The 144179-nt window shown below is 47.2% G+C and overlaps 1 protein-coding gene across 1 annotated transcript; it reads right to left on the bottom strand.

The window, feature by feature from the left end:
* Positions 1-39924: 39924 nt before the first annotated feature.
* nrgna (neurogranin (protein kinase C substrate, RC3) a) lies at positions 39925-111469 on the bottom strand. The gene is made up of 3 exons (XM_038779357.1): positions 111271-111469; positions 91473-91812; positions 39925-43016 (listed from the first exon to the last, which is right to left on the bottom strand). The coding sequence occupies exons 1-3, from the start codon at positions 111283-111285 to the stop codon at positions 42946-42948; spliced, it is 426 nt and encodes a 141-aa protein (XP_038635285.1). The 5' UTR covers positions 111286-111469; the 3' UTR covers positions 39925-42945.
* Between the last annotated feature and the right edge of the window lie 32710 nt (positions 111470-144179).

Raw genomic sequence — 144179 nt, 5'->3', positions numbered from 1 at the left:
TTTGGCACCGGGTGGCGTAGCGCCAACCCCTCCACTGTCCACCTAGCTCCCGGAGGTGCGGAGTTGCTTGTGCCATTTTTGACACCGGCGTCGGACCATCGCACCGATTCCCGAGAATCCCACCTTGGATCTGTTCATCGAGCTGTTAAATCCTGACATTCCAGGTGATAATTCTGGTGGGGGGTTTTCGTCCCCCTGCTCCTGTGGCTAAACCATACTTACCTGGTGAATGCGTCCCTGCACTCGGGGGTTTCCCTTTATTCGGGGGCCATCCAAAATGTCCGCGGTCGCCGTTCTCACCATGAAGCCGGGCCCCTGCGCTCCGGGGTTTCCCTTTGTCCAGAGGGCACCCAAAATGGTCACCAACTGTGTGTATGTCATGTGGGTCAGCCCCTGCACTCCACCCCGGAGTTTAGAGGCCCGACAAAGTGGCTGCTGGCGGCACCATCTTTTTTCTTCAGTTCATTTACCAAAGCCCGTATGAAACCCAACTAATCTTTCCTGCTCTGTTCCTTTTGTGTTCCATTCCCCCCCCCCCCCACCCCTTCCCTGCATCACCCTTTCCCCTTCTCATCCTGTGCTTTCTCCTTCGCTGTGCCTTTGACCCCCTCCATCCTGCCACCCCTGACCAGGTACTTCCTCCCTGCCAGTAAATAAATGCACTGTGATCACCATTGCGTTCTGTCTTCATGTGCCAGCTATTTCTGTTAGTGTGGTGGACCCTCTCCCAGGGCTGGTCTAGCCCCTTCCTTATGCCTGCTGACTGCCTGTTTACCCAGTTTAAACCCTCACCTGCCTTTCCTAGTCCTCGCTTCTTTTTAACACCCAGTTTTCCCTTTATGGTCGGAACGAGGCAGCGCACTCCCGTGCAAACATGCTCACTGTCCAACGAATCTTTGGTTCTTTCACAGTCTTTTCCTCCACATCTCTCATTGTTGCCGTGCCTATCCCTTGTCCAGGCCATTGGTTCTGAAAAATTCATTTGCTGCCTCCGGGGAGTTAAAGTAGTGTTTTTTTTTGGTACATGACCCAGAGCCTAGCTAGGAACAGCACACCAAAGCATATCCCATTCTTGCATAGGGCCGATTATGCCTGGTTAAATTCGGCCCTGCATTTTGCCACACCGCCACCAACCTTCTTACTTCTGACTCTAGAGCGAAGATTCTGTCGCTCTGGTCCATTGAGGCCTTTTCCAGGTCAAGGATCGTCCTCTCCTGAGTCTCTACCTTCTTTGCCAGCCGATCGATTGACTTCTGCATGGCGGCAGCCATCGCCTCTGTCACCTTGACCACCACCTGGATTTCTATTCTGATCGTCTCCTTCATGGCGGTCAGCTCCTTCATCTGGAAGCGCTTCCATCCATTTCCAGGTGCTGGGGAGGGGCTGATGCTTGGGTCACTGGCCGTCCTGTTTCCTGGGTTGCTCTTTGTCCCTTGGTCCTGCCATCTCGTCCGCCTGCTGGCTGTGGCTCTTTCTGGTGCTTCTGCCATTTTGTCAGCCCCTCGATGTCCCATTTGCTGGCACCTTTTCTTGGTTGCCCGCCTTATGCTGTTGAGGGATTTCTTTCCTTGAAATTTGGGGGAAATTTTACGAAAGGTGCCTTTTTTTCCCTGGCTTGGAGGAGAGTCACCCGATGTGCGTCTGCTCAGCACATCACCGCCACCGGTACTTAGAAGTTAGCTTTTCTTTACACACACCAAGGAACAGTTATGTTCCTGACATTATTCTCCTTTTTTCCTCCTTTTTCTTCAGTTTACTTTACTCTTCTTCTCTTTCTCCCGGGGGAGCTTGGTGAGCTTGGTCTAGCTGGCCTGCCTGCATCTGTGCTCCGCACTAACCCAGCTTGGGCCCCACTTGAACTTGCCTGAGCCACACTTGCCGACACCTCAACTCTCTCACCACAATCCTCGGGCCCAAAACTCCATGGCCAGTATTTCTGCTGAGTTATTTTTTAAAAAAGGGGGGTTTCCATTCAATCGGGCAGGTGAGCCCAAAGTGCCGGAGCCTGCGTGGGAGCCACCGGAGATGCAGCCTCTACTCCATTCCACCACACCAGCTGCCTTCGTATGTTATGAATGAGACGGCAGCTTAATAATTACAGTAGACAACTGATGATTTGTCATTGTCAAAAGATTGTGACCACAGTTAACATCAGGATGAAAATCACTTCCAGTTCCTCAGTAGTGTGGTTCAAAGGAGACTGCCTTATCCAAATGGCGGGTCGTTAATTTGCAATTACAGCATTGTGCTAAATGAAGTCAGTTAGTTGCAGGTGCTCGTCTAGCTTAAAGGTTATGTTGATGGTGTTCCAATTGTGTCGCGAGCTGTCTACTTTTTAACCATTTCGCATTTTTAAATATTATCAAGTGTTATTATTCTACACGGAAAGACAGAGAGATACAGGGCAGAACTGGCAGAACATCACACATTAACTGTGTACATTTTTTGATGAGTTATTAAATCTGCTATTATTCTGATGTACCTCAACTTAATGTGATGCATAAAGCAATTCTGTATATAATATTATACACAACCTGCAACCAGCAGATGGCAGTGTGGCAGTGTAAGTCTACCATGTGGCTCTGTGCCTCGAGGCAGTGGGGTTCAGTCGTGATGGAGGATAGACGTGTTTTGCAGTAGCTCTATAATAGTTAGTTAGTGTTAGTAGTATGTTATTTATTTATTCCAGTTATTTTTACCACACAGTTGTTTCATAATAAATTATTTAAACTAGATGTTCTGTTGTGCATCATTCATATCGGCCAGTCTACAGAACATGACACTTACCACTAACAATAACTTACTTAATAGGAAGTATAATAACCGCAAGGCCCACAGGGATAAATCGATCGATCTCCCTGTGGCACTCGTAGAATACAAACTCCTCGGCTAGCGGGCGGAGGCCCATCCCGCTGGGGCTCGTATATTCGCACCTTTAAAAGGACAGTGGTTCCTACTGGGACCTGTGAACTGTAAGCCACTTTGTGGCCTTTACTTTATGTTTACAAGTTGTTTAATTTACCTTCTCAGGCCTCCTGAGCTTTTATAGGAAGTCCGTTGAATATATGTGAATGTCATGCTCCAACACGCAAGATTGAGGCTACTTACAAGCAAATTCGAAAATACTGTGCTGATCAATAGCAGATGATTGAAACTAAAACGGCTGCCACTGTCACATCCTATTTTACCAAGTTGTTGAAATCCTGATCCATATTCTAGCCCATGGCCTCAAAATGGTGGAACTCCCCTCCTCCCTAAATCTCCTCTCTCCCTTTCTGTGCGGAGTCCGCACGTTCTCCCCGTGTCTGTGTGGGTTTCCTCCGGGTGCTCCGGTTTCCTCTCACAGTCCAAAGACATGCAGGTTTGGTGAATTGGCCATGCTAAATTTCCCTTAGTGTCCCAAAAAAGGTGAGGAGGGGTTGTTGGTTACAGGGATAGGGTGGAAGTTAGGGCTTAAGTGGATTGGTGCAGACTTGATGGGCCAAATGGCCTCCTTCTGCATTGTATGTTCTATGTTCTTTGCTGTCCTGTGTGTGTTGTCACTGGGTTTAAAAGAACTGGCAGAAATTAAAAACGAGGCAAAGGTTTTGGGGGTGAGATTTTGTCAGCCTTGCCTTCAGGTGACGAGCTAAGAGGCCGGTAAAATGCCAGTGAGCCACATGGAGATTTCTGACACAGTCCTACCAGTGGAGGGCACTGTGTCAGCTCAGCTACACACCAAAAGAGGTGGTGGCCATCATAACCAATGGCCATCAACTTAACCCAGTTGAAGGTCACCTTTCCTGGTAATTGTTCTGGTGGTAGTGTTGCTATATTTACTCGCTATATATATGGCAGTCAATAAGTTTCCCCTTCTTTTATCTAGATATCGATATTATATTGCTTTCAGAGTCGCCAGGTATCAAATGATACCACCACAAGTTTCAACCGGATATCGATCAAAGACCCAACAACCAGTTAGTTAGTTTAAGTTCAATAATACTTTATTTACACACAAGATTAACTTATACATGCAACATAAACACTACGAGCTAAACTACACCAAACAACTATGACAACCTGTACTTAACTTCAGGCACCCGGCTTAGATCAGAGGAACAGTGGCCTTTGTTTGAATTTGGATCTACTAGGTCTGGAGAAATAACTGCTATTCAGCTGGGTTCATCCATCTGGTAGCGGGCGTTGAACTTGGACTTGCTTCTGGCCATGGTGCTGCAGTTGGAAATGGACGTTGCCGGAGCGCCAGTTCCAAAAGAGATCGAACACATGGCATGTTTCTCCTTATCCTTGGGGTTTCACGCTCAATTGACCGGTCCTTAAGTTTGGACCCAATTAATTGGGCAGTTTTCGATCGCGGCCTTCGATCTGAGCCAATAAAGGGGCGGGTGCCTTGATGACTGGGCGTGTTCTAAGCAGTTATTGACCTTGCTGTTTATGCTTCCCGAGTAAAGGGAGTGGTGCCGATGTGTCTGGACTTGTATCGGTTACCTGAGCATCAATCCTCTGTCTTACGGAAATGGGCCATTAAAATGCTAATCGGTTGGGTATTTCGATGCTGTCTGGATTCTCTGCTCACGAATATACATGCAGGCTCTGTGCCTGCCTGAATCTTACATTGTCCATATTTCCCTTTAGGCTTTGCAAACGTCCATGTTTCTTGTTGCAAGTGGCCATCCCAGATGGCTACAGTCGAGGAGAGCACTGCTGCATGAGAAGGCTTTCATCTGCACAGAAGAGGCCTCTGTCCAGCAATGGGGGTAGTGGGTAGCAGATCTGGAGACTCCAGGCTCAAGGAAAGTCACCCAGTAGCAAAGGTCATTGGAGGAGTAGCCCTTCCAATCACCAGAGCATGCTTGCCTTCTCAACCACAACAGAGAGAAACAGAGTTCTGACTCCCCTGCGAGCGTACCTCAAAGTAGAATTGGCCTCTTGTTCTCCTGTCAGCCTCAGTAGAGACCCCCTCTCTCCTGTATGTTTGCCCTTTGATTGGCTACTCCTGGGAAGGTGGTCCTGCTGTCCATCCGCCTAGGCTCAGGATCTGCACTTTGTCCTGATGTTGGCACTAACTTCCTTCCAAGAAAGTCTCCATAATTTTGTCATCATTAGGAAAATTAAAAGATGTATACTGAAGGCTGGAGGACAGCCAGCAGATTATTGATTGGCCTGTGTGTGAAATGTTGAATTAGCCTTGTCCCTCTTGTACCAGTGTGTTGTAATTTTATTATAACAAAGCGGTGAGAAACTCTGATTTAATGATGTTGCTCCAAGTCCCAGAAAAATTTCAATAAAACAATGGCCTTCTGAAACAAAATGGGCACAAAGAGGAAAAGCGTTCTCAATGACAGGCCATCAGTACCAGTCAATTCATTACAGCACCATAAACCCCAACCTGCGATTCCTAAGAAAGGGAACAATGCACGCCCACTCTGAGACATGATCATACTCACTTCCTGATTAAGAAGAGACACACTACCTATTTTTCATGCATGTGACAAGGATTGACCCAATCAACATGATAGATGCATGCCATCACCGCGCAAATCTCATGTTAGGTACAAGCTAGCAGCATTTACAGATCCCTAATATCGCTTAGAAGGAAGAAATCTGTGACAATGAATGATCCAATTTGTTGTGGAAACATTCGCTTTTACATGTGTGTTATAGTGGGAAACTGGATAGTGATGGTAGAGGCTCCAATTTCTTTACATCGCATGGCTGTCCAGAAATTTGATCCCTCCCAATCTTGGCAACAGCCTCCCTTTACCATCTTCGGTCTTCCAGCTAAGACCTCTTGGGAATTCCCTCTTCATTCCACTATTGAATACAGTGTCTTCAGCAGTCAATGCCATATAGTTTGAGTGAAATTTTATGTAAACAGATGTACATGCTGCAAGGAGGCGTGTAGCGGGTCAGGAACCAGTTTGTTTCACCAGCGGAATTTGCCATGGGTCTTCAACTTCGCCATGATGTTATCATCCTACTTCTGTCAAGAACAAGAATGACTGAACAGTACAATAGTTCATGAGGCTTCAGCAACCAACTTTCTGGATAAGAGAAGTTCATGCCCTGGGTGCCTAACTCTTACCTGGTGATTGGGCTGAGGGATTTAAGGGACTGTTTAAGGCAATTGAGACTAGCTTAGTGGTAAAAACCGGGCAGGATGGACAGGTTGGGCCAAAGGGCCTGTTTTCATGCTGTAGACGTCTATGACTGAAGTGAGATAATGTTTTCCAAGGGCTAGTCAATCTCTCAAACCAAGCAGCCATTGTGATGATCCATGTGATTTTGGGGATAAGCCTTTTTATGTTGAGGTGCTGATCCCTTTAAGAACAAGGTTTCTCTGAATTGGAATTTCTGGTAAGGCAACTGCCTTCCCATAACTGATCATGTTACCAAATTGCCTGGGAGGTGAACAGGGTTAACCAGAAGTTAATTATAGGGGTGGGTAAGTTTGTGTGTGTAGTTCTGTTCAGTAAGCCATTTGAGTTAAGTTAGTCTAAAGCAAGCTAAGTGCAGGGGATATCCTTTTTCCATCAAAGTTAAATTTAATTGTGTGTGCTGGCTAAAAGGAGTTTTTAAAAAACCCTTGATAACTGAAGAACTATAATATCTGTGAGCTGAACTTCTGGGAGAGCCAAGCTAAGAAAAGAGAAATGCAAGAAAGAATGTTAGAGCCAGGAAAGTTCCGATGCAAGGTGGCTCTGCTCAAGACACAAGCAATGCCTGTGTTGAATTGGGAGTCTACAGTCGTGGAATAATTGGAGGAAGGACATCACAAGGATTCTCAACCCTTATATGAATCTTTGAAACAATCCTCAGACCGACTGGTTCATCTCCTCATTTCTGAAAAGTACCTGACTTGAGTTATTGAGAGGGTAGTCAAATGGGTAGGGAAGGAAATGAGAGTTAAGTTCAGTTTAGTAACTGCGTTTGTTTAACTTTTCATGGCCTATAACTTCCAGGTTCCCCAGCATCGCTTTTAAAGATTAACCCAATCATGCGCTGAGCAATCACTCTAGGAAGTTTCCAGGTCAGAAGCGCTACCTTCCTCTAGACAATTGCGTTGGTCTGGGAACCATCCGACAGAAGCAATTTAATTCGCTAACTTCAGATGGTTCTGCCAGTTTTGTCTTGATAGTTATTTTGAAAGAGTTAGAGGAAAATAAATCACTTCATAGCATTTGCTCCCCATCCTTAATTGCCCTCGACAAGGTGGTGGTGGCTGCCTTCTTGAACTGGGAGGAGCTTCCAAGAATATTCAATCACATTCCTGACTTGTGCCTTGTAGATTGTTGGTCAGGCTTTGGGAGTCAGGAGATGAGTTACTCAGCACAGAATTCCAAGCCTCTAACTATTCCAAGCTTAGATAAGGTGCTCTTTCCAGGGGCTGGTGCAAACTTGATGAGCCGAATGGCCCCCTTTTGCACTGTAACATCTATGATTCTATGATTCAAACTCCAGGGTACCTTTTAAAAAGGCCAGATTCAACATGGGATTCAACACCCCGGGGCCCAAAACACACCACCCCCGACCCCCACCCCCGCTGCTCCTGACCCGACCACCCCCCCTGAACCAACCAACACCCCTCCCACTCCTGGCACACTCCCCTTCCAGCCCACCACCCACCCTACATTTGCAACTCTCCCCTACCTGACCACCCCCACACCAACCCACCTCAACCCCCAAACACCTAGACTGTTCGTTCCCTGCCTTCCCTCCATTCAAAACCCCCCTCTCTTCCACTCCAACCACCTCCTCTGACTGACTGACTGGCTCCAGTCCAACACCCCCCTCACTCTAGTCCACCCCCCCTGCCCGTCCCATTGGACTGACCCCCACCTCCCAGGCTGAAGCCCCCCCACCCCGATTCAACCTCCCCCACCCCCAACACTGCCCTCCCAGACTGACGCCTCCACACCCCCCCCCCCAACCAACCCTGGACTGGTCCCCACCCTCCTGACCGACACGACCTCCAATCTGAGCTTCCCCCCACCTTTGCCATAAAATGAAGGCATTTCTTACCTCTCTGTGCCCCAGTTACTCCGTGTCAATGTAGCCGGGGGCGCTTCACTGCTCCTGACTCACCCAGCATGAGATTGCCACTCTGAGGTAATTTTAACATAGCCGACTGTTTAAGATAGACAATAATAATTTTCATAGAGTAAACCTTTTTGTTTAAAATCGTGAACCTTGTGGCATCATACTTTTAAGAAATGTTATATTTTAAATAATGACTTATCTAAAATATATATATTACTCTTGAATCCACCAGGATGATAAAATGAGCAATAGTCTTCTTGTTGAAAGATGAATTATTTAATGAGTAATAAAATAATAAACTGTGAGTCCTTTTACTCAATACTAAACTAACAATAAAGAAATAAAGTACAATACAGATAATTATATAACTATATACTATTATAACAAACTAGTTCTAACTTCTCTCACTCTAGCTATTCCATCTAGCCTTGCTTATTCACTGTTCTGAATCATCTGCATCATCTGACTGAGAATGGGCGGGAATCCAGTTCTTATAGTATCTGACTGTAAGACATCTAGTGTTGAAATGACTGTAGTATATTTACATACATTGATCATGTATATTGATATCTGAATATCACTATAATAAATACATGCCTTTCTGGATTCTTAACAAACTGAACATGTTACTGGTCTCGACCAAATTATATCAGCGTAGATGGATATGGTTGAGTATTCAGCACTTGTGTTTTCAACTTTTTTGTTGGCGGTGGGGGGAGGTTTAACAACACTGCACTCCCCCACACCTGTTCGCCCGCACCCAAACACAAACCTATTCTGCCTCGACAGTTAAAATTTCTAAATTTCCCTAAATCTCATCATCCTCTTTTAAGCTATTCCTTAGAAAACAACCCTGACCAAGCATTTAATCGAGCCTCGCAAGATGTTTTATGTTTAGACGAGACTTTGAAAGCACTTTGCTGCATTCCTCTTCATTAAGTGTGCCACATAAATATAAATAAATTGATTAACCAAGCATTTTTCTTGTAATGTTCTTAAAGATGTGCTCCTGAGTCTGTTGATGTTTCCAGCACTGTTCTTTACCAATGCAAACTTTATTGATCTTTCAGTGAAACTTGAAAGAATCCAACATGGATCTAAAAGAGTGGACAGTAGAGGGAGCCACACTCATACCTTCAATAGATTCCATTTCTGCCCTGCACATTGTGGATGCTTGCTGGATTTTTATTGAGTCAGATTCGGTTGTAGTTGGGCATCGAACAACGGTTGCTGAGAGTGTGGGGCGATAATGTTTTTTATTGTGAGAGAAACCAGCCATCTTCAACCTGAGGAGCAGGGCAACCAACTATAGGTATCCCATTAACCATTCAGGTTGAAGTGTTGGGAAGTAGAGAGACCTAAGCCGCCACCTCTTTTTATTTCTTCCTGGCGTCCGGGCGTCAGGGCCTAGGCCAGCCTTTGTTGTCCATCCCTAATAACCTTTGAACTAAAATGGCTTGACAAACCATCTCAGAAGGCTGTTCAGGTAAGGACAGAAGGTTTCCTTCCAGAACGGACATCAGTAAACCAGATGGGTTTTTACAACAATCGATGAGAATTTCTTGGAGCGGGATTCTCCGACCCCCCGCCGGGTCGGAGAATCGCCAGGGGGCGGCGTGAATCCCGCACCCGGCGTCTGGCGAATTCTGCAGCATCGGAGATTCACTGAGGGCTGAAATCGCGCCGCGCCGGTTGGCGGCCGCTCACAACGCCCCCCCCCCCCCCCCAACGATTTTCCGGCCCGCGATGGGCTGAAGTCTCGCTGGTTCTTTGCCAGTCCCGCCGGCATAAATTAGACTAGGTCCCTTACTGGTGGAACCTGGCGGCGCGGGTGGGCTCCGGGGTCCTGCGGGGGGTTGCGGGGCGATCTGGCCCCAGGGGATGCCCCCATGGTGGCCTGGCCTGCGATCGGGGCCCACCGATCCGCGGGCAGGCCTGTGCCGTGGGGGCACTCTTTTCCTACACGTCGGCCGTGTCAGCCTCCGCGATGGCTGACGCGTAGGTGAACCCCCCTCTGCGCATGCGCGGGGAAGACATCAGCAGTCGCTGACGCTCCCGCGCATGAGCGGACTAGCGTCGGCCGGCGGAGTCCCTTCGGCCCCGGCTGGCGTGGTGCCAAAGGCCTTCCACGGCAGCCGGCGGGGTGCAAGCCACTCCGTCGCCGTCCTAGCCCATGAAGGGCTGGAGGATTCCGCACCATTGGGGTCACGCCACTCCATCCCGCCGGGACTCCCCGCCCTGCCAGGTACGGGAGAATCCCACCCAAGGTGTCCATCGCTGAGCCTACATTCTAGCTTTTAGTAATTGAACCCTTGTCCCCAGAGCCTGGGCCTCTGGATTACTAGTCCAGTGACATTACAGCTATCCAAACATCCCTCAAATTTATTCTCAAGAGACAATTAGGATCAGACACACATTTCACAATGTGTGACTCTCCATTGAAATTATCACATATATTTTTTTCAACTTTGCTGCTGTGCAGAATAAATAAAAAGTTGAAGCAGTGAACATGCCCCTCAAATGGATTTTCATTAAGGGACACACACAATCACAGGAAACACAGTGGGCGCAATTTATGAGCCTCTTCACACCTGACTTAGCGTCTGGATGAGGCCGTTGAATCTCACGAGAGGCCTCTAGCGAGATTTACAACTCTTGAAACGCCTTGCCAGATTTAACAGAGTCTCGCAAGATTTTGCAATCTGGATCTTGCCCTCACTGGCCGTGATTCAGATCAACATACTTAAATGAGCCATAAGATATTTAAGTATGCATTCGCGGGATTACCCCTGTGCCTGAGGCCTAATGGCCACACCTTGGAGACCTCGCCAGGACAGTGTTTAGTACTGGTTCCCACAAAACCAGACGGTCTCCCAAGCCATTAGACACCCCTGGGTGATCAGGGACCGGGTAGGTGGCACCCTGGCACTTCCTCTGGTACCCGGGCTGCTTGCCATTGCCAGCCTCGCACTCTGAAAATGCCAGCTTGGCACTCCCAGGGTGTCCTGGCAGTATTGCCAGGCTGGAAGAAGCACTGTTAGGGTGCCAGGGTGGCAGCGCTAGAGATCGGGCCTGGGGGGGCTTTAACAGGTGGAGAAGGGTGAGGGGGTGTATCCGTGGGTTTCCCTGAGGTTGGGGGAGGGGAAGGAGGGGAGGGAGGGGCTGAAACGGGGGGAAAGATCGGTGAAGCCAGACTAACTGAAGTGCCGATCTGTGAGGAGCCGTTCCTGCCGGCAAGCTTAAATGATTCTAAGTGTGGCCTTGGCAGAGAGAAACACCCTGAGGCCAAAATAACCAGCGTTAAATAGCGAGATATTTCTCAGCTCTGCAGTCAGCAAGAAACAACCCACTACACGTGCTCAAAACTGGACAGAGATCCTTTTCCAGTTATATCATGGCCAGCAAGGGGGTGAAATGTTTTTGTTGGGGGGGGGGGTACTGGGGAGGGAGGAGACTGCAGAGGGAGGGAGACTGAATGAGAGAGATATTGACAATGTTAGAAATACGGGTCCCTCTAAGAATAAACCAGGGCCGGAATTCTCCGGCCGTTATTCTTTTTTTTTCTTTTCAATCTTTCCAATTCTTTTTTTCCCACCGGCACTGCAATCTCCGCCCGTGGGTTTTCCGCAGGCGTGAGTGGCTTCAACGGGAAATCCCATTGACAAGTGGCAGGAGAATCCCGCAGAGAGCGAATGCCGTGCTGTCGAGGGACACACAGCTGGGGGACCGGAGAATCCAGTCCCAAGTCTTGCATCGGAGTGAATTGGGAGCAGGTGATTCCCAATGAAACTTGGGTTCATTGTCTTCTGCTACCTAATTTGTTAAATGGATATTCGCTGAGAAAGAGGGAGACACAGACAGATGAGACATTAGGGACAGAGAGGGATGAGACAGAGGTTTTCACTTGACTACTAATTTTATTAAAATTGACAGCTGGTGAACTAAACCCAGCTTAAGAAGGCTGAAAGGCACTGGTGCCTGTTGTGTTACGCATCTTCATGTAGCATAAGCTGCTTCCTTGATGTATACTCTGACAAAGGAAGGTTCAGACTTGGAGATAGGTTTAACACATTTGTTGAACAGTTAACAATTCTCCTACTTGAGTTGGTCTCTCCTGCTAATCTTGCTATAGTAACTCAATCTAACTAACCAGCCTGCTCTAATCCATGCGATGGTTGTGATGCTTCCTGATGTGCCCCTGTGTCTCTGAGTGTCGCCTATGGAAAGAGAAAGAGCATGTGTGCCCTGTCCTTTTATATGGGTCGCCCCCTTGTGGTAGTGTCACCTCGGTGTGTCTTGACTGCCCATTGGTCGTGTCCTATCTTGCTGACCTATTGGTTGAATGCCTGTGTGTCATGATGTCTCTGGTGCTCCCTCTAGTGTTTACTAGTTGCAGTGTACCTACATTAATCCCTTGTGTATTTACAGCGATGCACATCACCACAGTGCCAACTCAGCAGCTGGGAGTCCCCACTGTTTTTTCTGATGAGTCCAATATAATTACCAGTTCATTGGTCACCTTCAGTGGGAGGAGGCTCTAGTTCAGAGATTAACATCAACTAACGTCCAGCTTTGTGTCGGGTCGAGGCCATTGAACCTTGCGAGGTGCCTGCATCGAGGTTGGCGACGCTCAAAATATCTCACGAGATTCACAGGCCTCAAAAATGAGGCCTCAACCAGGCGCCATTTGGCACTGGGCCAGTCACGATAACGCCTTTTGGGGAGCCTTGCTGGGGAGTTGAGGCTTCCAGGTGGTCGAGAACAGGATAGGGTGGCACCCTAGCAGCTAGGCACCATGTCACTGTCACCCGAAACCCTGGCTGTGCCATCTTAAAATTGTCAGGGTGCCTGGATGGCACTGCCAGGCTGGCAGGGGCATTGCTAGGGCAACCTCCTTACCCATAAAAGGTGGGGTGAGGGAGGGCTTGAGAACCCAGAGGAGATAGGTTGGGTGAAGTGAGGGATGGGGTTCTGAGGACGTGGGGGGGTGGGGGGTGGGGGGGGGTGGGGGGGGGGGGCGCTGATTTAACAAAACAGCAAATGTCATTGAATAGCGGGATCTTTCTTGGTGCTGCAGGCACTGAGAAACAACCCGTTGATCACTCCATTTGGCGGATTTCAACGTGAGACCACAGAATCGCGCCATTTATATCAAATGGCCAGTTTCTGTGCTACTAATAGCACGTTATACCATTAAACTATTGTTAAGTTGCTTAAATAAATGGAAATGTGACTCTTCAAATAAATATTTTTCTCCTTGTTAGGTCCACTGCATCCTGTACACCACACGTTAGAAAATGGAGGCTATAAAGACATTCACCATGAAACCACTAGATGGCAGCTAAGAGCAACCCTGAGTAACAAGCCCACAAATGTTCTCTCTCTCTGAAGTAATTCTCAGCTTGTTCTCACCTTCCATTGAGATCCAGGTAAGACTTCGAGCTCATTGTATGTGAATCTTGGGATCGGCCTAAGCGCACTCTAATTTCAAAGGCAATGCCCTGGAGTGCCAATCCCTAAGGACACATAAAACATTGTTAAAATTAAATTGAACTGCTGCATGAGAATTGTTCATTTTCCCCTGTTTGAATTCCAATTCTGAGGCGGGATTCTCCCCTACCCGGCGGGTCCCGGCAGGATGGAGTGGCGTGAACCACTCCGGCGTCGGGCCGCCCCAAAGATGCGAAGTCTCCGCATCTTTAGGGGCCAAGCCCTAACATTGAGGGACTAGGCCCGCGCCGGAGTGGTTGGCTCCCCGGCGGCTGGCGGGAACGGCCTTTGGCGCCACGCCAGCCGGGGCCGAAGGGACTTCGCCGGTCGGCGGAAGTCCGCGCATGCGCCAGAGCGTCAGCGACGGCTGACGTCATCCCCGCTCATGCGCAGGGGAGGGGGTCACTTCCGCCTCCGCCATGGTAAAGACTATGGCGAAGGCAGAAGGAAAAGAGTGCCCCCACGGCACAGGCCCACCCGCCGATCAGTGGGCCCCGATCGCGGTCCAGGCCACCGTGGCGCCACCCTCCCCGGCCAAATCGGCCCGCGCCCCCCCCCAGGACCCCGGAGCCCACCCGCACCGCCTGGTCCCGCCAGTAAGGTAGGTGGTTTGATCCACGCCGGCGGGAGAGGCATGACAGCGGCAGGACTTCGGCCCATCGCGGGCCGGAGAATCGCCGCGATTCCCGCCCCCGCCAAATCTCTGGTGCCGGAGACCTCGGGAGACGGCGGGGGCGGGATTTACGCCGGCCCCCAGCGATTCTCTGACCCGGCGGGTGGTCGGAGAATCTCGCCACTGATATTTAGAGGTTAAATCGCAGTCAGACAAAGGTACTGTGAGGACTTGAATAAGGTAGCCCACCTCCACAATTTACACTTGCATTCCTGAAATATTGATTCTATTACTGAATTGAAGTAAAGACATAAAACATTTTATTATGAACTCTGGTGCTTTATTTTCCATAGATTTTTCTTATTTCCCCTTATCCTCAAACAGCTTGTATCTGTATGAAGTCTTTAAAATAGTTAAACATCGCAACGAGAAATTAATCAGAATTTAGCCAAACAAGGAAAGAACAAGATAAGTCAAAGCTTGGTCAAAGAAGTGGATTGTGAGGATTGCCTGGAAGGAGTAGAGAGAAATATAAGGACGACCAACTGAAAACACAACCCTGAGTGAGGGACCTGTGGAAGAGGAGAATTCATAAAAAGTTAGCATTGAAAGGGCGCAGAGAGCTCGCAAGGCTGTTGGCCTGGAGAAGGTGATTTACGAGATTTGAGCACCAAGATTAGAGTTTTAAAATGAAGGCAATGGTGGTGGTGCAGGAGCCAGTGTCGGTCAATGAGTAGGTGGTGCAAGGAGAACAGTAGGAGTACGTATGTGCTTGTATGTCTTAGGCCCATACAACAGAGCCTGGTCTCCAGTCATCTTGGACCCCCTTGCCACAGGACCAAGGCCTTGCTCCATCAAGCCCGTGTGGTAGCTGGTGTGTAACCGCCACCACACTCTAAAAGAACTCATGCACAGGCATCTGCTACCCCTTAAAATGAAGTGTGGGACCTGAGAGGTCAGGACCCACATGGACAACCCTAACAACGACAGACTGGAATGACGTACTGCTATCATTTCCCAGGAGCTCAGGCCTTTCGACATTGACATCACTGCCCTAAGCAGGACCCGGCGGGCAGGGGAAGTCCAGCTCCAGGTAAAAGATGGTAGTTACACCTCCTTCTGGAAAGGTGAACCAGAAGATTACTGCCCCCACGGGGTTGGATTCGCCATTAAGAACAAATTAGTTGGCCGTATCAGAGACTCCCTTTGTGGGATAAACAAAGTTATTATGATCCTTCTGTTCACCCAAGCACTAGAGTCCTTAGTGCATGTGACCCAACATTAGAAGCTATAGACGAGTCCACAGAGGAATTTTACTGCAACCTTGAACAATCCTCGGCTCCGGTCCCAATGGGTGACAAGCTGATCCTGCTATGTGACTTCAATGCCAGAGTTGGAAAGTACACAGAACTCTGAGGAGGTGTAATTGGCAGAGAGGGGGTAACCCTAACCCTGCTCCTGACAAAATGTCTACAACGCAGCCTTGGCATAACCAATATTGCATTAGTTATCTCAGAGATATAAGTACAAGGCCTCATGGCAACATCCTAGCCCCAAGGACTGGCACCTGCTCGACTATGTCAACATTGAGCGAAGGACTGCAGGGACGTGCATATTACCTGTGCCATGACAGGAGCTAGTGAAAGCTGGATGGACCACCATCTAATCCACTCAATATATGGATCAACATCAATGTAGCCCCAAAGCAGGAGCTGCATCAGAAACAATGCCTCAGGGTGATCAATGCTGAGGCACTCCAAGACCCTGAGAAAAGATATCAATTCAGCCAGTGCCTCACTGCCCATCTGACAACTCATGGTGACCAGAGGCACAGAGTGTCCGCAGTGCTTGGTCTGCCCTCAAGGCACTTGACAAAAAGATGCTTGGTCAGTCAACCAGGAAAAACCAAGACTGGTTTCAATGAAAATGACCAGGAGGTCCAGACGCTGTGGAACCTGCGAGCCCAAGTTCTGAACCAGAAACAGCAAACAGTAATTCAAAATGGCGCCGGAGCGAGGCTACTCTCTGCAAGCTCTCCCCAACAGATCCACTTTTAACTTAACTTATACTCGTTCTAATATTATAAAAATTAATTCTAAAGCTAACATTATTACTAACCTCTCTCTTTTATCTTCTCTTGCAGGCTTGAAGATCCCCCAAGGCCCTTGGAGGCCTTTTGACCCGACCCAACCTGACCTCCGTGACCTGGAAGAAGATTGGGCCCAAACCGGAAGGGAAGCCCCAACCTCAATTTGGAGCCGACCCGGGCCTCGGAGCTCCAAACCCGGCCTAACTACCGACGCCAGCCCCTGGATCGCCCAGCCTAGTCCCCGGAGATCCCGACCCGACCCCCGACGGCAAGACCCGGCCCAACGCAACACCGAGAGACCCGGCCAGTGACCCGACCCGGAGAGGACCGCCCAGCAACCCAACCTACCTGGTGATGGAAGAAAGAAAAATCCACATGGAGGCCCCACCGTGCCGACTTCAAGATCCGACCCCAGGAGCGCCCAGGAAGGGAACAGACCATGGGACCTAGCCCAATCTGCCCCAGGAAGCCCTTGACCAGGACCCCAGAAACGGCGGAGACCGCGCGGGAGGACCCGAACGCGCTGCAAGGTATTCCCGCGCCCGCAGAATGCCGGGACCCATCCGGATCGCAAACTCACCCCCCTAGTAACCCCTCTACCTCAACCAGCGCCTAGGACCCTGCCAGACGCAACCCCGGAAACGTAAACAGCGCCCTGGACCCCGCTAGTGCCCTGGACACCGCCAGACGCAACCACCTACCTTCCACAAGGGCTGACGTCTACCATCGGATCCCAGGATCATCCAGCAGCAGCCGCCAGCCGAGAAAGCGAGGGAAATGCAGCGGTCTGCAGGTTAGACTGAAACAACGTGGTTTCAAGACCCCTCTCCCCAGCATACTCCTGGCAAATGTCCAAGCGATTGAAAACAAGCTGGATGAACTTAACGCCAGACTTACCTCTCAGAGGGAAGTAAGAGACTGCTGTGTGCTCTGTTTCACAGAGACATGGCTCACCCCCGCCTCACTGGACTGTGCCATACAACCTGAAGGCTTCTCTATTCACCGGGCGGACCGCACGGCATCTTCAGGCAAAGCGAAGGGTGGAGAGGTTTGCCTCCTCATCAACTCATCCTGGTGCTTGGATGTGGCAACCCTGGTGACCTACTGCTCCCCAGACCTGGAATACTTGACCGTAAGATGCCGCCCATACTGTCTTCCACGTGAGTTCACTTCAGCCATTATCTACATCTACATCCCACCCCAGGCAGAAGTGAGGAAGGCACTGGATGAACTGAACACAGTCATAAACAACTACGAAACAGAACACCCGGAGGCCTTGTTCATCGTGGCCGGAGATTTCAACAAGGCCAGCCTCAGAGTGTACTGCCAACATTCCACCAGCACATCTCCTGTCCCACCAGGGGCGCAACACTCTTGACCACTGCTACTCAAAAATCAAGGGCGCCTACCGTTCCATCCCCCGACCGCATTTTGGGAAATCAGACCATAAGACTGTGCTCCTTCACCCGGCTTACAAGCAGAAACTCAAGCGGGAGAATCCAGCTAAGAAGATTGTGCAGTGCTGGTCTGAGGAGACAGAAGAACTTTTATGTGACTGCTTAGAGACAGTGGATTGGTTCATATTTAAGAACTCAGCGACTAACTTAAATGAGTATGCCACCACCATCACAGACTTCATCAGCAAATGTGTGGACGACTGCGTGCCAAAGAAAGCAGTACGTACGTTCCCCAACCGGAAACCATGGCTCAACCGCGAGATTGATTCCCTACTGAAGGACAGATCTGAGGCGTTCAAGGCAGACAACCCTGTCCTATACAAGAAATCCAGGTACGACCTCCGCAAAGCCATCCGAGATGCCAAGAGAGAATATCAAACTAAGCTAGAGTCACAGACAGACTCTTGGCGGTTGTGGCAAGGACTAAACAACATAACAGGTAACAAAGCGAAGCCGAGCAGTATCTCTGGCAGCAGCACACTCCTCCCCAATGAACTCAATGCATTATTTGTTCGGTTCGAGCAGGTAACCAACAATCTGCTGGCGAGTGCCCCAGCAGCCCATAATTCACCCATACCCACCATCACAGCTTCCGAAGTCAGATCGACCTTCCTGAAAGTGAACCCACGGAAGGCGACAGGCCCGGACGGGATCCCTGGTCGTGCACTCAGAGGCTGCGCAGACCAGCTGGCAGAGGTACTCACAGACATCTTTAACCTATCCCTACTCCACTCCGAGGTCCCCACCTGCTTCAAGAAGACCACCATCATACCGGTACCAAAGAAGAACCAGGCAACGTGCCTCAATGACTACCGCCCGGTGGCCCTGACGTCAGTTGTAATGAAGTGCTTCGAGAGGCTGATCATGAAGCGCATCACCTCCATACTCCCGGAACGCCTTGACCCACTTAAATTCGCATACCGTCGCAACCGGTCCACATCAGACGCCATTTCCCTGGCCCTACACTCATCCCTAGAGCATCTCGAAAACAAGGACTCCTACATCAGACTCCTATTTATTGACTACAGCTCTGCCTTCAACACCATAATTCCAGCCAAGCTCATATCAAAGCTCCAAAACCTAGAACTTGGCTCTCCACTCTGCAACTGGATCCTCGATTTTCTGACCAACAGACCACAATCAGTAAGAATGAACACCAACACCTCCTCCACAATAGTCCTTAATACCGGTGCCCCGCAAGGCTGTGTACTTAGCTCCCTACTCTACCCCCTGTACACACACGACTGCATGGCAAAATTTGGTTCCAACTCCATCTACAAGTTTGCCGACAATACGACCATAGTGGGCCGGATCTCGAATAACGACGAGTCAGAATACAGGAGGGAGATAGAGAACCTAGTGGAGTGGTGCAGCGACAAAAATCTCTCCCTCAATGCCAGCAAAACTAAAGAGCTGGTCATCGACTTCAGGAAGCAAAGTACTGTGCACACCCCTGTCAGCATCAACGGGGCCGAGGTGGAGATGGTTAGCAGTTTCAAATTCCTTGGGGTGCACATCACCAAAAATCTGTCCTGGTCCACTCACTTCGACGCTATCAACAAGAAAGCACAACAGCGCCTATACTTCCTCAGGAAACTAAGGAAATTTGGCATGTCCACATTAACCCTTACCAACTTTTACAGATGCACTATAGAAAGCATCCTATCGGGCTGCATCAAAGCCTGGTATGGCAACTGCTCGGCCCAGGACCGCAAGGAACCTCAGAGAGTCGTGAATACCGCCCAGTCCATCACACAAACCTGCCTCCCATCCATGGACTACATCTACACCTCCCGCTGCCGGGGGAAAGCGGGCAGCATAATCAAGGATCCCTCCCACCCGGCTTACTCACTTTTCCAACTTCTTCCATCGGGCAGGAGATACAGAAGTCTGAGAACACGCATGAACAGACTCAAAAACAGCTTCTTCCCCACTGTCACCAGACTCCTACATGACCCTCTTATTGACTGACCTCATTAAAACTACACCCTGTCTGCTTCATCCGATGCCAATGCTTATGTAGTCACATTGTATACCTTGTGTTGCCCTACTGTGTATTTCCTTGTATTTTCTTGAATTTTGTTTAATTCCCTTTTCTTCCCATGTACTGAATGATCTGTTGAGCTGCTTGCAGAAAAATACTTTTCACTGTACCTCGGTACACGTGACAATAAACAAATCCAATCCAATCCAATCCAATCCAAACCAACTCCAGAGTAAGAAAGCAACTCCAAAGATGGCTGCAGGCTGATGTCCAGGAAAAATCTCATGACTTAAAGAACAGATGGTGGATGGAGAAAATGCAGGAGATCCAGCAGTTAGCCAACAACCATGATGCATGAAGTTTCATTAGTGCTGTGAAGACCACCTATGGCCCCATCTCACTGGCCAAGAATGGAGTGGTGGTCATCAAGAACAGACAGGCAGTCAGGGCCCACTCGAAGGACCAATTTGAAGACTTCCTTAACAGAGACTCTCACATCAATGCGAGTGTTGTCGACTCCATTCCACAGCATACCACCCGCCTCTATCTCAGCACAACACCGAACTGGCACAAGGCCATCCTACAGCTAAAGAAAAATAAGGCATCATGAGCAAATGGAATCCCGGCTGAAGCACTAATGCATGGCAAATATACACTATTTGCACAAATACGTGACCTAACTTCCCTTATATGAAGGAGAAAAACATGCCAGGAAATCCCAAAGATTCCATAGTCATGACCATTTTCACGAAAGGTGACAAACCTAACTGCAGTGACTACAGAGGATTTTCCCTGCTGTCCCCCACAGGGAATGTCATTGCAGGAGTCTTCCATAATCGCCTTCATCCTGTTGTTGAAGAGTTCTTCCCAGAGTCACAATGCGGATTCCCCCTGCTAAAAGGCACAACGGACATGAACTTCACCATGCGGTAATTACAAGAGATATGCAGGGAACATCATCAAACCTTATACATGGCCTTCTTTAACCAAACAACAGCCTTCTACATTGTCAACAGCGAGCGATTATAGAGTCTCTTCCCCCATTTCAGCTTCCCCCAAATGTTTTTCATTGTCTTCCCTCCGCCTGCTCCACAATAACTTGCAAGCTGTGATCCTCACCAACTGATCTACCACAGACCCAATTTGTGTTCAGACTGGGGTCAACCAAAACTGTGTCATCAGACAAAGGTCCTCCACAACTTGCACCCGCCATACACCACTACCCCCCCCCCCCCCACCCCACCCCCCAAAGATCTCTGTATCTCAGCCTTGAACATACTTAACGGCCCAGCCTCTACAACCCTCTGTGGTAAAGTGTTCCACAGATTCACTATCCTCAGATACTTACTCTGAGATTATTCCCTCTGGTCTTAGACTCCCCACTAGGCGAGACAACCTCACAGTATCTATCCTGTCAAGTCCCCTGAGATTCCTTTTTATCTCAATATAGTTACCGCTCATTCATCTAAACTCCAATGAGTACTAATCAACCTCTCCTCATAAGAAAATTCCTCCATACCCGGGATCAACCTAGTGAACCTTCTCTGGACTGCCTACTTTTCTCTAGATAAGGGGACCAAAACTTTTCTCAGTGTTCCAGGTGTGATCTAAATAGTGCCTTGTATAGTTTTAGCTCCTTATTTTCATACTCCATTTGCCTTCCCTGTCACCTGTTAACTTGCATGCAAACTTTTTATGATTGATGCACAAGGACCCTCAAATCGCTCTATGCTGCAGCTTTCTGCAGTCTTTCTCCATTTAAATATTTGGCTCCTTTATTCTCCGTACCAAAGTGCATGACTTCACATTTTCCACCTCATAGAATTATAGAATTTACAGTGCAGAAGGAGGCCATTCAGCCCATCGAGTCTGCACCGGCTCTTGGAAAAAGCACCCTACTCAAGGTCAACAACTCCACCCTATCCCCATAATCCAGTAACCCCACCCAACACTAAGGGCAATTTTGGACACTAAAGGCAATTTATCATGGCCAATCCACCTAACCTGCACATCCTTGGACTGTGGGAGGAAACCGGAGCACCCAGAGGAAACCCACGCGCACACGGGGAGGATGTGCAGACTCCGCACAGACAGTGACCCAAGCCGGAATCGAACCTGGGACCCTGGAGCTGTGAAGCAATTGTGCTATCCACAATGCTACCGTGCTGCCCTACTCATATTGCATCTGCAAAGTATTTTTCCCATTCACCTAACCTGTCTATATCCCTTTATAGACACTTTGCATCATCCTCACCACTTGCCTTCCAACATATTTTTGTGTCATCTGCAAATTTGACAGTAGTACATTTACTTCTCTCATCCAAGTCAGTAATATATATTGTAAATAATTGTGGTCCCAGCTCGGATCCCTGTGGCGGTCCACTAGTTACAGGCTGCCATTCTGAAAAAACTCCTCTTTTCCCAACTCTCTGTCTTCTATCAGTTAGCTAATCATCTATCCATGCTAATATATTACCCCCAACACCATGGGTTCTTATCTTATTAAGTAGCTTTTGTGCAGCACCTTGAACGCTTTTTCCAAATCCCAGTATATTACATCTACTAGTTCTTCTTTATCTATCCTGCTCATTACCACCTCAAAGAATTCTAATAAATTTGTCAGGTATGATTTCCCCTTCATGAAGCCATGTTGACTCTGCTTGATTATATTTTGCATTTCCAAATGCTCTGCTTTACATTCTTTCTAATGGACTCCCAATGACAGATGTTAAGCTAACTGGCCAAAGTCTTTTGTCACCCTACCTTTTTGAACAAGCATGTTGGCAGTTTTTCAATCTTCTAGGACTTTTCCAGAATTTAAAGATTCTTGGAAGATTACAAACAGTGCATCGACTGTCCCTGTAGCGACTTCCTTTAATATCCTATGATGTAACCCGTCAGTTCCAGGGGACTTATCATCCTTTACCCCCATTTAGTTTCTATAGGACATTTTCTCTAGTGGCAATTATTGTAGTTATTTCCTTGCCCTGTTTTACCCCGTTATTATTTAGCACTATTGGAATGCAACTAGTTGTCATAATATACACCAGTATATCATGGTGCAGACACACACTGATGGACACACACAGGGACCAATCAACATGTACGAACACCACAGCCAATCAGCAGTTAGAATACACACACTATAAAGGCAGAGGGCACCACGGTTCCCGCTCATTCTGGGTGCTGCCTCTGAGTGTAACAAGAACTCATCCAGCCCAGCACAGACTTACAACACGTGCTGAGAGAACTGGTTCGGACAAGGCTTAGGTCTGTAGTTTAACTTAGCATCATTTAGACCCACAGTCATCGTGTGTTAGGTAGAAGTAGTTAATAAAATTGAGTTGAACCTTCATCAGTGTTGGAAGTGTCTGTTCATCTCTCAAGTCTACACTAGCCAACACTTCATTGGTATCTTCCACCATGAAGACTGAAACAAGGTGTTTAGGTAAATCATCTGCCATTTCCTGGTTCCGCATTATTATTTCCCCAGTCTCATTGTCTAAGGGACTGCTGTTTGCTTTGACCTCTCTCTTCCTTTTGATGCACCAACAGTCAATGTTTTCGCTCAGGTCAACATCAAAGCATTGACCACACTCCGTCAGCTCCGCTGGGTGGACCACATCATCCATATACCTGACACAAGACTCCTGCAACAAATGCTCCACTCGGAACTTCAAAATGGCAAGCGAACCCCAGGAGGACAGAGGAAACATTTCAAGCACATCCTCTGAAAAAGTGCAACATTCCTACTGACACCTGAGAATCCGTCACCCAAGACCGCTAGTGAAGGAAAGGAATCCGGGAAAGAGCTGAGCACCTCAAGTTTAATCACTGAGAGCAAGTTGAAGCCAAGCATCGACAGTGAAAGGAACGCGTGGCAACCCAGGAACCCCACCCACCCATTCCTCCGACCACTGTCTGCCCCACCTGTGACAGGGACTGTAGACCACGCATTGGACTCCTCAGTCACTTGATAAATCATTTTTAATATGGCAGCAAATCCTTCTCGACCCCAAGGGACTACCTGAGAAGAAGATGGGCAGAATTCTCCGTCCCGCCACATCAGTTTTCTGGTGCTGCGTGCCCCCACTGGTAGAGGGATTCTCCGTCCTGCCAGCCGGTCAACGGGATTTCCCATTGTCGGCAGCCCCACGCTGTCGGGAAATTCCTGGGCGTGCGTCTGCTGCCAGCGCAATGGAGAATCCCACCAGTGGAGAATCCAGCCCGGTGTGAATTAAGACATTGGCAGCAGAGATTTGCATCCACACACATTCTACACTCCCTTTATTCTGGTAGGGCTGTCTCCAATAATGTCCCTGGGTAGATTCATCGTTAAGGTGGAAGGGTCACTGATTCTATAAAATGTTCGTATTGTTCCTGCGTTATCTACAGGTGCTGATATTTCCAACTTCTTTTGTGTTTTATTGCTCCTGATTTAGGTAAAGTCAACATAGTCCCAGATGCCCATCGGCTGTTTGCCCCTTTAAGGGGAGAGCTGACTGGAGGATTACCACACCTCAAGCAAGGGGCAAGGTCAAGAAAGCAGAGCCTTCATGAATAACCTCAGCCGGTACAGGAAATGAAATCCACACTGCTGGTCGTGTTTTGCATCACAAACCAGCTGTCTAGCCAAGTGAGCTAAACCAGCTCCAAATATAGGCAGCACATGTTAAGCACCTCAGGTGGTCATCAACAAGTTTTTCCATGTGTCTTGCCGAGTTTGCAGTCAACATGGTTTCATGGATTAAAGAATCTAACACTTCTGGTGCATTAATCAGTGAGGTTTTGAGCTAATTTCAACAGACCCAGAGGTACTTTGTAGTCAGAATGCTGTGTGATTCTGTGAAAGGCTCTCATCAGTAGAGACCAGATGGCTACTTTCCTTCCAGGAAGTGTTTATCTGTTCATTTTTTTTTCCAAAGAGCTGAGGAAGAAACCAAGATTTTGCGTGTTTAACTCTTTCTTGAACTCATTGGAAAAGTTCCTCATTTGAACTGACACCAACAATTGGCTTTCTTCTGTAATGCTCCTGCGAATTAAACTGTTTAATTGGTCAATGTATTTTGAAAGCGCCTGGTGTAATTGGTTGTAATTTGAAGTGAATTGGGCATATTATGGAAATCCTGCATATTGAATGGCGGTAATCATAACAGTTTGTTTTCAAATTATGGCTGTTATTAAAACAATCATTCTGTCTATTATTTACTGAACCTGTGGGGCCAGATTTTTAGTTGCTGATGCAGGTGGGAATGAGTGTAGGAATGATTTGAAAATTGCATTCCTGCAGGGTAGCACCGGACCCCTTTGCCTCTGGGACAGTTTGCAATTTTCTTCGGGCAAACAGTGGGGAGGGAACTGGTAACTGCTGCCAATTAACAGCCCCTTAAAATCCCTTTTATTCCAGTATTCTAATCCTGAAAATCCAGAGTGTTGGTCAGGGTAGATGCAGCAGACTGAGTAGCAGTTGGAGGAATTCAAGGACTGGAGGCAACTAAAATAATTGTTTACCGAGTGTAGACCGAATGGCCTCCTTCTGCATTGTTAGGATTTTATGTTCTATGAAGTCAAACAGCCTGGTGAGCATTAGTGCAGAGCTGGCAACGCTGCCGAAACGGAAAAGGAAGTTTGTTTCAATCTGTGTTTTCTTTTGTGAAATTTGCGGGTCAACCAGTGCTGCATCAAGCACTGTACAACAACTTGGCGTCTATGACCCGTTAACTGTGTGCTCCCACCAGCCTCACCCCCCACTCTCTGTAACTCCCTTTCATGAGCAGCTTACTCCCATTCGTAAGGCTCCCAACATCACTGCCATCCCGAGGCGGACAGCTCGTATATCATGGAGGTGTTCAACATCTCTAATTGGTCATCGAATTCTGTCCAATGAGTCCAGTTGCATTTTTAAAAATCGGTCAGTTCATGCATGGGGTCGAGACCCGGAATCCATCCAGGCGTCAGATTCCCCATCCAGTGTTGAAAATCGGGCCCATGATTATCGAAGATTACTTTGTACAGAACATCAAATTTCATGCAAGCATGCCAAGGGAGTCGGCATTTCTGAACGTTGTATCAAATCCAATCGCACCTTACTGTAGTCATGTTTTCTGGGCTTCTCAGGAAAGGTGCAAATCTAATATTTCTGATTTTTCAAATACTCATACCTGGATATGAGTCCTGGATGAGAGATCTGGATGCATTCCACATTAATCAGACAGGAATTATCCATATCTTACTTTCTTGCTCTTTAGCCATAGTATCGACTGCTCTTTCTAATGAGAGTGTATGGACTGGTCATTGTCCTGGACTAGAAAACTGCAGGCCTGAATTCTAAACCCACAATGGCATAGTGTTACGATAAGAGGGCTGGTTTACCTCAGTGGGCTAGAGAGCTGGTTTGTGATGCAGAACAAGGCCAGCAGCTCGAGTTCAATTCCTGTACCAGCTGAGAATTCTGATTTCTCCTCTGAGTACCCGAACAGGCACTGGAATGTGGCGACTAGGGGCTTTTCACAGTAACTTCATTGCAGTGTTAATGTAAGCCTACTTGTGACAATAAAGATTATTATGTGTTACCCTGGGTCAATTCCAGCCCCACTTGACCCAGAGTCGTAATACAGTTGAAATTAGCTTTTATTTTTAAATACCCAAGATCTTCAGCTACACAATAACTACAGTCACGAGGTTGTAAATGTAAATACCATTAACTTTTTATTATTAATGGTAACTATAAATAAACAAACAAATACAACTGGTTATCTACTATCTAATCTCCTTTTTAAACTTGCCCCCCACACACAGACAAACAAACACAGGGGAGAAGGAGGGGTGTAAAGTGATGAAAGTAAAATTCACCTTTATTTCAGGTGAACATCTTCCAGTTAGTTTCTTCTTCAGTCTAGGCTTTCAGGTGAATGTTATCTTTGCTTTCAGCTTGTAATGGTTTTCACTATAGACTCACAGAAAGAGCAGGCATTCGAGAAAGAGACAGCTTCTTCCTTCAGGGTCTAGAAGCATCTGCCTTCAGATAGTAAACAGCAGAGAAGAGAGAGAAAGCTGCTTCCTTAAGGGTCCAGTAGCTTCCCCTGAGTTCTCTCTGAATAAAACCCACCTGACAGGAATCAATCTGTCCGGTTGCCGTGCAGAATACTGCCCCTGGACAATCCAATAGCTACCAACCAACCAATCAAACCAAGCCCCTCCAATCTTTTTGGTGCCATAAAGTCTGGGTTCTTCTGCCCAAAATACAAAACTTTATAACGCAGGGTACTGTTTTATCTCTTTGAATTCCTTACTTCCTCAGTTTGACTTAAAGGTCTGTCTCCATTAACGATCTATGGACCAAAAGCGATAAAGACAAAGTAAAATAAGTAAACTCAGGGAATCAACAGGGAGGGCCACTACAATTGTTATGAAATTTAAGTTAATTAAATAAACATGGTAATGTATGTGCTCGGCGAACTAGGCAGTCACCCAGGGTGGCACTGTTTAAGGGTGACAGTTGCTTTTTAGAAGTAACAGAACTGAAAGCCAGCCAGATTGTATTGATGAGTGAATTGCAAACTTGTTTCCATGTTCCAGCAGATCAGATTTTTCATATTTAGAAGAATTGATTGTGTTGATTGCTCCAGCTGTATTTTCCTTTTAGAAATAGCGGTACAATTTTATCTTGATCACAGTTTTTTTTTAAATTTAGACTACCCGATTCATTTTTTTTCCAATTAAGGGGCAATTTAGCGTGTTCAATCCACCTACCTTGCACGTCTTTGGGTTGTGGGGGTGAAACCCACGCGAACATGGGGAGAATGTGCAAACTCCACGCGGACAGTGACCCAGAGCCGGTATCGAACCTGGGACCTCGGCGCCGTGAGGCAACAGGGCTAACCCACTGCGCCACCGTGCTGCCCATCTTGATCACAGTTTAAGAACATTTTAGAATGAGATGTGGTGTCGGCTAGGTCACCTCGCATGGTCGTTGTGACAAGATACTGGTGCACCCACCATCATTTTCATCAGGTGAGAATGGAGGTATGCTTTAGTTACAGTCAAATAATGCACTAATGAAAAGCAGTTGATATAATGCAGTTTACATGCAATGCCCTCTGACAGACAATGATTTAAAATATCCTCAACTGGCTTTTTAAATGTCTCTGAAAAAATTCAATTGAGCGACTGTGTTTTATTTATGTTCCAAAACAAAGTGAGGGGGAGAAGAGTTGGGACAAATTAGCACAATAGAGGAAAACTGTATTTAATAACACGTACAGAAATTAAGTGCAAATATTTTAAATTAAGGATTTGACAAGAAATCAAAGACTAGCAACTGAACAGCAGTATTTTTTTAAAAATTATAAAAGTAAAGATAGCTTTTCTGTTATGAGTGGTTATTGTCTCAACACAGTGCTGATGGAACTTGACAGGTCTGGTAAAACATTCTGTGATCTCCTATTAAATGACAATAAACCCGTTGGCAATAATCCAGTTTAACACTAAATTAAAATTTGTGGTGTGCACATTGCTGCCAATATAAATTCATTTGCTATTTGACGATGCAGTGTAATATTTTGTTTCTGTATATTCTGAGTACAAGATTCTTTATTATTACAATTTCGGCACCAACAATCCAGTCAGGTGGAAGTATTTTGGAAGTAACAAATTGTTCGGAGTATTTTTTAATGTACTATTTGTACTAGAATAATTGTTGATTTCTCATTTGGATCCTCCGTTCCGTATGATCACGGTGGGGTTTGGGATTCCCGGCACAATGTTGTATAAGTGAGATTAATGTAGAAATATGAACAGGAGAAGCAGCCAGGATACTTCACTGAAGTAAGGGAAACCCAATATCAATAGCTTTAAATTACAAAATTCAAAGTCGGGGATGCAGGGCAGCACGGTAGCATTGTGGATAGCGCAATCGCTTCACAGCTCCAGGGTCCCAGGTTCGATTCCGGCTTGGGTCACTGTCTGTGCGGAGTCTGAACATCCTCCCCGTGTGTGCGTGGGTTTCCTCCGGGTGCTCCGGTTTCCTCCCACAGTCCAAAGATGTGCAGGTTAGGTGGATTGCCCTTAGTGTTGGGTGGGGTTACTGGGTTATGGGGATAGGGTGGAGTTGTTGACCTTGGGTAGGGTGCTTTTTCCAAGAGCCGGTGCAGACTCGATGGGCTGAATGGCCTCCTTCTGCACTGTAAATTCAATAAATCGATTTTCAGGGTTGCAAATATTTTGAAATGGCCAGGTAATGTTCAATTATGGTGAGGCTGTGGCAAAATAAGTCACAAGTGAACATATTGGGATAGTTTCAGAAATTATAGATGCAATTTTTATTTGCACACTTAACAGCAATGATTGGAGCACTTTAGGAACAGAGGAACAGGAGTAGGCCACTCGGCCCCTCGAGCCTGTGCCATCATTCAATATCTCCTACTTCAACAGCACTTTCTCGCACGATCCCCTTGTCCCTTGAAGTCATTGGTAGCTAGAACTCTACTGTTTTGAACACACCTTAGGGGAATGACGCAGTTGGCAATATGATTTAATCAGAGTTGAAAAGGGGAAGAAGATGATTCACGAGAAATCATCACTGGAGCAATTTGCGTTGTCTCAAAACACTAGTTTAAAACAGACTCAATGGGCCGAATGACTTCCTTCTGTACTGTAGGGATTCTATGATTTTCTTATGATGTCAGCTCGAATTTGATTTGCTCAATTCTGCTACAGATGTTTGCCAATTGTATATTTAAAAATCCCGCATGAATCATAATGATTGTAAATCTCACCTTCGCTTAGTACATCAGTATTTCTCCCAAGGTCTGGTTTAGCACACTGGGCTAAATCGCTGGCTTGTAAAGCAGACCAAGGCAGGCCAGCAGCAAGGTTCAATTCCCGTACCAGCCTCCCTGAACAGGTGCTGGAATGTGGTGACTAGGGGCTTTTCATAGTAACTTCATTGAAGCCTACTCGTGACAATAAACAATTTTCATTTTTCATTTAATTTCATTCAGGTCCAAATTCCTCATATTTAAGTCATCAAGGGAATGTGAATCCCTTTTAGATAATGATCCAATTCCCTTTTGAATGGCATTATTGAATCTGCCTCTACCACAGTCTCGGGCAGTGTATTCCAAATCCTAACTTGCTGCATAAAGTTTTCTTCATGTCGTCATTGTTTATTTTACCAATCATCTTAAATCCGTGCCCTCTGATTCTCGATCACTCTGCCAATGGGAACAATTTCTCCCTGTCTACTCTGTCCAGACTCCTCATGATGCTAAGTCAAATCTCCCCTCATAGGGTGGTACAGTGGTTAGCACTGTTGCCCCACAGTGCCAGAGTCCCAGATTTGATTCCCCGCTGGGTCACTGTCTGTGCGGAGTCTACACGTTCTTCCCATGTGTGCGTGGGTTTCCTCCGGGTGCTCCGGTTTCCTCCCACAGCCCAAAGACTTGCAGGTTAGGTGGATTGGCCATGATAAATTGCCCTTAGTGACCAAAAAGGTTAGGAGGGGTTATTGGGTTATGGGGATAGGGTGGCAGTGAGGGCTTAAGTGGGTCGGTGCAGACTCGATGGGCCGAATGGCCTCCTTCTGCACTGTATGTTCTATGTTCTTTCTTTCTTTCCTTCTTTCTTTCTTTGTTTTCTTTCCTTCCTTTCTTTCCATTTCTCTCAATTTCTCTCCATCTTTCTTGGTTCATTTATCCTTACTCTATCCACACATGCCTGACTTTCTCTTCCTTTTATGCTCTGTTCTCTTTTATTCAACAGTCTCTGTTGCTTTTTTCCTTTACCACAGTGTTCCTCATTCTTAATTTCTCTCTTTCTCCGTGACTTCAGGAGATAAATGTTCTTCGCTCTCCAACACCTATAACAATGACAGACGTTTCTGAACAAACCCAATCACACTTTGCTGTAATTGCGCTGTCAGGTGTTCCTGCCGTAGGTGTGAATCTAATACTGGTGCAAATTAAATTCAGAAGCAAAAAGGAACCTGCAGAAAGAACAAGACAATAAAGGAACTGACATGATGATTAAAAATATATTTTTTAAATCAACTCTACATCGAAAAAGAATGACTCAGAGTCAGGTGGCTGTGTGATTCATATTCCTTCAGTATTTCTACAATCTCTTTCAATCTTTTCTTCTGATTACAAAGTTAGATTTGCATTGCCTGGCCGAGTTAATGTTTCAATTGTGAAGTCAGTTCTACCAATCAAAGTGGCAAATCCAACGAGTAAGATAAATTTGCATTGTTAACACAAGCCAGCTGCATGAAGTGTGGTCAGCTACTGTCTGACAGAATAGCTGCAGGGTTCGAACCTAAGCACGTAAGAACTAGGAGCAGGAGTAGGCCATCTGGCCCTTCAAGCTGCTCCACCATTCAATGAGATCATGGCTGATCTTTTGTGGACTCAGCTCCACTTTCCCGCCCGAACACCATAACCCTTTATTCCTTTATTCTTCACTATCTATCTTTATCTTGAAAACATTTAATGAAGGAGCCTCAACTGCTTCACTGGCAGGGAATTCCATAGATTGACAACCCTTTGGGTGAAGATGTTCCTCCTAAACTCAATCCTAAATCTACTTCCCCTTATTTTGAGGCTATGCCCCCGAGTTCTGCTTTCAACCGCCAGTGGAAACAATCTCCCCACATCTATCCTATCTATTCCCTTCATAATTTTATATGTTTCTCAAAGATGCCCCCCCCCCCCCCACCCCCACATCCTTCTAAATTCCAAAGAGTACAATCTCTGTCTACTCAACCTCTCCTTGTAATCCAACCTCCTCAACTCTGGGATTATCCTAGTGAATCTCCTCTGCACACCCTCCAGCGCCTGTACATCTTTTCTCAGGTAAGAACAAAACTGAACACAATACTCCAGGTGTGGCCACACTAACACCTTATGCAGTTGCAGCATAACCTCCCGAGTCTTAAACTCCATCCCTCTATCAATGAAGGACAAAACTCCATTTGCCTTCTTAATCACCATTGCACCTGTAAACCAACTTTTTGCGACTCATGCACTAGCACACCCAGGTCTCTCTGCACAGCAGCATGTTTTAATATTTTATTTAAATAATAATTTGTTTGCTGTTATTCCTACCAAAATGGATAACCTCACATTTGTCAACATTGTATTCCATCTGCCAGACCCTACCCCATTCACTTAACCTATCCAAATTCCTCTGCAGACATCCAGTTACCTCAATAACATTTATACTTGGTACATGCAATGGCGAGCATATAGATGGAGTCCCAGGACACATCACAGAAAACAACAGCATCATGCATTTATATGGCATCTTTAACTTTTGAAGTGTCCCAATTAAGGCTCAACAAAAGAGTGAAATCAAATAAAACTTCACAAGCCCCAAAGAAGGAGTTAGTTAGGGCATGCAGCCAAAAGCTTGGTCAATGAGATCATTTTAAAGAGCCTTCAAGAAGTAGAGAAATATACAGAGCGAGTTTTAGAGTTTAGGATTTAAACAACTGGATGCACAGCAACCAGTGGTGGGGTGAAGGATGAGGTCCGGACAAGAGTCCAAAATTGGAGGAGCGCGAGGTTGATGGAGGGTTACATTACAGAGGTACCATACATTGTCACCACAGGGACCACTCTAGTGAAAAATAAGGTGAAAGAACAAGTACTGATGGGTAATAAGTTTGTTGCATTTTGTTTCAGTTTTGTGCAGCGAGTTTTACTTCTGATGGAATGGAATGAGGCAACAGCAGGTCATGGGATATCTTCCGTGATGACCGAGGGGTAGTGCAGAGATCAATGCTGGGAAGGGTGCACATAGCAAGGCAAGCAATGTCAACATTAAGTACAGCTAGCTGCCTGGCCCGATAGCCAAGACTGACTGCATCCACCTTCACAGAGTAAGCTCATTTAAATAATGGAATTATATAGAACCCCCTTGGGCTCAAATTGAAAGTATACAATAAATATTACATTGAATCTCTAGAGTGCTTATGTTCTAATGCAGAAAAAGGCCATTCGGCCCATCAGGTCTACTCTGACCCTCCGAAAGAGCACCCCACCCAGGCCCATACCCCCACCATATCCCCTAGCCCTACAACCTTTGGATACTAAGGGACAACTTAGCATGGCCAACCCACCTAACCTGCACATTTTGGACTGTGGGAGAAAACGAGAGGAAACCCACGCAGACGCAGGAGAACATGCAAACTCCATTAAGGCAGTCACCCAAGGCTGGAATTGAACACACGTCCCTGGTGCTGTGAGGTAGCAGTGCTAACCATTGTGCCCCCATGCCACCCAAATGTATCACAATTGTATAGAAGAACCTCCAAGTGCAACTAGACAAATTAAATACCTTTGCACCATTTGTAATGACCATTTTTAAACACCTGGAATGTTTCTTTGACATACAAAGAACAAAGACCAAAGAAAAGTACAGCACAGGAACAGGCCCTTTGGCCCTCCAAGCCTGCGCCGACCATGCTGCCCATCTAAACTAAAATGTTCTGCGCTTCCGGGGTCCATATCCCTCTAGTCCCATCCGATTCATGTATTTGTCAAGATGCCCCTTAAACATTACTATCGTCCCTGCTTCCACCACCTCCTCCGGCAGCGAGTTCCAGGCACCCACTACCCTCTGTGTAAAAAAACTTACCTTGTACATCTCCTCTAAACATTGCCCCTCGCACATTAAACCTATGCCCCCTAGTAATTGACCCCTCTACCCTGGAAAAAAGTCTCTGACTATCCACTCTGTCTATGCCCCTCATAATTTTGTAGACCTCTATCAGATCGCCCCTCAATCTCCTTTGTTCCAGTGAGAACAAACCAAGACATGTATTGAAGCTGCTCAGAGTGTAACATCATGTATATAGAGAACATGAGTATTATTGCACTTTGTGTGATGGCCACTTTGAAATGTTTGTAATGTTCTTTCAGATATTTTACGAATAAAGCATATTTTTGCCAAAAAAAATGAACATAACACTCCAGCACACTTTAGGCCTTGTATTAAGTGGACATAGAACATAGAACAGTACAGCACAGAACAGGCCCTTCGGCCCTCAATGTTGTGCCGAGCCATGATCACCCTACTCCAACCCACGTATCCACCCTATACCCGTAACCCAACAACCCCCCCCTTAACCATACTTTTATTAGGACACTATGGGCAATTTAGCATGGCCAATCCACCTAACCCGCACATCTTTGGACTGTGGGAGGAAACCGGAGCACCCGGAGGAAACCCACGCACACAGGGGGAGGACGTGCAGACTCCACACAGACAGTGACCCAGCCGGGAATCGAACCTGGGACCCTGGAGCTGTGAAGCATTTATGCTAACCACCATGCTACCCTGCTGCCCAACAACTCAAATTTAAACTGAGTAGGGGTGGGGTGGGGAAATTATGCTTAAAATGTAATTCGCCGAAAATATCGTTTTCAACATTTTCAAAATGAATTTAAAATATGAGCAAAATGTGTTGTGTAATTGTCAAGGATACTTGATAGTCAGGCCTGCGTAAAAATGAAATTTGCAAACAGGTAGGGGCCTCACAGTAGCATGGTGGTTAGCATCAATGCTTCACAGCTCCAGGGTCCCAGGTTCGATTCCCGGCTGGGTCACTGTCTGTGTGGAGTCTGCACGTCCTCCCCGTGTGTGCGTGGGTTTCCTCCGGGTGCTCCGGTTTCCTCCCACAGTCCAAAGATGTGCGGGTTAGGTGGATTGGCCATGCTAAATTGCCCGTAGTGTAAGGTTAATGGGGGGATTGTTGGGTTACGGGTATACGGGTTACGTGGGTTTAAGTAGGGTGATCATTGCTCGGCACAACATCGAGGGCCGAAGGGCCTGTTCTGTGCTGTACTGTTCAATGTTCTAGGTAGGAAGGGGGAAATAAATGACAAAAATTAGGTTTGAAAAGAAATTGCAGAGGGGAATGAGAGATCCCTGATCTTAGTACTGACTCAATTCTGAAATCTTAAATACTGGGAGAGCAGGAAATGGGTTGTCACAGCGCCGGGGTTACCAACCCTCTAGGATAAGCCTGGGCCTCCAGGAATTGAAGATCAATCTCCCAGAATGCGTATAAATCTGAAGAAACATCATAGAGACATTAAGATTTTGAAAAATAAATTTCTGAACATTTCTCTTTTCCAGATATAAAAATATTTAAAATACCGGAGAGGAGGGTGGTGTGTTTAGCTAATTGTCAAGCATCATTCCAGTTGGCTAATGAGTCTTTTTACTTTCCAATTGGTGTAGGAAGGCAGTGAATCACAAGGATGGATGATTTGGTTGATGAATGGCTGGAATGTGGGGGCAAGACGTATGATTGAACCTCCAGGAATATATTTGTCAGTCTGCAAGTTGCTGGTGTGTTCCCTTGGGATTGTGGATCTGTCCTGCTAGGAATTGGAGTGTTGTGTTTTGAATGACCCTGGGTTAAAGTTACATCTCAGATTCCTCCGAAACAATTCCTTTTATTGTCGAAATAATTTTTCACAATAAACATTTCCGAAACTTTGAGTCCTTTTTTTTATTTTTTTTGTTAAATAAACAGACTTTAAAGGAACAATTGTTAAGTATTCTGGATAAATCACATGCAAATAAACAGCAAGTCAGCAAATGACAGTTCATTTCCCGGGTACACTCAGACAGGGTAAGACTGGCATCTCTCATCAAGAATAAACTGGAAGATTACACATTGCCAATAAACTCCATAGTCACAACAACCTGTAATGAGAGATCTCTAGCTATGTCTGATACATACTCAGGAGCACATACACACACATACACACTAACATACATGCATATACATGTACAGACACACATGAAGGCAAACTTATGTGTGCATGTAAATGCAAGAACGATAGGGCACATTTGAGATGAAATCCATTGGTGTTAAGTCACTGAGGTTGTGCCCAATGATCAGCAAGACACATGGTAACCACGTGCTTAGAGTGCCAAATGCACATAATGGAATGGTAATATGATAACTGTAACCATAACTAAAGCCATTCTAATATGTTAAATGCTGCACAACTAACTTGTACTCCTTCGATTGTGTATTTAGAATGTGGGATTCATTACCACAGAGTGTCTCTGAGGTGGCTATCACAGATGCCTATCAGGGGAAGTGAGCTAATTACATGAGGAAGAAAGGAGTGAAGGGATATTTGAATGAGGTTTTGATAAAAAGGTGCATTAATTCCAGCACTGACGCATTGCCCCGTCCTACTCTCCATGGGGCTAATCTTTCCAACCTCCTTCCTGCCCCTATCGTCGCTCCCAGTTCTGCCCCTGACAATGGATTGGTTACCTTTGCTCTTCTTTGCACCACCCTCCAGAATGTATCTTGACTTGCGAACAAGGCCCTTCCCATTCATGAGCTTAGGGTCGATGGTCACATTGACGCCAGGTCTTGATGGAGACAAAGCTGAGGGATGATGGTACCTTTCCCCTCGATAAAGCTTTCCCCACCTGAATATACTTTCCATTGATTTCCTTGCTCAAGCACTCACATGTCCTTGTTACCCACCCTCCTTGCTACTATCACCAAAAAAAATCTCATTAAATCACCCTTTACCGATATTTCCCTTTACCATGCCAATTTCACTTTGATCTGGCAGTATCACTGGGTCGGGGGGGGGGGGGGGGGGGGGAACTCCCTCACATTTCTAAGCACTATACTTTAAAATTCCCAATTTTCCAGCATTTGGCCTATAATTTCTCATGAAATTTCAATAGTGAAATTTCTCCTTCTTCAACACCATTAATAACCGTGTTCCCATTAAAACCTTTTATCTCGGGGCAGCACGGTGGCCTAGTGGTTAGCACAACCGCCTCACGACGCTGAGGTCCCAGGTTCGAACCCGGCTCTGGGTCACTGTCCGTGTGGAGTTTGCACATTCTCCCCGTGTCTGCGTGGTTTTCGCCCCCACAACCCAAAAATGTGCAGAGTAGGTGGATTGGCCACGCTAAATTGCTCCTTAATTGGAAAAAATAATTGGGTAATCTAAATTTATTAAAAAAAAACAAAAAAAACTTTTATCTCTTTCCCCCTTGTTGTTCCCCCACCTCCACCCCGGATATACCCTTCTGCCTTAAGACCATGGAATGCAGATTTGAATATTTTCAATCGACGACTGGTTTAACCATCCATAACCAGACCTGACTGGACTATGTAGAACATGAATAGGATACTGCTCTCAATCGCTAAAACTGCACAATGTTCAAAGATCTCAATGATAATCCCTGGCTACTCTTCTCCAGCTCAAACTATCTTCATAAACCCCATTCCCGGTCTCTTCCATCCTCACCTGCATTAACAAATATGAGGAACTCCTGGGTGTTTTTCCTCAAATTGATCAAGAATACACGTTCATCTGCCTCTGCTGCCTTCCTTCCCTCTTCTAAGCCCATCAGGTCAAATATCCCCGAATCTTCTCCAATGATTTAGTGATGAACTCATTTAGATCTCTAGATTCTATTCCATCTCTTGCCTTGCTCGGTCTTGAGCTCATCTTGTCAATGAGAGACACTTCCTGCTCTCTTGATTCAGTTCTGGCCAAACTATTGACCAACCAGCTTTCTTTCCTGGCCTTGTGTTAGATGATAATGTTTTTCTATCTTCAGCTACTGTTCCCCACAAATCAAATCTGCCATTATCGCCACTCTCCTCAAAAACCTTACCCTTGACTCCACCGTCCTTACAAACGAATGCCCTATTTCCAACCTCCGTCTCATCTCCAAAGCCTTGAACACGTTGACGCCTCCCCATCAGCATCTATCCATCCTGTAATTCAAATCCTCCAACCATATTTTCAGTACCCAGCCATGGTACTGAAATGGCCCCACTAAAAGTCCCAAATGACATTGTTTGTAATTGTAGCTATGAGAAGCTATCCCTCCTCATCTTTCTTGACCTATCTGCAGCCTCTGATGCAGGTGACCACACCATCCAATAACCTTCCCCGGTCATCCTTTGCGTAGTTCCAATTGTATCCATCTAATTGAAGTCAGAGTGGTTTCTATTACCACTTCCATACTGTAATTTCTGGCATTCCTCCAGGATCTATCCTTGTCCCCCTTCTACTTCTCATTTACATGTTGCCTCTCAGCAACACCATCCAAGAACCCAATGATGTTAGTTTTCACATCCTCACAAATTCCAGCTCTGCATTGCTATCAGGTCTCTCTCAAATCTGCCATTGCTGCTAAATTATCAGACAGCTTATCTGACATCCTGTACTGGGTGAGCATAATTAAGCATGTACTGGGTGAGCTCCAATTAAGTATTGTAAAGACTGACACCACTGTTTGTGGTTCTGCTTCAGACACTGCCCTCAAGCTATTGACTCTATCTCCATGCCTCGCAACTGTCTGAGGTTCACAACCTTGGTGTCCTCTTTGACCCTGAGATGAGCTTTTGAAAACATAACCAGGCCATTGCTATGAACACCCAGTTCCACCTCTGTAGTGTTCCCCAACCTTGTTGCTGTGTCAGCTCATCATTTGCTGAAGCCCTCATTCATGCCGTTACTGCCTCCGGACTTGACTATTGCATTACTCGCCTGGTCAGCCTCCTATGTTCTACCCTCTCGACTTGAATCTAAAACTCTACTGTCCTTGTCTTAATTCACACCAATGATTTCACTCATCATTCCTGTGCACACATTGGCTTCTGGTGCAGCAACGTCATCTGTTGAAAGGTCATCCGTTTGTAAATCTTGCGGCTGAATTCTCCCAAGCCCCCATCAGTGTGTTCGATGTTGGACATGGTGGGAGGAGAGCATACGGTGGATGTCCAGACGTTGGTTTCACGCCAGTTTGGATTTAGAGCGGGATCTTCTGCTCGTGCTGCCATGGCGGTTTGGAAAACCTGCCAGTGGCCGGCGTGAACCATATTTGCATCTGTTAATGGGATGCAGATGAAGGCTCGACCACCAGATTCTCCGTGATGTCGGCAGGAAAATATGCAGACGTGAAACAAGTCGGAATAATGTGACATGCAAACATTCTGACTGATATGAAAAATGCCTGGGGCTGTCTCCAGAGTTCTGGATGGAGGCTGGCTGCAACACTGGACCCTGGAACACCACAGCAGTGGATCGGGGAAAATCTGCAGGCGAACCTTCCGGATTCAGTGTCCTGGAGGGGATCCATCTTCCAACATCAGAATGATCCTGGAGATCCATCTTCATTCTCAGGAGGTCCACCTTCTGGTCTCAGGAGGTCTAGCTTTCTGCTTCAATAGTGGGTGAGTGATGCTTGGCACCTTTTCAGTATGGCAAGCCGGATACGGCAGCAGACTACACACCATCAGGCCTACCCCTCCACTGAATACAACATTAAACACTCGAGTGCGTAATTAATGAGGCTAGGCGCTGGAAGATATGCCATGTTTTCCAGCTGCCCGCCATAGTAGGGAATATTCCTGCTCCGGCCACAGCCAGAGCACTTAGGCCGGAATTCTCCAGCTGGCAGCAGTATTCTCTGGCCCCGGTGGCAGCACACTCCCATCCATGGATTTCCCGTCGACAGGGGTTGTTTCAATGGGAATTCCCTCTGACGGTGGGAGGGGAGGGGGTGAGAAATAAAGAATCCCGACCCAGCAAATGGAGCATTGCCTCCCATTGCTGAGAAACACACGACTGGGAGGCTCGACAATCCTGCCCTGAGTCTCAAAATGAGAGAATTCCGCCCTTCACGCTGACGATCCTTCCTGGCCTGCCGGGGATTCCCTGTTTTTATTTCAGATTTTCAAATTTTGCTGTTCTGATCCTCTAAGGTATTTGCGGCCTTCCAATCCTGACCTCTTGAGCAAGCCCCAATTTAAATTGCTCTGTCATTAGCGGGTGTGATGTCAACTGTCAAGGCCCTAAATTCTGGAATTCCCTCAGCAAATCCCTCCACATCCTCACCTCTCTTGCCTCTTTTCAGACACTCCTTTGAAACCTACCTCTTTGACCAAGCTTTAATAATTTCTTAGATGGGTCCAGTGTAGTGCCTTGGGATGATTTACTTTATTTAAGGCGCTATCTAAATGCAGTTGGTTATTGTGGTGGTGGTGTTGCTGAATAGCCTGTTTTGGTGCTGTACGTGCTGTGTCACATGAACGCATATACACATGTCCATGCTTGCACGCACACATACAGAACAAGACAATCTAATTTCTTGTAAAAACTGCTCAGAATCACCAAGCTTAACCAATGAGTCTCGCAGATGTTGTGACCAAGTCAATTATAATACCTCATTTTGATTTGAACCATTTTTTTTTCCATTAATGGGAGAGAAAGGAGAAAACTGACCTTGAAAAGAAGAAAAATGCCTCAGCGTAAGAACAGAAACTGAAACTCAAAAATAAACAGAAGTCTGGCAAACATTTGAAATTTTTGGCATTGAGTCAATCTTGCAAGCAGGGTGTGAAATCATGAAAGGTCAGATATGGAGCATTGTGGACTTTGCTGTAGAGCTGGGCACAGAGACAAGGAAGATCACTTTGAACAAACCTGATGGGTTGGAGCCCACTGCGTTGGGTGAAACTGTGGCTTTACAACCTGCCCAGTATCACTCTCCACTGGCTTCAGTGGAGAATTGGGCCAGTATTACATCTGATTACATCAGTTTTCCCTTGAATAAATTAGGTTGAAACTGCCTCCAACATTCCTTGCAGGGCCTTCACTTACATGTTGACCCTAGGGTTTGCCAACTCTAGCTGGACATATTCCAGGAAACATCGGGGGAAAATGACACCACGGAATGCATGCGGCCTGGCATGGGTGGGTGCTACATTTATGAATTAGATGTACAAGTAGAGGTACATAAGTATCAATCCTGCCCCACTCCCTCTTACTGCTGTCGATGCACAGTAATTCTGGTGGATGTGAGGGTCAGGGAGATACTGTCAGCATCAAAACAGGAAGGTCTCAATCAACTGAGCTGCTACTTTGCCTCTGGCACAGCTGTGTCCAGCCACGACTCTCACCCTTGACATCAACCCCCGACGTTTGAATTGGCAAGTCATGTCACTGCCTCCACTCCCACCAGCCTTCATGTCCCCAGGGTGCTGTACGCTGCTCTCCACCAGACAGGGATACAGAGAATACATTTCCCACCAGTACCACGGGACTCACCTTCCTGGATTTAGAGGATAATAATGCTTGTGGGCAATACTGGTCCAACTCACTCAACGGAGTCAATGAAATATTATTTAAAATCTCCCAGAAGGCTTTCATTGGCCACCGAGAGATTGATCCTGATTCCAGGTGACTCCCAATCACCCCAAGAGTGAATTGGAGCTTTAGTTAACACCCTTTTGCCGAAATATTCCGACAGGCACACCACTGTGTCTGATAGGAAGTTATGTTGAAGTTTGCTACTGGATTGGGTATTTAATAAGCATCAAAAAACATCAGCGGGGTCTAGTTCTCAATGTTGTGGATCCATCTTAACGTGCTATCAGCAGTGAGTTAATGCTTTGTTCAAACATTAGTAAGTATCAGAATCTCTGAGGTTTCCTGCAAAAGATATGGACATTTGAGAAATTGAAACACTTGGGCCAGAAAGAAACTTATGTGCAGATCAGGATGTTGGATATGATCTTTTACTGTATTCAAAGAAACATGGGAAAAACAGAGCGCAGAGTGCTAAATCAGCAGTCATAGCTACTGCTCTGAAAGAGGGAAGCTAGATAACAGTAGATCAAAATACTGTGAACAGTTGTCAGGGGAATTAAGACTGACCCAGCCTCCAGTTTTATTTTCTAACTGCATGTGAGACGACCTTCCGAATCCAACCAAAGCAGTATCAGTAAATTTGTCAAAAAGAAAGATGTGGGCAATGTTCTCCCAACCCTCCTGAAAACCCAATATTCCGGTTGTCCTTTGATCTTCGGCTGGCAGAAATTTGCTCCCCTGTTGCCCCAATGGCTGAGAGACAAACGACTGGCTCATTGCATGAAGCTTTAGATACCTTGAAATTCCTCAACGTTTGAACAAAGCATCAATTTAACTCTATAGATCGGTTGCTTCTCAGGCCCAACATCAAATATCACACAAGGCTTGCCAGGTACCAGAGACTCCTCCCAATCATAGAGCTTTGCTCATTTCTGTTCAAGCAGCCATACTTGTTGGCATGGTAGGTACAGCCAAGGTAGTATGGAACTGGAGGAAAACATAAAGAATGTTAGTTGTTACATCTGATCATCCGTTAGATTGGGAAACGTGTTCGCCCGTCACATAACCTATTCACAGTCAAATCTTCCAGATGGTATGCACTCCAACTTTCTGCATGACTCCCAGAGCGCACCAATATGAGGGAGAGATTCAGCATGAATTGAACGACAGAATCTCAGGATTTTAACATCTGGGTTGAACATTTTGCATTTATTGAAAATTCCATTACTGGTTATAAGTTTAAATAGAAAACCCCTCTGTTAGTGTCTGAAATTCGGTTCAGTTTAATTTTTTCTGGGGGTAGGTAAGGGGGAAAAAGAAACTCATGCTTAAAAGCTAAACAAATAAGCCTCTAACCCTTCAAGGCATTGAGGCAACTCATTACCCTGTGTACAACAAGTTCGTCACAAAAGGTTCCAATTCATGCAGCATGCATTCACACTCATTTCTGTTGCTCTATTGTAATCATATCTGTCTCTTGTTTAAAAAAAATAGTAACTCGTCCAAAGACTTCAAGACTGTTTAGAGAGAAAATGAATGACGGTACAAATGAAATTTCCACCTGACAATCAGACCCATCGCTGATTTGGCTGACGGGAGATTCTGATTGACTGGAGCTGGGGGGCCATTATTGTATCGAAGACCAGGCTTCCTACTGCCGATTATTCATAGATTATTCATCTGTAATATCATCTGGGAATTAAATAAATTCAATCATAAAGGCAATATATTAAGCTTCAATCTCCTGGTCAATCTGATATTAGAGTACCAGAGCCAGCTCAGCCACAAACTCCAACATCCACATACATGCTCAAAATAAAATGGCCATGGACTATTTTGTCCCTGAAATGAAGGGGAGACAACCAAAGATGCAAGGACTGAGGGAGAAGGAATTAAGGAAATCTATGAGAAAAAGAGCAAAGAAGTGAGAAAGAGAGGAATTCAGGGTCAGCGGATCTGCTGACAGGTGGAAATATACAACCTAATCCAGGATAAAGCAGGAACATTTCGCAAAGAGTACAAATTGGAGAGACCTCATTAAATTAATCCTGCACAATATTGTTCCGAGGTTCACTGGAAGTTTTGACAAGTTGTGTCACTGTGTCTCCTGGCCCTCACTGCTCAGGCGCTGCTGCCTCTGCCTCACCTTCTACTTCTTCAGATGCTTTCCCTCCATCTTCAGGGGCTGTGGAAACATTTAGATTCGATTATTAAACAAGTTTGATCTCCATTTAACTCTACAGTCAGATTACTGTGTAAGAAATCATAGGGTCCAATTATTTGCAAGAGCATTGCTTGTCTTGTAAAATCATATTGATTTGATCATTGCTGTAGTTTTGCTGCCACTTTTCAATCTCAGTGGATGGAACATTACAGGGACGTTCATCAGTGATTTCCTATGAGTGATGGGCAACTTCGGCTAGTGAATGGGCTGCTTGCATGGCCCTCATTCATCTCAGTGGGCCGCGAGATTGAAATCAGGCTTGTTCACTAACCATGACCCCATGAATAAGATTAAATACATCTAATACACGCAAATATCTCATAATAAGTTAGAGAAAATGCTTAATCATTTATATATTAATAGAAATATCATCAACTTCAATTGGTAAAAACAAAAAAAATTGTTACACTTTGCTCACATAGTCAATGTTGTGAGTGATCGGCACACACTTCACCTCACTTATCCCTGGCTTTACGTTTGGATCACTTCAGTCACCCCAGTCAGTAAAAAGGTCAGCGAGATGTGACAACCCTGCCTGTTGGCAACAGTCATCAAACTGTCTCGTGGGCTGCTCTCAGAACGCAATGGGCCGCATGTGGCCCCCGAGGCCGCAGGTTGCCTACCACTGCATTGGACAGTTTATGAGGGTGAGACTCCGTGACAGAAGCAAGCGTTACGGACACCTGGTCAGCACTCAACCGTGGCTTAGAAGCTGAACCAGAGCCATAAGTTTTTTTTAAAGTTTTCAGATGGTGTGGAAAGATGGATTTCTTCCAGGAGTGATAATATAAGAAATGGGTCTTGGTTATTTTATAAACAAACTCCACAGTTCCTGCAGTTTCTTTCTTTACAACCTGCTGCCTTATGAGTAGCTCTCTCCCGTGTTGTGGCTATTGTCTCTCCTCTTTGATTTCATGCAGATGATTGCTGGTAAGCTAGAGATCCTGTCAAAACTGATGCTGGATCTCAGCTTTCTTCTGAATCTGCCTTTCCAGACTAGCTTTCTCTTCCATGTAACCATCACTGATGCTTCCTGCTGGACGAAGTTCCCATTCCAGCTGCTTCCTAGTCTTCAGTTCTCCATTCACTCTGTCAAGGAGCTTTAATTTTCATTTACGTATATCAGCCAAATCTGTTCATACCTGTGTTGTCATTAGCGGACTGAGCTGTCGTGGGTATTGTTTAATGGGAAACATCACTTACGATAACTATATCCTGTGTAATTACTCTTGTACATCACACGTTATCCCCCCCCCACGCAGTTCTATGTGACTGTAATGACTCTTTCAGGTCATTTTGATTTTCCTCCAGAAGGTAATTCAATAATTTATCTTGATTTTTGAATGTTTAATTGTTCAATTTATTGTTCATTGTTCAATTTAATTTGAGGAATGTCAAATTTAGAATTGTCTGGATTTAACACTTCTCCCTGAGTTACAATGACGAACACTTCCTCCTTATTTCCTTCTGTATTAAAATAACCTTTCAGCATTAACCTGACACATTCTGTAAGTCCTCCTTCTATCTGGCATTCTTCTCAAATGATTTGCCTCACTTATTTACCTTTCAATAGGATGAGACCCATTAAATCTTGCTTTTGATCGTTCCTTGAATCTGGGAATGGGTATCAAAGGTGCTGGTTTGATTACCGCCTGATGTTAACCTATTACCTGACATGTATGACAAAATTCAATTACATCCTTATGCAGTCCAGATCAATAGATATTTATTTGTATTTTTGCTCGAGTCTTCCTCACCCCTAAATTACCTCCTACTGGAACATCATACTTTACCTGCAAAACCTTCTTTCTATAACCCACCAGTAATACCACTTGATGAACCTCTGCCAATTTCTCATCTGCTTGAATATGTGAAGGCCTCCATTTTCTCATTAGTACATTATTTCTAATATAATAACATTCCAGTATATACTCAAATTCCATTTCCGTATATGCTTTCTGGTATAACTTCTTTATCTTTGAATCTCTTTATTGTAATTCAGCCAACTTGCTTGAACTAAAGCCATCTGCTTTGTCCATCACCTGCTGTATTACCCCTCTGATCAAACATGGTTCCTGACAATTCATCCACCACTTGCTCTTTGCCTTGACTAATCATCTGATCAAATATGATTTCTGACAATTGAATCTCATCCTCCCTATCAGCACTCCTCAAGTTCTCTTCCTCCTGCCTCAGCCTGTTTTGTGAATGGGTTACCAAACATTCAGGAAACACTCCCGGATATACAACTCGCCACATCTCTGATGTTTGATTTTCTACTGGCTTTTCAAGCACAATAGGCTTCTCTACTATCTGTGATCCAGTTATATCATCGCCCAGGATAAATTGTGCCTCTGCCAATGCTATTTCTTCAATTATTCCTATTACTACTTCGCCACTCTTCAACAGACTTTTTAACCTTACCTACTGCTCTCACCACCAATCCCACATATCCCTTTTTCGAAACTGTTTTCTAAACCATATATCTCCTTATCTCTCAACATTAAAGATTGACTTGCCCCTGTACCTCTTAAAATCTTAATTGCCTTACCTACATTAGCCTCACAAACAAAATCCTTCAAAAGGTCTGGTATATCTGTATCTGCCAGCTTCTGATCTGGTTGTACACTCTGTGGCATCCCTTCCACTGGGACAATCATTTGTTCTGCCATTTTTATATACCCTACGGGCTTCTACAGTTTTGCCAAGTCTGTCTTCTGAGCACTTCTTGTAAGTCATCAACAAGGCGACTTCCCATGTCCAGCTTTATTACAATGAAACCACTTGAGTTTTCACATCTTGCAACCACTATCATTTCCTTTTTACACTGAGGCAAACTCTCCTTAACATCAAACTGTCCTCTGCATGGACCCCCTGTGAACTTCTTATGTTTCCAGTTTCTATCCTTCTTAGATTTAAATTGACGTTGGACACTAGCCTTTGCTTTATGCACAAATTCAAAAGAGTCAGCCATTTCTGCGGCCTGTCTAGCCATTTTAAATCTCTGCTCTTCCACATGAGTTCTCACTACTGCGGGAAGGGAATCTTTAAATTCCTTCAAAATAATAATTTCCCTACTAAACCTTTGACTTGGAAGTATTTCTTCTTCCTCTAGACCTTCTCCAGCTCCTGCCTTTAACTTCAATCTTTGGAGCTGTTGCTGTCCTCGCAGTGCCACTATCCAAAGTTCAAATTGTCTGTCTTTCCTTTGCTTCTGCCATAGCCAATCTCTCTCTCTTCCTTTGCTAATCTTTCCCTTTCTATTTCAATCTTATTCCTTTCCATTTCACTTTGCAAAATCCTCTCTTTTTCATTGGCTTCATTTCCTATCTCCATTTCTCTCAGTTTTTGCTGCATTTCCAATTCTTTAATTTTTAATTGGATTCGAGCAAATTCTAACTGATCATCGTTATCTTGGCTGATTGCCCACTCCTGTTTATACAAAAGAACAGAGCCATGTTATTGATATGCAACTGACTTTCCATTGATGGACAAAGAGGCCATCACACTCTGCAATGGGCTAACAGCTGATCAGACAGGATGGTCCCAAAGTACAATGGATCTGAGGCATCCTGTGTATTCCCACTAACAAGTTTAAGCCAGACCGGGACAATGTAACTCGGACAGGTGTTGGCGGTTCCCTCTGACTCTGCGCTAGCAGGATTTTCTTCCCTCTGTCTGTTTAACCCTTAAATAGCCTGTTGCGTTGGGTCTCAGTTTTGGACAGTTTCCTCATATCTCCTTCACATGACACAAGCATTTGGAAATTCAGCCCCTTGCTTTCTGACAGTGCCAGTGGGCACCAGTCACACTGCTGTGATTCACTCAGCAGCTGTTGTTCATGCAGGAACCCAGAGAACAAGGACCTGCTTTACAGACTGTGATGCCCACAACCCAGATTGGACGAGATGAAAATGACTGATAATCAGTTTGACAAAATCAGTGCAAAATGGCACACTGGGTGTGGAGAAGATATCTAAAATCGCAACATCAATTTCCATCAATAAAAACTGGAAATAGAAAGTTGGTCAATCCATGATCCAAAAAAAACCTAAGAATGTTTGAAACCTCAATATCAGAAACACGATTTTTCAGTCGCCATAGCAAGGCCTGGAATTTCTGGACTTTTAAGCAATGAGCTGCATCATAGCCCCAACAAAACTGACCAGAACTACAGGGCTTCACGGCGCTGAGGTCCCAGGTTCAATCCCGGCTCTGGGTCACTGTCCATGTGGAGTTTGCACGTTCTCCCCGTGTCTGCGTAGGTTTCGCCCCCACAACCCAAAAATGTGCAGAGTAGGTGGATTGACCACGCTAAATTGCCCCTTAATTGGAAAAACTAATTGGCTAATCTAAATTTATTAAAAAAAAGAACTACAGGGCTTAAAGCAAATGTGGAAATTCTGAAGTTGTAGTCTGTCAATCAGTGCTCCAGCGTGGATGGTGATTGGACCCCCTTTTGCCTGCCCCTCTCCCCGCCCCTTCCCCGGGGCCGCAATCACTAAAACACGTCACTGTTTCAAATCCTATAAAAAGTTACACCATATTCACTGAGGTATAACTTGGATTTTAGACATGATCAGAATAATAACTGTAGCATAAATGAGGGTTAATGTGGGCCTGAGTATAGTACCGCCCACACAGAGATGTAAGAGAGCACATGACATCCACCTAGGGTTAGCTAAATGTTGGACAGAGCCGTGAAGAAGGTAAGTTTAATAAAGCGATGGGAGTCCGGTGAGTGTCTGAAAATACTTTTATTTAGCAACAACATTACTTACAAGGGGCCCGGTTACACCACACCGGGTCCGCTCTCCTTTCTAATCGGCGCGACAGTGGCCAACCATTTGTACTAGTGCTGGGTAAACTATCCCACCCATAGCATGGGAGCCCACAGTTCCAATGAGCACGAGGAAACAATCATTCCTAGCTGGTTGAGTCCCATGCAGGTTATTACAGCAAGAGACGTGCAGAGGAATTACTTTCTCCGGTGGGGGAAGATAAAAAGCAAAGAAGCATACTCCGAGAATTAGATCCAGGAGGAAAATCTGGAAGCACGTTTCTGAACAAAGGTTCATGTGGATTTGGGTGAACTCTCTCTTTCCTGAGAGGTTGTAGATGTTAGGGGTCAATTTTGACTTTTACAACTGAGATTGATGGATTTAGGTTTATAACAGTAATCTATATTGTCACAAGTAGGCTTATATTAACACTGCAATGAAGTTACTGTGAAAAGCCCCTAGTCGCCACATTCCTGCACCTGTTTGGGTACACAGAGGGAGAATTCAGAATGGCCAATTCACCTAACAGCACGTCTTTTGGGACTTGTGGGAGGAAACCGGAGCACCCAGAGGAAACCCACGCAGACACGGGGCGAACATGCAGACTCTGCACAGACAGTGACCCAAGCTGCGAATCGAACCTGGGACGCTGGACCTGTGAAGCAACAGTGCTATCCACTGTGTTACCGTGCTGCCCTTAATGAGGGTATCGAGGAGAAAGAGCAAAGGGAGGCAAATTAAGTTGAAGGTGTCGGGAGTTATGATTTAATTAAATGGCGGAGTAGGGCCAAGGAACTGAATGACATACTCCTGTTCCTATTTTAATAAAGCTGTAGGTCTGTTTGTTGAGTGTCAGTCAATTTTCTAATTTCCTACTGTCCCACTGACTTTCTGATGGTGAGTGTGTTGAGGCAATTGAAATGTTAGTGTTGAAACAATAGTCACAACATGACTACGCTCTGGAGTATGTTGGTACTGCAGGCACTGTTGCTTGGCAACTGACGTTAAAAAAGAGCTTAGAATCTTCAGAACATCACAAAGTGCTTTATAACCAATAAATTACTTTTGAAATGTCATCCCCGCTGTATTTAGGCCAACATAGCAGACAATTTGCACACAGGAATTACATATAAATGGCAAAAAAGAAGTGGCCTGATAACCATCAGAAATTCCTTGGGTCTGCTCCCGATCGGCCAGCTTAACTTTGGCGGACGATCGGTGAAACCTCAGACAGGTGAATAAATGGGCTTCCAGTGCCAAGTCAGGAGAACTGCCTGAGGAATTGATGGTGTCAGTTGAGGTAGGAGTTGTTGTCTGGAAGCCAAGAGAACGGTCAGCCCGTCTTCAAATGGTGCTCTGGGATTGTTCAGATACCCATTTGACCAGACATTGAGGTGCTTCCTGCTTATCTGAAGAACACCATCCCCAACAATGTCTTCAGTACAATATTGACCTTGGAGGATGTATTTTGTGGAGGTCTTGTGACGCAGTGGATACTATCCCTTCCTCTGAGCCAGAAGCTCTTGGTTCGAGTCCCACCCCAGGACCTAATGACCAAGGAAGATGCATTCATAATACATTCAAACAGGTTGAGTGTCAACATGAAAATCCTTCCAACCTGCCAATGGTTGGTGGTAAGAGAGGGAGAGACTCCTGGTCAACCACGCTTGATGTGGAGCAGCACCCCGCAAGCTATAAGCCCCTGGCGATAGACCAGCGGCCTGTTACAGGAATTAGTAGCTATGGAAACAGATGAAAGACTGCTTTTGTGCACCACTAGGTACAGGAAGAGAATAGAAGATGGTAATGTATTTAAGTCTGTGAGCTATGGATTGCAGTGCGCCATTTTTCTTTGGATTAGGAACCGAAAGGTCCAATATGTGCTGGGTCTTCCGTACACTAATTCTGTGTCAGGTACGTGCTCCAGACCATATCGGTTAGGATGACAAGTAGTCGTTTGGGTGTCTTTCAGACCATAGCCTATTTAAATCAGGGGCCGACGGTTCATTTGCTCTGTAAGCAGTAATCACCAAACTAGTGACCTTTTAAAGAGATAGTGAGCAGCTGCGAAGAGGAAGATAAGTAACAATATTTTTATTCACCTGGATGTGGAGTCCATTGGAGCAGGAACTCTCCTCCAAGCACCACACTCAAACTCCGGTTGCTGCTGACCTACTTTCATTTTCCTCATGCTTGCCTCATACCCTCACCCAGCCAATTTTCCAGCTATCGTATCTGGTTATCACCCCCAAACCCTTATCACCCTCAATGGCACCTGCCGTCCACTGTTCACCAGTAACATTGCTCATGTGGGGGACCCACAAGCTCACTTAGAGATCGGGGCACCCTTTCAAAATTGAGGCCTGATTGGGGGGTGAGTTCAGTTACTTTGTGAGTTTCCAATCTCAGCCTGTTTGGAAGCCTAGTTCAGAACTGAAGCATCTCTCAGGATAGTCATTAATTTTAATTTTAATGGTCAGTTCAAAAGTGAAGTTAAATGTTGCAACAAATATTTAAATGAACAAAATATTGCAGATGCTGGAATCTAAAATGACGGGTGCAATTGACCTGAATGGGCAGAGAGAGTTGAGCAGCGGACAATTAGCTGGGTATTTCCTGACGCGCGGAGCGCCAAGAAACACCAGGCTATCGAATGGCTATTCGGGTCCCAGTGATGAGAATAATTTCATCCCCAGTGATGAAACTAACTCTAAGTGTAGGCTAAACCGGTGAGAAACCTCAGAGCCCAAAAAGTGACTTCAGCAGGGAATGTGCGCCTGAGTCCGCAATCAGCCCACGTTATCTGCACTGCGGAGCTCCATAGCCCCTCACGCACACACTCGCACTGCACCATTCCCGTCCCGATCAATGTCACGTAAAAAATGCCAGCTTGGCACCTGGGCAGACACCCTGGCAGTGCCCCTACCAGCTGGCAGCGCCACCTGGGCACATTGGCAGTGCCAGGGTGCCGGGATGGAATTACCAGTGTGCCCTTCAGGCACCAGCAGTGCCACCCTGCCCAGAGAGCAAGCATCTGAGGGCCTCCAATCCATTGGGTGACAGGGGCACTGCCAGTGTGCTAGGTCGGCATTTTCCCACACTGTGGATCAGGCCCAGAGTGCCCTGTGCGGGTGCAGGGTGGGTTTGAGGTCCTCCTTATCAGTGAGTTGGGGCTTGGGGGGTTTGGGCTAACGAGAGTTTGGGATGCCATTTAAAAATAGTGTCCTGATCTCCTTCTGCATTGAAGAGTTCCGGCGAGCAGAGCTCCCCAGTGCAGAAAACGGGACTAAGTGTGGCCTCGGCCACACATTCCTTGCTGTAGCCCCCAATCTACCCGAATAACTGTTCAATAGCCTGGTGTTTCTCAGCGATAGTGCCAGGAAACACCCAGCTAATTGTCCGCTGCGCGACTCTCTCTGCCCATTTGGGTAAATTGCACCCGTCATTTCAGATTCCAGTATCTGCAATATTTTATTTATTTAAAATATTTGTTGCAACATTTAACTTCACTTTTGAATTGACCATTAAAATTAAAATGAATGACTATCCAGAGGGATGCTTCAGTTCTGAACTAGGCGTCCAAACAGACTGAGATTGGAAACTCACTAAGGAACTGACCTCACCCCCCCCCCACTCCTGCAGGATCCCAAAAAGGGGACAAGGTGATATTGCGGTATTGTCACTGGATGATTAATCCAGAGACCTTGGGTCCAGGGTTCAAATCACATCACGGTGGAATTTAAAATTCAATTAATTTTTAAAATCAAGAATTGAAAATTAGTCTCAGTAATTGTGATGGTGGCAACAAAGTTATAACACGAACCCATCTAGTTCACTAACATCCTTTGGAAGGAAATCTGCCATTCTTACCTGGACTGGCCTACATGTGACTCCAAACCCACAGTAATGTTGGCTCTTAAGTGCCCTCTGTAATGGCCTAGAGAGCAACTCCATTCAAGGGCAATTAGGAATGGGCAACAAATGCTGGCCTTGCCAACAATGCCCACATCACGGACAGAATAATTACATATTTTTAAAATTGTAGTTAATTGAGCACACAGACCCTGAGCCTGGCTTTCTGATCCAGGCTCCTGTTCAGCTGGATTCTGTGCTCAGACCGCACCTGAACCTGACTCCTTGCCAACTATATTGATAGATGAAGACTAGTCACTTGGGGGTGCTGCTGGAGAGATACCAGTGCCCGTGAAGCCTGCCATATCCAAAAGGGGCTGGTTTAGCACACTGGGCTAAATCGCTGGCTTTTAAAGCAGACCAAGGCAGGCCAGCAGCACGGTTCAATTCCCGTACCAGCCTCCCCGAACAGGCGCCGGAATGTGGCGACTAAGGGCTTTTCACAGTAACTTCATTTGAAGCCTACTTGTGACAATAAGCGATTTTCATTTAATTTCAAAATTCGTGAGGGATCCACTTTACAACCATTATCCAATCGGAGGCAAAATGCATCTGATAAACCAGCAGATTCACAAACTTCAGTTTGCACCCACAAGGTGTGATTCTTGGAACCGTACAACATCAGAGGAGGTCGCCATGCCAATTGCCTCTGTACCTGCTTTTCAAAAGAATTATCCAATTACTTTCACAACCGTAACCTTTCCTCATAGCTCAGCAAATTTTCCTTTCCAGCTAAAAATCCAGCTTTCCTATTCAATGTGCTTCCTTCACTGTTTCAGCCAATACATTTACAGATTATAACAACTTGCAGTGCACAGAAAATTCTCTTTATTGAGTATGAAATTGGGTCCCAAGCTGAGTCATTGTCGGTCCTTCTTACATGTCAGTGCCTCATTCCAGTCTATCTGCACATCAGCACAGCTTCCACTGCATTTCTTTGCTGCACAGAACGATACAGAATAATAAGATAAAGAAGATGTGAATATTCTTGTGCTTCAGAGTATACGCTGACCCGGTCACATTGCAGTCGCAGGTCAATGCATCATTAGCTCAAACCATTTGACTGCGCTGTTCTATGCCGCAAATCCACTCAACAAGATCGGTTTGACAATTACAGGGGTGGTACGGTGGCAAAGTGGTTAGCATTGCTACCTCATAGCGCCAGGGAACCAGGTTCAGTTCTGACCTTGGGTGACTGTCAGTGTCGAGTTTGCACTTTCTCCCCTTGTCTGCATGCGTTTCCTCCGGGTGCTCCGGTCTCCTCCCACAGTCCACGATGTTCATGCTAGCTGGATTGACGATGCCATATTACCCCTTTGTGCCCAATGATGTGTAGGTTAAGTGAGGTTATGGGGATATGCCAGGGAAGCAGGAGTGGCCTGGGTAGGGTGCTCTTTTAGAGGGTTGATGCAGACTCAGTGGGCCGAATGGCCTCCTTCAGCACTGTATGAATTTTATGATTCAACAAAGTCTAACAGTTAAAAAATTATAGAGCAGGTGCTTAAAGTAACATAGGAACATGAAAAGACTGATCCTGTATGTAACCCTGTTCCACCATTCAGTGCAAGGCTCACCTGTATCTTTCATTAGTTATTTACTCCTCTTATTCTAATAACCCTTCTTGTCATTTACTAACAAAAATCTATCAATCTCCATATTACAATTTTAATTTGGCCCCCCGTTTTTTGGGAAAGACCAGTCCAGATTTCCACCACCTTTTCTGAGAAGCTTTGAAAATGTCTAGCTCGAAGTGTCAAGCTTTTGCCCCCTTGTTCTGGACTCCCTCCCCTTTAATTTGATCAGTTAAAATGATGATTTAATCTTGGCGTACTGATGCTATTTCCAAAGCCACATTTAATTTTTGTTCCTATATTTGTGGCGAGATGAACCATCAAGGCATTTTCTCTTCAGGTGGGTTGCCTTCGTCTCACTGGGCTCAACCCAGTTAAGGCCAAACAGTGGGCCGATCCCGCTCCACCCGGCATGTTTTCCAGCGGCAGAGGCGGCTCACCATTGGCCATAGGCGAGATCTTCCGGTCTCGCAGAGGTCTATGGTGTTTTAGATGGCTCGCCCTCCCAGCCGTGGGATGTCACCTTCAGCAGGGTCCTGCCCACTGTAAACTATTTAAAGTCTTATTTGAGTTAGTCATCAAAAATATCAAAATTAAATTTATCAACAACAACAATATGCATTAACAAGCGCTTTTAATATTGCACAATAAAAAATGAAAGAAAGAAATAGCGCTTTTCATGACCAGCGGACATCTCTAAATTCTTTATAGCCCAGTAAATACTTTTTATTGTGTGATCACTGTTGGAGTGCAGGGAACACTGCAGCTAATTTGGGACACAAACTCCCACAAACAGCAATGCAACACTGACCAGATAATCTGTGATGTTGACTGAGAGGTAAATAGTGGCCAGGCCACTGGGAATACCTCCCCTGCTCTTCTTCAAAATAGTGGCAAGGGATCTTTTATACTCACCCAAGTAGACAGATGGGGCCTCAGGTTGACCTCTCAGCTGGAGGATGGCACTTCCAACAATGCTGCTTTCCCCACCGCACTGGAGTGTCATCCTCGATTCTTGTGCTCAGGTCCTGAGGGTGGGGCTTGAACGCAAAACCTTGGGCTCAAAGTTGAGAATGCAGCCAACCGAGCCGCAGCTGTCACGCCAAATTCCCCAGGTGCTTCACAGGAGTGTTGCCAGGTGGGATTGATGGTACTGAGGCACATCAGGAGATATTAAGACAGATGACTGAAAGCTTGGTCAAATATAAAGAAAGAGCATCATAAAGGAGATTAGTGAGGTCGAGACGTGGACAGCTTTAGAAAGGGAGTTCCAGAGCTCAAGGCCTCGACAGCTGAAGGCCTTGAATTCTGGGGTAATGAAAGTCAGGCAGGAACAAGATGCCAGAATTGGAGGGGTGCAGGGATCTCTGTAGGGTGGTCAGGGAGTGCCAGACTGCCCACTGGCCAGTACCAGATTACTTTATGTCTGGTGTTTTGTGCTTTAGGTGCATTGTAATGGAGCACCAGAAGGGGGCCTGTACCCTTCTTTCTCTGCCTGCAGCAGACTGAAAGAAAATGGCACAAACAAAAGGAGGGTTTTCATATTTTTACCCTCCCACCGACCTCTTGAACTGCGTTGAATCTCCATGTATAATGATGTCACCCCCACGTGTAGCATCAGTGCCTGAATTGCATCCAGCAGTGGCCACCTTAGATCTCTGAAGGTTCTAGGCCAGAGGAAGTTACAGAGATAAGGAAGAGTGATTTGAAAATGAAGTTCAGCAAAGAATACCTGTGCTGTCTCTTTCCAACAGGAGCATGCGCTGCTCTTTTACCGTCAGTGATTCTGATAAAAGATGCAGTAAAATTTCTTCAAACAGGACCAATTATTCACATGGGTTCTGCAATGCTTTTAGCTATAAGTTTGTAATAATGACATCTGATCATGAAGATGTGAAAACCTCTGGATCTGTCTGTTTAGCTTGTTTAATTTGGAAACATGAATTTGTAAAAAAAATTAATTCTGGAAAAGGTTTCTTGTTAAATGCCTTCCTTGAGTGCATCTGTAGGTGGTATATGTAGGTGTTATGTTGAAGCAACTGGTGTGCAGGTTAATTAGTCTATTGTGACACACAAGTGAGAAGAAAATTTGACATCCGTTTGAAAAATATGACATTTGGCATCTAGTTTTTATTCGAAAAATATTCAGTCACACCATTCCAAACTTGTACTGCCTGGCCTAGAAATGGATAAATTAGCAATTAGCAGTTCCCCCACATGTGATGTTGGGTTCTTTGACACTTTGTTATTAGATGGCGCTGTCCAGTTTGGTGTCCCTTCACCACTCCAGATCATCCAGATGCACTTGAAATCACCGACTGGATTGAATGGATTGACTCTCGCCGGAGCAGAAGTGGGAGCTGCTGAAGGATGACCAGCCACTCACTGCTTGAGCCATGGTAATTAACCTAAGGGAAGCATTTTTGTGAATTGCATCTGCAATGAGAAGACCCATCACATCCTTAACTTCAAGCATGGTGAAGTGGCCTCCTTGCAGCACAATACTGAGGCCAGAGGAGCAGGTATTGTTTCCTCCAACCTGATCAATGGGCCACGGGACCATCCTCGTGATCATTGGCTGCAGGAGATAAGGCTGTGGTATCCCACATTCCCGCAAAAACAGCAAGTCAGCTTTGACCTTGGCAATCCAAGGTTGAAACACGTCACATAGTAGACTTAATGCTACACACATTAATGAAACCAATCTTTAGACCCATTTTAAAGCTGTTTGTCACTTACCAGATTGAAAAAGTGACCTAGAGTTGGGATTGTGCTTGGGACTTCACTGCTTCCAGTTACCTAGAACTGGGGTTGTATTGGGGACGTCACTGCTCCCAGTTACCTGGAACTGGGGTTGTGTTGGGGACGTCGCTGCTCCCAGTTACCTAGACCTGGGAATGTGCTGGGGACGTCACTGCTCCCAGTTACCTGGAACTGGGGTTATATTGGGGACTTCACTGCTCCCAGTTACCTAGACCTGGGAATGTGCTGGAGACGTCACTGCTCCCAGTTACCTGGAACTGAGGTTATATTGGGGACTTCACTGCTCCCAGTTACCTAGAACTGGGGTTGTATTGGGGACTTCACTGCTCTCAGTTATCTGGAACTGGGGTTGTATTGAGGACTTCACTGCTCCCAGTTACCTGGACCTGGGGTTGTATTGAGGACTTCACTGCTCTCAGTTACCTGGAACTGGGGTTGTGCTGGGGACGTCACTGCTCCCAGTTACCTGGAACTGGGGTTGTATTGGGGACTTCACTGCTCCCAGTTACCTAGACCTGGGGTTGTGCTGGGGACGTCACTGCTCCCAGTTACCTGGAACTGGGGTTGTATTGGGGACTTCACTGCTCCCAGTTGCCTGGACCTGGGATTATGTTGGGGACTTCACTGCTCCCAGTTACCTGGACCTGGGGTTATGTTGGGGACTTCACTGCTCCCAGTTACCTGGACCTGGGGTCTTACAGTCATCTGGAAATATTCACTCTGGGTGGAGTCTACTTTCTGCCTAATTTGCACAGTAGCACAGACATTAGCACTGCTCCAGGGTCCCAGGTTTGATTCCCGGCTTGGGTCACTGTCTGTGCAGAGTCTGCCCATTCTCCCCGTGACTGCGTGGGTTTCCTCCGGGTGCTCCAGTTTCCTCCCATCAGTCCCGAAAGACGTGCTTGTTAGGTGAATTTGACATTCTGAATTCTCCCTCTGTGTACCTGAACAGGTGCAGGAATGTGGCGACTAGGGGATTCTTAGGGCGGCATGGTAGCACCGTGGTTGGCACTGTTGCTTCACAGCTCCAGGGTCCCAGGTTTGATTCCCGGCTTGGGTCACTGTTTGTGCGGAGTCTGCACATTCTCCCCGTGTCTTCATGGGTTTCCTCCGGGTGCTTCGGTTTCCCCCACAGTTCAAAGACGTGCAGATTAGGTGGATTGGTGAAGCTAAATTGGCCTCAGTGTCCAAAAAGGATGGGTGGGATTGCTGGGTTACAGGGTTAGGCTGGAGGTGTGAGCTTAAGTAGGGTGCTCTTTCCAAGGGCCGGTGCAGACCCGATGGGTTGAATGGCCTCCTTCGGCACTGTAAATTCTATGATTCTATGAATTATTTCCCATTTGTTTCTCTGTGGTAGGAGAGGTCAGTGCAAGGGATGCTTGGGGTGGGGAGGAGGGAATATTTTGACTGCATCAAGCTGAAAATTAGAACCGTAGAGCAACAGAATCCCTGCAGTGCAGAAGGAGGTCATTCAGCCATTCAGTCTGCACTAATGCTCTAAAAGAGCACCCTACCTCGGCCTACTCCGCCACCTTATCCCCGTAGCCTCACCTAACCTGCATATCTTTGGACACTAAGGGGCAATTTAGCACAGTCAATCCACCTAACCTGTACATCTTTGGATTGTGGGAGGAAACCGGAGCACCCGGAGGAAACCCACGCAGACATGAGGAGAAAGTGCAAACTCCACACAGACAATCACCCAAGGCCAGAATTAAACCCGGTTCCCTGCCGCTGTCCCACTGTGCCAACCATAACAACTTTTGATACTTTCATTACTGACCTCTTTCCTTGTTTAAGCCAATTAAATATTGCACCGACTGCCGTGGTGGGGTTTGAACCTTTGTCCCTACACCTACTAGTCTGGACCTCTGGATTACTAGTCTATTGATATTCCCACTATGCCATTGTCTGTCATGTGAACTCTCCCTGTCCCCTCTCCCTTATGCTCTTAGGACACTTTTCAGGAATCTCTCCCTTGTTCCTACCTCAAGGGTCTGAGTCTCCTCTCTCTCCAGGAAATATCTGTACACTGACTTGTGCCTCACAGTCCCTCTCTCTCAGAACGGTATTTTTACACTGATGGTTGTCTCTCAGTTACTCTCTCCTAGGGAGCTAGATATCTGTACACTAACTGATGTCTCAATACCTCTCTGTCATGGAACTATTTACACATTGACTGGTGTCTCAGAATCCATCCCTCTCAGAGAGGAATCTATGCAATGACAAGTATCTCTCAGTCCTCCTCTCACAGAATGGCATTTATTGTCAGGAAGCAGAGGTCATTTCCTTTTAGTCATTGACAAATATGTTTGACAATGTCAAGTTTAAGCAAAGTGTTTGGCTGTGTCTTGACATCTTGATGCTATCATGGCAAATAAAGTGGCAGAGCAGATACACGACCCAAATGGTTGGTTCCTGTTCCGCTGTGTTCCTACTGGAATAACTCAAAGTTTACCAACAGGAGTAGGTAAGGGCAGCACGGCAGCATAGTGGTTAGCACAGTTGCTTCACAGCTCCAGGGTCTAAGGTTCGGTTCCCGGCTTGGGTCACTGTCTGTGCGGAGTCTGCACGTTCTCCCCTTGTGTGCGTGGGTTTCCTCCGGATGCTCCGGTTTCCTCCCACAGTCCAAAGGTGTGCGGGTTAGATGGATTGGCCATGCTAAATTGCCCCTACTGTCCAAAAAGGTTGAGTAGGGTTACTGGATTAAGGGGGTAAGGTGGAGGTGTGGGTTTAGTTAGGGTGCTCGTTCCAAGAGCCGGTGCAGACTCGATAGGCCGAATGGCCTCCTTCAGCACTGTAAATTCTATGATAGAAGCAGCAAAATGCGAATGGGACCAGCGTGGCTGCAATTACAGTAGACATGTTGGATGAAACTACTTGGAGAGTATGGAAAGCCAACTAGATATCAATGATAACAAACAAAGGGGGAGCGTAAAAGCAGGAGTGACAACCGAGGATGGCATGTATAGTAGGATATCGGTTACAGTTTGGCAAGTCTGGAGATGTCTTTGTAGTTATACATGACTAAGTCTATATTGACTCTTGGAATAATTTACAAATATGCAGGAAAGGATAAAAGCTACAAGCTGATGCCGTGCTTGCGAATACACAGGGCTCTGTTCTAAGCTGTCCATGAGTTGTGGATCATTTGCCTCTTACACCACAATGTGGGTGGTACTGTACTAAATCCAACATTAACCCTACATGTGTCATGCCCTTATACAACAGTTTATTTGGTGCTTAGAATTTGCTTTATTAAAGTTGAAAACCAGATTTCTGTATTCTGCCCGTTCAAAATAGACTCAGGGCAAAACATTAAATCAATAGCTTGGACTCACACATTTCAAGTCAGTCAGGAAGCAGACAGATTAATAACAGGGAAGCGCAGCATCATTAGACGCATTCATACTGAGGGGAATTGGGAGATGTGGTTCAGAACTGAGAGAGAGTGCTTTCATGTAAAAATGCAGAAACTAGTTGAAAATGAACCCTTCCAGGGCAAAGGAAAAAGTCATCATAAAATTTAAGAAGTGCAACACAGCAGGCGATGGTTATTATTTGGCATGAGGGAATACAAATACGAAGGACGGGATGACCTGTGCCTTTTCAATTGTGGATAGCCTTTGGGAAATTAGGAGGTGAGTTACTCACTGCAGAATTGCCAGCTTCTGGCCTGCCCTTGTAGCTACAGTATTTATATGGCTGGTCCAGTTCAGTTTCTGGTCAATGGTAATCTCTAGGATGTTGATAGTGGGGAATTCAGAGATGGTAATGCTCTTGAATGCCAAGAGCCGATGTCCAAAACTTTAAGGTAGCCAGAGGAAAATTAGGGTCAGAGTAAGTGAGAGGCTGAACGTCAGAGGAAAAAAGACTAAATTTGATTTTTAAAAATTAAGAAAACAATCATCTTCTCTTGCAGGATAATGAATTGCATGAAAATTGGGACACGCTTCCTTGAGCCTCACAAAGTGATGCAAGAAACATTGGTCAGGACACTGAAAGAATTCCACTGCTCTTCTTTGAGAAATGCCATAGGATCTTTCACCCAAGGCGGCAGGCAAAGCCTCAGTTAAACATCAAATCCAACAGATGGTGTCACCAACTATTCGTCTGTTCTCAGCACTAGATTAAAATTTCAGGATAGATTGCATGTTCTTGCGTGCTGCTAACTTTTTAATCAAGTGTAGTCTTAATTCCTCTGGCCTTTAGCCTTTCTCTTACTCTGACCCTAATTTACCTCTGGCGAGCTTCAATTTCTGGACGTGACAACTAACCATCGCCCTTTGATATTCAATGGCATCACAATCACTGATTCCACAAAAGGTTTCTAATTCAGGTGAGCATGCTACTAACTGAGAAAATCCTGTGATACATCATTAGAGATGTATGAAATGGCTTTGTTCCATCTATCAAATGTACCTTTCTCATGTATTCCAACTCAGCCGCAATAGCATGAAACTGTTTCCTGAGCTCTGCTAAAATCTTTAACCCCACTCAGCAGCTTGTATGGGAAATTATTTCAAATGACTGTCGCCTTATCAGTTAACATTTGCTTTTCACCCATTCAAATTTGTACCATCTAGCCTTACTCATCTGCCTTAACTTACAGTAATATTCTGGGTACACTTGTTTATACTGTTCAATAATGTATATATGTCAGTATGATCTCCCTTAGCACCCTGCTGTCTCGATTGTCAGCTTATTTATTTTTTCCTTGTAGCCCTGTCTTCTCATATGGCATTGTTCTTGTTCCTCTTCCGTGCACCTTCCTCAATGTTTTATGATTCTCTTAATGGCCAGAACACCATATATTATTCCAAGTAAGTTTGGAACAGTGTATTGGTATTCAACTGTCCTGGCTAAGGAAGTTTTCTCGGTAGAAAAAAAAGACTTGTGCTTCTGTTGTGATGCTTATGACCTTAGTACAGCTCAAAGCACTTTATAATTAATGAGGTACTTATAAAGAGGAGTCGCTGTTATGATAAAGGAAATGCAGAAACCAACTTATACCCAGTAAGATCTAACACACGGCACTAAATGATGACCAGAATACTTTGATTTTGCAATGCGGCTGGAGGGATAATTATTGGGCAAAATTGAATAACGTCACTGAAATATTTATCATGTACCTGAGGACAGGCAATTCCTCATTTTAACAAATGAGTTATCCTAATATGGTGCTTGCAGTACGGGAGTTTCAGAAATTAGAGCACAAAGGTCAGCCAGCACGGGTCCATCTTACCACCTTTTAAAATGAATTTGAATTGATTAATTTTGACCTTGGTGACTAAATTCTTGACATTACTGCACAGAACTATTCCTAATCAGGAATTGATAATTTGCTTCCTGCTGTGTTAGTCCTAATGCAAACAGATAGCTATTCTGCTATCACACTAATTAATCACTTTGAAACCGGAGCAGTTGCCACATAAGGGCTACAAATAGTACTCAGCGAGTTAAAAACAGCCCAGTAATGAAAGAATTGGAGCACTGTGGAAAAAGTAGAGCATGGGAGCCTGGTTTGTTGATAGGCCGCTGGAGGTTATAGTGGACGGTCTAACAGGAAAGGACTGTTGCTTACAGATCTCAAAGACACGCAACAAAGGCACGTACAGGGTGGAAGTTTATACGATGATCAATGTGTACTTCATACACCTATACAGGAAGATTACTTTAGGAATGTGTCAAAATAAGCAAAGATTACCGTTAGTATTAGACTATTTGTATGTGGGTCTGCTATATTGGGTGAAACCTTCTGAGAGTGATGATCATAGTCAGATTGTCACTCCACGCTTATTTTTTTAAAACTGCACAAGAGCTCCGTATTTGTAGCCTGGACTTCCAAACTGGGCCTTTTCAGAAATGTGGACTGTAACCGTTCTGGGAGACCTTCTTCGTAGTGCAGGATTGTTGGGGGAAGCCAAACCACACCTTATTCCTATGGCACTTGCTACCATATTTTGATAAGTCCTCAGTCACTAACACAATGAAAAGCTTTGGGAGCGTTCAATAGCTTTTCACTGTTGGTGAGTGAATGTGGGTGAGGTAACTTGATAGGCTGAAGATGGTTGTAGGATAGTAAGGTGGCTAGTGTGTCAGCTGGGTGTGGCATCAGGGTTGAGGGGTAGGTGGGCAGGGTGGGTAACATTGGTAAGGGACAAGCAGGATAGGGTAGCAGGACAGGTAGAGTCATGAGGTCAGGAGGGATCGATGAGGGAGAGTCAAAGATTCAGTAAGGAGGGGCCAGCGGGAGTTTGGGCATTGGAGGGTCAGAGAGGGTGTTGGAGGTCAGTGGAGTTTCTGGGCTTCAAAAGGTCAGAGGTCGGGGAGAGTCAGAGCAAGGAGCTTGGGGGGTTAGTTGTATAGTTACCCAGGAGTTAGATATGTTTTTTTCCTATGGCACGGTGGCACAGTGATTAGCACTGCTGCCTCACTGCACCGAGGACCCAGGTTTGATCCATGACCCAGGTCACTGTTGTTGTGGATTTTGCACATTCTCCCCGAGTCTGCGCGGTTCTCACCCCCACAACGCAAAGGTGTTCAGGGTAAATGAATTGGCCACGCCAAATTGTCCCTTAATTGGAAAAAAAAATGTAAATAATTAACAAATAGATATGTTTTTTTCCTGTCTAACATTTCCTGGGTCACTATCCAGGTCAGTAAATCGGAACCCTTCAAAATCGATGACTCTAACGCAGAGTGGGGACATTTGTGGAGGGTTTAGGATGCAGGGAAATTGCCCATCAAACGTCCTGGCTAAATTCCATGGAGTCCTTGCATTGGGACTTCAAAGTCCCTCAGCAAATCTGGAATATGAGTGACCATCTGGAGATGGCAGATCTGGGCCAAAATTACTTTGCTCAACAATATACAGTGATTCCTCACATTTTTCAGATTGATTTCAATGTCAATTCAAGAAGGTAGTAGGTATCATGCATGGTTTCTTGACTACTTTTACTAAACAATACTGTTAACTTTACTTTATGTACTGACATGGTGCAAGTAGAGCAAAAGAGATAGTTCAAAAGGAAGTGAGGCTTGGACTTCTATGGCACCCTGTCACATCCTTATATCATCCATAAACATTTCGAATGTAACCCATTAGCTGCAGTCAGTCTTGTTGCGTGGGCAAAGGAAATAATGAGAATGTTGCTTCAGGAGAAAAGACAACTCGAAGAGCCACACACATCAAATTACAGCTGAGGCAACTTAGCTCCAACTATATGAAGATTGATTTATTATCTGCTTCGTGCATTTGTCATTGTTTAATTTGCTGTGCCTGAGTCACTGAACACAAGTGTGGAAGGAAAAACACTGCTTTTTTCAAAATACCCTGCTAATTTAATTTTTGTTACTCGGTGAACGGCTAGGATGTAGAATTCACTGCCTGCGAGTTTGATGGAGGCCGATCCAATCATGGCTTTCAAAAAAGATCAAATTGTCTCCTTATGTGCTCTAACCATTGTATAGGCCAGATTTAATGTTGCCGATGTGGGTCCCGCCCATCAGCTGAGAACCTGCGAGAGTTCTGCATTGCTTCGATGGAGGAGGCTGACCGAATTCAGTGTCCAACGTTAGGCCTCCTCAGAACGTAGAGCCCTGGTGCCTCCAGTGGACTCCATTATATCTAGGCATTGATTCAATTCCATTTAATAGATGTCTGTTGAGCAGAGGTTAAGCATGGCTATGGCATGTTAGACACCTTTAAGTCCAACTTCACAGGGCTAACAGTAACCTTGGTTATTAGCTGACATCAGAAACCGAGCAATCTCCTGTTACAGTATGTGAACAAGTCTGCCTAGTTGCTCCTTCACTACAACACACAGAAGGTTACTTCACATGGTGAGATCAAATGGGATTAGGGGTAATTTACTAGCTTGGATAGAAGACTGGCTGATGGACAGGAGGCAGAAATTCGGGGTAAATGGGTCTTTTTCTGGATGACAAGATGTAACGGGGTGCCACAGGGTTCGGTCCTTGGGCCCCAGCTATTTACAATCTATATTAATGACTTGGATACAGGATAGAAGGTTCTACAGCCAAATTTGCAGATGACACAAAATAGGTGGGACAGCAAGTTGCAATGAGGAAATAAGAACCTTACAAATGGATAGGTCAGGAGAGTGGGCCAAAATGTGGCAGATGGAGTTTAACGTGGATAAGTGTGAGGTCATGCATTTCGATCGGAAAAACGGAAAGGCAACTTATCATCTAAATGGGGAGAGACTTTGGGGTGCTCCAATGCAGAGGGATCTGGGTGTCCTCGTGCACGTGTCACAGAAAACGAGCATGCAGAAGCAGCAAATATGAAAGAAAGCAAATGAAGTATTGGCATTTGTAGCAAAAGGAATTGAATATTAAGATAAGGAAGTGTTGTTGCAACTATGCAAGACATCAGACCACACCTGGAGTATTGTACAGTTTTGGTCCTCTTATTTTAGGAAAGAGGTAGTGACATTGGAGGTAGTTCAGAGGAGGTTCACTAAATTGATTCTAGAGATGAAGGGCTTGTCGTATGAGGAGCGATTAAACAGTTTAGGCCGATACTCGCTGGAGTTTACAAGAATGAGGGGAGATCAAATTGGTTATTAGTTAAAATGTTAAAAGGTATGGATAAAGTAGACATGAAGCAGATGCTTCCTCTTGTGGGGAATTTTAAAACGAGAGGTTGCAAATTTAAAACAGATTTGAGGAAATACTACTTCTCCCAAAGGGTTGTGAATCTGTGGAATTCGCGACCCCAGAGTGCAGTGGATGCAGGGGCAGTGAGTAAATTTAAGAAGTGAGACATATTTTTAATTGGCAATGGGTTGAAGGGTTATGGAGAATGGGCAGGTTAGTGGAGTTGAGGCCAGAATGGGATCAGCCATGATCACATTCAAGTTGTTGAGGTTCGGGAGGCTAAATTGCCTACCCCTGCTCCTAGATCATGTGTTCTAGGGAGACGATGTTTTGGCTGATTTTACAATCCAGCTCTTTGTCTGTAGCATTGTAGGTAACAGATGAGGAACATACCAGCCATGATAGAATGGCGGAGCTGATCCGATGGGCTGAATTGCCTAATTCTGCTCCCACATCTTAGAACTTATAAACTTATGAACACAAATTGTCTGCATGTGAACAGAGAGAGTCCTTTTAAAAAATGGTAGAGCATTCACGCAGTGCTCTTCCTGATGTTGTTAGGGGATTGCGCTACACTGTCCAGGCTATGAAGATTGCTGGTTTCAGTGATTTTGGAGACAGAATACAAAGCTTTGCCCAAAACAATGAGCCAGCCGCAAACCACCATCCAACAAAACGATGAATATGAGAGCTGGGGGACAGACGGGGAGCTGTTGAATCATCGCCACTCCCTCACTAATGGTTCTTTCTGGATAAGTAGCAGGAGAAGCTGCAGCAAGTCTGCAGGCTCCCAAGGTTGAGATAGGAAAGCCTTTGGGTCTGTGTCAAACCAAGCCTGGCAGCAGGGTTGCATCAGATTTCCTCCTTACTCGGTAATCATGCAGAAGTAAAGCATCAGATAGAAGATTGTACAAAGGTGGGTCAGCACAGCCTTCTATCACACCAAAGATATTCACTTAACACGCATTTATTCTCACTAAATTAAACAAATTTTGAACATCATTTGCTATTTATCATTTATGTTACAATGCATTCTTATTTTGTCTGTAAACTAAAAGCATGCTGGAAAATGTAGGTAACATATTTATAAATTATTTATGTGTCCATATCTGTAGAAAATGCTGGTTGCAGTGTAGTATTTCAGGGGATTTGAGGCATAAACCCTTTTAATGTAAATACCAAGGTCCCGAATTTCAAATTTCAAACCATGGGGTTCTACTGTGCCGTGAACTAGCAAGATACGAATAACCAGTATTTGTGACCCGAGTAGAATTTATTAAGCGAAGAGTTATATATGCTTAACAAAAATCAGTGAAGACAGCATAAAAGTTTCTTGTCCCTCGAGAGTCCAGATTTCCTGAGTGCTGACAGCACAGGGAAAGTCTTTCTTCTTTTTTCTCTGAAGTGATGCTGAATTGTGTCTCAGAAGAATTAGTGGAGTTATGCTGAGGAAGATTCTGAGTCCTTAACTTTTATCCTTAATTCTGGCTGTCTCTGATTCCAAATCAAAAAATAGTCCAAATTAACCCTTTTCATTGGCGGCCCCTCATCTCTGTAACTAGAGCCACATCCATCCCTTATTCCCTTAGGCCCCTGAGGCTGATTCCGTAATGAACCTCCTATAGCTACATTGTGCCACTATGTCTTAGATGCTCATGTACGAACCATTCTGATGATTCACATAAACAGACTAAGAAATGATGGGGCGAATTCTCCACCTCCCCAGCCGCGTGTTCCTTGGCAACATGTTGTCGTAGCAGCGGGGTTCTCCGTTCCTGCCTGCGGCCAATGGGTTTTATGAAATATAGATATCCAATGCCATAGATATTGTTCATTGATAAAAGAAATTAACAAAGGTGTGGTGATTTTCCCTTTAAGGGCAACACAGCAGATTATGGATCACTTGGCCTGGGGGACCAATTAGGATTCAGTTTGGGGAATCACCCCAGGCAGTGAAGTTCTCAGCTATTCTGCATTGTCTCTTTAATTTCTCCTCCTTCTTTACTTCATTTTGTAAATGTTTGCAACTTTTTGTTTCAAGTTTCAGTCCTTTCATCTTGTTTTTTTCTCTGGAGCTTTAATTCTTTTTGCTGATTCCTCTTTATTTTTAATAGTTCCCAGTTTCTTTTGAAGTCTTTAATTCCTGCGTTTTATCAGAGGGAAATCCATCAGGTTTTGACTGGACGTTTACATTTCACAAGTGGAACTTTCATTTCAGCTCGTCTTAACTTCAGCCAAACCCTTTTGGCTTCACTGTTGGTTAGGTCTGTCTCTGACGAAGTGCTGACTTGCTTCCATCCTGCAATTCTTTTGTTGCCCTAATTCTGGGGTCTTTCGGAGCTCTCCTCCTGGGGTCTTTCAGTGCCTCCTCTTTGTGGTCTTTGTTGCCTGTGGATCATTATTTAGAGATGTTCTTTATCTGGGGTCTGTCTTTTGCCCTCTTTTTGCGGTCATCTGTTGCTTCATATCTGATGTCTTTCTTTGCCCTCTTTCTGGGGTGTACTATTGCCTCCTTTCTGAGGTCTTCTGTTGTCTCTTCTTTGAGGTCTTCGTTGCCTATGGACCTTTTTTGAGAGTTGCCTTCTATCTGGGGTGTCCTCCAATTTTCCTGTCCATAGACATTGGTTCCTTCTTGTGATTGTCGCTTTAAGTGCATCGCCATTTCAAATGCATTTCCACTTTAAGGGTATTGCCACTTTAAGACTGTGTAGTAATCATTTCCCTCCACACAGGTTGTAATTGCTCAGATACAGTTGGCTTTCATTGGACAAAAAATGTATTCATGCAGGTTCAGAGGACTGGATTTTTCGTTCCTACGTCTAAGTGCTGACGCCAATGGAGGATCCGTGGAGTTCCACGACGGAAAATTCAGCACACACCTGCACCAATTCTGTTGGGGGCTAGCCTCCCCACATGCACCGTATGTCACCAGCTGGCTCCGTGCCTATTGGCATGCACGCGGGCAGGGATCGCGGATGGGCTGGATGACTGGGTGGTCACCTATTGGAATCCTATCTGTGGTGTGCCTTGGGTTCAGTGTGTGATGCAAGGAGTGCGCCTACCTGTCCAGGGTCATGCTGGATGGGAGCAGGGGTGCAGTGGGCAGGTGGGGCTTGGTGCCGGATGGTGTGCCCTGGGGTAGGCTAGCTGTTAGTACCACTGATGGAGCATCCGCCCTGGGGGGGGGGGGGGGGGGGGGGGTGCCAGTGAAGGTGGCGGGGCCATGGTACATGCACCCACCATTCAGGGTGTGCTCTGTACCAACCCCGCACCCACCCCCCTCTTTTTCCCTCACAGTAGGGCACAGCCTTGGGTGGGTGCGCTGCAAGGTGCCAATACCTGATGTTTCACACGGCACTGATGCTAGCCCCCCACAGGTAGTGGAATCGGTGCGGGTGTGGCGCCAGTTTTTCTGTCATGGAACTCCATGGATCCATCCTCCGTTGGCGTCAGTACTTAGATGCAGGAACGGAAAATTCAGCCCTCTGTACCTACATGGATACATTTGTGGCATCCTGCTGGTGGGATATCATGCGGCCCACCCAAGGAGGGCACTCATGGTAGACTCCACAGGAGGGCACGGGACAGGGACGTGTCACGCGGCTGGCGTTGTCGGGAAGTCGGCCCATCGGGGGCGGAGCATCAAGGAGGAGGGCCTCAGTTGACGTCCTGAGGCTGTCCCAACGGCGTGCTGCATACTCAGCGATGATGCCATTTTGACAGGGCAGAGCCTCCGAACAATTTTGGGGTCAAAACGGATTTTCCGGCAATCGCCAAATGCGATGTCGTTGTCGTTAATCGGAGAATCCTGCCCTTAGTCTCTCAAACAGAGAATCCACTGTGGTTCTTGTTTAAGAAATATTGAGATATAGAAGCCTTCAAAACGTACAACAGCATCAAACGGCTTCCTCTATGCTACAAGAATTTTAATGACACCTTTATCTTGCATTATATCGTACCAATGTTATTCCACCAATTAGCTGAACCTGAAATTGCAAGGACTAATCAAGAAATCGTTTAAGAGTCCAAAGATATGGGGCTGGATTATCCGATCCCCCAGTCGCATGTTTCTCGGTGTTGTGCCGTTCACTGGTGGTGGGATTCTGCACTCCCACCGCTTGTCAATGGAATATCCCATTTAAAACCATGCTGCCGGAAAACCCACGGGTGGAGATGCACTGCCAGTGGGAATAAAGAATCCCAACATCCGGAGAATTCCAGCCATGCTCTATTATTTCTCTCCCCCTAGATACATGCCTCATTCTAAGTCTTCTATTATTCTTTGAAAGTTTCCTCCATCAGTTTGAGAGTCGACAGTCCAGTTCTCCACGTTTGTGCACGGCAACCTATTTTCAATCTTGAATAACTTAGACTGAATCACAATATGGGCACTTCGAACATTGCCAATAATTGCAGCTACTTCCACAATTTTCTGCTTATGATGACATACCAGCCTCCCATACCAACCTCCCCGGACAGGCGGCGGAATGTGGCGACTAGGGGCTTTTCACAGTAACTTCATTGAAGTCTACTCGTGACAATATGCGATTTTCATTCATTTTTTCATTTCACATACCGGCCGTGATTCTCCATTCACCGCTGATTGGGAATTCCGATCAGATAGAGACCGGGGCATCAGCAAAAAAACGGGATCAGTGCCAGGCAGCAGATCCATTCCCTGCTTCCCCACTGCCAGCCGTAGCGTGCTGCCCATCCCTTGCCAGCAGAAAAATGCAAACTAGTGATCAGCATGCATCAGTGTGCAATTAATGGGCTGGAAGCTCAATTCTATCCCCCATCCGCATTTTACTATGACCTCACACGACGTAAAATTGACCGGGCGGGCTTTGGTGAAAGTATGGCCAAGTGCAGCCCTATGATCGCTATGACAACCCCATACCACATACTAGCAGTTAAGTATTTTCACTTCCTCTTTTCTAACAACTGAAAGTACTTAGCTGCCTTGATGTGGTCAGAAGATGTCAATCATAGCAAGAGTGTTTTATAAACATTGTAGGTCGCATCAAAGCAGGGTGTTTGAGATGCATTCAAGCGTGAGGGGTAGGATAAATAAACAAACTCCCTCAGCAGCTGTGTTAGAACCATTAAGTTGTCAATCACCATCTAGTGAAAGGTATTGGTCTGTGAAATTGAATGGATGCTTAGCATTTCAAAAGGTGTCAGGGGAAGTTTTTTCAAGTGTTGTGGGCTTTAGTGGAAGCCTCTGACACTTGTAAAAGTTCATCTTTAAAGGCACTGTTCTGAGGTTGCAGGTGTTAGGAAAGAGAAAGTGTTCCTGCATTGATTTTTCACTGAACTGCCTGGACTGCTCATTAGCTGTCAGGCAAAGCAGTTCAGGCTAAGGAGGCCAGTTCGGGAATTTAAAAAGTCAGACCAGGACGATGCTGTTCAGCAGAGGGTTACCTGAGATTGGCATGCCAAGGATGATCATCTGGTTGCCCAGGGTTGTAAGGATCAGACCAGGCACAGAACCCCCATCCTGGTCAACCGCTCACTGACAACCCAAGTGCTCCCAGCTCCAGGAGTCTTGGGGAAACCACCACCCCCGCTACCCCTATACAGTCCGGCAGTGACAGAGGGTCACATTACCTATGGACTGACCCCCTTGACCCCCTCTGAATCCACCATGGCAGGCATGTGTGTCTCTGCCAGTGTGTTTAGCCATGGTATAGTGCACTATTGGCAATGCCATGGAGCAGGGACTGAAGCAGGTGACTGCAGGAAGGGTGGCTGAAGGGGGGAGCGGATGAGGATGCTGAGGGTCGGGGCTGGGGGAGGGTCTGGTCACCATCATGAGTGCATGGTGTAGAGGGGGAGGTTCACTCATTATCCCAGTGGTGGCGGGCTGGATACCTTGATGAGGTCTTGGGGGTGCCCGTCTTGTCCACGGGGGCAGTGGGATCAAGGTTTATGTTGTTGGGGGAGGGTGCCTGAGCTGCATGCTGGTGTCTGGCCAATTGGCATCCAATACCGGAATTTGAATGGAATCTGGCGTGCTTTCCACCATGTAGAAATTTGCATGGCCATGGACTGTGAATCTCACCTGGACGCCACTGTTGGAGCCAGCAGAGACCATTCCAATTCTCCACTGGCTGGAGCACTTACACATCAGAACAAAGAACCTTGCCCACCCTCTGTACATTAAGTGAACAGTAATCCTGTCTATTGACAAGAGGGTGGGGACTGTAAAACAGCGTGTGAATAAAGAGGTGCATGCAAGGAATGTTGCTGTTTGTTTCGAGAAAACTGGGCATCTGGAAAAATAGTGCTTGCCCCTCCAACTTCTGCTGCTGTTATTTTCATGTTCAAAGAGTTCACCTGTGACCTCAATAATACAGCAATGTGCCACAGTGGTTGGCATTCCCAACTCCTATTAGAAGGTTGTGGGTTTAAATTTCACTCCATTTGATTAGATGTGACGCTCTAGTCCAGTGCTGCATTGTCAGAAATCCTGGTCTGGATTCACTGATTTGGAGGCTAAACGTCGACGTCGGTGTAGGAACTGTGGCATTTTACGACGCCAACCCTCACCGATCGTGTGACCAGTGAGGGGCTAGCAGCTGCGCTGGCTAAAACTCCTGGCTCCCACGACAAAAACGGCCAGAGAATGGCCGGGTCCATGGCCGTGCATGCGCACGGTGACGACCTGCAGTTGCCGCGCCATAAAACATGGCACAGGCCGTGCGCAGACCCGACCTGCCCCCTGGCCAGCCCCTGGACACCCTCTGTCCACTCTCCACCAGTCCCCTCAGCCCTCACAGAAGCCACCCCCAGCCAGCAGCATGACTCCCGGCCGACCGTGGCACTGCTGGACACAATCCGCAGCCACTACTCCGGGTTCCTGACCGCTGAGACCACATGTCAACTGCGCAGCTGGGAACTCCGCCCATCGTGGGTGGAGCATCAGGGGAGAACCTTAAGGTGACGCGCCAATGGTGTGCGGAACGCGATGTGATGACACCATTTCGGAGGGGGCAGAGGATAGAAAACTGCCGCCAAATCGGCGCCGTCCTGAATGAAGCATTGGAAGGGATTGTCTGGCTGATCGCTGATTGTGATATCGGCGTTGTGCAACCGTGAATCCTGCCCCCTGTTTTTTAAAATAATACAACAATAAATCAAGGCCCTGTCTACCTTTTCAGGGTGACATAAATGATCACACTATTTGAATATTGAGGAACAATGTTCTCGATTGGGGTCCTGGTCAATATTTATCCTTCAACCAATATTACTAATGGCTTGTCATTTTCACATTATTGTTTGTGGGATCTTCCGGATTGCAAATTGGCTGCTTTAATTCCTACAGTACAACCTGGAAGGTGTTTTGGCTATCCTTCAGTTATAATAGTCACTGTATAAATACTGGTCGCTGGGTGGAATTTTCGTGCCCTTCCTGTCGTTACTGTTGAAGTCAACCCACAAAACAGGGTCCCCCCCGGTGGGGCGGTCGAGTCCATGCAAAAGCCTATAGAATTTGGTGGGACTGGAAGATTCCGCTGGCGGCCAATGACTTGAGCTCATCAGCCACGGGAAAACCCACCCTACCATGGATGGTGGCATGGGGGATAGTTAGGGGATGGATGGGGGCGGGCGGACTGGAATCATCCAGCCATTCTTTTGGTGAACTACATACAAGCTGATCCTAGTGCTTTAAATGCTTAATACAGTGGCAACCTGAACTTGCCCTGGTAGTGACAGGTTATGTTGCAGCATCTACCTGAGGTCTGGTTGCAAGTGCTTTTTTTTTTGTATAATAATCTTTATTGTCACTCTTTGTCGACTAGTGGGAGGAAACCGGAGCAGGCAGAGGAAACCCACGCAGACATTGGGAGAACGTGTAGACTCCGCACAGTGTCCCATCCAGGAATCGAAACTGGGACCCTGGTGCTTTGAAGCCACAGTGCTAACCACTGTGCCACCGTACTGTCCACATGCTGACATGTATCCAGGTCTTTGATGAGTTCTGCCTCCCCACACATTCTGCAAATTGTGTTTGTTTCATCTTTGACTGTAGGAGGAGGTTGTGCTAAGAGGCATGATCCTTAACCTGAGTCAATGCCTGCACAAGATCTAGCTTAACACTTGATTGAAATGGGAAAAGTTAGGACTAAGTGAGAAGCATCATAACTCATCTACTGCCTCACAAATAGTTAAATAGTTAATAGTAGAAAAATATTACCTTCACCATTATATTTCCTGACACTTTTGTGTGCGGGAGTGTATTCAAAGCCTAATTCCAATCAGTATCTGATTCTTTAAAGCCAACACCAATACTTACACATCTCAGTGTGTGTCATACAGCTAATTATCAGATCAAGTTAGACTAATATCGTCCAGCAAAATTTGTCTTTAGTTTATTGAGTGTAAAGCAGCCAATTTGCACACAGCAAGGTCCCATAAACAATAATTTATTGAGTGTAACATTCTTAAAGCTCTTTCCTTGAGCCATTTTAATGGTGAGTACAGCAAGCAAAGCAAAAACACATAAATAAATCACCGGGATGAGTGATAGGGTGAATGAGTTAAAATTAGTTATAAATTTTAACAGGCAAGTTATTCCACCAAAGGTAAATCTTCAGACCTCACCGGCTGTGATTTAACTCCTTCCATTAAGAACATATCAGAGGATTGGGCCCGCGGACAGAGAATGATTTACAGTGTGCCTTGATTTTCCAATACATACTCATGATAGTTGAGCACTCATAAAAACTCTCCTTTATTGCCAATAAATGAAGTCCAGAGATTCTTATTTCATCCAATCCCCCGGGTCGATTGGTGAAAATCTTTGTCTGAAGTTAAGAAAGTTTACCTAACTGCTAGCTGGAATGGGTGGGACGGGTTGTCCTATGAGGAAAGGTTGGACAGGCGAGGCTTATATCCTCTGGAGTTTGGAAGAGTAAGAGGTGACTTGAGGGGACTTAAGAAGTTGCACGTGAAGAAGATGTTTCCTCTTGTGGGAGAATCCAGACTAGGGGTCACTGTTCAAACAGAAACAGAGATGAGGTGAAATCCTTTCTCTGACTGTCGAGAGTCTTTGGGATTCTCTTCCTGAAACGGTGATGGAAGCAAAGTCTTTGAATATTTTTACATGTAGTTGGATAGATTCTTCGTAAGCAAGGAGATGAAAGGTTATCGGGGGTAGGCAGAATGTAGATTTAAGGTTACTGTCAGATGAGCCATGATCTTATTAAATGGCGGAGCAGGCTCAGGGGCCTAGTGGCCTACTCCTGCTCCTTGTCTGTATGTTCGTATGTTCATTAAGTCATGAATTCAGTGATCTCAGCCATTGCCTCGGAGCTACAAGACGAGGGATTTCGGCCAAGGTTCCCTCTCCTAATTGCAATTTAGCTGGAGGGCAGCTGAGTTAGGCTTTGGAATATACCCCCGTACACAAAAGTGAGAACATCAGGTGAGACAGAATCAGACTCAACTGTGATGATCGCTGTGGTGAGAACACTTTACCAGACTCACTGCCTAGGTTGAAGGTTAAAAAAAAACAGGCAGCTGAACAAGGGATGGGAAAGGGATCTGTTGACATCAGAATTCAAGAGAGGAGCGGCAAAAACCCGGAAAATCTAATTACCTTGTCCGAATGGAGAGGTATGGGCTAACATTTTTTGTGTCAGCTCAAGGGATTTTTCAAGCCCTATCAATGGCTTCTCAAAATATACAATGACCGGATTCTCCTGACCAATAGCATCAATCAACCCTTATCCATTTTACCTTCCAGTCCCTGAACAATTCTTCTAATAAATTAACAAGCAAAAAAAAGGAAATGGAAAGCTATCCGGAGGACAGTCATTGTCATTTTGATGGATGCATTTCTGACCCAAACCATATTTTACCTTCACAGCCAGCCTACCTTGCCTTTTATTTCGTATTCTCCCATGCGCATCTTGCCTAGCAACCAACAATTAGGTTAGTGTTGCTAGGGCAAAAAGCAGCTAAATTCAGAAACACGGCCTGGAGATCGACACCAGGGATTGGACAGACCGTCTGACTGAAGTTACCATGAGAACTATTTCTGTTGCCACCTGCCTGCAGGAGCGCAGAACCTTTTTGACTTTACCAATAGAATTAGGGCATGGCAAACAGAAATAAATGTGCTGGATTAGTTCCTCGTTAATCTTACCAAGGATAACTTTCCTGCATATTTTCCATTTCGGAATCATGTTCTCTGTTATGTTAAATTCTGTGTTGAAAAAGTTCAGCAGATCCTAACCAGGTTAAACGTTAGGATGTCTGACACATCGACTTGTATTTATATAGTAGCTTTTAATGTAATAAAACATCTTGAGGCTCTTCACAGAAGCGTTAAATATTTGACAACAAGGCAAATAAACAGATTTAAGAAGTTCACTCCAGTCTTATTTTTAAGTCAGTGCTGGGAACATTAGAATCGGTTGACAACCAACTCTCCCGCGGAAATAAAATTGATAAAAGCTTCCTCAATTAAGGATGATCTTTGGGAGAACAAGAATGGCACGTTTAATTTTTTTGCAATATAGTTTTAATCTGAAAATCCATTGTGGAAAACCCTCCGGCTTGTCAAGCTTCAATGTCTGTTAATAGTTCTTGATCTAAATGGCGGTTCACTGTGCAACAAAAGCTGTAACTTTTATCGTATTTCCAATTCCAGCTTCGGTGGAACCCACTGAGGTAAACTCCGATAAGATCATAATTTTGTGTTTTCCATTCGTTATTGAAAAATATACTTTTTTCTGCCATGCACCACGCCTCAGACAAAAAGTCTGGGCAGGGTACCAGCTCAGTGCAATTATTGTAATCAATTACTACAAAGTCCAGACTAGGTTGTGGCTCAGCCGAAGGGCACTTCATTCTGGGTCCAAATGTTGTGTGTTTGAGTCCCATGTCAGAGACTTGAGCACAAAATCTAGACTGGCATTCCAGTGTGGTACTAACGGAGTGCTGCACTGTTGGAAGTGCTGCTTTTGCAGAAAGTCATGCCTCACCTGCTTTCGATGGCAGATATAAAAAATTCCATTCTGCTATTTTGCAAAAGACCAAGAAGGTGGTCCTTGTTGCCCTGGCCAATATAGGGGCTGGTTTAGCTCACAAGGCTAAATCGCAGGCTTATAAAGCAGACCAAGCAGGCCAGCAGCATGGTTTGATTCCCGTACCAGCCTCCCCGGACAGGCGCCGGAATGTGGCAACTAGGGGCTTTTCACAGTAACTTCATTGAAGCCTACTCGTGACAATAAGCGATTTTCATTTTTCATTTCATTTTTTCATTTATTTCTCGATCAACAGCGTTAAACTAGATTATCGGTCATTGACGTTTGCTTCAACAGTGACCACACTACAAAAATAATTAACTTGAAGGCACTTTGCAACATCCTGGGGTGATGAAGGGCACTACATAATTTAAAATCTTCTTACTTTGACTTTCTCGAGAGCAACTTGATAGACTAAGAAACACCCATGCTCTGATGTCTGCCTCAAATAGCAAAGATGGGGTTGAAGAAAGAGTATGTGATTTTAGATCTGAATTGAACTATGGTCGGTTTTATGGAGCAGTGGTGGTCCAGTCTACCAATCAGAATGTCAGGGGAAACCCTGCCTTGGCCAGTTCTGGGAGCACTGACTGCCTTTTACAAGTGCTAGACCTGGAGGCGGGGCATCCGTTCTTTTAAGGGATGATGCTCCATCCCCAAGACTGGCAGGCCAATTGGAGGGATGGCAGTTCTGGGAGCAGTAGCCACTGCTGGTACTGTAGGCAGGCAGCAGTAGCGTCCATTGAGGAGGCCACAGAGTGAAGGTAAGTGGGTTAGGCTCACCGGGGCCATTCAGGCAAGTACTGGTGAGGCGGTGAACCTCATTCATCAGGGCAGGGGGGCTCCATTCCAAGGGGCTGATCTTTGTGCGGGAAGGGCACTCCTTGAACCACAGGGTGCCTGATCAGGAAACTCTCCCCCACGAAGCGCCTGCAAAGGGGCCTCCAGTGTTTACATGGTAGTCTTACCATGCAGCAAAGTGCCCACCCACTGGCAGTGAGATGAGGACCTTAGATGGCCATTAATTGGTGGCTTGAGGGACTCAATCGGCATCAGGGCAGAAGGGGGGCTCACCACCTACCCCAAGACGAATAAAAGTGTCAGTGGCAGCTAGAGGGAAATGAGCATGCTGCATCTCTACTATCCCACCTGATTTTCAACCCACCCCCCCTTCCAGCACACTCCAAGCCTGGGTTTCTCATAACAGTAAAATGATTTGGTCACAAATTATGAATTCACAATCATCCAGAAGAAACAAAACATACCTTTCCTATTTTGATCTCTTAATATTATATGATGACTAGTAAACTGCAAACAACTGAAAATAATTGATTATTTGTCAGAAGCATTTTCAGAAGCTTGCCCCTGAGTCTTACAATCAAAGATGGCGGCATTTGTGTCGGTATCCAATGATTCCCGAATCAGTACTTGACCTGGACCTGACAAACCTCGTACGTGTAACTTAAATTCTGCATGAGGTTCAGCTGGGACTTCTTCAAAATTACTTTCATTTAAATTTACAACCGTTAAACACATTTCAGCAGAATGAAGGATCTATTTTTATCGCAAGCATTGCCAATTAAATTATCATATACACTCACAGGAAACTATGGATGATGATTCCTGTCAGCAGTCTGTGCTTTCAGTTCTATTTTAATCATAGGTTGTTTCCCATGAGATTTAATCATTAACTTGCAAATTTCTTTTCCACAATAAACCACAAACTGTGTACATCTATCTATAGAGACCCTGAGAAATTTGCTGATTGGTGCATATAACCCCGTTGTATAATCCACAGCTTTGCCCATCATATCAAGGAATAAAGTGAGGCAAGTAGAGCATCTTCCAGTGGGAGGGCATGTGGGAAACAGTGATTATAATGTCATTAGTCTTAGAATGGCTATGGAAAAGGACAAGGAGCAACCAAAGGTGAAAATGTTCAACTGGAGGATATCTGATTTAAGTGTGATGAAAAGTGATCTGGCCCGGCAGGATTGGAGTCAAAGATAAATCGGTAAATAATGATGGGAGGCCTTCAAAAATGAGATGGGTTTGGAAACTGGCATTCCCCCCAGAAATTTATAGAATCCCTACAGTTGCAGAAGGAGGCCATTCGTCCCTATTCAGTCTTCATCAACCCTCTGAAAGAGCACACTACCTTGGCCCATTCCCCGCCCCAACACCGTAACCACACCTAACCTTCACATCTTTGGACACTAAGGGGCAATTTTTTAGCATGGCCAATCTCCCTAACCTGCACATCTTTGGACTGTGAGAGGAAACCAGAGCACCCGGAGGAAACCCATGCTGACATGAGAAGAATGTGCAAACTCCACACAGGCAGTCACCCAAGGGCAGACTCGAACCCAGATCCCTGGCGCTATGAGGCAAGTAGTGCTAACCACTGTGCCACCGTGCCGCCCTTAAAGAAAGGAAGGGAATACAAAGCTCGAACTCCCTGGATATATATTGAAGACATAGAGATTAAAATGAACCAGAAAAGGGAAGTTTCTGATGAATGAAATCACAATTCAGCAGAGAAGCAAGCTGAAACAAAAAACAAAGGGAAATAAGAGGGGAAAAGTATATGAGAATGGATTAGCAGCTAACATAAAATGAGTCTGTTGATAGTTAATACATTGATAGTAAAATGACAGTAAGGGTAGAGTGAGACTGGCTAGAGACCACAAAGGAAATGTTCATGTGGAGGTAGAATGCATGTCGAAAGTGCAAAATCATTATTTTGAACTTGTCTTAACTAAAGAAGGTGTTGAAAATGTCACAGTAAAGGAAGAGGTATAGGAAAATTTGAACGTGATAAAAGTAAAGAGCAGGCATTTTTAAAAGGTTGGCAGTACTCGAAACAGAAAAGTCAGCCTGTCCAGACAGGATGTATTCTTGTTTCCAAGCTAGTGATTCCAAATAAACCTATGGAGTGAGGCAAGTGGAGCATCTTCCAGTGGGAGGGCATTTGGGAAACAGTGAGCATAATATCATTACTCTTAGAATGGCTATGGAAAAGGACAAGGAACAACCAAAGGTGAAAATATTCAACTGGAGGATGTCTGATTTCAATGAGATGAAAGATAACTTGGTGTTGGAAGAGTTCTTACTGAGGGAAATAAGGTTAGAGGTACCAGAGGTTATGGCCACAGTTTTTCAATCCTCCTTAGATATGGATGCAGTTCTAAAGGATGGGAGAATAGGAAATGTTACCACCCTCAACCCTATAATGTTCAAAGACATGGGAGAGGGGTAGATCAGGCAACTACAGGTCAGTTAGCCTAATGTGGATGATTGGGAGTCTTTAAACCAGGGCAAAATGCAATGGCACATAAAAAGAAAAATGACTTAATGAAATGCAGCAAGGATTTGTTAAAAGCAAATGATTGACAATTTGAGTTATTTTGCTGAAGTAACAGAAAGGGTGGACTGCAGGTGCTTATCCAATTTTACTGTGAAATTGAATCTACCTCCATCAAACTCTCAGGCAAAATGTTTCAGATCAGGACAATTCGCTACATGGAAAATCTTTCACTGTGTTTGTCTTTGATTCTTTTACTAGTCACTTTAAACCTGAGCCCTCTGGTTCTCTTACTTCCACCAGTTGGAACAATTTCTTGTTATCTGTTCTCATCTTCATGGCTTTCATCATCTCTCAAGGTGAATAATCCCAGCTTCTCCAATCTACCTTTGTAACTGAAGTCTCTCAACCCTAAAACTGTTCTTGTAAGCCTATGAGGGCCATAGATAGAGTAGACAGGATGAAGCTTTTCCCCTTGGTGGAGGGATCAAGGACCAGCGGCATAGATTTAAGGGAAGGGATGGGAGGTTGAGAGGGAATGTGAGGAAATACTCTTTCACCCAGAGCGCGGTGAGTGTCTGGAACTCACTGCCTAATAGGATGGTGGAGGCAGAGACCCTTATAACATTTCAAAGTATTCAGATGTGCACTTGCAATGCCAGTTATGAGCTAAATGCTGTAAAATGGGATTAGAATACTTTGATGGTTGTGTCTGACCAGTGCAGATGGAATGGGCTGAAGGGCCTTTTCTGTGTTGTAGACATCTATGATTCTTTGACTATGAATCTTTTCTGCACCCTCTCAAAAGGGGCCTCACCGTAGCATGGTGGTTAGCATCAATGCTTCACAGCTCCAGGGTCCCAGGTTCAATTCCCGGCTGGGTCACTGTCTGTGTGGAGTCTGCACGTCCTCCCCGTGTGTGCGTGGGTTTCCTCCGGGTGCTCCGGTTTCCTCCCACAGTCCAAAGATGTGCGGGTTAGGTGGATTGGCCATGCTAAATTGCCCGTAGTGTAAGGTTAATGGGGGGATTGTTGGGTTACGGGTATACGGGTTGCGTGGGTTTGGGTAGGGTGATCATTGCTCGGCACAGCATTGAGGGCCGAAGGGCCTGTTCTGTGCTGTACTGTTCTATGTTCTATGTTCTAAATGTCTTCCCATCTCTCCTCAATTATGGTGCCCAGAATTTAACACAAATTGTCTAGTGTTTTCTAAAGCTCATTAGAGCTCCCCTGTTTTTGTACTCAATGTTTCTTTTTATAAAGCTCAGGATCCTGTTTGCTTCTTTAACCACTTTTGCAACTTGCCCTGCCACTTTCAAAGATTAGTACGCATATACTGCCAGGTCCCTCTGCTACACTTCAGAATTGGACCCCTTGGTTTGTACTGCCTTTTTCTCATTCTTCTTGCCAAAATGTAGCTCTTTTGACTTCTCTGCATCAAATTGCATCTGCTTGGTGTCCACCCATTCAACTAAAGTCAGTCCATGTCTTCTTGAAGTCTATTCCCCTCTCAGTTCATTATTTCCATGTTTTGTGTCATCTGCAAATTTTGATATTGTGCCCCATACACCCAAATCTGTTGTTAATATTTAGCACGATAAGCAGTGGACCTAATGCTGATCCCAACAGTACCTCACCTTCCTGTAACATCTGAAATTCCCCAATCCTCTGAAACCACCTCCATATCGAAGAAGGTTTGGAAAGTTATGGTCAGCCCCTCCACAAGTTCAATTTTTCCTTCCCTCCACATCCTTGGGTGCATTCTATCTGATCCTGGCAATTTACCAACTTAACATACAGCCAGCCTTTCTAGTATGAAACCCGTGGTGTTAAAGGGCAGTAGTTGTGGGGATAGAAAATTGCCTAAAGGATAGAAAAAGAGTGCGGTAGGCAAGAGTTGTTTTTCAGACTAAAGAGAAGTGAACAGTAATGTTCCCCAGGAATAGCCATGAGGACCACTGCTCTTTTGACCTGGACTTGAGTACACGGGGCATTATTTCAAATTTTGCTGATGGCACAAAACTGAGATATGTAGTCATCAGTAAGGACAGGCACCGGTTTTCAGACTAGTGATATTCAGCCATACGGCTGATGAAATTTAACATATAGAGTGATTTACTTTGGCAGGAAGAATGAGGCGAGGCAAATATACAAATGGTACAATCATAATGGGGATGGAGGAATATGGATACGGGAATGGTTGTTTACATACACCAGCTTGTGAAGGTAGAAGGATAGGCTGAGAAAGCTGTTAAAAAATACACACGGGTTCCTTGGCCTGGAGTAAAAGCACAGGGGAGTTTTGCCAAATCTTTATAAAATTCTGGTTAGGTCACAACAGGAGTAGTTGGCCTTTCTGAGCTTCACTTTCTATTCAGACATAATAGGAGTCCCTCGAGTGTGCTTCATCACTCAATAAGATCATTGCTGACCTGGTGTGGTCTTAACTCCACTTATCTGCCTGTCCCCCTATAATCTTTAGTGTGATTGTCAATCCAAAATCTGCCGAACCCAGCCTTGAATTTATTCAATGATCCACCCTCCACTGCTCCCTGGAAGGGGGAATTCCAAACACTAATGACCCTCATAGAATGAATTCCTCCTCATCTCCATTTTATATGGGAGACCACTTATTTCGAAACTGCTCCCCCCACGAAATTTTTGATTCCCCCACAAGTTGGCGACATACTCTTGACATCTACCCTGTCAAACCCCTTAGAATCGTATATGTATCAGTACAATCACTACTCATTCTTCTGCACTGCAATGTGGAGACCCAACTTTCTCAACATTTCCTCATAAGATAGCCTCTTCATCCAAGTTCCTCTCTCAATTACGTCCAATGTAAGTATGTCCCTCTTGAAGTAAGGTGATAAAAACTACAGAGTACTCTTAGTGTGGTCTGAACCATGCCCTGCGCAGTTGCAGCAAGACTTCCCTTTTTTTATTATCAGATTATTATCTGAATGGTGGCAGTTTAGGAAATGGGAAAGTGCAATGAGACCTGGGTGTTATGGTGGAACAGTCGCTGAAGGTTGGCATGCAGGTACAGCAGGCTATGAGGAAAGCTAATAACATACTGGCCTTCATAGCGAGAGGATTTGAGTATAGGAGTAAGGATGTCTTGCTGCAGTTATACAGGGCCTTGGTGACGCCACACCTTGAGTATTGTGTGTAGTTTGGGTCTCTATTTTGAGGAAGGACACTCTTGCTGTTGAGGGTGTCCAGCGAAGGTTCACCAGACTAATTGCCAGGATGGCAGGACTGACATATGAAGAAAGACTGGATCGACTGGGCTTGTACTCTCTGGAGAGGGGATCTTATAGAAACATATAAAGTCCTGATGGCACTGGACAGGCTAGATGCAGGAAGAATGTTCCCGATGTTGGGAGCATCCAGAACTAGGGCTCACAGCCTAAGAATAAGGGGTAAGCTATTCAGGACTGAGATGAGGAAGAATGTCTTCTCTCAGAGAGTTGTGAACTTGTGGAATACTTGACCACAGAAAGCTGTTGGGGCCAGTTTGTTGGATATACTCAACAGGGAGCAGGGCGTGACATGAGGGACTAAAAGGATCAAGGGGTATGGAGAGAAAGCGGGAGTGGGATACTGAATTTGCATGAGCAGCCATGATCATATTGAATGGTGGTGCAGGCTCGAAGGGCTGAATGGCCGACTTCTGCACCTATTTTCTATGTTTCTCTGTTTATACCCATCCCCAGCAATAAAGACCAATGTTCTGTTTGCCTTGCAAATTAATTGTTGTACCTGTGTGCTGATATTTCATGATTCATGTACAAGGACACCTAGATCCCTCTGTATGGCAGCATTCTGCAACCTAGCTCTATTTAAATAATATTCTGCTTTTCTATTCTTCCTACCAAAGTAGAAAACCTCACATTTTCCCACATTACACTCTATCTGCCAGATTTTTGCCATTTGGCCAGTATTTTCCCCTTCCGCCTTCAGTTCTGTGGCAGGAGTGCCCGGTGGCACTTCCATGATTCTCCACAGACCAGTATCTGCATCTTCCATTTGGATCCATGGGCACCCAAAGGGAAGAAGAGCATCAGGCTGGCACCCCTGGGGGCTTCCACCCAGTACATTCCAAAGACAAGCATTCATTCTGAGTCCCCTCTGGCTGTGACCCCATCAGCTCCAGTCTCTGGGACTTCTGAGGGCGCACCTGTTTCAAGCAAGAGACCAAAAGGAGGCCAGGGCTTTCCAAACCTTGACCCTTCAGAAGACGCCCAGTGTACAATCACTGCATATAGTTTGAGCATCTTTGTAAATAAGTGAATAATTTCCATTAATGGACGTCTCCTGGTCTTGCTACTTGTCTTATAGTCTGTGCACACTCCTGCTCACCCCCTTCAAGGCAGGGTGGGGGGTGGGTACCAAGGCTGGTTCAAGATCCCCCTGAATGCTGCCTATGCATTGAGGCATCACTCTTTCATCAAGGCTCATTCAAGCCATGTTTGAGAAGGCTCCCACTTGCTCTATCCAACTTCTCTTTAATAGTCGGGATAGACTATCATGGTTCTCTTTCAGGTCCAACTGCCCGACGACCCTCCTCCCATCTGGAAGCTCTTCAGTTGGACATTGAAGGCATTGATATTCTGGTCTGCCTGTGCCTCAGGATGGTGCACCTCAACTTCCAGACAGTGTCCAACACATTTTACCCTCTCCTGAAACCCATTCCCTATCCCTATTACCATTGATCCTTGTTAGTTTTGCCCTCCCATTGGTTACTCCTGAACCTCCGCCCATCACCCGAGAATCCATCGCTGTTAGCCTTTAAATGCCTTCCTTCCTCATTCAGCCCACACCTGTCACAGTCCCCATTCCTACACTGATGTGCACTCCCCAGGTGCATGTGAAAATTCTTACCCCCATGAATGACATCCCGCACCCCCTCCCCACAATTTCTCCCATCATTCAGACCCTCATCCTCCTAATCTACCACATTCCAGCATTGCCTCTCACACCCACAGGACCCCCCCCCCCCCCCCCCCCATACCACAAGTATCCTTGGTTGGCCTCACAAGAGTCCTGCATTGACAGAACAGAGCCCTCCCTCTGAACAACGACACCCCCTCCACCTGACCATCTCCCCTCTCTGCCACTTCCTGCTGACCACTGGACTTCCCCCCCCCCCCCCCCCCCCCCCCCCCCCCCGCCCCCCAACACCACCAACAAACTTTCATGGTCACCCTTCCTCACAAGAAGTCGTGGCCAAACCACCCCCCCCCCCCCCCCCCCCCCCTCAACTGTGTATTCTGACAGCCTCCCCTCCCCCTGCTTGCAGATACAGAGGAAACCTCCTCTATTATACCAATGAGGAAAGCCCAGGACTGTTTTTGCTTTAGGGCAGAGATGTTTAAGGGGATTGAGTTATTTGAACTCTTGAAGGTTTCTAAATAAGAAGCTACTCTTTCCAGTCGCACAAGGGTGAGTAACCAGAGGGGACAGGTTTAATGTTATTAACGAGAGAATCAGAGATGGGATGTATTAGTTCTGGTGCTTGGCCAGACGGAATTAGTGCACTGGAGAATGTCTAGTTAATGACAAGTTGAATGTTTATTGCTAAACAATAATCGGGTCAGATAACAATAAGAAAACTATCAAAATCTACTAACTACTTTATTATTATTATCAGATTATCTAAGAGCTACTACAAATGCGACTGTACACTAGGGCGACTATCTCCAGACCCCCGAGGTAACAGTGTAACATGGTTGTTCTTTACTGCCATTTGCTGGTTGGATGTCATATCTATTAATATTTACATGATTGCTTATGCATATCATCACAGGATGTGGACAATATTTTTTTGCGTGGAGTGAGTTATTATGATCAAGAACGAATGACCTGCAAGTGCAGCGAAATCAGGTTTACTAATAACTTTCAAAGGGGCATTGGATAAATACTCGAAAGGGAACATTTTTGAGGAAGCTGAGAAAGAGCAAGGGATGAGGACCAATGGATTTATCTTTAAAAGAGCTGGATGGTTTCATTATGTGCTGTATTATTATATGATACAACAAAGGCTCCCAAATAATGGACCATTCGTCCCATAGAGCGTTTGCATCTCCACCACAGGTAATTGCACGGTTCAGTGTTGTGTCATATGTAGCTCAGTTTCATGGGTTACCAATGCTCCAGGAGTATGAAAGTTCAGGACTGAACTGCAGGTTACCCAAGAGGAAGATTATAGGGGCAATAAAAAAACATCTGTGGGATTCTCCGTCGGCAGAACGCTCCGCTTGCCAGCAGCGCACCCACACCCGTGGGTTTCCTGACAGCGTGAGGTGTCCACAATGGGAAACCCCACTGGCCGGTTGGAGGAACGGAGAATCTCGCTGCTGGTGGGGGCAGAACGTGCAGCAAAACGGGGCTGGCAGGATGGAGAATATTGCCCATGAGTCTTTGATATTTTCTTCCAACATTTTAATCTATTAAATTATTGGGGATGTGGAAAGCAGGCTGTTGACTTGGTGGGGAATTTGGAGGCAGGAATAGTGCGTTAAAACTGCCAGAATTAAATCTAACCAGAGATGGAAACACAATGCCCTACAACACCCTTTTCAATATATTGCTCAGTTCACATGGCTCCATTATGTAATACAATTCTCAGTTTCACCAGCTCACCCATGCTGTTCTACAGCCCAGATAATTAGTTATGTTGCATACTGCTTCAGCTCCTGTAGCTCCTTGAAATGGCCTACTGTTCAGTCCTATTAGTTCCCCTGGGTACTGATCTATTTAGTCTCTAACAACCTAAAATGCGATACTGCGGATGCAAAACAAATGCAAGATTACTGACTATTTAAGGATCCCATGCCTTGCAACAATAAAACCAACCCACAGCTATCCTGGCGGTGTGTCTCCCCGGTCAAAACTGGGTGGGCTAAAGATTTTCACAAAGACTTTAATACAGACTGCTGTACAAATACTGGACAAAAAAGAGAGATAAGAGAGGAACGTCAAAATTATTGACATAAACACCTACGTGCTTTTACTAATACCACCCCCCTCAGTTTTTATGGTGTAAATCCAATTAAAATAAATAGGTTGACAGCTGCTTTAAGACAGCAAAAAAAAATCTGTTTGACACAAACAAAAAAGTTTAGTAATTTAACATAACCAATCACAATTTATGGTCTCAGTTTACAAGAATGACCCGAATAGTCGGGAACATTGACATTTGGACTTGAATTGTGTTCCTGAGAAGAGCTTGAAAAAAATGAATTAACTATTAAGTACAAATCGTGCTTCACGACTGCATGGAATATATGTCGCAATAATTATATATTATCATTATCATTATATATAAGCAATATATTTCAACTTTGAGCGTGACCATGGATAGATGTTTGTATTCAGCACCTGGACAGAATTCTAGCAGAACACATCCTTATTTTTATCTTTATGATTGTCACAAGCAGGCTTCCAATAACACTGCAATAAAGCTACTGTGAAAATCACCAAGCCGCCACACTCCGACGCCTGTTCGGGTACACTGAGGGGGAATTAAGAATGTCCAAATTACCTAATGGCATGTCTTTCGGGACTTTGTGGGAAGAAGCCGGATGCACGTGGAGGAAACCCACACAGATGCGGGGAGAACGTGCAGACTCCGTACAGACAGTGACCCAAGCGGGAATCGAACCTGGGACCCTGGCGATGTGAAGCGACAGTGCGAACCACTGTGCTACCCATCATCTGAGCTTTGTCGAGCAGGTTAATTTTTCTTCCATTGACTTCAGCAAAGCTGGCTGATAGTGGGTTCAAGTCCACTTTGTGGATGAGACATTAATTTAAGGCCTCAGTTGCCCTTTCAAATGGATACAAAAGGTTTCATGACACCCTGGTCTCCTGGGCAATATTTGTCACACAATCTGTCGCTCAAAAGCTAATTATCATGTCATTATCATATTGCTGTTTCATGGGATTTTCCTCTGCGTTAATTGGCTGCTGCTTTTTTGTCTTTTGTTCATGGGATATGGGCATTGCTGGAAATGCAAGCATTTATTACTCATCCCTAATTGCGTGTGAGAATTATTGGCGAGCCAGCCTTCTTCAACCACTGCAGTTCATGTGGTGAAAGTACATACAACAGGGCTGTTAGGAAGGGAGTTTCTGGAACATTATGCAGTGACAGTGAAGAATGAGAATATATTTTCAAGTCAGGATGATGTGTGGGGAACTTTCAGGTGCTGCCGTTCCCACGTATCTGTTCCTTGTTATGCTTGGCAGTAGAAGTTGTGAGTTTGGAAGATGCTATCAAATGAGCCTTGGTGAATTGCTGCAGTGCATTTTGTAGATGGTACATGACTGTGCTCTGCCAGTGGAGGAAGTGAATGTTAAAGGTGATGGATGGGATGCCAATCAAGCAGGCTGCGTTGTCCTGGATGGCGTTAAGTTTTTTGAATGTAGTTGGAGTTGCATTCATCCATCACACTCCTGACTTGCATAATGTAGGTGTTAGACAGGCACTAGAGAGTCAGGCAGTGAATTAGTCACCACTGAATTGCAAATCTCTGACCTTTTGTAGCCACAATATTACTGTGGCTGGTCCAGTAAGGTTTCTGGTCAACGGTAACACTCAGGATGTTGATAACACCAGATGCAGCAATGATAATGCTGTTGAATGTCAAGGAGAGTCTGTTTGCTTCTTTCTTGTTGAAGATGGCACCAGTGTGGTGCAAATGTTACTTGTGTTGTCATTATGAGGCTTATAAAATTGTTATGTATCAGAACTGTGTATAATGAAGGGGGTCGTATCACCTGTTCTGGAGTCTGCCGGACAGCCAGTCTGAGTGGTTTGATTATTCGAGATTAAAGAGGGCCCAGATTATTTTATTGAGAGAGAGGTGCAAGGTGTTGGCACTTGGAAGCAATGGCAGCAGCTTGAGTGCAAACGTAGACTGAGAGTCTCCAAATAAAAGTGTTGCGAATGTCAAGTTATAAACAATTCTTCTATACACTGTCAATTTACTACCAAGTTAATAGATAGATAGGTCCAAGATGGGGTCACAGGAATATTTCATCAGCATTTCTAACTGAATACAATGCCCATGTGATTCGTGTTACAATGGAGAGCGGCTTTGAGAGGGGAAAGGTTTCTCAGATATCTTTCAAATGCACAGACTAGAACATAAGAACTAGGAGCAGGAGTAGGCCATCTGGCCCCTCGAGCCTGCTCCACCATTCAATGAGATCATGGCTGCTCTTTTAATAAAAGCAAATTACTGCGGATGCTGGAATCTGAAACGAAAGGGAAAATGCAGACTAGGTTGGTCTGACAGAATCTAGGAAAGGAAGGATAACTATAGGCAGCAAGACACTATGGGCGGGATTCCCCAATAATGGGGTTACGTCCCCAAGCCGGCGTGAAAAGCGGCGTCAACTACTCCGGCATCAACGGTCCCCAATAATGCTCCCCTTCCTAGGGGGCTAGGTCGGCGCCAGAGTGGCCCCCGCAGCTCCAGCTGGCACAGAACGGCCAGCGTGATTCCGTACAAGCGCTGGGGTTCCCTTCTCCATACCGGCCTCCGGACAATATGGCAGAGCCCTTCAGGGGCCCAGCGTGGAGGAACATAGGCCTCCATGGAACCAGTCCCCCCCCCACCGATCGGTGGGCCCTGATTGCGGGCCAGGCCACCGTGCCCCCCCCCCCCCCCCGAGGTCGGATCCTCCCCACCCCGCCTCTTCCAGGATGGCCCCCGCAGATACAGCCGGAGAATGGCAGGGTCCGCGGCAGCACATGCGCACTGTGCTGGCCTGCAGCGGCCGCACCATGCAACATGGCGTTGGCTGCTTGCGGACCCGGTGTGCCAAAATCTGCCCCCCTATAACCCGCCTCACCAACCCCTGACCACCCCCCACCAATCCCCCCAGCCCCCGCCGAAGCACCCCCTGCCAGCAGAACAGCTCCCCCCCTAACTGTAGCGGCGCTGGACTCATAGATTCTACAGTGCAGAAGGAGGCCATTTAGCCCATTGAGTCCCTTGGAAAGAGCACCCCATTTAAGCTCACCTTAACCCGGTAACCCCGTAACCCAATCCAACTTTTTTGGACACTAAGGGCAATTTATCAATACACCTATCAAGCACATCTTCGAACTGTGGGAGGAAACCGGAGCACCCGGAGGAAACCCACGCAGCCATGGGGAGAACGTGCAGACTCCACACAGACAGTGACCCAAGCTGGGAATCGAACCTGGGACCCTGGAGCTGTGAAGTAACTGTGCTAACAACTGTGCTACCGTGCCGCCCCTCAGTCCGCAGCCACCACGTGAGGTCCCATGCCATTGGGGCTCGGTCTATCGGGGATGGAGCATCGGGGAGGGCCTCAGGTGACATCCTGAAGCCATCTATACAGCGTGCTATGCAGTTTTTGAGGGGGCAGAGCATCACAAAAACGGCACCGCTCCCGATTCAGGCGCAAACAGGGATTCTCAGGCCGATCGCCGAACGCGATTTCAGCATCGGCAATTGGAGAATCCAGCTCATGATATAAATGCAAGCTCTGATTTTCTTTCTTTTCAATAATATAATGGTTCAGGTTCTATAATGGGTGGATGCACTCATCCAGATTAGTATAGGTAATAAGAACAAAACTAGCTCCATGTCCACAATGTGGGGCCGGGAAAGTTCTCTGGCTGCATTGCACCAGGTGCACAGTTTGCTGTGTCGGGAGAGTTGCAGGAGAGCCCCGAAACGGGGTTCAGTTGGGTTCTGATCAGTGTGCAATGCTCAGCCCACTGCAGCAGACATAATCTGGTTCACGTCCTTGCTGACCAGGTTAGTATATTTAAATCAGTGATTTTATTTTTTACAGTTTCTGCCTGGGCTGCTCTGTTGTTTCCAGGCAGGGGTGACTGATGGGGGAGGGGGGGGGGGGGGGGGGGGAGGGGGCCCTAATATTGGGGTCTCTAATATGGGGGGATCTCTGATAATGCTCTCTGACTATGGGGTCTGAGTGACGGTCGTGCGGAAGAGGTTGGGTCACTCTCGTATGAGCTTGCCGTGCAGGGGGACAACCCTGAGGGGGGGGGGGGGGGGTGTGGTGAGGATGACCTACTTGTCAGTGAGGATGGGGAAGCAGGATTTGGACTGGGAGAGGAGCCAACAGCCGAACCTCGGCATCGGGTCACCATCTCAAAAGGGTGGCTCGATAGCCAGATTCCAAATAGAATCCCAGGAACTCTCTGTCATGTGTAAATTAAAATGGGAAGGGAGGGAGAATCGCTCCAGGGCAAAGCTCCTAGCACCACCGCAGGCTAGGAGTGATTCTAATCCAGCAGAAGAACGTAGGGCGGGATTCTCCGTTGCCCGACACCGAACTTGTAATCGGCGATCGGGCGGAGAATCCCTTTGTACGATGGAATCAGGGGCGGCGCCTGTTTTCATATGTTCCGCTCCCTCCAAAATGGCACTATCGAGGAGTGCGCCTCATGCCGTTAGGACAGCCTCAGGACGATACCTGAAGACCCCCCCCCCCCCGATGCTGCACCCCCGATGGGCCGAGTTCCCGCCCGCGCGGGGGAAGTGTGGTCTCAGCGGTCGGGAACCCAGTGGGGTGGCTACGAACTGGGTCCAGCGCCTCCACAGTCGGGTGGGATCCGTGCTGCTGGCTGGGGGACTTCGGCGAGGACTGGGGGGATTGGTGGGAGGTGGCCAGGGGGTGTCCATGGGGGCACTACCTGGCAGGTTGGGTCCACGCATGGCCGGCACTGCGTTGTACAGCCCGAACGCTGCAGGCTGTTGCCTCGCACATGCGCGGCCACGGTCCCGGCAATTCTACGACCGTCTTTGTCGTGGCGCAGCTGCTAGCCCCTCATTGGTCAGAGGATCGGTGCTGGGGCGGCGCTGATTTTTTTGACGTAAAATGCCACGGATCCTCCGGACATAGCCTGAAAATCGGAGAATTCGGCCCTTAGTCTCCCAATCCGAGAATCCAGCCTTCCGTCATTTTTTGAGAAGAATTCTGCCCAAGATTTCTGTCATGGTGAAGTCAGATGGACACAGCGGTGAGTCTGTTTTCTCTCCCTGCAGGTGCTGCCAGATCTGCTGCGTTTTTGCCAGCATTTTCTGTTCTTGTTTCAAATTCCAATATCCACAGTGTTGCTTATTTTAAGGTTTCTGTCTGTCTGTGCTTCTAGAGTTCATACACACAAAACAACATTAACATCTCACAGTGCTTCACAGGATTACTATTAAACAAAACTAACACAGAGCTAGGACAATAGGGCAGGTGAACAAATTTGCATAGAGGAGTTGGTTTTAAGAAGTGACTTAAAGGAGAAAAGGGGATAGGTGGTAAGGTGAGAATGTTTAGGGAGGAAAATCTAGATCATACACTCCAGGCAGCTGAAAACAGATCTGCCAGAGAGATTAACGGCTTTGAATAAGTTCCTACCTGTTTCTGGCTGGTCCCCATTGACAGATACCCCCTCTTTTGCCTCTTCGTTAACTCCGCTTTGATCCTCTCCTTTAGTTGCATCAGCTGTTCCCGAGTTCCCAGCAGTCGTGCCGGCCGCCTCGGGTGCTTCTGCGGACACATCCTCCTCGCACTCCGGCGTGCCATCTGCCTTCTGCTCGGACTCTTCCTTCTCTCCCCCCTTAAGCTTCTTCCTGGTCATGTGGCCACGGAAACTGGCCTGGATCTTGGCCGCAGCTGCGTTTGCCTCCTCATCGTCCAAGGGGATGTCGAGAATATCTTCCTCCTCGTGTTTCACGCAGGTTTCTTCCTTATCGACCTTCATTAAGCACAAGGAAAAGGAAGGAAACAAGTTATTAGACCTGCATGATTCATAAAATCTTTGCCACTCACTGAAAAAAAAGGTTTCACTCAACTCCAAGAAAACATGTCACAAGTCGAAGATAAAGTACAAACATTAATTGTATTTGGTTTGGAATTACTACGAAATCCAATTGGAATGAGCAGATAGGTGGGCGTTGAGCAGTAGACTGCAAAGGCAGATCTCATGATATAAATCATTCGTGTGCCATAATATTGTATTTATGTGGGTGGGTGGAATTATTCTTTACTTTCTCCCACTCTGGGTATCCAGCCTTCCTCCCACACGACACATCCTCTCCAACACAGCCTAAATCACGAGATGATGCTCACAAATGACTTGGCTGAACTACAATGAGGCATGCGCAAGCGGACTCAAAAGAAACCACCCTTTTCCATCTCGGGACTCAATCTTTCCACCTTGGACTGGTTCAGTGCCAAGGCTGATACCTTTGTCAGTTCGACCGTGGCAAGCTCTGGTGTGACACTAAGCCATGAACACACAGGGGAAAAGCAGCCAGGATCCTCACTTGACTTCTACTCTTGCTGAAAAAAAGAACATAGGCGGGAATTGGGGAACCATAGGATTGTGCCCAAATCCGATCCGAGTCATAGTTGCAGATACCGCTGAAACTCGCAATCTAGGCTTCGAAGGTTGACTAATCAGTGGAAACATTGGAGGGCGATGAAGGGAGAAAATTGTCGGAGGGGGCAAATTTTTAAAAAATGAGATTCAAATTTATGTTTGCCCACGAAGTAGTCTGACATTACCACCATTAGTCCAGTAATACAGTTAACATTAGAAGCTCTGATCTATTTTCAGAGTTGCCTGATTACTGCGCTATCGTGAAATCCTCACCTGTGATGCATATAAACCTTTCGCATCTGGAATTAAATTCAGTTCAGAGCACCAGGTCATGCAGTGATTTAACAAACTACTATCTCATTGCTGGATATTGGCCTTGAATCGAGATCAGCTGTAAGCTCTGGGTTTTTAAAAAAAATTTCATTGAAACATATTCAAGCAGTTGGAACCCGTCTCTTAACTAATTCATACATCTGTCTCGAATTCAGCACAAATTGGCACAAAACAGGATGATACTGAGGAAGCCAACAAGGATGGCCAGATTTGGAAACTGTAAGTGTTACTCTGCCATAGTAACGAATGATATACTGATATTCAATTTAAAGGCGCAATGCTGCTGCTGTGTAAAAACACTTAATTGCAGCCAGCCCATAATGCAACTGATCGAGGAGAGTTGAAGAAAGGGTACAAAATAAATTCTTTCTATTCACTGAGTTCTCTCACCTTAATAAGCACAGAAAGAAAGAAACATGTAATTAGGAGAGAATAATGAATCTGAACCCAATAGAGTTCATTCCGTCATTCTGAAATTTATTTTAAAAGTCCTTTAAAGTAAAATTAATTTCCCCAGTTCCTATATTTAATAATTACTCTAACATGAGGAAGATACTGCAGAGGCTGAAAATCTGAAATAAAATCAGAAAATGCGAGAGATACTCAGCAGGATTGTAATGGTTGGATTTCCATCCTTAAGGCAGGCAGCAGGAGTCAAAAAAGAAATTCCTGGCTTGGCTCACCCCTCCATAGAAAGTGCCAGGAAGGCTGAGATTTTCACTTTGCATGGTGGGGTGTAGGCTGCAGTCGGGTGAGCTGACCCAAGAAAATGCTCAGAGGTAACCACAGGGCTGCTCTGTGGAGGCAGGCTGTTTAAAATGTTCACCTCAGTGCAGTGGGACTTCGATCCAGTTATAATAAAAACAGAGACGGCCTCCCAAACAAGCTCAGCCAAGAATACATAATGAGGCTTGACTGAGAGCCTAAAAATTCATTAGACAATTGAAACAGCTGAGCCCCGCCATGAAAATTACTTGGTTGACTCTGGTTCTCTGATTAATGCTGTCAATTGCACAATGCTTATTTACAAAAGATAAAAAGGCTTCAAATTCTTGCACTTCGACTGTTGATCCTGTAAAGTGTTCGGATGATCAACACTTTTATTTGCCTGCATTAAAAATTAGGGTTTTTTTTAAGAAGGAAGGAAGTTGTCAATTAATTACTTTTTATCTTTTTTCTTTACACATCCTAATATCATTGTAGGGTTCATTAGTTAAACCAAATTTATTTTAACTCAAAACTAAAGCCGCTCCCCCGGTATACGACACTAGTGTCCCAGCCTGGGATGAACAGAAATTCCCAACCAATCTGGGATGGTATTTGAAAGGCTTGATAACGAGTCTCAGCAGGACAGGTCTCCACCTGTTACTATGGAACCTCGTACTCCACAAGCCCCATGGGGAGATCAATGAGTGATCTCTCATGGTCCTCGTGAGGGTTTTCACAAATGGAAATGGAAGTGCCTAGCTTGAAGGTCCTACCTTGGAATGGAGGCATGAGAAGGACCTTTTGAACTTACTTTTTTAACGTTTCCCTCATGCAGACAACAGTTCACAGCACCTCTGAGTTGCTGTAGACTACGACTCTTTGAAAAGCCAGCCTGACTCCATAAAAATTGCGGGAAACTAGGACATGCCTGTCCTGTGATGGAGCCAGTCAGGATGGAAGTGTAGGGAGTGGGCTCACACCCTGAGTTTATTTGTTGTTTCAAACCAATTGCTCTTTCCTACAAACATAACTGTACTTATGGAAGACCCTATCAGCCAATTTTTATTTGAGTCTTTCCACATGCTCATGAGGCATTTCGCCCACTGAGTCCGTATTCACACCTAGTAACGTTTTCATAAATTTCTATTTTGAAATTCTGTCAAAGTTCACTTATTTGCCTGATTTCCACATTGAAACATGCAGCTTGTTATTTTACAGAATCTGACTCCTTCCTCCATTTTGCAACTTTGATAGAGATAGTCCACTATTATTCTGAACATAAATGGAGTGTTTTTCAACTAACTAGCACCCTATTTTTGGGTGTCAATGTGTCAGTAGAAGTGCTGAAAATTGTGAAAAGGGAAACACCGCGTCACTGTTCAACATTGGCACGTTGCAATGTTCTGATAGGCCTGAGTTTCGGCAATCAATGGTGCTCCCACTGGAATCAGCATTGATGCTACCACAGATTGGGAGGCCTGTTGCTCGGTGTGGCTTTTACTTAATTGCTCTGTTTTATAACCTTTGCCCTAGAGTCGCCAGGTATCTTTCTGATACCACCATGAGGTTCAAAGCCAAGTGCTGATCAATAACTCAATACACCAGTTAGTAAGTTTCAAATCAAAACACATTTATTATACACACAGTCAATCACTACTCATGCATAAAACTCTACTTACTAGACTATCACTACAACTAAAGGCCTTTACTTAGCTTTCGAATGGCCCACCAGGTCAGAGGAACAATGGCCTTTGTCCGGTTCTGAGTCTGCAGGCTTCAAGCTGATATGGAATAGTAGCTAGGAGCGCCTATCTCGTAGCGTGCGTTGACTGGAGACTTACTTGGTTGGTGCAGCTGCTAGACAGGTTTCTCCTCGCTGAGAGTCACGGTCAAGAGTTCTTTGAGAGCTGCCGAGGGATCCTGCTAAGAGACCAAACTGAACTTGGGGACTCTATCTTATAGTCCCCAGGGGTTCCGTGCCCTTGTGGGCGGACCCCGGACCTGGTCCCAATTAATTGGACCATGTCCCAATCGGTTCTATCGATTTCTCCAATACTGGAGCTGTTCCCTGATCGCTGCACGGTTCCTATGTGTCCGTTGGCCTTCCTTTGTCCTGGCTCCTGCTGGCGCCGAGGAGTCTGTCTTGGGCCCGATCGCTTCAATGTTTCTAATTATTCCCGGGGATTCCTCATTAATATGTAGATGGCTATTGGTTTCGGTTCTGTCTGGGTTCTGCAAGTCTTAATACACAGGAAACTTTGCACCTGCTTGTTTTCTTGTAGCTGGCCAATTTTCCCTGTATTCTTAGCGGGCATCCATTTTGGAATTGGGAAGTGTCCACCCCAGGTGGCTACAGTCCCTCCTTGTGATCCTCAACGTGAAGCGTAAGGATCACATTACTGCGGTGTCTTCATTCCCTGACCCAGTGAGCACTCTTCCTTGGTCTCTACACTGACAATAATTATGCAATAACATTTTTAACTAACAATTCTAAGGGGCTCTATTTCATAAAGGGACATGCATTACCAAACAAAAACTGTAACCTCTAACTATCCGCAAGAAACTACTCTAAATCATTCAAACATACTAACTTCCTAACAGTATAAATAGCAGCATTCAAATTTTCCTCTGGTTTGGCAGTCAAACACAGAGTTTTACAATCTTTTGGTCACAAATGAACACATTTCTTTATTTACAGATGAAGACGCACAGACAAAAACGAAAGTTCTTTATTACATCTCAAGGGGTTCAGGGGCCTGGTGGAAACCGAAAATAGTGGATCTTATCCTGTATACCGGGGTGCGAGAGCGGTAGGCTCTCCTTCGCCATTTCCTCATGCGAATAGTCTGCATGATGCTGCAGAGTATTGCCAATGCTAGAAGTGCTTCGACCACATACAAAAGGGAATACCATGTGATAAACTTATCACACCATGTCGGGGTACTGTTGGTTGTTACTGGGCTCTGGGTGCTAGGGGGAGTGAATTATTTACGGCCTGTGGAGTGGGGGTGAGGGGGTTCGTGATCGCGCGCAACCAAATACATAGTGTCCAGTACAGAAAGAGGGAGGTCGTCTTCATCTTCTCTTCTCTTCTCTTCTCTCTTTTTTTCTCCTCTTGTCCTGGAGCTTCTGGAATTCTGTGGATACAAGCATAATTTCTGTTATTATCTTGCTTCACATCTCGCGTGTTAGTATGTCTGTCCTTTAGTGCCAATTACCCTTTATAATTGGTCACCATCTGTGACTCCCTCATTTTTTTTAAAAACCGAATTGCAGGACCAGACATTCTTAAAAATACTGAAACAGTGCGAGCCGTCTCGCAGCCTGTGCAATTTACCATCCAAATGTTTGAGGATGTAAATAGCATGAGGGGGAAGCAACCGAAGGGTTACCTTAAAACAAAACAAAAACTTTTGAAACCAAAGAGCCAAAATGAGGTGCGTATGGGCCGCGGTGGGTAAGAATTGGATGGAATCCCCGGGTAGGGCGGGCTGTGCGCTACCCGAGCTTAGCTGACCAGAGGGGTGGTCCTCAGACAGGGCGGAGACCACTGCCGTTTCTCCACTGCCTGAGTAACCGGCAAGAACGGGCAAGAATGTAGTCATCGTGGTGGGTTGCAGTAATGTCTCTTCCGTCGAATCGGAAGAGCAGTTATGAACTGGGTGCTGGCAAGTTCTCAGCAGTTTCGGCTGATAAGCATGCCGTCAAGTTCTCACAGGTATCTGCGGACAAACTTGGCGTGGGGCTGTGGAAGGCTGTTTAAATTTAAGCAAAGAACAAACATGCAACGTAAATCGTGCAGGTTCCATCAGGACATTGTTTCTCTCCAGCGGTTCCTTTTTAAAACATCATCTGGACACCTCAGTTATCTGTTGCGAACAGGGTCGCAAAGGGATTCGCGTGGTGGGAGTCAGACTCAATGTCATCCTCTTCTCCCGGATGCCATACTCTTGTGTGGATAAGGTTCGCCAAAGCTGTGTGGTGCGAGTTGGGGTTCATCTCATCGTTCCGGATGAGCCTGAACGAATTGTCGCGGTGCCATATACGTGTGTCTAGTTCTGTGGTATTGGAGTCGGGATCGTCATTGTAGGGCAGTGGTTCTGGGTGTGGGTCGTTAAGGAATGTGATCAGGAAGGGATCACTCGAGTCGTGTTCAGAGTCGCTGGGAGTGGGGCCTGCGGTAAGGGGATGGTAGCGAGGTGTGCTGTGGCTGTCGTCTGTGTCACTGTCGCTGTCGCTGATGCTGCTGCTTGTGGGCGTGGCGGGATGGAGTCGAGAGTTAGGTGGCGGAGTCGAGGTCGAATCCATGGATGGGCTGGTCGGGCTGGGGGAGGGTAGGAATGCAGGGCGTGGTCGTCTGCTGCGGCGAGCATGATGTGATGTGCATGGTTGGACTGCTGCGGGTGAGTCCCCATCTCGTAAAGATGTAGTGGGTCAGAATTTTGGCTGTGGTCTTCGCCGTATTTGTCCTTGATGGGAATGCTTCTACCCATTTTGTAAATGTGTCGATAACCGCCAACACATATTTGTAACCATTTCTGCAAGGGGGTTAGTCCAGGGGCCATTAACGGCTAAGTTGAGCCTTTTTTGCAAACCTGTCCGGATTGTTTTGGGCACAGATCAGGCAATTCTCAACATAGTGGGTGATATCTGCTTTTAAATTCGGCCACCAACAGAGCTGTCTGAGGTGGGCTACCGTGGGCTCAATTGCCTGGTGTCCATGACTGTCATGGAACAAACAAATGAGTTGATTCCTGTCCTGCTCAGGAACCGCATAAAGACTATCTTTTAGGATCACACTGTCATGTGTGGTCAGAGAGTTCCTAAACTTATCGTACGGTGCTGGGACGTTTCCCTTTAAAATCTCCCTGAGATTTTCATCTTGTTTCTGGGCCTGCTCTAAATCTTGGATATTGGTTTGTGAGACCTGCACTGCGTGTACTGGGGCGCTTTCGGGGGGGGGGGGGGGGGGGGGGGGGGGGTTCCAAAAATAACCATGCCTGGAGCCTGCTTTAGCTAGTGCATCAGCTTTTACATTTCCAGGTGGGGAAGAACGGTGGTGACTATGAACTTTTATGATTCCATATGTCCTGTCCTTTGCTTGCTCTAAAATATGTCGGAGTAATGGGGCTGATGGTAGGGGTTTTCCGTCCGCGGAAACAAATCCTCTTGCTTCCCACAGGGGTAGGAATTCTGTAAGGCTGTTGCAGACATAGAGGCTGTCCGAGTATATGTCTGCTAGGCTGGGAAAGGAATCGGGGTGATCTACTATATAAGCAATTGCTGCCAGTTCTGCTGCCTGCGAGCCTAAGTGTCCTGGTAGCTTTAATGAAATTTCCTCTAGGGCGCGTCCCTGCGCGTCCTCTACATAAATTCCGCGTCCTTATGCGTTTCCCAACTAATACAGTGCAAGAGCCATCCACATATATTCTCAGGGCTGCGCACGTGTCTGTGGCCTGGGGTCTCTGGGGTGAACTTCCTATCTTCTTGGGAAGCATTTTAGCATGCCGTCAAGTTAAAATGACGGTTTTATGGTGTGGTCAGATAATCTCACATTCATGGGGGGGTGCCTGGGTACTGTAGGTTGTCGGCTAGGAAAGTGTGGGTTTTAGTCCTTTTAACAGTGATGTCCCGTCCCTGCAAAAGAAGGATCCATCGGGCTGCTCGGATCTGGCTGACTGTGCCGTCCTTAAGTCGTCCGTCTAATAAAAGTTGTGTGGGGGTGTATTCCATGAGGATGGTGATGGGGTTGAGTCCTGTTATGTATGAAAAATACTGAACTGCCCAGAAAACTGCGAGCAGGTGCCTTTCACAGACAGAAAATCCTTGTTCTACAGGGTCTAAAACTCTTGAGGCGTATGCCACGGGTCTTAACTGTTCGTGCCGTTCCTGGAGGAGCACGGCTGAAAGGGTGCGGTCTGTGCTAGCTACCTCTATAGCGTAGGGGGAAAGTGGGTCTGGAACCTGTAGTGCGGGGGCTGCGATGAGTGCACGTTTTAAAGCATACACGGCATCTGTATGCTGCGGAAGCCATTTCCAAGGAGCTTTTTTCTTTAGGAGGTCGGAAAGGGGCGCTGCTTTGGTGGCGGAACCGTCTATGTGGTTTCGGCAGTAGCCAACCAGTCCTAAAAACGACCGGAGGGCTGATACATTCTGGGGAAGGGGCAATTTGACAATCGAGTTAATTCTTTTATGCTCGATCTCGCGTTTACCGTGCGTGATAATTGTTCCCAAATATATCACCTTGTCTTCCAAAATTTGGGCCTTTTTGGGGTTCACTTTCCATCCAATCTGCCACAGGAGCCCTAGGAGTTCTGCTAGAAGTGAGATGTGCTCTGCCTTTGTGTCTGTCTGCAGTAACAGGTCGTCTATGTACTGGGCCAGACATTCGGGGCGAGAAAATTTAGATAAACCATTTGCCAGCTGTCTGTGGAAAATGGAGGTGGAGTTGTGGAATCCTTGTGAAAGGCATGTCCACGTGTACTGCTGATCTTTAAAAGTAAATGCGAATTTATACTGGCACGCTTTAGCCAATGGAATGGACCAGAATCCGTTGCTGATGTCCAAAACTGTAAAATATCGTGAATGGTGTCCCCGTTTGAGCATGGACTCGGGACTTGTGGCTACAGTGGTGGCTGCTGCTGGGGTGACTTTGTTGAGTTCCTGGTAATCGATGGTCAGTCGCCATGATCCATCGGATTTTCTTACTGGCCAAATCGGGGCATTATTAGTGGAGGCTACTGATCTTAGTACTCCCTGTTCTAATAAGCTATCAATTACCTTGGAGATTTCTCCCTCTGCCTCTTGGGGAAATCCGTATTGCTTCTGGGGTCTAGGGTCAGGTCCTGTAATCTGAACCGAGCCAGCCATTCTGCCACAGTCATGTTTATGATGTGCAAATGCTGCTCTGTATTCCTGCAGAACTGCCCTAACCTGCTTGCCTGTGCTAATTGTACTCGGGTCAAACCAGTATTCGCCGACTGCGCTGATCCTATTAGCATAATCTCCTACTGTGAGCGTTGCGGGGGCTCTTGCTGTCTTTGCCATTTTCCAGACACAATTGTTTGATGGATCGAATGAAAGGTTTTGGGAGCTCATGAAATCAATTCCCAAAATGTGTTCTGCTGTGTGGGGCAGATCGATTAAAACTATGGAGTGTTTGGTTGTAATATTGCCAATCTGAAGGGCTGTGATGTGTCCCTGTGAAGCCGCTGAGGGTGATGGTGTCTGTAGTGGGCCACGTGTCTTTTTGGAACATGGTGGAGGAATTTAGTGTGGTGCGGGACCCTCCTGTATCCCAAAGAAATTCAACGGGCTGACCCCGTACCTTTGCTGCAATGACCGGTCGGCTGGACCTATCCCAAAGGGTATCGCAGACCCAAGTTTGGGAGCCCGAACACCGTCAGTCTGTGCCATTCATGTCTGCCTGGTCTGAACGGGCGCTTACACTGTGAATAGGCTTTGCCCTATTCCTATTTAGGGTGCCTGTCTGTTGGGCTCTCTGTGCTTTCTGCGGGGCATTGCACTCTCGTGCAGTGTCCTAATTGACCACAGTTATAACATTCCTGAGATTTCTGGGGTAGCTGTTTCTACCTTAATTTACCCATGCGGGGTTTTGGTTCGTCTTTACTCCATGTATATCTGCCTCTGCCTGCTCTTCTTCGGGTTGCCTAAATGCGGGTTTATTGTGTATGGATTGCTCCCAAGAGCGGGACAACCTTTTTAAAACCAACTTCTCGTTGTGGGCTTCTTCTGAGGGGTCATAATTCGCGCAAGCTCTCTGTCCTGCCTCTGTGGCATGAGAGACCAGGATTCGAGTCCATTTGGCTGTGTCATCTGTGGACAAATGGGCGCGGTTTAAGTTTCCGAAAACTGCTGTAAAATGGATCCACAAGCATCCAGCAAACGTTGTGGGGTGTTCGGTTTTCTTCTGCCTGCATCTATTCAGGCCTTCTACGGGGTCTCCTCAGTTATAGCCGATCGCATCTAGGATCGCTGTGTGCATCTCTGCTAGGGTGCCTCCTCCTACATTCTGTGGGTCGGGAAGGGCTGCTACAATGGAAGGGTCTAGGCTCAAAACTGTGAGCTTCACTTGCTCTCGCTCATCCAGACCGTACATGGTCGCCTGCTGCTTAACCTTCGCAAAGAATTGGTGGGGGTCTGAAGTGGGGCGGAACGGTGTGATCTTCTCGCACACATCCCGTAATTGGGTCACGGTTAAGGGGGTCGTATAAAGGAAATCTGTGTCTCCTTCTGGTGCGGCTCTGCGGTGGGTAGTTACTGGATTAATTGGGGTGTGATCTATCTTTTCTGTGGGGGGTTGGGGTGCTCTTCTTTTCTGAGGCTTCTCATGTGTACACGCTCCATGTACATACCTATGCGCTGTTTCATTTAACTCTTGCCAATCGGGGCCGTTTTCCTCATTTAATTGGGATCCAAATGTGCTTTGAAAGCCATTCTGGACTGAAAGCAGAGATTGCAGTTCTGCAATCTGTTTCCGGCACTTTGCATGATCTACCGAGCTCTGCTTCTGTTCCATGGTGGAAGCATGGAGTGCTCGTAGAGCTGCCTTTAAATCGCTGCACTGCTTCTGCAATGCCTCTACCTGCTGTTCTGTTTCTTGTTTTATAGGACCGCAAGTTGTGTGTCCTGGTAGGCCTTGTCGTATTGGGTCTGGAAGCTGCTTAAGTGGGCCAGACAAGACTGGTGTGCCCTCTTGGCATCATCCACCTCTCTGTCTTTTGCTGCCAACTTCCCTTTTAACTCTATGTTCTCCTTCTCTATCTCACTCACTTTACTCATCCTATTCCTCTCATCTATCTCTTTACAGAGCGTCCTAACGACCTCCTCTGTGCCTCACAATTGTGCCCGACATCGGCTTGCGAGCTTTCCCTGAGCTCTTCTTATAGATCTCGGTCAGGCTCTCCCACCAAGTATGTCCTATACTCCCGGGACCTGTTTCCTCATTAGCACAAAATTCGCTCCAAAGGGGCCATCCCTTCCCTTTGAGGTACTTTCTGATCTCTTCTTCCCAAATGGGACACTGTCCTACTCTGCTGGTCGCTGCAACCACGAATTCCTGCGGGTTCATAAGGCGTTCCATTGCCTTCACTGTCATTTCTCCTATCTGAATTCTCTTAAAATTTGGAACAAGGGGTAATAAAGCGGTGCTGCAAACACGGGTACGGCTTTCGCTAATTTCCGGAATACAAACAGTTTTTCGCAACAACATTTATCAGCTTTACCTTATATCCCTGTTAGTACGCATGCATTAACACATTTCCGAATTCTGGGGGATTGATCAGGACTGCTTGAACACTTGTGGTTATTTCTGTTCACAATTGGATTCTAATTCAAATTTTGGGTTCTCTCGGAGTGGTGGGGCCGCTTCTAAGTCGAGTCCCATCAGAGTTCGCCAATAAATGTTGCTCGGTGTGGCTTTTACTTAATTGCTCTGTTTTACAACCTTTGCTCTAGAGTCGCCAGGTATCTTTCTGATACCACCACGAGGTTCAAAGCCAAGTGCTGATCAATAACTCAATACACCAGTTAGTAAGTTTCAAATCAACACACATTTATTATACACACAGTCAATCACTACTCATGCATAAAACTCTACTTACTAGACTATCACGACAACTAAAGGCCTTTACTTAGCTTTCAAATGGCCCACCAGGTCAGAGGAACAATGGCCTTTGTCCGGTTCTGAGCCTGCAGGCTTCAAGCTGGTATGGAATAGTAGCTAGGAGCGCCTATCTCATATCGTGCATTGACTGGAGACTTACTTGGTTGGTGCAGCTGCTAGGCAGGTCTCTCCTCGCTAAGAATCACAGTCAAGAGTTCTTTGAGAGCTGCCGAGAGATCCTGCCAAGAGAGCGAACTGAACTTGGGGACTCTATCTGATAGTCCCCAGGGGTTCCGTGCCCTTGTGGGCGGACCCCGGACCTGGTCCCAATTAATTGGACCATGTCCCAATCGGTTCTATCGATTTCTCCAATACTGGAACTGTTCCCTGATCGCTGGGCGGTTCCTATGTGTCCGTTGGCCTTTCTTTGTCCTGGCTCCCGCTGGCACCGAGGAGTCTGTCTTGGTCCCGATCGCTTCAATGTTTCTAATTGTTCCCGGAGATTGCTCATTAATATGTAGATGGCTATTGGTTTCGGTTCTGTCTGGGTTCTGCAAGTCTTAATACTCAGGAAACCTTGCACCTGCTTGTTTTCCTGTGGCTGGCCAACTTTCCCTGTATTCTTCGCGGGCCTCCATTTTGGAATCGGGAAGTGGCCACCCCAGGTGGCTACAGGCCATCACATACAGTTTCACCTCAAGTGTTCATTAGTTACAGAAATGGAAAGCTGAAAGCAGATCTGGTACTCACCTTTGCTTTGTTTTATCATAGAATCATAGAATTTAGAGTGCAGAAGAAGGCCATTCGGCCCATTGAGTCTGCACCAGTCCTTGGAAAGAGCACCCTACTTAAGCCCACACCTCCATGTGTAGACTCCGCACAGACAGTCACCCAAGCCAGGAATCGAACCTGGGACACTGGAGCTGTGAAGCAACAGTGTTCACCACTGTGCTACCGTACTGCCCAAAATTAACAAAGGCTCACAATTCAAACATAGAATCATAGAACCCCTATAGTGCAGAAGGACTCCTTTTGGCCCATCGAGTCTGCACTGACCCTCCGAAAGAGCAACCTAACCCAGGTGAAAAATAAATTTAGAGCATCCAATTCATTTTTCCAATTAAGGGGCAATTTAGCATGGCCAATCCACCAATCCACCTACCCTGCACATCTTTCAGTTGTGAGGGCAAAACCCACGCAAACACGGGGAGAATGTGCAAACTCCACACGGACAGTGACCCAGGGCCAGGATCGAACCTGGGACCTCGGCATCGTGAGACAGCAGTGCTAACCACTGTATCACCGTGCTGCCCCTTGCGTCACTGTACCCCGGTTTTAAAGACAGCCCCCATGCTCTTTCAATTGCACCTTCAAACCCCATCTAGTACCTTGAAGGACACCATCCACCTCCAAGCCGCACACCATTCTTATTTGGAACTGTATTGCAGTTCCTTCACTGTCGCTGGTTCAGAATCATGAAACTATTTCTAGCAGCACTGTGTGTGTTCTTACAGCACATGAACTGCAGCAGTTCAAGAAGGTAACTTCCCAGGCCCATTAGAGCTGGACGTTAAATACTAATTTTATCACTGGCCTCCACGTCACAACAAATGAAAAGCAAATTTGGAACAAAAAAACCATGTCACGTTGCATTGCTGTAAAAAGCCACCTGGTTGACTAATGCTCTTTTCAGAAGGAAATCTACCACCCTGACTCGGTCTGGCCTGTATATAACTCCAGCCCCCAGCAATGTGATTGACCCTTAACTGCCCTGTGAAATGACCCAGCAGTTGGCAACATCACCATCAAAAGGATCAACAATAAATGCTGAACTTGCCTGCGATTCCCAGGTCCCATGATTTCATCAAAGAAAACCTGCCCTAAATTTCTCTCTTGCAAATCCACCAATCAGTCAACGCAAGCAGGAATAGCCTTTTGAACCCTAAGAACCCAAGGTAGCTGTCTGAACATTTGTGCACAACATGTTATCTTCTTTGGCACCACTTTCTCCACCTGCTCTTTTTTGTTGTGATCCTCAATCAGCTGTCCAGTTGGATGATGAAATGAAAAACAGAATGTGATCTGAAATGCTGACAAGGTTGAGTTTAATGTGCCATAGATTGGCTTCTTCTAGTTTATAGAAAGAGAAGAGAGGCCAGATTACAATGGTGTACCATATGTTAAGACACCCTTGGCAAATGCACAGTCAATTCCAGCCCCACCTGTCCCTGAGTCGTAATACAACCTGAGTCCCGACCCATCTCTGTAATTGGTGCCTGCCAGTCTACAACTCCAGTTTAAACCAGCACCTGCTTTTGATTTCCTCTGCTTGAATTAAAGGTACAGGGTGCTTGCCTTAAAGCCACATGTCCATTACTCATCCATGGATCAAAACTGTAATGGCAAAATTAAAAGAAAGGGGAAATAAGTGAATAAACAGGAAGGACCTTTGCACAGAAGAGGTTGGATACTCCATTTCAGAGGATAAGTGCCGGCTGAAACAGAAAATTCCTGGGCGTTTTACGATGCCAATATCAGCGCCGAACCGGCACTGATTCCGGGACCAGTGAGGGACTAGCAGTGGTGCCGGGTAAATCCTCGGCTCCTATGGCAGAAACGGCCGGAGAATGGCCAGGTCCATGGCCCCGCATGCTCATGGCAATGGCCTGCAGCGGTCATGCGTATAACATGGTGCAGGCCGTGAGCGGATCCAACCTGCCAAATACGCCACCAAAGGCCTTTGCCGAAGTCCACACGGCCAGCGGTACGGCTCCCGGCCGACTGTGACGGCGCTAGACACGGTCCACGGCCGCCAAGCCGGGTTTCCGACCACTCAAACCAAACGTCAACCGGGAACTCGGTCAATCGGGGGTGGAGCATCAGTGGAGGGGCTTCCGATGACACCCCCCATGCCATTCCAAATGCTTGCGGCGCGCAACGTGATGACACCATTTTGAAGGGCCGGAGACTCAAAAACTGTCGCCACCCCTGATTTAGCCATTGGAAGGGATTCTCTGCCCGATCGCCGATTACAATATCGCTGTCGGACAACAGAAAATCCCACCCCCCCCAAGATATATCCATTGGAAGCAGTGTAGGCGCCTCTGTATAGGTTTAATTATAAATTAATCAAGGAAAGGTTGGGATGTTAAGAACTAAAATCGTGACCCTAAGTTGGCATTGGCCCTTTTACTTTGTCTTCTGCACCCTCTGTGGCTTAATTTCTCCAGCATTATAGGTATTCCTCTTCACATGGATGAAGGTGCATGTCATTCCTCCTTCAAAAATGGTTCCCTTCTCCTGGAACCAGATCGGAAGAACTGATAAATTCCAATGGTCATGATGGAATGCACTGCCTGAGGATGTGGTGAGGGCAGCTCAATTTGAGGCATTCAAGAAAAAATTGGATTATTTCGTGAAAAGGTAGAATGTGCAGGGGATATGGGACTAAGTAAATTGCTCATTCAGAGAGCCAGTGCAGGTATGACAGGCCGAATAGCCCCCTGGACTGTAACAATTCTGTGATGACAAGCACTGATATCGAAATGTCACTCAGTATGCAATCGACACTACGTGCATCATCCAAATACATTAGATTCTTTCAGACTGAATCTATGCTAAGTTGCGAGAAAGGCACTTCCATGTGAAGGGTGGGTGTGCATTCTGCTCCATTGTGAGGGAGCGATAGACATAAGTGGCAGACATGATGGGTGTTCTGTATTAACGGAAGTTAATAGTAGGTTCGCCCGATCATTGCTTGGTGTTTTACGACGGAGGTGGATTTTCCATGTGCTATTCTTCCAAGAGGTTGGCAGCTTTTTACCACTACCAAAAAATGCCACCACCATCAAAACCCCACCACCACCCACTCTGCCTCGTCATCACAAGGAGAATTTCAAAATTACCACTTGAGAAACGGTCCATTGTCTCCTAGACATTCTTTCTCCAAAGAAGGTTGCTACCGTAAAAACGCTGCAAAGCACCCCTTTGAGTTCTCTAACTAATGTACGTAACCTGATTCCCAAGTGGAAGTGCAGTATTAAGATGCATATATTATGGAACTGAGGGCCCATTTAGTTTAGTTGACTGAATGGCTGGTTCGTGATGAGCGACGCCAACAGCACAGGTTCAATTCCCATTTCGGCTGAGGTTATCCATGAAGGCCCCACTTTCTCAACCTTGCCCCTCGCCTGAGGTGTGGTGATCCTCAGGTTAAATCACCCCCAATCAGCTCTCCGCCTCAAAGGGGAAAGCAGCCTATGGGAATGTGGCAAATTTATTATGGCACTGGTTACTTCAAGAAATACATGCAATTAAAGGTTTCCTGCCCGAGTGATAAAGGGTGGTAAAGGAATTGAGTTTTGATAACCAGTTACAGCTGCAATTAAAAAAAAACACCTTTCCTTCTGCATTGTCACTAACTGTGCCTAATTGGCTCCTTGGAAACAAGCACCACACACACACATATATTTTCCCAACTCAAACAGTAGGAAGGAAGCCTAACAAGGTTTTCCACAGGGAAGTAGTTGAGATTGCTTCAGTTGATCCGAATCCTAGTTTTCCCTGGTAGTGATGCAAATTTAGCACAATCGCCACAATTTTAATCTTTCGATTTCACCGTTCCACATTTCCCTTTTGATTTATTCCACTGCGACTGCTACCAGCCTTTCCAATACCTGTTCAAACCGGCCAATCTCCATTTGCCAGCTGGATCTCAGCAGGCACTGAGTAGCCACTCTGCTTATTGCAATCCAACCCACACTCAACAACCAGACACAGGCATTTCCAGCAGGGCCGAACAGATGGCAAACTGAAGCAGGTTCTGGCAATTCTTAACTCTCCTTAGCCGAGGATTGCTGGCAAAATTCTTCCATACCAACAACAACTTGCGAATATCTGACACCTTTAATGTAGGGAAACACCCAAAACTCTTAATCTGTCCAGCTGGATATTACACTGTGCAGCACGTTACTCTGCTGTGTCATCAAGAGAGCTTTACAAAAGCCATCTTTATTTTTATTTTTTTTGTTGCTGCCCAGATCTTAACCCACACAAATGGCCGCTCACCCAACCCCCCGCTGTGCTCACTGACCCAAATTTGCTGCTGGGTCCTAAACACTGCCATTTTGAAGTTCTCATATATGCAGATGTCTTTGTGGCACTACCCTCCACAATCTCTAACATCTTCCATCCCAGCAGACCACCAGGAACTCAGTCCTCTTGTTCATTACCCCTCCCTGCTCCCCTATTTTAGTGCACCACTGGCAGTTGGGTCCTCAACTGCCGAGGGGAGAAGTTTTAGGTATTTTCTCCTCGAACGTCCTCACTTCTCACCTCTGTCTGACCATTTAAGATGTTTCTTACAACATTTCGCTTTGGTCAAGCCTTTGGTCAACTGCCCTCAAGTCTCCTTCTTTTGGTCAGTGTCAATATTTGTTTCATAATGCTCGAGTGAAATAACTTGGGAGATTTTTGCTGTGCTAAAGATGTTATGTAAATGCAAGTGTTTTCCATTTCTGTTTCTTTGATTTCCCAATTTTTTCTTGACAAATTTTTTGAAGGAGCATTTTTAGCCAAAACGGACACACATTTCGTGTCTGGTCCAGCAGATAGAAGCTCAGTTTAGAAAGGGCCCATCTCTGTTCCCACTAAATAGACTGCAGCATTCCCGAATATCAAGAGATTACTACAGTCTACACACAAATAATGCTGGGAGAGGAAGTCCCAAAACACACCATCTTTAAAATGGCAGGTACAAGGAAAATAAAACTGAGAGAAAGGTTTGTGTCGACTTGTCAGTTCAGAATAGCAGAGCAAAATTTGTCATGTTTGAGAGTGACAAGGTGACAGTGTGCGATCTTGTGTGCACAAAGTCACAATGTGTTCTATTAGTGACATTAGATATGTAACGATGGGCAGTTCAGGTTCATCAATGTCAATCTTAAAACCTTTCCACGCATCCGCCTGAGACTAGTCTTGAGCATGTCATCAATAGATGTCTATGAGCAGATGCCTCACACATCCTGTTGTCCATGGATGGCGTACGATGTGCAGAGTCGCCAGCATCATTGGGAAGGGGAAAAAGCATTTTAAAGAGAAGAAGCCTCGCCTCCAAGGACCAAAACAATAATTTAGCAGTCAATATGCTCTTGGCAATTTCAGGTACCATTTGCCACTTGTACAGCTCCACTCATAACTTTCAAGCATATCCAGACTTAATATAAGAGTCAATCGTGATTGACATGCCCACTGAGCTTTGACACAGAGGATAAATGGAATGGGAGTATCTGTCAAGCTTCCATTTATCATTCTTGGTGCTGTCCATGAACCACAGGAGTGACCGCTGGGTGGTCAGTTCACCACCCTTCCCTCACCGCCACCCCTCTCCCCCCACCCACCCCATCCCACCAAACTCCATCTCCCATTTGGACGTATTTAGGAGATGTTTGGCTCTGATGGAGGAGGCTAACAATGAGAGCAAGTCAAGGTAAAAGGAGACATTTCCTCATATAATCATATCCTTGAAACCGCTCCGGACTACATATTAATTTTGCAGCACATGCCATTAATTTCTAATGGATGGAGCGCTTCTATTTTGGGTCCATATTCTGTTGATGGTCAGTGCAATCTGAATCATTGATGCGCACCCAAAGTGATCATGTAACAGTAGTTGCACGGTGGCGCATTGGTTAGCACTCCTGCCTCACAGCCCTGAGTACCCGGGTTCGATCTCAGCCCCGGGCCACTGTCCATGTGGGGTTTGCACATTCTCTCCATGTCTGCATGAGTCCCGCTCCCACAACCCAAAGATGTGCAGGGTAGGTGGATTGGCTACTCTAAACTGGCCCTTAATTGGAAAAAAAATAATTGGGTATTCTATAATTTTATTTAAGTCATGTAACAGTAGCAAACCCATGCAGACTCCAATTTGTTTCGATATTAATTGGGTGAATTACAGAAAGAAACATTTGGCTGATGCAGAAATATTTGCATTAGAAGTCAGACACCCTGTCGTTACAGCATCAGTGAGACCTGACAGCACTATACTTACTTTATAAACTGTGTTATGGGCATCATAGTGTGAACACATTGGTCCATTAATTACTAAATGCCCTGTGTGCTTTGAAGATACTTTCCATTGTTACACATCCCAATATTTATAAGATGTAAGTAAAAATTAAAAACAAGGAAGAGTGTTTTGACCTGTTTAAACTTAGCCCCTTTATATCTTTATATCCAATTGCAATTCAAAATGCCTGAGATATTTTATTTCTCCTGCCTCTGACTTGGCAAATTATTCCAAACATATATTGCTCTTCAAGCAAAGAAGTTTCCTGTCTTTTGCTTATAACATACTATGTTTCCAGCAAGGTTACCCAATTAAAACCAATAAATACTTGGTATGTTACAAAAGAGAGGAACATCACAAGTTTAAATTGGAGAAATATATCACACCTCAGCCACATTTCTGAATTTTAAGAATGCCATCCTGAACTACAAGATAATATATTGTGCTATTACTGTGGAAGTGCCTCTGCCAGCTTGTATATTTCCTGATCCTTACATCAAATTCAAGCTCAAGTAGCCGATTTATCTTTCTGGGAGAAACTTTGACGAAGAGCATCTTGCTAAGTGTGCTCCATTTTTTAATTTCCAAACGACATCATGCACGCCGCACAGAAAAATGATTTGTCTTGACAATAAATGTTTCCAGACAACATACTTCACTGGATCAGCATCAAGAAAACAGCACTTAAAGAGTTAAAAATGCAGAAAGCCAATTCGCCAATTCTTCAGTTAACACTTCGCTCTCAGAGTACTTCTCATTAAGAACTGTATTTTTTCCATGAAATATAAACCGGACAAGTAAAACGGCTAGAAACCTCACCGCTCAAATCCCTCCAAGGCTCCTTTGTGCAACTTTTAGTTGTATATTCATTTTATAAAATAAAATATTCTACCAACAGCCAATGTATTAGACAAGATAATCGAAGTGATTTATGTTGAAAACAATGTCATTGACACGAGTTGTCATCTTGCTGTTCAGCCTGTCTCACCAATGTGCATCAATACTAGTTCAAAACTAAAGGTTCCTTAACCATCAGACTTGAATTCTGCAGGCAAATCACAATGAAACAAATGCAAAAATGAGAAATTATACATACAGTACAGCAATCCATCCTAAAACGACTGGGGATTAAAGTCTGAAATCAGCTGCTGGGGTTTAGTGACTGCAGGTAAACAACAGGGTTGAGAGCGAGTGCTGTACTCTAGACTCTTCCTTCCTTCTCTCTCTCTCTCTCTTTCCTTCTGACTCTCTCTCTCTCTCTTTTCTCTCTCACTCTCTTCTGGACTGATCGGCTTCTGCAGGTGTTAAAACTAGACCATCACTGATTACATAACCCCCGTCATTAGCAGAAACCGACCTATCACCAACCCACACAAAACTTGGGCTCTTTCCATGCAGAATTCTAACCGGCTCTGCCAGTGATGTTTTTCTTCACCAATGAATGTTGGTTTTTTTTCATTCTTTTCTCTATTCTCAGCAGACATGTTGCAAGACAGTTACAGATGAGCTTTGGCATTCCACAGTTCCTCCTGTCCTCATTTTCGCTCTCTCTATCTCAGTCTATCTTTTACTCTCTTTTTCTTCCAGCTCCCACACACATCGAGACTTGGTGAAATTAATTCCACAGCCTTTTCATTCCGATTCTGAGTTAATTGTACAGATATTTATATTTTGTTCCTAGTTGTCAGAAGCATATTATTCACAGCATAAATAAATGACTTTTCCTTTGAAATTACTCCACAGCAATAATTCTTCATTTTGGTGCATACAAAATTGCTTTGTGGAAATCCACACAAGGCAGAATAGTAACAGTATTTTTCAGTCCATTTTGAAGCAGCATTTAGATGTGAGTATGCACTGATACGAACAGAATGTTCCTTTTGAAATGAAATGAAAATCGCTTATTGTCACGAGTAGGCTTCAATGAAGTTACTGTGAAAAGCCTAGTCACCACATTCCGGCACCTGTTCGGGGAGGCTGGTATGGGAATTGAACTGTGCTGCTGGTCTGCCTTGGTCTGCTTTAAAAGCCATCGATTTAGCCCAGTGTGCTAAACCAGCCCCTTGGTAATGGTGAGTTCTATTCGCTCCTCCATTATAGAACCCCTACAGTGCAGAAGGAGACCATTCGGCCCATTGGGTCTGCACCAACCTTCTGAAAGAGCACCCCGCCTAGACTCCCCCCCCCCCCCCCCCCCCCACCTTATCCCATCTCATCCCTTTAACCTAACATACACATCCCTGGACACTAAGTGGCAATTTTAGCACAGCCAATCTACCAGATCTGCACATCTTTGGACTGTAGGAGGAAAGCGGAGCACCTGGAGGAAACCCATGCTGACACGGGGAGAATGTAAGAACTCCACACAGTCACCCAGGTCAGAATTGAACCCCGGTCCATGCCGCTGTGAGGCAGCAATGCTAATCACTGCCAACATCCTGCCCTATTATCATTCGCCCATGCCAGCAGCATCTACGACTTTCCTCTATTTCAATCAGCCACGGTGTCTTGTGGGCAGTAATATCAACATTTTGGTGGTTACCATTGACCAGAAACTGAACTGCCTAACCATAAATACCGTGGCTACAAGGGCAGAATCTTGCGGCAAGTAACTCACTTGTCGGCTTCCCAAAGACTGCCATCATCTACAAAGCATAAGCCAGGAGTATAAAGGAATAGGGCAGCACGGTGGCACAGTGGTTAACTACGGCGCTGAGGACCCGGGTTCAAATCCCGGCCCTGGGTCACTGTCCATGTGGAGTTTGCACATTCACCCCGTGTCTGCGTGGGCTTCACCCCCACAACCCAAAAAGATGTGCAGGACAGGTGGATTGGCCACACTAAATTGCCCTGTAATTGGAAAAAATAATTGGGTACTCTAAAATGTAAAAAAGAAATGGTGAACAGGAGTATAATGGAATATTCCATTATAGGGGAGCACGGTAGCATGGTGGTTAGCATCAATGCTTCACAGCTCCAGGGTCCCAGGTTCGATTCCCGGCTGGGTCACTGTCTGTGCGGAGTCTGCACGTCCTCCCCGTGTGTGCGTGGGTTTCCTCCGGGTGCTCCGGTTTCCTCCCACAGTCCAAAGATGTGCGGGTTAGGTGGATTGGCCAGGCTAAATTGCCCTTAGTGTCCTAAAAAAAATAATGTTAATGGGGGTTGTTGGGTTACTGGTATAGGGTGGATACGTGGGCTTGAGTAGGGTGAGCATTGCTCGGCACAACTTTGAGGGCCGAAGGGCCTGTTCTGTGCTGTACTGTTCTAATTCTAATTCTAATTCCCCACTTGCTTGGCTGAGTGCAGCACCAATAACACTCGTGAAGCTTAACACCATCCAGCACAAAGCAGCCCGCTTGATTGCTCCCCTTCCACAAACATTCACTCCCTCCACCACCGACAGACAGTGCGTACCATTTACAAGATGCATTGCAGCAACTCACCAAGGCTGCATAGATAGCACCTTCCACAACCGCTACCATCTAGAAGGACAAGGGCTGCAGACACATGGGAACACCAACATCTGACATAAAAATCTGTCGCCGTTCCTTCACTGTCACTGGGTCAAAATCCTGAAATTCCCTCCCTAACATAACAGCACTGTGAATGTACTTACACTTCCAGGACTGCAGCAGTTCAAGAAGGCAGTTCACCACTACCTTCTCAAGGATAACTAGGATGGGCAATGAAGGCTGGCCTAGATAGTGACGCCACATCCCGTAAATAAATTTGAAAAAAATCCACAACTTGGGAAGCCATTCCAATGAATCCTGACTATGATCCACATCTCTCCTGATGGTGTTAATTCATGCTGAAGAACCGTTCCATGGCTGTAGATGCACCCGGTCCGCATCAGTGCCACCCTCCCATCTCCCCAGTACCTTGACCCAATGGCCATTTTTTATGTGTTTGTCCATACAATTAGCATCAGTGGGTTATTTGACCATGGGCGTTTCACAACTGACAACACAGACACTTTTTTCCAACAGGAGTCACTGGAATGCAATCAGGAGAAGAAACTCTTGACTAATTATTCTCCTTCCCTCACACAGAGTTCTGAGGTCAGCTATTCCCTGACATCACCTTGGATGCGATCACCCAACAAATTACAAACATAACAAATAAAATCTGCAAGTTTCCCTATCTGGATAACTCAATTAATTGTGCACTAGATAATACACTTCCCAGTGAGTCATCAGGGGACTGAACCCAGATCAAACATGTTAGCATACTTCTGCAACTAGTCACCATCTTTATTCATGAGAAAGTTACATTGCTACAGCCACTCAAAACTTCTGGATGCAATTATACTGCTGAAATAATTCAGAGGCAGCAGTGAGGCACAGCAAATATTCAAAGCTGAGATAGACAATTTTTTGATTGACAAGGCAGAACATATAATTCATAGAATTCCTACAGAATTCGTCCCATCAAGTCTGCACCGACTCTCTGAAAGAGCACACTACCTAGGCCCGTTCCACCGCCCTATTCCTATAACCCCACCCAATCTGAACATCTGTGGACACTAAGGAGCAATATATCATGGCCAAACCACCTAACCTGCCCATCTTTGGACTGTGAGAGGAAAATGGAGCACCCGGAGGAAACCTATGCAGACACGGGGCGAAAGTGCAAACTCCACACAGAAAGTCACCCAAGGCTGGAATTGAACCTGGGTCCCTGGCGCTGTGAGGCAGCAGTGCTAACCACTGTACCACCACGCTGGATTATGTGTGGGTAGTCAGGCTATAGCCAGGTCAGCCGTTATCGCATGGCAGAGCAGATCCAATGAACTGAATGGTTGACTCCTGCTCCTATTTCTTATGATCTTGTGACATGTTGACTGAATTTCTTTTGGTATGAAAATCATCAAAGTTCCCAATAATGCATTGGTAACCTTAGTATATTCTGGGGACCAGTTTAGCTCGGTTGCTAAATCGTTGTATCATGATGCTGAGTAAGACCAGTAGCATGGGTTCAATTCCCATACCAGCTAAGGTTATTCATGAAGACCCCGCCTTCACAACCTTGCTCCTCCCCTGAGGTGTGGTTATCCTCAGGTTTAATCACCATCAATCAGCTCTCTCCCTCAAAGGAAAATGCAGACTATGGTCATCCAGGACATGGCGACTTGACTTTACTTGAATATTCTGTTTACACCTCACTCAAAACAGCAATTTTAGAATATTAAAGGCAACTTAATACATTCATCTGACTTCTGGATCCTCACTTGGGATCTGAAGTGAAATTTTTTCTATCTCCTCTCCTATACCTGTACCACACTGCTTGCCAGACCCACCTAATTTCTGTTAAGTTATGTAATAATGGAATATTGCTTCATTCAATGACTTCATTCCCTGCCCTCCCTCTGCCGATGTTTAGATGGGAGCAGACAGGTTTGATGGAAAATCAACAGATGATCTCCGCCACATCACTGCTCATTTCAGACCGAACGGATTTCCTATCGCAAGCGAAGCTTGATGTACATAAGATGTGTGGTGATATGATCTGCATACCTATCTGCCATTGGGCCAGAACACCGCTCGCCTCTCCGGGCTCTCCCGGTCCCTACCTGCCCGCCGCGCGAGTCTTCTCCCCCCGCCCCCCGGGCTCCTGCGCCTGACCTGCGCGCCTCACCTCCCCCGCTCGCAGCCGCTCCACTCGGCTCGCCGGCACTGCTAGCCCCGCCCCCAGCGACCACGAGGGCCTCATGGGCGCCGCCATCTTGGGGCGCCGACCCTACGTGCGGGTCCTGGGCGCCGCCATCTTGGGGCGCCGACTCCACGTGCGGGTCCTGGGCGCCGCCATCTTGGGGCGCCGACTCCACGTGCGGGTCCTGGGCGCTGCCACCTTGGGGCGTCGACTTCACGTGCGGGTCCTGGGCGCCGCCATCTTGGGGCCCCGACTCCACGTGCGGGTCCTGGGTGCCGCCATCTTGGGATCCCGACTCCACGTGCGGATCCTGGCCACCGCCTTCCGGAACTGGCACGCAAGGTTCCTCCAGCATCGACTCGGACGGCGACGACGGACACGGATTTTCTCCATGGCTCGCGGCCGTTCAGCTCGACCAGTCACGTCCACGCACGCTCGCCAAAACGACAACGCTGATCCACCTCAACGGCCACGAGACGGGCTGCCTGCTGGACTCCGGGAGCACGGAAAGCTTTGTTCACCCTGACACGGTAAGACGCTGCGCGCTCCCTGTCCATCCGGTAACACACAAAATCGGGTTAGCCTCAGGTTCGCACTCCGTCCACATCACCGGGTGCTGCATCGCGGACCTCACGGTCCAGGGGAAGGTTTAAAAAAATTATAAATTCCTTGTCCTCCCTGACCTTTGCGCACCGGCACTCCTAGGACTGGACTTCCAGTGCAACCTGCAGAGCTTGACCTTTTATTTCGGCGACCCTATACCCCCCTCACTGTCTGCACCCTCGCGTCCCTCAAAGTGGACCCCCCCTCCTTGTTTGCTAATCTCACCCCCGATTGCAAACCCGTCGCGACATGGAGCAGACGGTCCACCGCCCAGGACCGGTCCTTCATCGGGTCCGAGGTCCAGAGGTTGCTGACGGAAGGGGTCATCGAGGCCAGCAACAGTCCCTGGCGAGCCCAAGTGCTGGTGGTCCGGACTGGGGAGAAAAACCGGATGGTCATCGACTATAGCCAGACCATCAACCGGTTTACCCAACTGGACGCGTATTCTCTCCCCGTATTTCCACCATGGTAAACGAGATCGCGAAATACAAGGTCTTCTCCACTGTGGACCTTAAGTCCGCTTATCACCAGCTCCCCATCCGCGCGAGTGACCGCATGTACACCGCGTTCGAGGCTGATGGGCGCCTCTACCACTTCCTTAGGGTTCCGTTTGGTGTCACAAATGGGGTCTCGGTCTTCCAACGGGAGATGGACCGAATGGTCAACAAGTACGGATTACAGGCTACCTTCCCGTATCTTGATAATGTCACCATATGCGGCCACGACCAGCAGGACCATGACGCCAACCTCCAGAAATTCCTCCAAACCGCAAAACTCCTTAACCTCACGTACAATAAGGATAAATGCGTGTTCAGCACCGACCGCCTAGCCATCCTCGGCTACGTAGTGCGTAACGGAGTGATAGGCCCCGATCCCGAACGCATGCGCCCCCTGATGGAACTCCCTCTCCCCAATACCCCCAAATCCCTCAAACGCTGCCTGGGGTTCTTCGCATACTACGCCCAATGGGTTCCCAATTACGCCGACAGGGCCCGTCCCCTCATTCAAACCACGACCTTCCCGCCGTCGACGGAGGCCTGCCAGGCCTGTAGCCGCATTAAAGTGGACGTCGCACAGGCCACGATGCGCGCCATCGACGAGTCCCTTCCCTTGCAGGTCGAGAGCGACGCATCAGAAGTTGCTCTGACGACCACCCTGAACCAAGCGGGCAGACCCGTGGCCTTCTTCTCCATAACTCTCCAGGCTTCCGAACTCCGCCACCCCTCTGTGGAAAAGGAAGCCCAGGCCATAGTCGAAGCAGTGCGACATTGGAGGCACTATTTGGCCGGCAGGAGGTTTACCCTCCTCACAGACCAACGGTCAGTAGCCTTCATGTTTGATAATGCACAAAGGGGCAAGATCAAGAATGACAAGATCTTACAGTGGCGGATCGAGTTGTCCACGTACAACTATGATATCTTGTATCGTCCTGGGAAGCTCAATGAGCCTCCTGATGCCCTGTCCCGCGGTACCTGCGCCAGCGCTCAGATAGACCGTCTCCGCTCCCTCCACGTGGACCTCTGCCATCCAGGGGTGACCCGCCTATACCATTTCATTAAGGCCCACAACCTGCCTTTCTCCGTCGCGGAAGTCAGATCAGTAACCCGTGACTGCCACATCTGCGCTGAGTGCAAACCGCACTTCTACCGCACCGAGCGCGCACACCTGATCAAAGCATCCCGCCCCTTCGAACGTCTCAGCATTGACTTCAAGGGGCCCCTTCCCTCTAACAACCGCAACATTTACTTCCTGGCGGTGATTGACAAATCACCCGCTTTCCCATCGCCATTCCCTGCCCCGACATGACCACATCGACCGTCATTAAGACCCTCCCCTCCATCTTCTCACTGTTCGGCTACCTCACGTACATTCACAGCGATCGGGGGTCCTCCATTATGAGCGACGAGCTGCGTCAATTCCTGCTCGACGGGGCATTGCCTCTAGCAGGACGACCAGCTATAACCCCCGGGGTAACGGACAGGTCGAGCGGGAGAATGGTACCATCTGGAAGACCATACTACTGGCCCTCCGGTCCAGAGATCTCCCTATTTCCCGATGGCAAGAGGTGATCCCCGATGCCCTACATTCTATCCGCTCACTCCTCTGTACCGCAACTAATCAGCCACCTCATGAACGTCTTCTTGTTTTCCCCAGGAAATCATCCTCCGGATCCCCTCTCCCGACGTGGCTGGTCACTCCCGGACCCATCTTGCTCCGGAAGCATGTGCGGGTGCACAAGTCCAACCCGTTAGTGGAACAAGTCCAGTTACTCCACGCTAACCCGCAGTACGCGTATGTGGAGTACCCCGACGGTCGGCAGGACACGGTCTCCCTCCGGGACCTGGCACCCGCCGGCGTGCGGCCTTCCCCTCCCCCACCACAGACCCCCCCCCTCTTTTTTTTCACTCCAGCACCCCACTCAGGTTCCCCATTCCACATCCATGGCGTCTCCACGGCCAGCTCGGGTGACGGAGACTATTCAAGGTCCATCGCTCCCGGACTCCAGGACGTCAGCGGAACCATCGGCCCACCCGACGTCAACTCCTCCACTGCGGCGGTCTGCCAGGACGTCAAGGACCACAAAAAGACTGATCGAATCTTTCTAAAGTTCTACAGCTCCATGGACTTTGTGTACATATCGCTTTGTCTGGGCCAGTGGGAAGCCCCCAAATTCGATAAAAGGAGAGAAAATGTATCCTCCCGGCTGCTACTCATATCACCAGTTCTCTCCCTCCCCCCCCCCCCCCCCCCCCACCCCGGCTCTCGTTCATACCCCCTCCCCCTCCCGCCTTCCTTCTCCGCAAGGGGTGAATGTGGTGATATGATCTGCATACCTGTCTGCCATTGGGCCAGAACACCGGCTTGCCATTGGCCCTGGTCGGTCATGTGCCTCTCGACCGATTGGCCGAGAGGCTGAGTTAACCAAGCCTCCATTAAGGAGGTATAAATGGACAAACGCCCAGCGATCGTCCATTCCATTGTAGGTGATCGCAGAGCTATGTTCTAGTCTGTTAAAGCCTGACTTTTTAAAGCACTCGTCTCGCGTACAATTGATGGCACGTCAAGATGTGCTACACCTGTCAGCATACGAAGTGGCGGATGAGTGGATTGTACAAGCATTAATGAGGGGCAGATTGAGAAAAGGCAGAGTTTCTGTGCAACCCTCCAGTTCCCCGCAGCCCCACACCCACACACGTACATAGGAAATATGTAGGACATCTGCAGAACCATCTCTTGTAGTTCTGTGAAGAAAAGGCAGCCTAGAATATATATATATATTTCAATAATGATTCAGCCAAGATTCTCACTAGTAGTAATATCAATAAGTGAATCTTTGAAGCATCTGCTGTACCGCCATGTGCAACTCAGAGTGAGAGGAAATTGGAAGCTTGATTAGTGCACACTGTGATTTAAGCCAGCCTTACAGTAAGTTCACACAAGCTGCTGTTTACTGAGGAGAGAAAGAAACAGAACTGATAGTAGAAGGAACATCAATCCAGAAATAGAAGAAAATGCTGCTCTGGAAGAAGCCTGAAGCAGGTTCAACTCTGGTGGATCATAGAATGAGAGGATGACAAAAAAATAACATTGTGCAAGGAGGCCATTCAGCCCATTTTGCCTATGCCAGCCCCCTGAAAGAACAACCAATTGGTCCCATTCCTCTGCGTTTCCCCATTGTATTGCGATTATTGTTTTCTTTTTTTGCAGAAATCCAGTTCCCCTTTGAAATTTAATTTTGAATTTATTTCCACCAACCGAGCATCTTAAAAAGTCACTGAGCAAAATATGTTGGGCAGTATTCCCCGCTTGCCGACACTGAAATTGCATCCTTTTGACGCCGAAGTCGGGTGCGACGGCAGTTTTCGGATGCTCCACCCCCTCCAAAATGGCGTCATCGATGAGTACACCGTACGCCATTGGAACAGCCTCAGGACGTCACCTGAAGGTCCTCCCCCGATGCTCCGCCCCCAATGGGCCGACTTTCTGACGGCGTGGATCACTTGTGCTCTGAGTTTTCATCAACCTCGCGTGGCGGCTGCAGACTGTGTCCAGCGCCTCCAAAGTCGGGGAGGAGGGGACTAGTGGGAGGTGGTCCAGGGGTGGAAAGGGGGGTTTACAGGAGGGCACTATCTGGCAGGCCAGGCCATGCGCGGCTGGTGCCCTGTTGTACGTCATGACCGCTGCAGGTCGTCCCTGTGCGGATGCGTTGCCACCGACCGGACCCGGCAATTCTCCGGCCGTTTCTGCCGGGTCGCAGGGAGTTTTATGTGGTGCAGCTGCTAGCCCCCCCCACCAAGTGGAGCATTGATGCAGGGGTGGCGCTGACATTTTCATCTTAACACTAGACACATTCTCTGGGCACAGCCTCAAAATCGTAGAATTCAGCCCATTCTCTTTGGTCAAAATTTGCCGACTCTGCCGTGGCGGGTTCCCACCCACCTCACTGGCGCACCGCCCCCAAGCGGATGCAGCGAGCCATTAGACTTCGGCTGGGACTGTAAGATCCGCTGACGGGTGGGATGGGTTCGGGGGTAGGCTTTGTTTCTGGGAAGAGATTTTCGGGTTGAGTTTATGGTTTCAAGTTGGTGCTCCTGTCACAATGCCAGCTGACGCAATAGGAAAATATCTCAGGAATGGGGCAGCACGGTAGCATGGTGGTTAGCATAAATGCTTCACAGCTCCAGGGTCCCAGGTTCGGTTCCCGGCTGGGTCACTGTCTGTGCGGAGTCTGCACGTCCTCCCCGTGTGTGCGTGGATTTCTTCCGGGTGCTCCGGTTTCCTCCCACAGTCCAAAGATGTGCGGGTTAGGTGGATTGGCCATGCTAAATTGCCCGTAGTGTCCTAAAAAGTAAGGTTAAGGGGGGAGGGTTGTTGGGTTATGGGTATAGGGTGGATACGTGGGTTTGAATAGGGTGATCATTACTCGGCACAACATCGAGGGCCGAAGGGCCTGTTCTGTGCTGTACTGTTCTATGAATGTGAGTTCAGAGGTCAGAGGATTCTGTCCAATTTTCCACGAATGAAGCAGAGTTACAATTTGTCAAATTCACCCTTCTCCCACAACAGGTTAAATGTAGAAAATAGTACAGGCCTGATGGGCCAAATGACCTCATTCTATCCTGTAATATTCTATAGTTCAATGCAACTTTTCCACTATGTTTACAGTGCCACTGACACAACTTGACCAGCGGACGTCTTCGGTCATGAATTTAGTTGTTGTTTACCTCACATTCAGTGTCTAATGTAGACGAACAGATATAAGATTGTGATTACGTTGTAATAATCCCATTTAGGGGCTTAGATGGTTCATGGAACCAATAACGGATATGCAGGAGGGATTAAATAGCATTAATCTCCTTAAAGGGCTCAAAGGATGTTGGAGCTCATGAGAACAAAGTTCAAAAGTTTTTCTCTTTCATCCCAAATTCCTTCTCTTTCCCTGTGCTCCCCCCCCCCCCCCACCTCATCACCACCACCACCTCCCCGCCCCCCCCCCCCCGCCCCCAACCCTTCCCCGGCAACATTGCTTCACCCTGTTCAATGGCCACCAGAAGTTCTCCACCATTTCAGAATTCATGCTTTATAACATATACATGAATGAGTTTAGATAGTTGAGTGTCAGCAAGTTATTTTCAGCATGGGATCATCACAGTCGCGGTCAATAGTGTCATCATCTGAAATTTGTGGTTAGAGTTGAAATTATGACATTGTGATCAGGAGTCGACCTCTGGAATGTACGCAGAACAACACTTTTCACTGTACCTCGGTACACGTGACAATAAATCAAATCCAGTCCAATCCAACCTCATCCCTCCAAAATTCCAGTAACGAACTTGCTTCTCGTTACTGGTCAGAATTATATTCTTCACTCCCTTTCCCTTTTCCATCTGGTGTATCTTTATCTCCCAATTTCAATTGACACTTTGGGTGGGATTTTCGGTGCCAACCCTCGCATCGTGGGTTTGCTGTTGGCACTGAAAGATCCCGCCAACAGGAACAGCCAAGAAATTTCGGCCTTGGTCCCACTCTCTTACTCTTCCCATTCTCTCCCACTTCCCTGGGTTTAGCAATCCTGAAATAAATAAAATGAGGAGCTTTTTCTCTGGACTGATGCTGACTCATGACTGCTACGCTTCAGTCCTCTTTATATCCAGCCTTCTCCCCTCATTTTTCTCCCTATTTCTTTCTTTCCCTTTACTCTTCTTTCTTACTCACCAGCTTCTACAATGTTCATCCCACATGGGGAGACTCTTGGGGCAGTGCAAGACACAGAAAAATCATGGAGACTTTAAGAGTGCATCATCAGGAGATGGGAATATGACTGCTGGACAATAAGGCATCATATAATAAATGAATGCCCGACCATCAGATAGATCATTAGATGCTTGGATGCTTTGTTAAATGGCAGATCCTAGAGTTCCTTTGCTAGAGTTGAGCATGTGTGCGGGGGTGGGAGGAAAATAGTATTGGGCTACTGCTGTGAAGAAACATGTGACTTTTAGGAATTGAGCAGGGACAGTTGTACATTTGATGAACACCGTTTATTCCAAGGACAAGCGTTTATTCAGAATGTCTTGCAATAACTGTTGGGCTGGATTCTCCGCTTTGGGACGCCGGAAGTGAGAATTGCGCTCGGGTGGAGAATTGAAAAAAAATCCGCTTTGCGCCAGGCTCCGACTGCGATGCCATGCTCCAGTCCCTCGCTGGTGGCGATATTGATGTTTGCCGATGGATCCATGCAAAAAAATCATTTGTATGGATTTTAATATCATTAGCGACTTGGGTATTTCATGCTCCACCCTCCCCCCCCCACCCCCGGTGATGCTCCATCCCTCTTAGATGAATGTCCCATGGGTGCGAATTAGTGAAAGTATTTAGCTTTGCCTGGGCACCATGGTTGTGCAGACGAACAGGAGGCTAAAATTTCTGGAAAAGCCTCATAAATTATCGGGCTGCTGAGGGGGTTGCTGCCCAGGCCAGGGGCAGTAGCGGGGAATGAGTACTGTTAAGTCTGTGGGCTTGAGGTGTACCGCCTCAGGCTTGGAGTGGCCTGATTCAGACTGCCATCACGGCAGTATGTATTTTAAATGCACCCCTCTGGTGCTACTGACTGCTCACCCTTCTGAGTGAATACTGCGTACTTTGAATGCTCAGGGAGCTCTGGTCAAATTCCTAACCTCCGCCCAACAAATCACTGGCTGATATAGAATCATAGAATTTACAGTTAAGAAGGAGGCCATTCAGCCCATCGAGTCTGCAACGGCTCTTGGAAAGAGCATCCTACTGAAGTTCTCACCTCCACCCTATCCCCGTAACCCAGCAACCCCATCTAACCTTTTTGGATATTTGGACTGTGGGAGGAAACCGGAGCACCCGAAGCAAACCCACGCAGACACAGGGAGAACGTGCAGACTCCACACATACAGTCACCCAAGCTAGGAATCGAACCTGGAACACTGGAGCTGTGAAGAACTGTGGAGCTGTGCTAACCACTGTGCCACCTGCTGCCCATCTCGCACCCTCCCCACATCCGATCTTCATGCTTGTTCCTCAGCACCCCTTAGCACCCACCAACACAACCCCTTCATGTAAAGTAGAGATGATCGCACACACCACCTGCCAACGACCCCCCAAATCATCAAGTGCGTGGTTCACAAAGCCCTCTCTTTGTACTCGCAGGAGAAGATAGTCCATAATAGTTGGGAAAGGTGCCAGTACGGGTGTTGGAGTACCTGAGATCCGAGTCCTCACCCCCTTTGTGGAACGGGCCCTGGAGATCAAGGGATTGACCGAGGAGGAAACAGTCACCGGCAGCAAGGTTGGCCTGTGCAGAGAGGTGAGAAACCACTGCCACTTCACCAGATGACCTGTCTCAAGTGAGTTGTTCAGGTCAGACAAAATGATCCTTCCCCCTCACTGACCATATGTCCATTCTTACACAGTAACTCTATCTGGAGTTGTCCCCCACATCCTGCCACCCAAGAGAACACCTCAGAGGAGAGCTCTGAGGAGACCACCATCGAGGCATCGCAGCTTTCACCCGCACCTTTCACCAGCACAGAGACGCACGCCTCAGTGGGCGACATTAGTGGACCGGTTTCTGGAGCAAACCCAGTGAGCACCACACAGTTGGTGGTGCACATTGGATGGAGACAGGAACATCCAAGGAAGTCAGCAGTCGGAGGTCTGCTGGATCCCAGATCTCAGCTGAGTCTGAGTCAGTTGTTGAGCCTCTGGACAAGGTTATCCCAGGGCTGATGCAGACGCTAGGGTGCAGCCGTGAAATTCATGAGGAGATGTCAGCAACATTCCAGTGAGCGCATAGCTGATTGGAGGAGGCCCAGAGGTTATGGGCACAGGAGATGATACTGACAATGTGGCCAACACTGCTAGGGTGGCGACCGTAGTGGAAAGCCTGGAGCATGAAGTCAGCATCTTGACTGGTGGTGTCCAAGGCGTGGCGCAGTCTGTGACAACCATGGCTTGACATCATGCGCCAGTCACTGAGGGACTTGTCCCAAATCCAAGTGGACAATGTCAAGGCACTCCAGAGCATGTCTCAGTCGGTGAGGCACGTGTCCCAGATGCAGATGGACATAGCCAGGGAATTGCAGAGCATGGCCCAGTCACTAAGGACAATCGCTGAGGGCGCCAACAGCATGATGCGGCCAGTGGGGAGTCAGATGACGCAGAAGCCACTGAAGCTCAATCCAGCTGTCCCTCTGTCCCATGGAGACCCCCAGGCCCTACGGGCACCATCAGGGAGGAGGAGGCGCTGGAGGCCAACCCGGGTCCTGCCACCAAGCAGATGACTGTGGTCTCCAGTTCTTCCAAATCCCTCCCTCCTCACATCGGCGCTTCTCAAGGGCAGGAGGTAGAACAGGGTGGCACTGCGGGGCCAGTGGCTCTGCAAAGTCAGCTGTGGACCTCGGACTCCAGGGCCACCAGAGGACGTCCGTCAAGGGCATCAAAGGGCACAGGGTGTGAAAAGCAGCTGTCTCTGCCCCCAATGTACACATGGGAACATAGCTACAAGTGGAACTTGGCCATGTAAAATCAAGAAGATTGAGGATCACTGAATGCGCACTGGTGGAAGTGGTTTAGTTCGGGGGAGTGGAAATATAAAATGTTCACTATTAAAACATGTCACACCTGCGACATGTGAATCCTCTGTCATGTTTATCTTCACAGTGCGTCTGCCTGCCCCCCTACCCCATGTTGGCCTCCGCTCCCCCCCACCACCTGCCGCCCCAGGCACAGTGGTCTAGATCAAATGTCCCTGACGCAGACCCACCTTAAGAGGATAGGTGTGAGCGCACTGTAAGCAGAGAGACAGGATTCACAATTTGGCATAGTCTGAGGAGCGCCAGAGCTTATCTTAGAGTGAGTTATCATCACTCTGCTGCCCTGTATATACACCAGCTGACAGTGTCGGCACAGGCCCATCACCCTGGGGTGATGGTATTCAGACCCTTGGAAGGTGGAACACGGTAGTCCGCATGTTGGGGTGCGGAGAAGGGGAGGAGAGGAATGAGGGGGAAGGACGTGAATGGGAGAAGGGGGTGAGCTGACGGGCAAAGTTTCATATAAGAAGCGGCCGACGATGTGGGCCTCCCTGGTCCTCTGGGCATGCCAGGCCCTTGCCACCACGGGTCCTCCATCCACCAGCTCCTCCTGCCATCCGCCCCAGGCTCGTCCACCATCTACTGATGGTCCGCTCCCTCCTCCTCCTCAGAAGAGGTCGCATGTCTCTCCTTCTCCAGCATGTTGCTCTGCTGCTGTGCCACGTTGTAGGGGGCACAGTGGGAGACCCTCTGCAGTATACCACCAGAGCAGTCCAGGCATCGGAACCGTATTTTCAGAAATCCAATGCACCGCTCAATGAGAGCATGGATGGCAACATGGGCCTCGTTATAACCAGTCTCTGCATCTATCTCCGGCCTCTGTACTGGTGTCATCAGCCGGGACCTCAGCGGGTACCCCTTATCCCCCAAGAGACAACCCATCATCCTAGGGTGTTCCTCTAAGATGCCGGGGATCTCCGAATGTCCCAGGATGTAGTTGTCATGCACATTCCCTGGGAAGCGTGCGCACACATACACGATCTGGAGGCGGTGGTCGCACATGAGTTGGACATTCAGGGAATGGAACCCCTTCCTGTTAATGAAGAGAACTCCTTGATGAGCGCTAGGTGACATGTGCACCATCAATTACCCCCTGGACCTGGGGAATCCCGGTGATGGCAGAGAACCCTGCTGCCCGGGCATCTTAATGGGCTTGGTCCAGCTCAAAGTTGATTAAGTCAGCTGCCCTGGCACAGGGCATCCATGACCCTGTATATGGGGAGCCGCTTCCATCCAGCATCTAGCATCCCGAGGCCTTGTTCATTGTAGCTGGGGACTTCAATCAGGCCAAGCTCAAGAGCATACTACCAAGTTACCACCAACACCTCATCTGTTCCACCAGAGGCCCAAACATTCTGGACCACTGCAACACAAATATCAAACATGCCTACCGCTCTATCGCCCCCACACTTTGGCAAATCTGACCACAAGGCTGAGCTCTGCTCCTGCATATAAGCAAAAATTGAAGCAGGAGAATCCGTCAAAGGAAGTTGTGCATCGTTGGTCTGAGGAATCGGATGATCTCCTACGGGACTGCTTCGAGTCAGTGGTCTGGTCAGTATTCAAAAACTCTGCGACCAGCCTGAACGAGTACGCCACTACAGTGACTGACTTCATTAGTAAGTGTGTAGAAGACTGTGTGCCAAAGAAGCAAATCTGTGTGTTTCCCAACCGGAAACACTGGATGACCAGGCATATACACTGCTTACTGAAGTTTAGGTCTGAGGTGTTCAAGTCAGGCGACCCTGACCTCTACAGGAAGGCCAGATAGGATCTAAAGAAATCTATCAAAGATGCCAAAAGACTGTACCGGACCAAGCTCGAGTCCCAGATTAGCCACACGGATCCCCGCCGTCTAAGGCAAGGTCTGCAAGACGTAACAGGCTACAAGATGAAGGCATATAAAATCGGCGGCTCCAACGCACCCCTCCCTGATGTTAATTTCAATGCAAGAGGTCAGCGAGAGCGAGCCCTCCACTCCAGAAGCCGCGGATGAACTTATATCTGAGATCACCATTGCAGACGTCAGAGCAGCCTTCTCGAGGGTCAACCCACGGAAAGCCACTGGCCTGGATGGGGTACCTGGACGAGCACTCAGGTCTTGCGTGGATGAGCTGGCGGGGGTATTCGCAGACATTTTCAATCGCTCTTTACAACAATCTGAGGTCCCTATCTGCTTCAAGAAGACGACCATCATCCCTGTACCAAAAAAAACTCAAGCGGCGTGCCTTAATGACTATCGTCCAGTGGCTCTGACATCCATCATCATGAAGTGCTTCGAAATGTTAGTCATGGCACGAATCAACTCCAGCCTCCCGGATTGTCTTGATCCACTACAGTTTGCCTACCGCTGCAACAGGTCCACAGCAGACGCCATCTCCATGGCCCTGCACCCTACCCTGGAACACCTAGATAACAAAGACACCTATGTCAGACTCCTATTTATCGACTCCAGCTCAGCCTTCAACACTATAATTCCTACGAAACTCATCTCCAAACTCCGTGGCCTTGGCCTCGGCTCCTCCCTCTGCGACTGGATCCCGAACTTTCTAACCCACAGGCCACAATCAGTCAAGATAGGCAACAACACCTCCTCCATGATCATCCTTAGCACTGGTGCCCCACAAGGCTGTGCCCTCAGCCCCCTACTATACTCCTTATATACCTGTGACTGTGTGGCAAAATTCCCCTCCAACCCGATTTTCAAGTTTGCTGATGACACCACCGTAGTGGGTCAGATTTCAAACAATGACGAGACAGATTATAGGAATGAGATAGAGAATCTGATGAATTGGTGGGACGACAATAATCTCTCCCTCAATGTCAACAAAATGAAGGCGATTATCATTGACTTCAGGAAGCGTAGTGGAGAACATACCCCTGTCTACATCAATGGGAACAAAGTAGAAAAGGTCGAGAGCCTCAAGTTTTTAGGTGTGCAGATCACCAACAGCCGGTCTTGGTCCCCCTATGCCGATACTATGGTTAAGAAAGCCCAGCAACGACTCTACTTTCTCAGCTGACTAAGGAAATTTGGCATGTCAGCTACAACTCTCACCAACTTCTACAGGTGCACCATAGAAAGCATTCTTTCTGGTAGTATCACAGCTTGGTATGGAGCCTGCTTTGCTCAAGACCGCAGGAAGCTACAAAAGGTAGTGAACGTAGCCCGGTCCATCACGCAAACCAGCCTCCCATCCATTGACTCAATCTATAATTCCCGCTGCCTCAGAAAGGCAGCTAGCACAATTAAGAACCCACGCACCCCGGACATACTCTCTTCCACTTTCTTCCATCAGGAAAAAAAAGATACCAATGTTTGAGGTCACGTACCAACCGATCAAGAACAGCTTCTTCCTTGCTGCCATCAGATTTTTGAATGGACCTATCTCGTATTAAGTTGATCTTTTCTCTACACCTTGCTGTAACTGTAACATTATATTCTGCAGTCTCTCCTTCCTTCCCTATGTACGGTATGCATTGTTTGTACAGCATGGAAGAAACAATACTTTTAACTGTATGCTAATACATGCGGCAATAATAAATCAAAGCAAATCAAATTATTGACTCTGCCGATTTCTCCAGCGTCTGGTCACCTGGGCTGCCAAGCACTGTGAGGGCATCTCTGGGGGACCGACACCACCATCCATTTTGGTATCGGAAAGAAATTGGAGAACAAAAACAAAGACAAATACAGCACAGGACCAGACCCTTCAGCTCTCCAAGCCTCCGCGCCGACCATGCTGCCCGTCTAACCTAAAAGCTTTGACACTTTCGGGCCTGTATCTCTCTATTCCCATCCTATTCTTATATTTTCAAGACTCCCCTTAATGTCGCTATCATACTTGCTTCCACCAGCTCCTCCGGCCGCGAGATCCAGGCACCCACTACCCTCTGTGTAAAAACCTTCCCTTGTGCATCTCCTCTAAGCTTTGCCCTCGCAGCTTAAACCTATGGCTCTAGTAATTGACTCTTCCACCCTGGGAAAAAGCCTCTGACTATCCACTCTATCCAAGCCCCTCATAATTTTGTAGACTTCTATCAGGTCGCCCCACAACCTCTGTCATTCCAGTGAGAACAAACCAGGTTTATCGAACCTCTCCTCATAACTAATGCCTTTCATACTAGCCAACATCGGGGTAAACCTCTTTTGTACCCTCCCCAAAGACTCCACATCCTCCAGAATTGAACACTTTTTTCCAAGTGTGGCCAAACTAAGGTTCTATACAGCTGCAGCATGACTTGCCAATTTTTATACGCAGTGCCCCATCTGATGAATGCAAGCATGCTGTATGCCTTCTTGACTACCTTCTCCATCTGCGTTGCCACTTTCAGTGACCCAGATCCCTCTGCCTCTCAATACTCTTAAGGGTCCTGCCATTTACTGTATATTTCCCACCTGTATTAAACCTTCCAAAATGCATTACCTCACATTTGCCCAGATTAAACTCCATCTGTCATCTCTCCGCTCAAGTCTCAAACTGACCTATATCCTGCTGTATCCTCTGCCGTTCTCATGGCTATCCACAATTCCACGAACCTTTGTGTTATCGAGAAACCTATTAATCAGACCAGATACATTTTCCTCCAAATCATAGATATGTACTGCAAACAGCAAAGGCCCCAGCATGATCCCTGTGGAACATCACTCGTCACAGCCCTCCATGCAGAAAAGCACCCTTCCACTGCTACCCTCTGTCTTTGATGACCAAGCCAGTTCTGTATCCATCTTGCTAGCTCACCTCTGATCCCGTGTGACTTCACCTTGGCTACCAGTCCGCCAGGAGGGAAGACTGAAGAATCCAGTCTGCCATAAGGGACAGAAGTGGACAGACCGAAAATCCATTAGGGTTTTCACCCGGGGCACTTAAATCCCCCAAGCCCCCAACACATTTGCGTGTCCCGTTTTCTCTCAGAGTGCCATCCAGCGAGCTAGTCATGCTGGAAAAGCTCACTCTGCACACTTACTCCTGGCCACAGCAGGAGCCTCTAGGCCCCAGTCCCTACCGGGAACATTAGGCAGACAGTGCTCAGGTGCCCTCCTCTGATTCACATACTTACTCTTTGGTCGCGAGGATATCCATAGCTCTGAAGCTCAGCTCTTGAATGTTTGATTGTTAGCTGCTGCCTCTATGGTGCTGACGCTTCTCGAGATCAGGCAAACTGTTCAGGCTTGTGGTAGTCACCACCAGTAGTATTACATGTATTACGGTAAGGCACGTATAGTAGAGGTACATGGGTAAATCCCTGCCTGCTGGCTCCGCCCAGTAGGCAGCATATAAATGTGTGTGCTTGCCCGTGCTGCAGCCATTCTGGTTCCAGCCACAGGAGGCACAACATCTTTGCTCAAAAACGCCTTGATTATTCCAGTACTCTTGTCTTTGCGGTAATTGATAGTGCATGAATTTATTGAGCAAAAATTTTTTTTAATCGATGGATCTCCACTGATGTGTTGGGTAAGCTGGGTCTACGTGAACTGCGTTTGATGCAGTAGAGAGAGAGACAGGCTTCCAATATTTGAAGAAATGCAACACGATTTTGTTGAACAACTAACTATAATACATGCTTAACTGTGGGTTGACACTATGCTAACTTGACTGGAGACCTGAGGCTAACCTGACCAGACTATCTGACTACCACATGGTGTTTGTTCTAGTTGCTGCTCACAAGCTCTGACTGTCTCAGAGGCTGAATCCCCAGAGAGCGGGAAAACTGGTGCCCTCTGGCTTTATAGTGATCGTGTCCTGTCTGGTGATTGGCTGCTGTGTTCTATGTGCTCACTGGTCATCCTGTGTGTCAATCACTGCCTGGCTGCACACCATCATATATCTGGATGTATATTATGACATCCATATCAAGCCTGATCGCCTGCAGCTGAGCCCTTGAGCAGCCAACGTCACGTCTGCCTTTGAGCAGTGGCTAACCTGCTCCGAAAGCTACCTCTGAACATCCGCTGAGGAACCCTCGGACTCACAGAAGCTCCAAGTCCTTTATTCACAGGTGAGCCCTGACATTTTTCTCTCATTTGGGATGCGCCCACTTACTCCGAAGCGATGGAGCTCCTGAAGGGACATTACGTTCGATCAATCAATCAAGTTTACGCCAGTAACCTCCTGGCCACGAGACAGCAACAACCCGGGGAGTCTCTGGACGATTTCTGGCGTGCCCTGCACATCCTAGATAGGAACTGTGACTGCCAGGCAGTTTCAGCAGTCCAGCACGCAGAATTTTTAATTCGAGACGCTTACGTTACGGGCATGAGGTCTGCGTACGTCTTCCAGCGGCTACTGGAAGGGGGTATGCTTGATCTTGCGGGAACTAGGCAGCTCGTTAACTCGTTAGAAGTGGCTTCCTGTAATGTCCAGTCATACGTCCCCGACCATGTGGCACCCTCGTGGGCCCCACCAGCTGTCGACTCCAGCTCACCGCAAGCCTGCGCCGCATGGTAGCCAGCCAACCTTGGGGGGCCCAAGTGCTAGTTTTGCGGGCAAAACAAACACCCCAGGCAGCGCTACCTAGCGCGGAGCGTGACCTGCAATGGATGTGGGAAGAAAGGACACTTTGTTTCAGTTTGACAGGCCCGGTCGGTCGCCGCTGTTTCCAGACCTGCCGTTCCTGCACCCGCCACGTGCGAACCAGGAGAACCGCCATCTTCCTCATTGCCAGCTACGTGCGGCCCGTGGGCGCCGCCATCTTCTCCACTGCAAACCACGTGCGGCTCGTGGGCGCTGCCATCTTTGATGCCCCCGTCCATGTGCGCTGCCATCTTCGGCACCATTTTGGACAGTGTCTCAAGGTCCCTGCTCATCTGGCCTCTACCTCCACCACCGCTGACCAGCCTGGGGCCTCCCAGCATCTGCCGCTGCTCGCCTTGATCACCCAGTACCAGTCCTGGCCCCGCAACCTCGCGACCGCAACAACGACGGTGAAGGACGATGGGCACGAGACGACCTGTCTTTTTGACTCCGGGAGCACGGAGAGCTTCATCCACCCTACTACAGTAAGGCGCTGCTCCTTCCTGGTACACCCAGTCACTGAGAAAATCTCCCTGGCCTCCTGATCCCATTCCGTGGAAATCCGGGGGTACTGCATCACGACCCTCACCGTCCAAGATGTAGAGTTTAGCAACTTCCGGCTCTCCGTCCTCCTCCACCTCTACGCTGCCCTGTTAGTCAGCCTGGACTTCCAGTGCCACCTCCAAAGCTTAACCTTAAAAATCGGCGTACCCCTACCCCTGCCTCACCGTATGCAGCCACAGGACCCTCAAGGTTGATCCGTCTTCCCTGTTTGTGAACCTCACCCCGGATTGCAAACCCGTCGCCACCAGGAGCAGACGGTATAGTGCCCAGGACAGGATCTGCATCAGGTCGGAGGTCCAACGGCTTCTGTGGGAAGGGGTCATTGAGGCCAGCAACAGCCCCTGGAGAGCTCAAGTGGTAGTAGTGAAGACTGGGGAGAAGCACAGGATGGTCATTGACTACAGTCAGACCATCAATCGGTACACGCAGCTCGACGCGTACCCCCTCCAACGCATATCTGACATGGCCAATTAGATTGCACAGTATCGGGTCTTTTCCGCAGTGATCTGAAGCCCGCCTAACACAAGCTCCCCATCCGCCCGGAGGGCCGCCAATACACTGCGTTTGAAGCACATGGCAGCCTCTATCACTGCCTTAGGGTTCCCTTCGGCGTCACTAATGGGGCCTCGGTCTTCTAGGCCTGACCCCGACCGTATGCGCCCCTCCTGGAACTCCCACTCCCCCACTGCCCCAAGGCCCTGAAACGATGCCGGGGGTTTTTCTCCTACGATGCCCAGTGGGTCCCTAATTATGTGGACAAGGCCCGCCCACTCATTCAGTCCACAATTTTTCCCCTGATGGCTGAGGCCCGCCAGGCCTTCAACCACATCAAGGCAGACATCGCCAAGGCCACGATGCACGCGGCCGAAGAGTCCCTCCCCTTTCAGTTCGAGAGCTATGTATCAGACATAGCTCTGGCCGCTACCCTCAACCAGGCAAGCAGGCCTGTGGCCTTCTTCTCCCGCACCATCCATACCTCCGAGATTCGGCACTCCTCTGTCGAAAAGGAGGCCCAAGCCATTGTGGAAGCTGTGAGACATTGGAGGCATTACCTCGCCGGCAGGCGATTTACTCTCCTCACTGACCAACGGTCGGTTGCCTTCATGTTCAACAACACACAACGGGGTAAGATCAAAAACGACAAGATCTTGAGGTGGAGGATCGAGCTCTCCACCTATAATTATGGGACTTTGTATCGCCCGGGAAAGCTCAACGAGCCCCCTGAGGCCCTATCCCGCGGTACATGTGCCAGCGCACAAGTGGACCGACTCCGGATCCTGCACGACAACCTCGGTCACCTGGTTCTTCCATTTCGTCAAGGCCTGCAACCTGCCCTACTCCATTGAGGAGGTCAGGGCTGTCACCAGAGACTGCCAGGTCTGCGCAGAGTGCAAGCCGCACTTCTACCGGCCAGATCGAGCGCACCTGGTGAAGGCCTCCCGCCCCTTCGAGTGCCTTAGCATGGACTTCAAAGGGCCCCTCCCCTCCACCGACCGCAACACATACTTTCTGAACGTGATTAATGAGTACTCCCGGTTCCCTTTCGCCATCCCATGCCCCAATATGTCTTCTGCCACGGTCATTAAAGCCCTCCACGGCACCTTCACTCTGTTCAGTTTCCCCACCTATATGCACAGCGATCAGGGATCCTCTTTCATGAGCGATGAGCTGTGTCAGTTCCTGCTCAGCAAGGGCATTGCCTCGAACAGGACTACCAGCTACAACCCCCGGGGAAACGGGCAGGTGGAGAGGGAGATCAGGACGGTCTGGAAGGCCGTCCTGCTGGCCCTACAGTCTAAAAGTCTCCCAGTCTCCCACTGGCAGAAGGTTCCCCCTGACGCGTTCCACTCCATCCGATCGCTCCTCTGCACCGCGACTAACGAGACCCCTCACGAACGTGTGTTTGCCTTCCTCAGGAAGTCCACCTCTGGGGTCTCGCTCCCAACATGGCTGACAGTTCCTGGGTCCATCCTCCTTCGCAAGAATGTGCAGACCTATAAGTCGGACCCCTTGGTCAAAAGAGCCCACCTCCTGCACGCGAATCTGCAGTACACCTACGTGGCACACCCCGACGGGCGCCAGGACGCAGTCTCCCTCCGGGACCTGGCACCCGCTGGATCCCCATCTACGGCCCCGACCTGACACCACCCCCCCCCTCCCCGACTGCCTCTTCCACCCCTGCGCCACTCTTCCTCCCGCCAGCGAACCTCACCGCAGCGTGAAATGAGGTCTGCGTACATCCGCCAGCGGCTACTGGAAGGGGGTATCCCAGGGGGATGCGTCCTCCCACTCGTTCCACTCAGGGGTGGCGAAGACGAGGACAACAGGCTCCCGGAGGCACAGGTGACCAAGTCAGTGCCCACATCACCACCGGGACTGAGACATCGCAGAGAAAGGTCAAGGCCCCCGACAGACTAAACTTGTAATGTTTTCCACCACCCCCGCCGGACTCTTTTTTAACAGGGGGTGAATGTGGTAGTCACCACTAGTAGTATATTACATGTATTACAGTAAGGCATGTATAGTAGAGGTACATGGGTAAATCCCTGCCTGCTGGCTCCGCCCAGTAGGCGGCGTATAAATGTGTGTGCTCGCCTGTGCTGCAGCCATTCTGGTTCCAGCAAAGAACAACATCTTTGCTCAAAAAAGCCTAGATTATTCCACGACTCTCATCTTTGCGGTAATTGATAGTGTATCAAGGCTTCAACGTTTGATTGAACTTTGATGCAATAATTATCATCTGAGACCCAGCATGTGTACCCACGAGAAGCTACTTCAGAATATTTTCTTCATTAAAAGGTCAACAGTAATAAAGATTTGAAAATCAACTCCGTGACATTCCACATATCACACAAACAATTAAACAACATTGAAAAGTAATTGTTTCATATTGGTACCAATACAAAGATTTATCATCTCATATTCACAAAACAACAAACATATGGGGCTGGATTCTCTGCACCCTGACACCGAAATTGCAGCTGGTGTCAGGGTGGAGAATCCATTTCCCCATACAGAATCGGGACCGCCGGTGGTTCTCCGATTCTCCGGGCCATGAAAAGCGTCTTATTTGGAGAGTATGCCGCACAGCATATCCCCTACCTGCTGCCATTACTGGAGGCCCGCTCCGCCATTCCCGACCCCCGACCGGCCGAAGTCCCGATGGCATGGATCTAACATGGTCCTGCCAATCGGGATACTTGCATGGTGGCTGTGAACTCAATCCGCGGCCGCCCTGGTTGAGGGTAGGTCGATTGGAGGAAGGGGGGGGGGGGGGGGGGGGTTGGGGGGGGAGCCGTATACGGGACCGGGCAATTTTTTGGGCGGGCGGTCTGGGGCGGGCTTGCGGCCGATCGGGGGGCACTATGTTAAGGTCCATCTCCGCGGTCTGATTCCAGCATGGAGCACGGCACGGCCGTTGGAGGCCACTGCCGTGCGCATGCGCGTCCTCTGACCTGGAAGTGCAGGGGCCCGTATCTGCAGCAAAAGCTGCTAGTTTCACGCTGGTTCACTGCTAGCCTCCTGCAAGGCGAGGAATATGTAGCCCTTTCAGACCAGTTTTTCTGACATGAAAGTCCACAGTTTGTACGACGGTGTGGGGATATGGTCCCAATAACAAAGAATCCAGACCATGGTATCACCCCTCGTAGGTTCCTCAACAGAAATGGAGGATAAACCTGAGAATATGTTATCATGTCCAGAACTTGGTCATAGAAATGATCTGTTCATCAATGTGTTACTTGTTCCACATATCAGTGCCATTCTCCGCCCAGGAGTCAGAGTTCTGCAGGCCCTCTCACATGGCCCAATCTCACCGGAACCAAATCCTGGCACCCACATATTCCACTGGCACTCTAGGCAGTTGAACATCCTTTGCTTCCAGCATGTTGAACCAACGGTGATGTGCCTGTTACAAGCAGCATTCATCACACCAGCAACAAAACATCAGCAATCTGCGAAAGCATTTCTTCAACGGCGTCATCAGATGATCAATTTGGATCTTCCTGCTTCGAACCAGATTGCCTTCTGGACTCATACATCCCCTTGAGCCCAATATTCGGCTATAGAAAAGGAAGGGAATAGCAACAGCAGCCTCCAGGCATTTGCAACCACCAGCAGGAGCAAGCAGCAAACACAACTGCAGTTGTGAAGTGTTCTCATAGCTAACAAGGCCAATTCCTTATTAGCAATATCCTTCTAAGTCAAAGGGAATTAAAATGACCTTCAGAATGGAACCAAGAACAGGGATCTGTCCTGGAAGTGTTTGGTAGAACAGACAGGCACCAGCTGTAGTTGCTCCTGTTATGGGCATGCACAATATTTAAAGATGGCTTGAAGGCCTCATGGAAGAAAAGACACCCAGCCCCCCCCCACCCCCATTCCCCCGGCCCAGAAGCAACCCCCGGCCTAAAACACTGCAACCGGCAACCAAGCCCAACCACCCTGAGGGGTTCCCCACCCCCCCCCTCCCCACCCCCCCCATGAGCACGGGGATAGCAGTTTCAATACAGTTGAGCTGCAAGCCAGAAAATGGAATTGGCTACTCACCTACTCAGTTCCCCTCAGCGGCCATTGTGGCAACTGCATGTTCTTAAAAATGAGTACTAACAACACACATGTGATTTTCCGCTGGGGAGCTGGTTAATTTCCGGTTTCAATCTCGCTATTGAAATGGAAATTGATGAAAATGAGAGTTAATGATATGCTCATCATATTTGCGGATCCGAAACTTGCCATCAGGAGCGGGCCGGTGAGATAGCAATTGCGCGAATCTCGATTTTATCCTTTCCTGTTATTTAACCAGCGTCAGAGAATCCCCGGGGGGGGGGGCACGAGAATCGCGCCCGAAGCCGGCCGGCCTCCCTATTCTCCGGCGCAGTTTATCGGGCGCTGGTGAGATCGCCGCCACGCCGGTCGGGTGCCGTTGACAGCGCCCCCCCCCCCCCCCCGCCGATTCTCCGGACCCCGATGGGCCGAGTGGCTGATGAGTTTGGCCCAGTCCCGCCGGCGATCGGGGCTTACCGATTGGCGGGCGGGCTGGTTCTGTGGGGGCCTACTTTATTCCACGGCGGGCCCCTGTTGGGCTCCGCCATATTTCCTGCGGACTGGTGCGGAGAAGGGAACCCCTGCGCATGCGCGGAAATACGGCGGCCGTTTCACGCATGCGTGAGATCACGCTGGCTGTTCCGCACTTGCGCGGGCTCAGCCGTTCCCCGCCAGCTGGAGCTGCAGGGACGACTCCGGCGGAAACCTAGCCCCCTAGAAAGGTGTGAATTCCTCACTTTCGGGGGTCGTTGACGCCGGAGTCGTTGGCGCCTGTTTTCCCGCCGGCATGGGGGCACAGTTCCATTTTTTAGAGAATCCCACCCTATGTCTCCCAAACAGAGAATTCTGGCCGGTGTCTTGCAGGGTTTATCAGTGAGGGTGCTGTCTCGTTCCTTTCATCTGATCATGAAGAATTTTTTTGGTGTGAAGTTATGAACAGTTTATGAGTAAGGACAAAATATTGAATTGGAAATAAGAGAAGGGCAGATTTAGCGCAAATTCTAATCGAGTGCCAGGTACAAATGGGTTGAAACACTGGTCAGTGGAACAGGAAAGTTAGATGGAAATCAGTTCTGTTGATTCAATAATAAAAACAGAGCATGCTGGAAATACTCAGCAGGTGTGATAAACAGAATTAACGTTTCAGGACCTTTTATCAAAATGGGCAACAAACCCATCGAGCGTACGTAGACAATGGTCACAACAGAACAAAAGACGCTATAATCTCCAAGTCAGCCAGCAATTACTTTTTTCTGAATGCTTCTTCAAGAGTAGTAACATCACAGGCTTAAGAAATAACTCATTTTCCTTTGTACAGCATCTTTCATAGCTTCACTTCACGACCAATTAACGATAGAACATAGAACATAGAACATAGAACGATACAGCGCAGTACAGGCCCTTCGGCCCACGATGCTGCACCGACATGGGAAGTCAAAAACTAAAGGCCATCTAACCTACACTATGCCATTATCATCCATATGCTTATCCAATAAACTTTTAAATGCCCTCAATGTTGGCGAGTTCACTACTGTTGCAGGTAGAGCATTCCACGGCCTCACCACTCTTTGCGTAAAAAACCTACCTCTGACATCTGTCCTATATCTATTACCCCTCAATTTAAGGCTATGTCCCCTCGTGCTAGCCACGTCCATCCGCGGGAGAAGGCTCTCACTGTCCACCCTATCTAACCCTCTGATCATTTTGTATGCCTCTATTAAGTCACCTCTTAACCTTCTTCTCTCTAACGAAAACCACCTCAAGTCCATCAGCCTTTCCTCATAAGATTTTCCCTCCATGCCAGGCAACATCCTGGTAAATCTCCTCTGCACCCGTTCCAAAGCTTCCACGTCCTTCCTGTAATGAGGCGACCAGAACTGAACGCAATACTCCAAATGCGGCCGTACCAGAGTTTTGTACAGCTGCAACATGACCTCATGGCTCCGGAACTCAATCCCTCTACCAATAAAGGCCAACACACCATAGGCCTTCTTCACAACCCTATCAACCTGGGTGGCAACTTTCAGGGATCTATGTACATGGACACCGAGATCCCTCTGCTCATCCACACTGCTAAGAATTTTACCACTAGCCAAATATTCCGTATTCCTGTTATTCTTTCCAAAGTGAATCACCTCACACTTCTCTACATTAAACTCCATTTGCCACCTCTCAGCCCAGCTCTGCAGCTTATCTATGTCCCTCTGTAACCTGCAACATCCTTCCACACTGTCTACAACTCCACCGACTTTAGTGTCATCTGCAAATTTACTCACCCAACCTTCTGTGCCCTCCTCTAGGTCATTTATAAAAATGACAAACAGCAACGGCCCCAGAACGATATTATAAATCTTGTCAGCGAATATGGCAGCCATATTGTACATTAAAATAAATCACTTCACCAGTCTGCTTGTCCAGACAGAGCAAGAAGGACCAGGAGGGATAGTTTACACAGTTGTATAGGATGTCATTTGTGTCTTTGAGAAGAGTCATTTCAGTCCTGTGACAGGTTCAGAAATTGATTGGAGGCATTCAAAGATGGACGCCAGGTGTCATAGCCCCCACGAGGACCACAGGGAAACAATCATTGATTTCCCTGTTGGACTCATGGAGTACGAGCACCCGGGCGGAGGCCAACCACCTGGGACACGTTATGAGCAAGGTATTTAAAACAGGCCCAACTCAGAGCCTGGCGAAACACATCCTCCCAGCTAGGATAGCGCCAGGAGTGAGATGCTACATTGCCATACCAGGCTGTGATGCAACCAGATAGGATGTTTTCTGTGGTGCATCTAGAAAAGTTGGTAAGAGTCAGTGTGGACATGCCGAATTTCCTTTGTTTCCTGAGGAAGTATGGGCGCTGTTGTGCTTTCCTGGTGGTAGCATTGACATGAATGAGACCATTGTAAATATGAAATAAATTCTCCTTCGTTAATGGCAGCTTACTTACAGTTATTATACCGGGTAAGATGGGCACGGATTTTGGAGGCAACTGCATTTTGAAGATCATACGAACATTCAAACATGTAAATTAGGAACAAGAGCAAGCCATTCAGCCCCTCCAACCTAGCCTTGAAATCATGGCTGATCTAATTATGGCCTTAACACTACTTTCCAGCCTACCTGCTAATCCAAACACATGAATAAGAAGCAAGAGCAGGCAAGGATTTTGGAGAGGAAAGAGAGGTTGAAGATGGGGACAGTAGTTTGCAAAGATGGTGGGGTCAAGGGCTGTTTTGTTTTTGAAGAGCGGGGTCATTAACTGATAAAACACAAAGATACACTGCTGATTGGCTGCATATTTTTAAATAATGGGAAACTTGGTCCATTCAAAACAGAAGAAAATTCATTCAGCAACTGCCACACATGGGTTTTCAATTTTCTAACACCTACAAAATTATGAGGGGCATAGACAGAGTGGATAGTCAGAGATTTTTTTCCCAGGGTAGGGGGTTCAATTACGAGGGGGCTGTGGTAGTCACCACTGATGTATATATTGTTTATATAGGATGTTGATATAGGTGCTTTACGGTAAGGCCCCTGTACTATAGGTATGGGGGTAGTTCCCTGCCTGCTGGCTCCGCCCAGTAGGCAGAGTATAAATATGTGTACTCTCCGTACAGCAGCCATTTCATCAGCTACTGTAGGAGGCCACACATCTCAGTGTAATAAAGCCTCGATTACATCCTACTCTCGTCTTTGCGTAATTGATAGTGCATCAATTTATTACACTGAGTTTTCAGAGATGGACCTCCGCATCAAGCTGGATCGCCTGCAGCTGCATCCTTAAGCAGACAGCGCCAAAAAGGAATTTAAACATTGGCTAGCCTATTTTGAAGCGTACATCGGGTCTGCGCCAGACACAATTCCAGAAGCACAGAATCTCCAGATCCTTTACACGCGGCTGAGCTCCAACGTCTTTCCATTCGTCCAGGACGCGTCGACCTACGCAGAGGCTATGGCGCTACTGAAGAAAAACGACGTCAGCAGACTAACAAAATCTACTCCAGGCACCTCCTCTCCACGCGGCGCCAACTTCCCGATGATCCGGTGGAAGATTTCTGGCGCGCCCTGCTCGCCCTAGTGAGAGACTGTGACTGTCAGGCCGTTTCTGCCATGGAACACTCAAATTTGCTAATGAGAGACACAATTGTTACGGGCATAGGGTCTGACTACATCCACCAGCGCCTCTTAGAAGGGGCCACGCTAGACCTCGCGGCGACCAAAAAACTAGCGCTCTCACTTACGGTCGCATCACGCGACATTCAGGCCAATGCCCCCGACCGCGTGGCCCACCCCCCGTGCATCATGGATTCCGCAGACGGCCTCCCCGTCGTGGACCCCATCAGCGACTGCTCTCAGCCAACTCCACGTCTGTGCCCCGCGGAAGCCAACCAACCCCGGGGGGGGCCAAATGCTACTTCTGTGGGCAGTCAAAACACACCCAATGATGCTGCCCGGCGCGGAGCGCCCTCTGCAAGGCCTGTGGCAAGAAGGGACATTTTGCTGCAGTGTGCCAATTGCCGCTATTGTCCCGGCACCCCCCCCATGTGAGGACAGTGGGCACCGCACTCTTCCCCTCCTCGGACCACATGCGGCCAGTGGACACTGCCATCTTGCTCAACTTGCAATACGTGCAGCAATACGGGCGCCGCCTTCATGGGCCTTCAGTTAATGACCAACGGGCGCCACCATTTTGCCTTCCTCGCGACATGTGCGGCTCGTGGGCACCGCCATCTTACCCAACTCAGGACCCCTGCCTGTCAGGCACCTCATGCGGCTGCTCATTGCCTGCAACAGCCGATGACCAGCCGCGTCTCGCCTCGATCACGATTGATCAGTCTCGACCACACAACCTCGCGACTGCTTCAACTAAGGTAAATGTCAACGGACATGACATCTCTTCCCTGCTGGCTCCGGGAGCACTGAGAGCTTCATTTACCCCGATACGGTAAGGCGCTGCTCCCTCCCGGTACACCCCACTAACCAGAGAATCTCCCTGGCCTCCGGATCTCACCCCGTGGCGATCCGGGGGTACTGCATCGCCACTCTCACTGTCCAGGGCATGGAGTTCAGTGGCTTCCGCCTCTACGTCCTCCCCAACCTCTGCGCTGCCTTGCTACTCGACCTGGACTTCCTGTGCAACCTCCAGAGCCTAACCCTGAAATTTGGCGGGCCCCTACCAGCCCTTACTGTGTGCGGCCTCGCGATCCTCAAGGTCGACCCACTTTCCCTTTTGCAAACATAATCCCGGATTGCAAACCCATCGCCACCAGGAGCAGATGGTACAGCGCCCAGGACAGGACCTTCATCAGGTCTGAAGTCCAGCGGCTGCTTCGGGAAGGCTTCATCGAACCCAGCAGCAGCCCCTGGAGAGCCCAAGTGGTAGTGGTCAAAACTGGGGAGAAAAACAGGATGGTCGTTGACTACAGTCAGACTACCAATCGATACACGCAGCTCGATGCGTACCCCGTTCCACGCATATCTGATATGGTCAATCAGATTGCACAGTACCGGATCTTCTCGACAGTGGACCTGAAATCTGCCTACCACCAGCTCCCCATCCGTAAGGCGGACCGTCCATGCACTGCGTTCGAAGCAGACGGCTGCCTTTACCACTTTCTGAGGGTTCCCTTCAGCGTCACCAATGGGGTCTTAGTCTTCCAACGGGAGATGGACCGAATGGTTGACCGGTACGGACTGCGGGCCACTTTCCCGTACCTGGACAATGTCACTATCTGCGGCCACGATCAGCAGGACCATGACGCCAACCTTGCTAAATTTCTCCACACCGCCACTCTCCTCCACCTCATGTATAACAAGGAGAAGTGCGTGTTCAGCACGAACCGCTTAGCCATCCACGACCCCGATCGCATGCTTGGACGTCCCCCTCCCCCACTGCCCCAAGGCCCTCAAACGATGCTTGGGGTTCTTTTCGTATTACGCCCAGTGGGTCCCAAACTATGCGGACAAGGCCCGCCCACTCATTCAATTCACTGTTTTTCCTCTGACGGCCGAAGCTCACCAGGCCTTCAACCATATCAAGGCCGACATCACCAAGGCCGCGATGCACGCGGTCGATGAGACGTTACAATTCCAAGTGGAGAGCGATGCATCAGACAATCTTGAGGTGGAGGATCAAGCTCTCCACCTACCACTACGAGATTTTGTATCGCCCCGGTGAGCTCAACGAGCCCCCCGATGCCCTATCCCGAGGTACATCTGCCAGCGCACAAGTGGACCGACTCCGGACCTTGCACAACAACCTCCGTCACGAGGGTTCACACGTTTTTACCATTTCATCAAGGCCCGCAACTTGCCCTACTCCTTCGAGGAAGTCAGGGCTATCACCAGAGACTGCCAGGTCTGCGCGGAGTGTAAACCGCATTTCTACTGGCCAGATCGTGCGTGCCTGGTGAAGGCCTCCCACCCCTTTGAACGCCTCAGCGTGGACCTCAAAAGGCCCCTCCCCTCCACCGACTGCAACACGGCTTCCTCAGTGTGGTCAATGAATATTCCCGATTCCCCTTTGCCGTCCCATGCTCCGACATGAACTCTGCCACCCTCATCAATGCCCTCAACGCCATCTTCGTTCTGTTCGGTTTCCCCACCTACATCCACAGTGATGGGGGATCCTCATTAATGAGTGATGAGCTGCACCAGTTCCTGCTCAGCAGGGGCATTGCCTCGAGCAGGACAACCAGCTACAACCCCAGGGGAAAAGGGCAGGTGGAGAGGGAGAATAGGACGGTTTGGAGGACCGTCCAGCTGGCCCTATGGTCCAGAAATCTCCCAGCCTCCCGCTGGCAGGAGGTCCTCCCCGACGCACTTCATTCCATTCAGTCGCTCCTGTGCACCGTGACTAATGAAACCCCCCATGAACGTCTCTTTGCCTTCCCTAGGAAGTCTACCTCCGGGTTTCTCTCCCGACATGGCTGGCAGCTCCAGGACCCGTTCTCCTCCGTAGACATGTTCGACTCCACAAGGCGGACCCATTGGTG

The sequence above is a fragment of the Scyliorhinus canicula genome, chromosome 19 (genome assembly GCF_902713615.1).
Source record: "Scyliorhinus canicula chromosome 19, sScyCan1.1, whole genome shotgun sequence".
Lineage (NCBI taxonomy): Eukaryota > Metazoa > Chordata > Chondrichthyes > Carcharhiniformes > Scyliorhinidae > Scyliorhinus > Scyliorhinus canicula.
Note: the sequence above shows the minus strand (reverse complement) of the source record. Positions and strands in the feature narration are given on the sequence as shown.

Excerpts from the sequence above, each read along its gene's own strand:
- nrgna (XM_038779357.1), bottom strand. Across the intron at positions 43,017-91,472 it reads TGGGGACCAGCCAGAAACAG|CCCCTGAAGATGGAGGGAAA; the intron begins GTAGGAACTTAT and ends ATGTTTCCACAG.